At 44.3% G+C, this 144,179-nt stretch overlaps 7 protein-coding genes across 10 annotated transcripts; all 7 read right to left on the reverse strand.

Moving 5' to 3' along the window:
* Window positions 1–17,115: 17,115 nt before the first annotated feature.
* LOC125768039 (uncharacterized protein K02A2.6-like) lies at window positions 17,116–30,825 on the reverse strand. Its single transcript, XM_049435165.1, has 2 exons — window positions 27,612–30,825; window positions 17,116–18,752 (listed from the first exon to the last, which is right to left on the reverse strand). The coding sequence occupies exon 2, from the start codon at window positions 18,253–18,255 to the stop codon at window positions 17,116–17,118; it is 1,140 nt and encodes a 379-aa protein (XP_049291122.1). The 5' UTR covers window positions 18,256–18,752; window positions 27,612–30,825.
* A 6,477-nt stretch (window positions 30,826–37,302) lies between these two features.
* LOC125769168 (uncharacterized) lies at window positions 37,303–39,727 on the reverse strand. Its single transcript, XM_049437718.1, has one exon. The coding sequence runs from the start codon at window positions 38,467–38,469 to the stop codon at window positions 37,303–37,305; it is 1,167 nt and encodes a 388-aa protein (XP_049293675.1). The 5' UTR covers window positions 38,470–39,727.
* A 12,239-nt stretch (window positions 39,728–51,966) lies between these two features.
* LOC125768047 (uncharacterized) lies at window positions 51,967–52,616 on the reverse strand. The gene is made up of 2 exons (XM_049435178.1): window positions 52,153–52,616; window positions 51,967–52,072 (listed from the first exon to the last, which is right to left on the reverse strand). The coding sequence occupies exons 1-2, from the start codon at window positions 52,614–52,616 to the stop codon at window positions 51,967–51,969; spliced, it is 570 nt and encodes a 189-aa protein (XP_049291135.1).
* A 6,585-nt stretch (window positions 52,617–59,201) lies between these two features.
* LOC125768050 (uncharacterized) lies at window positions 59,202–59,851 on the reverse strand. Its single transcript, XM_049435193.1, has 2 exons — window positions 59,388–59,851; window positions 59,202–59,307 (listed from the first exon to the last, which is right to left on the reverse strand). The coding sequence occupies exons 1-2, from the start codon at window positions 59,849–59,851 to the stop codon at window positions 59,202–59,204; spliced, it is 570 nt and encodes a 189-aa protein (XP_049291150.1).
* Window positions 59,852–66,788: 6,937 nt separating this feature from the next.
* LOC125768054 (uncharacterized) lies at window positions 66,789–67,438 on the reverse strand. Its single transcript, XM_049435207.1, has 2 exons — window positions 66,975–67,438; window positions 66,789–66,894 (listed from the first exon to the last, which is right to left on the reverse strand). The coding sequence occupies exons 1-2, from the start codon at window positions 67,436–67,438 to the stop codon at window positions 66,789–66,791; spliced, it is 570 nt and encodes a 189-aa protein (XP_049291164.1).
* A 6,709-nt stretch (window positions 67,439–74,147) lies between these two features.
* Window positions 74,148–91,325, reverse strand: LOC125769003 (uncharacterized). 4 transcript variants are annotated; one of them, XM_049437368.1, is made up of 3 exons: window positions 89,337–91,325; window positions 80,918–82,978; window positions 74,148–75,060 (listed from the first exon to the last, which is right to left on the reverse strand). In XM_049437368.1, exons 2-3 carry the CDS (start codon window positions 81,557–81,559, stop codon window positions 74,197–74,199), a joined length of 1,506 nt encoding a protein of 501 aa, XP_049293325.1. In that variant the 5' UTR covers window positions 81,560–82,978; window positions 89,337–91,325; the 3' UTR covers window positions 74,148–74,196. The 4 variants fall into 4 exon arrangements, with proteins under 4 accessions (XP_049293325.1, XP_049293333.1, XP_049293343.1 ...); XM_049437376.1 differs by having other exon boundaries at window positions 80,918–82,609; window positions 88,968–91,325; XM_049437386.1 differs by lacking the exons at window positions 80,918–82,978; window positions 89,337–91,325 and adding an exon at window positions 87,276–87,931.
* A 2,678-nt stretch (window positions 91,326–94,003) lies between these two features.
* On the reverse strand, window positions 94,004–100,571 carry LOC125768058 (uncharacterized). Its single transcript, XM_049435222.1, has 3 exons — window positions 98,201–100,571; window positions 97,273–97,720; window positions 94,004–94,052 (listed from the first exon to the last, which is right to left on the reverse strand). The coding sequence occupies exons 1-3, from the start codon at window positions 100,569–100,571 to the stop codon at window positions 94,004–94,006; spliced, it is 2,868 nt and encodes a 955-aa protein (XP_049291179.1).
* Window positions 100,572–144,179: the final 43,608 nt, after the last annotated feature.

Below are 144,179 nucleotides of genomic sequence, written 5' to 3' on the forward strand. Positions count from 1 at the left end.
GTCTCGAAACATAATTAAAAAAACACGCAACCGATTTCGAACCACCCTGCACGAAAAAAGTCACTCAAATGAGTGCCCGTGAGTGGGGGGGAGGGGGGTCGTGTTTCAGACTTTAGCCAAAAAATCAAATTCAGGCCATATTGCATAGTCTACGAACCACCCTGTACGAAAAATTGACACGCAGATGAGTGACCGTGAGTGGGGGGGTCTTGTTTCAGACTTTAGCCAAAAAAACTTCAAAACACATATATGATGAAATAAGGCTGTAGATGATCTACCTTCCTTCACTGTTCACTGTTGCACGCTGTTGCGGCTGACGATGCTGTTTTAATCCACCCTTGAATGGGTGAACAAAAACCGTTTGAGTGACCGATCTGGTTCTTCACGCTGGTGGGAACCCTGGAGATAAAGGGTCTTGCAATCGGGACGCATAGTCCTTCATACACAATGAAACTCGGTTGTATGGTTCCCTCGAAAGTAACTCGTTAGGAGCGAGTCTCCTTATACACTTTCTTTCCATTTACGATGGAAGGAGTGTATATAGGTTTGACCTCCGTGACTTTCACGGCTGGTGTAGAACAGGAGTTGAACCCACCCATTCCGTATTTTAGGAGGTCCTCGGAGGGGATATCGAGCTCCTTCAACCACACTACCAGGAATATACACCCGGTAATACTCCGCGTGGATAGGATCAGTCGCAATAGGACTTATTCAATCAAAGGATTTTATTAACTTTTGAAAATGTCAACCTTTTTTACAATACTGAACAAAAGTAGTTAACAAAAGCGTTAGTTGAGTAGGAGACAACTTGCAAGCGACTGTTTCTGTATCACGCAATTTTTGTTGCTATTTCCCGCATTTTTGGCGGAATAGCACCCATACAAAAATTCATCCAATATTGCATGCTTTGCTGGTTGGGATGTTATCATTGCTAGCAAATGCTTTGCTACGGTTCAATCTCCTACTGCTGTGGATATAGTATCCACATTGCGTGGATTGCGTGTAACTTTAAAAACACATTCACAGCCAATTACCCTTTTGACACAAAGCAGGACAATGACTCATCCTTACGGAGCACCTTTTCCGAATTGAAACGTTTTCCATCATCAACCGACATGGAAATTGGGCACGGGTCGATGATGCTCAATTACACCAAGGCTGTAAAAACACTTGAGCTGCAACGGAATGAGTTGTATGTTGATGGTAAACCCTTGTTTTGGAAAATGCGAAAAGACAGCAAGTAAAAAAAAGCAAATCCACAAAATACCATACAACCCACACACGTTTTAATTTTTCGGAAGTGTTGCATATACCGGAAGACATGCAGAAACGTGAACCAGATAAGAGACGGTGGTGGAAGCCTTTACTACCGAAAGTAATTTATTGTGCATAAATTATGGCCACACTGCATCAGCACTAGACTCCGTTGAGATGCATAATGAATGTATGCATTTCCACTTACTCTGCGCGCGCCTTTTGTGAGAAGTGAGTTTTTCTCACCTTACGCATCTTATTCACAAATCAATCTGGTAAAAAACGACAGTCAGCTAAAGAACAAATACGGTCAAGCTATGGAACTAATCCGTACCATCATGCTGGGGTGGCCAGTAGGCCAAAATCTCGTCTCCATCATCCAACTCGAGGGATGCCGCGGTGTCATTTTCTTCTATTAGAAGTCCATCGAACTCAAACAACGCTACCAACGCCCACCAGACCCAAACGATCGCAATACGCCTTCATTAGCCTGTGGAGTGGTGTGCGCTTTTTGAGCATAAAACGTACAACCGTGTTATCGTGTCCCAAAACATACAGCGAGATAAGCTCTTCCTGCATTTTTTCACATACACAGCTTTATATTCGTGCTAAGCGTATTTCGTCTAAGATCGAATGAACCTTTCACTTCGGTTTGCTTGCTTGAACTAAAGATGTATAACATAAATCAAAGTAGTCAGTTGTCGATTTGTAGTTAACCTTCACTTGAAGATAGTTTATTGAATGAATCCTCATTGAGGTGATGTGCAGTATATACATAGTTTCCTCAGATGTGTTTTCAAAGAGTACTATTAGTGATGGGAAATCACTGGGAAATCAAAGCCGGCTCCTACCGGCTCCGAAAAAATTTGGAGCCAGCTCCACACTCACGGCTACGGACCTACGGATTTGAATATAGCAATGGCGTTATCCTGTACTCGGTCGTTTACGACAACCTGGATTTTATTTGTGCGGACCTGAAGTACGTCCGTCACTGCCGAATACTTACTATGCAAGGACTTTGTTATTCCTAACAAGTCCATTTTTTTTACTGGGCATCATGAATCCCCAATATATTCATCCCGATGCGAGATGCGGCTCCCCTGCCCACTATCCGAGGACGTCAGGAAACTAGACACAACAGATTGGATCCTCTTGGATCTCCGACATTCTTCTTTGTTGGCAACCGGGGTGATCCCGTCATTGGAGGAAGTCATTTCGACTATCATCCCGGCCACCCTGGCCAAAGAGATCGGAAAAGAAGATTCTTTATTATTTTTATCTTTTTTTACTAAAACGAAAATTTTATGGTAAACAAAAACAAAAAACTGACTAACTATTCGACTTACATACAAGTAAGCGAGACAGAGCAGTACGGACAACACAGGAGAGGGATAACACGAAGCATAGCAAGATGCTACACAAGTAACTGGTACGCTACACTCGTAAGCACTATTAAACTTTACACACTACTATTCGGCGCACAACACTACTACTGTTTGCCATCAATAACACCTTGACACTGGCAGACAACGACCAATCGGCCTTCGGAATCTGATAACGATTTGTTATGGAGCGTGTAAAACATGCATCCTCTCCGAACGACGGAGACAGAATGATCAAATCAGATATATTATCATTTGTTTTGTCGCTTGGTCGAACAAAAACTTCTGAAGGTAATCGGAGACTCTGACCGTCGACCATTTCTGCTGGCGAACCTGATCTCATTTTTATAAGAGAGACGAATGCCGAGAAGGGGTAACCGAACTGTCCATCGTGTTGAGTCACCGCTAGCTCTTGAGGCTCCTTTAGCAGGCGGCAAAAACGTCCCACCATACCGTTTGCTTGTGGATGCTATGCAGTGGTTGCGATAAGGTATGTACCCATTAGTTTGATCAATTCCTCAGACAAACTTGAGGTGAATTATCTTGTAATTCTTAGAATAACCAAGCCTGCACACATACTGTTCCACGAACGTCTTGGCAACAGTAGCCGCTGAAATATTAGTTACAAGATTGTCGAGACCGCTGGCCAGCAAATCCAGTGGTGCCGGACTTTTGTAGAGCGAGCGAACACTGCTTACGGGAGCTGGGCCCTTTCTTTCAATTATTAAAAGACAAAATGATTTGCCCTTGGTTTTAGAGAGAAGAAAGAGAGCATTTATTCATTTTTTTCCTAGCACCGCCGTTCGCCCACGACGTGCTGTTTTAGCGATTTTTACAATTTTTATCCCTACTCGTCCTAGATTAAGAGAGTGCGTGATCATTCGATTATCTTTCAGCGCCTGAGATCGCAGCGACTAAGCTTGCAGCGACTACGCTTGCAGCATCTCTCGCTCTCGCGGCGTCGGGTCTGAAGCGTAAGGGAGCATTCTACTCATCATGCGTTGGCGGTTATTATTATGAAAAATTTATTTTTTAATTTATTATTTTTTATTATTCTTTTTTAATAAGATAACACTATGATCATCTAGTGAAACGATCCGCTACTGTTAATATGTCCTATGTTTGTCGGAGGCATCGGTGGTTTTCACAAAACGGTCCGCAGCTTCATAAATCTAACTTGTTTTCTTATTCACTAAACGTACTTAAAATTGAAAACGCATGCAGCCACCTGTAGCCACCAGAGAGTTCGCAGGAGAGTGAATACCCGCCCCGGCTAAAGGCCGGTTTGCACACGACGGAGGGGTTTTACGTACATCGCGTCTTCATAACTTGCTAGAAAATAATAGATTACAAATCCCAGAAGCAGAAATGCTACGAGGTTCTACTTTCCTTATGAGAATCCCGTATATGTTACTGGGAGACAAAGCGTTTGCATTCACCAACTATTGCATTCGCCCGTTTGGTGGAATAACAGACCGCGGACCCGTCGAACGCATTTTTAACGAATGCCATTATTCGAAAGCACGCCGAACAGTTGAAATGGTGTTTGGAATTTTGACTGCGAGGTTTCGATTGCTGAGAAAGCCGATAGAGTTAAACCCTCAAACTGCCAGCAAAGTTGTACTCACATGCGTGTACCTGCATAACTATATTCGAAGGGACGTGTCAGGCCAAGCAGCAAGGGAAATGGAGCATGTACCGAGCGAGCTTATTGAGTTGCGCGGGATAAAACATCGCACAACCAACGAGTTGATGCAAATTCGTTTGCATTTGGCAAATAAATTTGCTGATGGCACAATATAAAAAGTAACGTTGTAGTTCACAATTCTTTATTTAATCCAATTTGTAATCCGGTATTAAAAGAAATTGCAAATTTCATGAAAAAAAGAAAGAAAAAATACTTGTAGTTAAACTAAATGCTGACTTAATTTAGACTTATAACTAACGTACAAACTAACTTATTTCTAATTTCGTGGATCGTATCCATTCTTCTCACGAATCTCGCGGCATTCTCCTCCGCAAGCTTGCTCTGAATTCTTCTCAGCATAGCTTCCTGCCGTATCGGCGACCAATCCCGCATGCTGGCGTAGAAAGGAGCCAAACGGTTTTCTGACCCCGCCGATCTCAACTCCAGCGTAGCCTGTGCGACATTCCTAAGCGCCGCCAACACTTCCTGGTTGTAATGTAAATTGGTTTTATTTCTCTACGTCTATTTCCACGGAAACGTTTTTAGCTGCGGATACTCCACAGCGGACCCTTCCTCCTTGGGCAGATCTGGAACGGAATTTTGTTCTTCAGGGTGGAATTTTTTCTTGTGCCGGTCCAGCCCGGTTGAGTACACGAATTTGCGCTTGCAGTAATCGCAACTAATTTTTTTCGCTTCTACGTTTTTGCATTCTTACTGTTCTGGCTGTTGCAGAACATTTTGCCATTGTTGAGTATTTTGCGCGAGAGTTTGTGTCAAGACATCAATTTCATTTTTTTTCTTCTTTTCAACCATCGTGCACTGCCGGTTTGCTAGCGAAATCATATATGAAGAATGGTTTGAAAAAAAAAAACGGTCGGAAATATGAATTTGTAGTTTATGCGTACTACTTGACGATTTTTTATTTGCGTATTCTTTCAACACGGGTTACACAAAAACAAGGGAAAATTCACAAAGCCTCTTCGCACGTCTTACTCGCTTGCTGGGCCATACTCTACTCTATTTTGTGCTGTCACTTTGCTTTCCAGTACTGTGACAGATTAACAATATATAAACAACGATAGCGCGGATGACACCACTGTACAGTGCTGCTACAAATCCTTAGAATTTAAATGATTTCTTACCTTTATGTTTTGTGGCGTTACAAATTACAAGTACGCTTTTCTGTGACTAAGCACGCTGGGCTTTGCAGACACGACTGACACTTGTGACTCGTACGCTACGAATGATTTTGGACTGGCCAAGTTTAGTGTCAGCAAAGCACCGGGGGAAAAAAGCTATGGTCACTACGATTGTCAGGTTGCCATAGACACGTGTTGAGTCTGTTCTCGCGCCTCGCTATACCTGGCTTGATTGTTGTTTAGAAAGAGCGAGAAAGCATGAACGTTGATTTGGCTAGTTGGTATTTGGTACCTGTTTCGATATGAAGCATCAATCGTTTACAATTTAAAGTTGAATAATTTAAAATATCTGTTCAACACAAGACAAACAGGCACCGGCATATGAAAAGGAAGACTCGGTTGGGAACCACTGTACGCCTACTACGATTGTTTGGTTTCTATTGATTCTGCAAATACACATAGAGAGTCATTTCTCGCCGCGACATTTCTCGTCAATATTGGATGAAATGAGATGAAAAGTCCATATATAGACAGCATCGAAACGTCATTTCCACAGAAACACATAGAATTATATCATCACAGTAGCCACAGAAATGTCTCGCCGAGCGATTTGCTTTGTTTGCAGAATTGAGCTACTTTTGAGAAATGTGGCGGCGAGAAATGTCTCTCTACGTCTATTTGCACGGTAAGATGAATTTTGCACCCTGCATTGCTTCTTGTTTCACACTCCCTCACCCATACATTGCACACAAACAGTGCCCCGTGCAATCCTCTTGATTGTACTTTGTCAAAACTGTTTTTTTTTGACAATTTTGTTGCAAAACAAAATATGCTGTGAATATGTATGTCGCTGTATCACATAGTAAGGGCCAGTAAACCAGAACCTAAATTTGCGACGAAACAATAGCCGGGATCGCGAAAGAAAGTCGTTAAAATGTAAAGGAGCGTCCAGATTACAGGCGTAATATATGCTCGACTGGCATTGGAGCATAACATCTGCTGTCAAATTGCCCTTTCGCAACAATGCATGTGCCGTAACAAGAGTGGACGCAAATCTTCTCGCTCTAGCGTAACATGTTCTTAATTTATTGATAAATTGTGGTTTTTCCAATTACAGACCACGTAAAAACCATTCAATTAGATGCTTCAAACGATTTCCTTTGTTTAAATATTTGTTTCGTTGCTCAACTGCTCGAATACGCTAAATTCGAGCGTATGTTATGTTACGCCAGATGACGAACCCAGAATTTCTGGGTTTCAAATTTGTTGTGTCATACAAGTTATACGTAACAATGTTTTGTTACGTATAACTGTATTGTTCTACAATGTGGACGCTCCTTAACAGTCGTTAGAATTAAACCAAAGTCGTTAAAAACTGCATGCCATTTGTATCGCGAACAGATGAATTGATAGTCGTTAAATGTGAAGCGATCAAAGTCTGTAGAGTAATGAGGTCTCGTAATAGAGGGGTTTTGGCAGCTCTTGGAATAACAATGAAAAATAAAAATGACAGATAGGTGTCCGAAGCTCCTACACGATGTTGTGTAGTTGTATGTGTACGGTTGTTTTGGAGGCTGCTTCAGCTGCTCGTGTAAACATGATTTTGTTTCAAGATATCCTACGATTAATTGTTGTAGATTTTATTTTCAAACGAAATCTTTTAATAGTGAGATTATCGTGTAATACAATGCGCAATGGAAATTTATGGAATAGTACATGTATTCCTCGACTTTAGCCCTTTTAACTGCTAAAATAACAGGTGGATCACTTACCTATGTGGCACACTGTCCCCAACTTCCACTATGTGTTATTTTATTTGTCAACAACGTGAGTGCGCATGTCACAAACTGCGTACAACAAAGTGAATATGAATATTTTACCACTCTTCATGGCAGACGAGACTGCTGATGCGCAAGTAGGATCCGCATGGATCCTACAAGCATGAAATATGCGTGCGAAAAATCCTGTACGCTCATCCTGTTGCGCCGAATTTTTCGGAAATAGTTGCTCCAAATCACTTGTCGGAAAAGGCGACGATATAGAGGCGCAGATGGGGACATATTCCATGCTGCAGAAAGGCTATGAAAGTCACCTCTTTAGACACCATGGTTTACTGGTTTGCAGTTTGACTACAGCTAGCCCGGTGCATGGGGCAGTCAATCGACAGGACCGGGTATCAAATCCCAGCTGGACCAGTCCTTCCGTAACATGGACTAACTATACGGCTACGTTGTAAAGTAAGTTCAGTAAGAGAGAAATGGTCGGCATGACCTCTAAGGAGTCGTTAGGCCGATAGATGATTATACGCATAATTTTTAAGTTGATATGTAACTGTAATTATAATTACATACGTGATTCTAATTATATATGTAAGATTGAGAATAATTTCGTGTTTATTTCGAGAGTTCCTTTTATACCTATCCTTTTACCTTTACCTACACTCCTACCGTCGGCTACACCAATACAATTATATTTCTATAAGAAGTGGCTACCACTTTCTCTTTCGCACCAATTTCTCTTTCGCTCCTCAAGCTCGACTCTTTCGATCTACCACCGTTCTTACACTCGGCCATTCCGGACATACCCTTGCCCCCAAGGGAAGGATTAGTTTTCTTCGTCAGATAAATCCAAATCTATATTTGTCGCATATGACCATAATTTCAAGTTATCTGTACTAGCGGTAGTAATGTTTGGACCCTCGCAATTGGCCGCTTTTTGGACCTGATAACCGTCATTTCTGTTTTTACTTACTATTTCGTAAGGTCTTAAATACGAATTAGCTTTCTGTCAGTAATGACTTCAGTTCGTTTTATAGAGATCTCCTACTTTGTATCCAACGGCTACTTTGCGTGATTTGTCATAGTTCTTTTTGTGCATTATTTGAGCTTTCTCAATTTCGTTCCTAACCTTTTCTCTCATTAATGATCTTCCGTTTTCAAAGAATTCGTACATTTCTGCATCAATTATTTTCCGTAAATAATCTGCATCGCCATTACGCATTGTAACGCCAAACATCGTATGAAATGGAGTCTGTTTTGTAGTAGCATGCCAATGAGAGTTTAACGCACATTGAACTAGTCCTACCGATTTGTACCATTTAGAAGGTTCTTTGGAACTTAGTTTTGCTAATGTGGACAACACGACCCTGTTAACCCTTTCGGCTTGTCCTTTTCCTCTTGGAACACCGGTGGTGTTTACAACATGTTCTATTTGCCTATTTTTTACATAATCTGCAAAACTGTTAGAAGTGAAAGCTGTTCCTCGATCTGTTATAATCCTCTGTGGGTCTCCAAAAATCTCAGACCAACTTTGCAGCTTCGCTATCACTTCTTCCGCATCCGTAGATTTTGTGGGGTAAAGCCAAACAAATTTAGAAAAGGCATCTACGACCGTTAAGATTTGCTTGTATTGTTTAATGGTAATATCCATTGGTCCAATGTGATCTAAGTGAATAGTTTGCAAAGGACTATTTCCTTTATCAATGGGATTTAGAAACCCTTCCTTTTTCCCTAGCTTATTATTATGCATAATGTATCTCACAAAACTATCAATTACTTGTTTGACCTTTTGATCTACGTGTGGTATGAAATATTGTTGATTTATACTATGCACAGTTTTTGCACACGCAAAATGACCCATATTATGCGCATCTAGTATAATTTTTTTCTCCATATTTTTAGGGATAACCAACAAATCATTTCCATCAATCGTATTGTAAAGAATATCACCTTTCATTTTGTAAGAACCGTATGGTTTTTCTTTTAACACTTCGATAATGGCTATAAGCGTCTCGTCATTAACCTGATGTTTTTTCATTCGTGCCGTAACCTCGGAAATTATCATTACGTTTTGTTCTGGGTATCTACTCAGACAACCTACATGACGCAATTTTTCACCTGATCTATGCTCAACATCAAAATCAAAATCCTGTAAAATCATTCATCATAGGATTGTATCGTAGGATGCTTGATGTGTAGTTCGCAAGACATCGTTGTTGAAGACTTCTTGGTATCACAACTCTCTTCCCAAACAAGATGCATCCCTCGATCTCGGAAAAACTTTCCTGTCTGGCTTGAAAACGAGCAAATTCGCCACTGAAGAAACTGTTCTGAGTTCACCATTCTCCGAGATACTAAAGTATTTTCGTTAGTGTTGTAACCGTCATTATTTCTTGCGCAACATCTTTAAAATTTATTGGGTATTCAGACAATGCAATTATGCCCAATGCACTAATGTTATTTTTCAGATTGATGCGGGCAATAGTGTAGTCCTCGTTTTGCTTGGCATGCTGCTTTATTAAACGCAAGAGAATATCAACGTTCCCGAATTTTTCGGTGGAAATATACACAAGAACAACATCATATAGGTTACGTTGTTCAATATTATCAATATCAGCATTGCGTGTTACCTTAAAAACACATTCACAGCCATTTACCCTTTTGACACAAAGCAGGACAATGACTCATCCTTACGGAGCACCTTTTCCGAATTGAAACGTTTTCCATCATCAACCGACATGGAAATTGGGCACGGGTCGATGATGCTCAATTACACCAAGGCTGTAAAAACACTTGAGCTGCAACGGAATGAGTTGTATGTTGATGGTAAACCCTTGTTTTGGAAAATGCGAAAAGACAGCAAGTAAAAAAAAGCAAATCCACAAAATACCATACAACCCACACACGTTTTAATTTTTCGGAAGTGTTGCATATACCGGAAGACATGCAGAAACGTGAACCAGATAAGAGACGGTGGTGGAAGCCTTTACTACCTAAAGTAATTTATTGTGCATAAATTATGGCCACACTGCATCAGCACTAGACTCCGTTGAGATGCATAATGAATGTATGCATTTCCACTTACTCTGCGCGCGCCTTTTGTGAGAAGTGAGTTTTTCTCACCTTACGCATCTTATTCACAAATCAATCTGGTAAAAAACGACAGTCAGCTAAAGAACAAATACGGTCAAGCTATGGAACTAATCCGTACCATCATGCTGGGGTGGCCAGTAGGCCATAATCTCGTCTTCATCATCCAACTCGAGGGATGCCGCGGTGTCATTTTCTTCTATTAGAAGTCCATCGAACTCAAACAACGCTACCAACGCCCACCAGACCCAAACGATCGCAATACGCCTTCATTAGCCTGTGGAGTGGTGTGCGCTTTTTGAGCATAAAACGTACAACCGTGTTATCGTGTCCCAAAACATACAGCGAGATAAGCTCTTCCTGCATTTTTTCACATACACAGCTTTATATTCGTGCTAAGCGTATTTCGTCTAAGATCGAATGAACCTTTCACTTCGGTTTGCTTGCTTGAACTAAAGATGTATAACATAAATCAAAGTAGTCAGTTGTCGATTTGTAGTTAACCTTCACTTGAAGTTAGTTTATTGAATGAATCCTCATTGAGGTGATGTGCAGTATATACATAGTTTCCTCAGATGTGTTTTCAAAGAGTACTATTAGTGATGGGAAATCACTGGGAAATCAAAGCCGGCTCCTACCGGCTCCGAAAAAATTTGGAGCCAGCTCCACACTCACGGCTCCGGACCCAGGGATTTGAATATAGCAATGGCGTTCGCCTGTACTCGGTCGTTTACGACAACCTGGATTTTATTTGTGCGGACCCGAAGTACGTCGGTCACTGCCGAATACTTACTATGCAAGGACTTTGTTATTCCTAACAAGTCCATTTTTTTTACTGGGCATCATGAATCCCCAATATATTCACCCCGATGCGAGATGCGGCTCCCCTGCCCACTATCCGAGGACGTCAGGAAACTAGACACAACAGATTGGATCCTCTTGGATCTCCGACATTCTTCTTTGTTGGCAACCGGGGTGATCCCGTCATTGGAGGAAGTCATTTCGACTATCATCCCGGCCACCCTGGCCAAAGAGATCGGAAAAGAAGATTCTTTATTATTGTTATCTTTTTTTCTAAAACGAAAATTTTATGGTAAACAAAAACAAAAAACTGACTAACTATTCGACTTACATACAAGTAAGCGAGACAGAGCAGTACGGACAACACAGGAGAGGGATAACACGAAGCATAGCAAGATGCTACACAAGTAACTGGTACGCTACACTCGTAAGCACTATTAAACTTTACACACTACTATTCGGCGCACAACACTACTACTGTTTGCCATCAATAACACCTTGACACTGGCAGACAACGACCAATCGGCCTTCGGAATCTGATAACGATTTGTTATAGAGCGTGTAAAACATACATCCTCTCCGAACGACGGAGACAGAATGATCAAATCAGATATATTATCATTTGTTTTGTCGCTTGGTCGAACAAAAACTTCTGAAGGTAATCGGAGACTCTGACCGTCGACCATTTCTGCTGGCGAACCTGATCTCATTTTTATAAGAGAGACGAATGCCGAGAAGGGGTAACCGAACTGTCCATCGTGTTGAGTCATCGCTAGCTCTTGAGGCTCCTTTAGCAGGCGGCAAAAACGTCCCACCATACCGTTTGCTTGTGGATGCTATGCAGTGGTTGCGATAAGGTATGTACCCATTAGTTTGATCAATTCCTCAGACAAACTTGAGGTGAATTATCTTGTAATTCTTAGAATAACCAAGCCTGCACACATACTGTTCCACGAACGTCTTGGCAACAGTAGCCGCTGAAATATTAGTTACAAGATTGTCGAGACCGCTGGCCAGCAAATCCAGTGGTGCCGGACTTTTGTAGAGCGAGCGAACACTGCTTACGGGAGCTGGGCCCTTTCTTTCAATTATTAAAAGACAAAATGATTTGCCCTTGGTTTTAGAGAGAAGAAAGAGAGCATTTATTCATTTTTTTCCTAGCACCGCCGTTCGCCCACGACGTGCTGTTTTAGCGATTTTTACAATTTTTATCCCTACTCGTCCTAGATTAAGAGAGTGCGTGATCATTCGATTATCTTTCAGCGCCTGAGATCGCAGCGACTAAGCTTGCAGCGACTACGCTTGCAGCATCTCTCGCTCTCGCGGCGTCGGGTCTGAAGCGTAAGGGAGCATTCTACTCATCATGCGTTGGCGGTTATTATTATGAAAAATTTATTTTTTAATTTATTATTTTTTATTATTCTTTTTTAATAAGATAACACTATGATCATCTAGTGAAACGATCCGCTACTGTTAATATGTCCTATGTTTGTCGGAGGCATCGGTGGTTTTCACAAAACGGTCCGCAGCTTCATAAATCTAACTTGTTTTCTTATTCACTAAACGTACTTAAAATTGAAAACGCATGCAGCCACCTGTAGCCACCAGAGAGTTCGCAGGAGAGTGAATACCCGCCCCGGCTAAAGGCCGGTTTGCACACGACGGAGGGGTTTTACGTACATCGCGTCTTCATAACTTGCTAGAAAATAATAGATTACAAATCCCAGAAGCAGAAATGCTACGAGGTTCTACTTTCCTTATGAGAATCCCGTATATGTTACTGGGAGACAAAGCGTTTGCATTCACCAACTATTGCATTCGCCCGTTTGGTGGAATAACAGACCGCGGACCCGTCGAACGCATTTTTAACGAATGCCATTATTCGAAAGCACGCCGAACAGTTGAAATGGTGTTTGGAATTTTGACTGCGAGGTTTCGATTGCTGAGAAAGCCGATAGAGTTAAACCCTCAAACTGCCAGCAAAGTTGTACTCACATGCGTGTACCTGCATAACTATATTCGAAGGGACGTGTCAGGCCAAGCAGCAAGGGAAATGGAGCATGTACCGAGCGAGCTTATTGAGTTGCGCGGGATAAAACATCGCACAACCAACGAGTTGATGCAAATTCGTTTGCATTTGGCAAATAAATTTGCTGATGGCACAATATAAAAAGTAACGTTGTAGTTCACAATTCTTTATTTAATCCAATTTGTAATCCGGTATTAAAAGAAATTGCAAATTTCATGAAAAAAAGAAAGAAAAAATACTTGTAGTTAAACTAAATGCTGACTTAATTTAGACTTATAACTAACGTACAAACTAACTTATTTCTAATTTCGTGGATCGTATCCATTCTTCTCACGAATCTCGCGGCATTCTCCTCCGCAAGCTTGCTCTGAATTCTTCCCAGCATAGCTTCCTGCCGTATCGGCGACCAATCCCGCATGCTGGCGTAGAAAGGAGCCAAACGGTTTTCTGACCCCGCCGATCTCAACTCCAGCGTAGCCTGTGCGACATTCCTAAGCGCCGCCAACACTTCCTGGTTGTAATGTAAATTGGTTTTATTTCTCTACGTCTATTTCCACGGAAACGTTTTTAGCTGCGGATACTCCACAGCGGACCCTTCCTCCTTGGGCAGATCTGGAACGGAATTTTGTTCTTCAGGGTGGAATTTTTTCTTGTGCCGGTCCAGCCCGGTTGAGTACACGAATTTGCGCTTGCAGTAATCGCAACTAATTTTTTTCGCTTCTACGTTTTTGCATTCTTACTGTTCTGGCTGTTGCAGAACATTTTGCCATTGTTGAGTATTTTGCGCGAGAGTTTGTGTCAAGACATCAATTTCATTTTTTTTCTTCTTTTCAACCATCGTGCACTGCCGGTTTGCTAGCGAAATCATATATGAAGAATGGTTTGAAAAAAAAAAACGGTCGGAAATATGAATTTGTAGTTTATGCGTACTACTTGACGATTTTTTATTTGCGTATTCTTTCAACACGGGTTACACAAAAACAAGGGAAAATTCACAAAGCCTCTTCGCACGTCTTACTCGCTTGCTGGGCCATACTCTACTCTATTTTGTGCTGTCACTTTGCTTTCCAGTACTGTGACAGATTAACAATATATAAACAACGATAGCGCGGATGACACCACTGTACAGTGCTGCTACAAATCCTTAGAATTTAAATGATTTCTTACCTTTATGTTTTGTGGCGTTACAAATTACAAGTACGCTTTTCTGTGACTAAGCACGCTGGGCTTTGCAGACACGACTGACACTTGTGACTCGTACGCTACGAATGATTTTGGACTGGCCAAGTTTAGTGTCAGCAAAGCACCGGGGGAAAAAAGCTATGGTCACTACGATTGTCAGGTTGCCATAGACACGTGTTGAGTCTGTTCTCGCGCCTCGCTTTACCTGGTTTGATTGTTGTTTAGAAAGAGCGAGAAAGCCTGAAAGTTGATTTGGCTAGTTGGTATTTGGTACCTGTTTCGATATGAAGCATCAATCGTTTACAATTTAAAGTTGAATAATTTAAAATATCTGTTCAACACAAGACAAACAGGCACCGGCATATGAAAAGGAAGACTCGGTTGGGAACCACTGTACGCCTACTACGATTGTTTGGTTTCTATTGATTCTGCAAATACACATAGAGAGTCATTTCTTGCCGCGACATTTCTCGTCAATATTGGATGAAATGAGATGAAAAGTCCATATATAGACAGCATCGAAACGTCATTTCCACAGAAACACATAGAATTATATCATCACAGTAGCCACAGAAATGTCTCGCCGAGCGATTTGCTTTGTTTGCAGAATTGAGCTACTTTTGAGAAATGTGGCGGCGAGAAATGTCTCTCTACGTCTATTTGCACGGTAAGATGAATTTTGCACCCTGCATTGCTTCTTGTTTCACACTCCCTCACCCATACATTGCACACAAACAGTGCCCCGTGCAATCCTCTTGATTGTACTTTGTCAAAACTGTTTTTTTTTGACAATTTTGTTGCAAAACAAAATATGCTGTGAATATGTATGTCGCTGTATCACATAGTAAGGGCCAGTAAACCAGAACCTAAATTTGCGACGAAACAATAGCCGGGATCGCGAAAGAAAGTCGTTAAAATGTAAAGGAGCGTCCAGATTACAGGCGTAATATATGCTCGACTGGCATTGGAGCATAACATCTGCTGTCAAATTGCCCTTTCGCAACAATGCATGTGCCGTAACAAGAGTGGACGCAAATCTTCTCGCTCTAGCGTAACATGTTCTTAATTTATTGATAAATTGTGGTTTTTCCAATTACAGACCACGTAAAAACCATTCAATTAGATGCTTCAAACGATTTCCTTTGTTTAAATATTTGTTTCGTTGCTCAACTGCTCGAATACGCTAAATTCGAGCGTATGTTATGTTACGCCAGATGACGAACCCAGAATTTCTGGGTTTCAAATTTGTTGTGTCATACAAGTTATACGTAACAATGTTTTGTTACGTATAACTGTATTGTTCTACAATGTGGACGCTCCTTAACAGTCGTTAGAATTAAACCAAAGTCGTTAAAAACTGCATGCCATTTGTATCGCGAACAGATGAATTGATAGTCGTTAAATGTGAAGCGATCAAAGTCTGTAGAGTAATGAGGTCTCGTAATAGAGGGGTTTTGGCAGCTCTTGGAATAACAATGAAAAATAAAAATGACAGATAGGTGTCCGAAGCTCCTACACGATGTTGTGTAGTTGTATGTGTACGGTTGTTTTGGAGGCTGCTTCAGCTGCTCGTGTAAACATGATTTTGTTTCAAGATATCCTACGATTAATTGTTGTAGATTTTATTTTCAAACGAAATCTTTTAATAGTGAGATTATCGTGTAATACAATGCGCAATGGAAATTTATGGAATAGTACATGTATTCCTCGACTTTAGCCCTTTTAACTGCTAAAATAACAGGTGGATCACTTACCTATGTGGCACACTGTCCCCAACTTCCACTATGTGTTATTTTATTTGTCAACAACGTGAGTGCGCATGTCACAAACTGCGTACAACAAAGTGAATATGAATATTTTACCACTCTTCATGGCAGACGAGACTGCTGATGCGCAAGTAGGATCCGCATGGATCCTACAAGCATGAAATATGCGTGCGAAAAATCCTGTACGCTCATCCTGTTGCGCCGAATTTTTCGGAAATAGTTGCTCCAAATCACTTGTCGGAAAAGGCGACGATATAGAGGCGCAGATGGGGACATATTCCATGCTGCAGAAAGGCTATGAAAGTCACCTCTTTAGACACCATGGTTTGCAGTTTGACTACAGCTAGCCCGGTGCATGGGGCAGTCAATCGACAGGACCGGGTATCAAATCCCAGCTGGACCAGTCCTTCCGTAACATGGACTAACTATACGGCTACGTTGTAAAGTAAGTTCAGTAAGAGAGAAATGGTCGGCATGACCTCTAAGGAGTCGTTAGGCCGATAGATGATTATACGCATAATTTTTAAGTTGATATGTAACTGTAATTATAATTACATACGTGATTCTAATTATATATGTAAGATTGAGAATAATTTCGTGTTTATTTCGAGAGTTCCTTTTATACCTATCCTTTTACCTTTACCTACACTCCTACCGTCGGCTACACCAATACAATTATATTTCTATAAGAAGTGGCTACCACTTTCTCTTTCGCACCAATTTCTCTTTCGCTCCTCAAGCTCGACTCTTTCGATCTACCACCGTTCTTACACTCGGCCATTCCGGACATACCCTTGCCCCCAAGGGAAGGATTAGTTTTCTTCGTCAGATAAATCCAAATCTATATTTGTCGCATATGACCATAATTTCAAGTTATCTGTACTAGCGGTAGTAATGTTTGGACCCTCGCAATTGGCCGCTTTTTGGACCTGATAACCGTCATTTCTGTTTTTACTTACTATTTCGTAAGGTCTTAAATACGAATTAGCTTTCTGTCAGTAATGACTTCAGTTCGTTTTATAGAGATCTCCTACTTTGTATCCAACGGCTACTTTGCGTGATTTGTCATAGTTCTTTTTGTGCATTATTTGAGCTTTCTCAATTTCGTTCCTAACCTTTTCTCTCATTAATGATCTTCCGTTTTCAAAGAATTCGTACATTTCTGCATCAATTATTTTCCGTAAATAATCTGCATCGCCATTACGCATTGTAACGCCAAACATCGTATGAAATGGAGTCTGTTTTGTAGTAGCATGCCAATGAGAGTTTAACGCACGTTGAACTAGTCCTACCGATTTGTACCATTTAGAAGGTTCTTTGGAACTTAGTTTTGCTAATGTGGACAACACGACCCTGTTAACCCTTTCGGCTTGTCCTTTTCCTCTTGGAACACCGGTGGTGTTTACAACATGTTCTATTTGCCTATTTTTTACATAATCTGCAAAACTGTTAGAAGTGAAAGCTGTTCCTCGATCTGTTATAATCCTCTGTGGGTCTCCAAAAATCTCAGACCAACTTTGCAGCTTCGCTATCACTTCTTCCGCATCCGTAGATTTTGTGGGGTAAAGCCAAACAAATTTAGAAAAGGCATCTACGACCGTTAAGATTTGCTTGTATTGTTTAATGGTAATATCCATTGGTCCAATGTGATCTAAGTGAATAGTTTGCAAAGGACTATTTCCTTTATCAATGGGATTTAGAAACCCTTCCTTTTTCCCTAGCTTATTATTATGCATAATGTATCTCACAAAACTATCAATTACTTGTTTGACCTTTTGATCTACGTGTGGTATGAAATATTGTTGATTTATACTATGCACAGTTTTTGCACACGCAAAATGACCCATATTATGCGCATCTAGTATAATTTTTTTCTCCATATTTTTAGGGATAACCAACAAATCATTTCCATCAACCGTATTGTAAAGAATATCACCTTTCATTTTGTAAGAACCGTATGGTTTTTCTTTTAACACTTCGATAATGGCTATAAGCGTCTCGTCATTAACCTGATGTTTTTTCATTCGTGCCGTAACCTCGGAAATTATCATTACGTTTTGTTCTGGGTATCTACTCAGACAACCTACATGACGCAATTTTTCACCTGATCTATGCTCAACATCAAAATCAAAATCCTGTAAAATCATTCATCATAGGATTGTATCATAGGATGCTTGATGTGTAGTTCGCAAGACATCGTTGTTGAAGACTTCTTGGTATCATAACTCTCTTCCCAAACAAGATGCATCCCTCGATCTCGGAAAAACTTTCCTGTCTGGCTTAAAAACGAGCAAATTCGCCACTGAAGAAACTGTTCTGAGTTCACCATTCTCCGAGATACTAAAGTATTTTCGTTAGTGTTGTAACCGTCATTATTTCTTGCGCAACATCTTTAAAATTTATTGGGTATTCAGACAATGCATTTATGGCCAATGCACTAATGTTATTTTTCAGATTGATGCGGGCAATAGTGTAGTCCTCGTTTTGCTTGGCATGCTGCTTTATTAAACGCAAGAGAATATCAGCGTTCCCGAATTTTTCGGTGGAAATATACACAAGAACAACATCATATAGGTTACGTTGTTCAATATTATCAATATCAGCATTGCGTGTTACCTTAAAAACACATTCACAGCCATTTACCCTTTTGACACAAAGCAGGACAATGACTCATCCTTACGGAGCACCTTTTCCGAATTGAAACGTTTTCCATCATCAACCGACATGGAAATTGGGCACGGGTCGATGATGCTCAATTACACCAAGGCTGTAAAAACACTTGAGCTGCAACGGAATGAGTTGTATGTTGATGGTAAACCCTTGTTTTGGAAAATGCGAAAAGACAGCAAGTAAAAAAAAGCAAATCCACAAAATACCATACAACCCACACACGTTTTAATTTTTCGGAAGTGTTGCATATACCGGAAGACATGCAGAAACGTGAACCAGATAAGAGACGGTGGTGGAAGCCTTTACTACCTAAAGTAATTTATTGTGCATAAATTATGGCCACACTGCATCAGCACTAGACTCCGTTGAGATGCATAATGAATGTATGCATTTCCACTTACTCTGCGCGCGCCTTTTGTGAGAAGTGAGTTTTTCTCACCTTACGCATCTTATTCACAAATCAATCTGGTAAAAAACGACAGTCAGCTAAAGAACAAATACGGTCAAGCTATGGAACTAATCCGTACCATCATGCTGGGGTGGCCAGTAGGCCATAATCTCGTCTTCATCATCCAACTCGAGGGATGCCGCGGTGTCATTTTCTTCTATTAGAAGTCCATCGAACTCAAACAACGCTACCAACGCCCACCAGACCCAAACGATCGCAATACGCCTTCATTAGCCTGTGGAGTGGTGTGCGCTTTTTGAGCATAAAACGTACAACCGTGTTATCGTGTCCCAAAACATACAGCGAGATAAGCTCTTCCTGCATTTTTTCACATACACAGCTTTATATTCGTGCTAAGCGTATTTCGTCTAAGATCGAATGAACCTTTCACTTCGGTTTGCTTGCTTGAACTAAAGATGTATAACATAAATCAAATTGTCAGTTGTCGATATGTAGTTAACCTTCACTTGAAGATAGTTTATTGAATGAATCCTCATTGAGGTGATGTGCAGTATATACATAGTTTCCTCAGATGTGTTTTCAAAGAGTACTATTAGTGATGGGAAATCACTGGGAAATCAAAGCCGGCTCCTACCGGCTCCGAAAAAATTTGGAGCCAGCTCCACACTCACGGCTACGGACCTACGGATTTGAATATAGCAATGGCGTTATCCTGTACTCGGTCGTTTACGACAACCTGGATTTTATTTGTGCGGACCTGAAGTACGTCCGTCACTGCCGAATACTTACTATGCAAGGACTTTGTTATTCCTAACAAGTCCATTTTTTTTACTGGGCATCATGAATCCCCAATATATTCATCCCGATGCGAGATGCGGCTCCCCTGCCCACTATCCGAGGACGTCAGGAAACTAGACACAACAGATTGGATCCTCTTGGATCTCCGACATTCTTCTTTGTTGGCAACCGGGGTGATCCCGTCATTGGAGGAAGTCATTTCGACTATCATCCCGGCCACCCTGGCCAAAGAGATCGGAAAAGAAGATTCTTTATTATTTTTATCTTTTTTACTAAAACGAAAATTTTATGGTAAACAAAAACAAAAAACTGACTAACTATTCGACTTACATACAAGTAAGCGAGACAGAGCAGTACGGACAACACAGGAGAGGGATAACACGAAGCATAGCAAGATGCTACACAAGTAACTGGTACGCTACACTCGTAAGCACTATTAAACTTTACACACTACTATTCGGCGCACAACACTACTACTGTTTGCCATCAATAACACCTTGACACTGGCAGACAACGACCAATCGGCCTTCGGAATCTGATAACGATTTGTTATAGAGCGTGTAAAACATGCATCCTCTCCGAACGACGGAGACAGAATGATCAAATCAGATATATTATCATTTGTTTTGTCGCTTGGTCGAACAAAAACTTCTGAAGGTAATCGGAGACTCTGACCGTCGACCATTTCTGCTGGCGAACCTGATCTCATTTTTATAAGAGAGACGAATGCCGAGAAGGGGTAACCGAACTGTCCATCGTGTTGAGTCACCGCTAGCTCTTGAGGCTCCTTTAGCAGGCGGCAAAAACGTCCCACCATACCGTTTGCTTGTGGATGCTATGCAGTGGTTGCGATAAGGTATGTACCCATTAGTTTGATCAATTCCTCAGACAAACTTGAGGTGAATTATCTTGTAATTCTTAGAATAACCAAGCCTGCACACATACTGTTCCACGAACGTCTTGGCAACAGTAGCCGCTGAAATATTAGTTACAAGATTGTCGAGACCGCTGGCCAGCAAATCCAGTGGTGCCGGACTTTTGTAGAGCGAGCGAACACTGCTTACGGGAGCTGGGCCCTTTCTTTCAATTATTAAAAGACAAAATGATTTGCCCTTGGTTTTAGAGAGAAGAAAGAGAGCATTTATTCATTTTTTTCCTTGCACCGCCGTTCGCCCACGACGTGCTGTTTTAGCGATTTTTACAATTTTTATCCCTACTCGTCCTAGATTAAGAGAGTGCGTGATCATTCGATTATCTTTCAGCGCCTGAGATCGCAGCGACTAAGCTTGCAGCGACTACGCTTGCAGCATCTCTCGCTCTCGCGGCGTCGGGTCTGAAGCGTAAGGGAGCATTCTACTCATCATGCGTTGGCGGTTATTATTATGAAAAATTTATTTTTTAATTTATTATTTTTTATTATTCTTTTTTAATAAGATAACACTATGATCATCTAGTGAAACGATCCGCTACTGTTAATATGTCCTATGTTTGTCGGAGGCATCGGTGGTTTTCACAAAACGGTCCGCAGCTTCATAAATCTAACTTGTTTTCTTATTCACTAAACGTACTTAAAATTGAAAACGCATGCAGCCACCTGTAGCCACCAGAGAGTTCGCAGGAGAGTGAATACCCGCCCCGGCTAAAGGCCGGTTTGCACACGACGGAGGGGTTTTACGTACATCGCGTCTTCATAACTTGCTAGAAAATAATAGATTACAAATCCCAGAAGCAGAAATGCTACGAGGTTCTACTTTCCTTATGAGAATCCCGTATATGTTACTGGGAGACAAAGCGTTTGCATTCACCAACTATTGCATTCGCCCGTTTGGTGGAATAACAGACCGCGGACCCGTCGAACGCATTTTTAACGAATGCCATTATTCGAAAGCACGCCGAACAGTTGAAATGGTGTTTGGAATTTTGACTGCGAGGTTTCGATTGCTGAGAAAGCCGATAGAGTTAAACCCTCAAACTGCCAGCAAAGTTGTACTCACATGCGTGTACCTGCATAACTATATTCGAAGGGACGTGTCAGGCCAAGCAGCAAGGGAAATGGAGCATGTACCGAGCGAGCTTATTGAGTTGCGCGGGATAAAACATCGCACAACCAACGAGTTGATGCAAATTCGTTTGCATTTGGCAAATAAATTTGCTGATGGCACAATATAAAAAGTAACGTTGTAGTTCACAATTCTTTATTTAATCCAATTTGTAATCCGGTATTAAAAGAAATTGCAAATTTCATGAAAAAAAGAAAGAAAAAATACTTGTAGTTAAACTAAATGCTGACTTAATTTAGACTTATAACTAACGTACAAACTAACTTATTTCTAATTTCGTGGATCGTATCCATTCTTCTCACGAATCTCGCGGCATTCTCCTCCGCAAGCTTGCTCTGAATTCTTCCCAGCATAGCTTCCTGCCGTATCGGCGACCAATCCCGCATGCTGGCGTAGAAAGGAGCCAAACGGTTTTCTGACCCCGCCGATCTCAACTCCAGCGTAGCCTGTGCGACATTCCTAAGCGCCGCCAACACTTCCTGGTTGTAATGTAAATTGGTTTTATTTCTCTACGTCTATTTCCACGGAAACGTTTTTAGCTGCGGATACTCCACAGCGGACCCTTCCTCCTTGGGCAGATCTGGAACGGAATTTTGTTCTTCAGGGTGGAATTTTTTCTTGTGCCGGTCCAGCCCGGTTGAGTACACGAATTTGCGCTTGCAGTAATCGCAACTAATTTTTTTCGCTTCTACGTTTTTGCATTCTTACTGTTCTGGCTGTTGCAGAACATTTTGCCATTGTTGAGTATTTTGCGCGAGAGTTTGTGTCAAGACATCAATTTCATTTTTTTTCTTCTTTTCAACCATCGTGCACTGCCGGTTTGCTAGCGAAATCATATATGAAGAATGGTTTGAAAAAAAAAACGGTCGGAAATATGAATTTGTAGTTTATGCGTACTACTTGACGATTTTTTATTTGCGTATTCTTTCAACACGGGTTACACAAAAACAAGGGAAAATTCACAAAGCCTCTTCGCACGTCTTACTCGCTTGCTGGGCCATACTCTACTCTATTTTGTGCTGTCACTTTGCTTTCCAGTACTGTGACAGATTAACAATATATAAACAACGATAGCGCGGATGACACCACTGTACAGTGCTGCTACAAATCCTTAGAATTTAAATGATTTCTTACCTTTATGTTTTGTGGCGTTACAAATTACAAGTACGCTTTTCTGTGACTAAGCACGCTGGGCTTTGCAGACACGACTGACACTTGTGACTCGTACGCTACGAATGATTTTGGACTGGCCAAGTTTAGTGTCAGCAAAGCACCGGGGGAAAAAAGCTATGGTCACTACGATTGTCAGGTTGCCATAGACACGTGTTGAGTCTGTTCTCGCGCCTCGCTTTACCTGGTTTGATTGTTGTTTAGAAAGAGCGAGAAAGCCTGAAAGTTGATTTGGCTAGTTGGTATTTGGTACCTGTTTCGATATGAAGCATCAATCGTTTACAATTTAAAGTTGAATAATTTAAAATATCTGTTCAACACAAGACAAACAGGCACCGGCATATGAAAAGGAAGACTCGGTTGGGAACCACTGTACGCCTACTACGATTGTTTGGTTTCTATTGATTCTGCAAATACACATAGAGAGTCATTTCTCGCCGCGACATTTCTCGTCAATATTGGATGAAATGAGATGAAAAGTCCATATATAGACAGCATCGAAACGTCATTTCCACAGAAACACATAGAATTATATCATCACAGTAGCCACAGAAATGTCTCGCCGAGCGATTTGCTTTGTTTGCAGAATTGAGCTACTTTTGAGAAATGTGGCGGCGAGAAATGTCTCTCTACGTCTATTTGCACGGTAAGATGAATTTTGCACCCTGCATTGCTTCTTGTTTCACACTCCCTCACCCATACATTGCACACAAACAGTGCCCCGTGCAATCCTCTTGATTGTACTTTGTCAAAACTGTTTTTTTTTGACAATTTTGTTGCAAAACAAAATATGCTGTGAATATGTATGTCGCTGTATCACATAGTAAGGGCCAGTAAACCAGAACCTAAATTTGCGACGAAACAATAGCCGGGATCGCGAAAGAAAGTCGTTAAAATGTAAAGGAGCGTCCAGATTACAGGCGTAATATATGCTCGACTGGCATTGGAGCATAACATCTGCTGTCAAATTGCCCTTTCGCAACAATGCATGTGCCGTAACAAGAGTGGACGCAAATCTTCTCGCTCTAGCGTAACATGTTCTTAATTTATTGATAAATTGTGGTTTTTCCAATTACAGACCACGTAAAAACCATTCAATTAGATGCTTCAAACGATTTCCTTTGTTTAAATATTTGTTTCGTTGCTCAACTGCTCGAATACGCTAAATTCGAGCGTATGTTATGTTACGCCAGATGACGAACCCAGAATTTCTGGGTTTCAAATTTGTTGTGTCATACAAGTTATACGTAACAATGTTTTGTTACGTATAACTGTATTGTTCTACAATGTGGACGCTCCTTAACAGTCGTTAGAATTAAACCAAAGTCGTTAAAAACTGCATGCCATTTGTATCGCGAACAGATGAATTGATAGTCGTTAAATGTGAAGCGATCAAAGTCTGTAGAGTAATGAGGTCTCGTAATAGAGGGGTTTTGGCAGCTCTTGGAATAACAATGAAAAATAAAAATGACAGATAGGTGTCCGAAGCTCCTACACGATGTTGTGTAGTTGTATGTGTACGGTTGTTTTGGAGGCTGCTTCAGCTGCTCGTGTAAACATGATTTTGTTTCAAGATATCCTACGATTAATTGTTGTAGATTTTATTTTCAAACGAAATCTTTTAATAGTGAGATTATCGTGTAATACAATGCGCAATGGAAATTTATGGAATAGTACATGTATTCCTCGACTTTAGCCCTTTTAACTGCTAAAATAACAGGTGGATCACTTACCTATGTGGCACACTGTCCCCAACTTCCACTATGTGTTATTTTATTTGTCAACAACGTGAGTGCGCATGTCACAAACTGCGTACAACAAAGTGAATATGAATATTTTACCACTCTTCATGGCAGACGAGACTGCTGATGCGCAAGTAGGATCCGCATGGATCCTACAAGCATGAAATATGCGTGCGAAAAATCCTGTACGCTCATCCTGTTGCGCCGAATTTTTCGGAAATAGTTGCTCCAAATCACTTGTCGGAAAAGGCGACGATATAGAGGCGCAGATGGGGACATATTCCATGCTGCAGAAAGGCTATGAAAGTCACCTCTTTAGACACCATGGTTTACTGGTTTGCAGTTTGACTACAGCTAGCCCGGTGCATGGGGCAGTCAATCGACAGGACCGGGTATCAAATCCCAGCTGGACCAGTCCTTCCGTAACATGGACTAACTATACGGCTACGTTGTAAAGTAAGTTCAGTAAGAGAGAAATGGTCGGCATGACCTCTAAGGAGTCGTTAGGCCGATAGATGATTATACGCATAATTTTTAAGTTGATATGTAACTGTAATTATAATTACATACGTGATTCTAATTATATATGTAAGATTGAGAATAATTTCGTGTTTATTTCGAGAGTTCCTTTTATACCTATCCTTTTACCTTTACCTACACTCCTACCGTCGGCTACACCAATACAATTATATTTCTATAAGAAGTGGCTACCACTTTCTCTTTCGCACCAATTTCTCTTTCGCTCCTCAAGCTCGACTCTTTCGATCTACCACCGTTCTTACACTCGGCCATTCCGGACATACCCTTGCCCCCAAGGGAAGGATTAGTTTTCTTCGTCAGATAAATCCAAATCTATATTTGTCGCATATGACCATAATTTCAAGTTATCTGTACTAGCGGTAGTAATGTTTGGACCCTCGCAATTGGCCGCTTTTTGGACCTGATAACCGTCATTTCTGTTTTTACTTACTATTTCGTAAGGTCTTAAATACGAATTAGCTTTCTGTCAGTAATGACTTCAGTTCGTTTTATAGAGATCTCCTACTTTGTATCCAACGGCTACTTTGCGTGATTTGTCATAGTTCTTTTTGTGCATTATTTGAGCTTTCTCAATTTCGTTCCTAACCTTTTCTCTCATTAATGATCTTCCGTTTTCAAAGAATTCGTACATTTCTGCATCAATTATTTTCCGTAAATAATCTGCATCGCCATTACGCATTGTAACGCCAAACATCGTATGAAATGGAGTCTGTTTTGTAGTAGCATGCCAATGAGAGTTTAACGCACATTGAACTAGTCCTACCGATTTGTACCATTTAGAAGGTTCTTTGGAACTTAGTTTTGCTAATGTGGACAACACGACCCTGTTAACCCTTTCGGCTTGTCCTTTTCCTCTTGGAACACCGGTGGTGTTTACAACATGTTCTATTTGCCTATTTTTTACATAATCTGCAAAACTGTTAGAAGTGAAAGCTGTTCCTCGATCTGTTATAATCCTCTGTGGGTCTCCAAAAATCTCAGACCAACTTTGCAGCTTCGCTATCACTTCTTCCGCATCCGTAGATTTTGTGGGGTAAAGCCAAACAAATTTAGAAAAGGCATCTACGACCGTTAAGATTTGCTTGTATTGTTTAATGGTAATATCCATTGGTCCAATGTGATCTAAGTGAATAGTTTGCAAAGGACTATTTCCTTTATCAATGGGATTTAGAAACCCTTCCTTTTTCCCTAGCTTATTATTATGCATAATGTATCTCACAAAACTATCAATTACTTGTTTGACCTTTTGATCTACGTGTGGTATGAAATATTGTTGATTTATACTATGCACAGTTTTTGCACACGCAAAATGACCCATATTATGCGCATCTAGTATAATTTTTTTCTCCATATTTTTAGGGATAACCAACAAATCATTTCCATCAATCGTATTGTAAAGAATATCACCTTTCATTTTGTAAGAACCGTATGGTTTTTCTTTTAACACTTCGATAATGGCTATAAGCGTCTCGTCATTAACCTGATGTTTTTTCATTCGTGCCGTAACCTCGGAAATTATCATTACGTTTTGTTCTGGGTATCTACTCAGACAACCTACATGACGCAATTTTTCACCTGATCTATGCTCAACATCAAAATCAAAATCCTGTAAAATCATTCATCATAGGATTGTATCGTAGGATGCTTGATGTGTAGTTCGCAAGACATCGTTGTTGAAGACTTCTTGGTATCACAACTCTCTTCCCAAACAAGATGCATCCCTCGATCTCGGAAAAACTTTCCTGTCTGGCTTGAAAACGAGCAAATTCGCCACTGAAGAAACTGTTCTGAGTTCACCATTCTCCGAGATACTAAAGTATTTTCGTTAGTGTTGTAACCGTCATTATTTCTTGCGCAACATCTTTAAAATTTATTGGGTATTCAGACAATGCAATTATGCCCAATGCACTAATGTTATTTTTCAGATTGATGCGGGCAATAGTGTAGTCCTCGTTTTGCTTGGCATGCTGCTTTATTAAACGCAAGAGAATATCAACGTTCCCGAATTTTTCGGTGGAAATATACACAAGAACAACATCATATAGGTTACGTTGTTCAATATTATCAATATCAGCATTGCGTGTTACCTTAAAAACACATTCACAGCCATTTACCCTTTTGACACAAAGCAGGACAATGACTCATCCTTACGGAGCACCTTTTCCGAATTGAAACGTTTTCCATCATCAACCGACATGGAAATTGGGCACGGGTCGATGATGCTCAATTACACCAAGGCTGTAAAAACACTTGAGCTGCAACGGAATGAGTTGTATGTTGATGGTAAACCCTTGTTTTGGAAAATGCGAAAAGACAGCAAGTAAAAAAAAGCAAATCCACAAAATACCATACAACCCACACACGTTTTAATTTTTCGGAAGTGTTGCATATACCGGAAGACATGCAGAAACGTGAACCAGATAAGAGACGGTGGTGGAAGCCTTTACTACCTAAAGTAATTTATTGTGCATAAATTATGGCCACACTGCATCAGCACTAGACTCCGTTGAGATGCATAATGAATGTATGCATTTCCACTTACTCTGCGCGCGCCTTTTGTGAGAAGTGAGTTTTTCTCACCTTACGCATCTTATTCACAAATCAATCTGGTAAAAAACGACAGTCAGCTAAAGAACAAATACGGTCAAGCTATGGAACTAATCCGTACCATCATGCTGGGGTGGCCAGTAGGCCATAATCTCGTCTTCATCATCCAACTCGAGGGATGCCGCGGTGTCATTTTCTTCTATTAGAAGTCCATCGAACTCAAACAACGCTACCAACGCCCACCAGACCCAAACGATCGCAATACGCCTTCATTAGCCTGTGGAGTGGTGTGCGCTTTTTGAGCATAAAACGTACAACCGTGTTATCGTGTCCCAAAACATACAGCGAGATAAGCTCTTCCTGCATTTTTTCACATACACAGCTTTATATTCGTGCTAAGCGTATTTCGTCTAAGATCGAATGAACCTTTCACTTCGGTTTGCTTGCTTGAACTAAAGATGTATAACATAAATCAAAGTAGTCAGTTGTCGATTTGTAGTTAACCTTCACTTGAAGTTAGTTTATTGAATGAATCCTCATTGAGGTGATGTGCAGTATATACATAGTTTCCTCAGATGTGTTTTCAAAGAGTACTATTAGTGATGGGAAATCACTGGGAAATCAAAGCCGGCTCCTACCGGCTCCGAAAAAATTTGGAGCCAGCTCCACACTCACGGCTCCGGACCCAGGGATTTGAATATAGCAATGGCGTTCGCCTGTACTCGGTCGTTTACGACAACCTGGATTTTATTTGTGCGGACCCGAAGTACGTCGGTCACTGCCGAATACTTACTATGCAAGGACTTTGTTATTCCTAACAAGTCCATTTTTTTTACTGGGCATCATGAATCCCCAATATATTCACCCCGATGCGAGATGCGGCTCCCCTGCCCACTATCCGAGGACGTCAGGAAACTAGACACAACAGATTGGATCCTCTTGGATCTCCGACATTCTTCTTTGTTGGCAACCGGGGTGATCCCGTCATTGGAGGAAGTCATTTCGACTATCATCCCGGCCACCCTGGCCAAAGAGATCGGAAAAGAAGATTCTTTATTATTGTTATCTTTTTTTCTAAAACGAAAATTTTATGGTAAACAAAAACAAAAAACTGACTAACTATTCGACTTACATACAAGTAAGCGAGACAGAGCAGTACGGACAACACAGGAGAGGGATAACACGAAGCATAGCAAGATGCTACACAAGTAACTGGTACGCTACACTCGTAAGCACTATTAAACTTTACACACTACTATTCGGCGCACAACACTACTACTGTTTGCCATCAATAACACCTTGACACTGGCAGACAACGACCAATCGGCCTTCGGAATCTGATAACGATTTGTTATAGAGCGTGTAAAACATGCATCCTCTCCGAACGACGGAGACAGAATGATCAAATCAGATATATTATCATTTGTTTTGTCGCTTGGTCGAACAAAAACTTCTGAAGGTAATCGGAGACTCTGACCGTCGACCATTTCTGCTGGCGAACCTGATCTCATTTTTATAAGAGAGACGAATGCCGAGAAGGGGTAACCGAACTGTCCATCGTGTTGAGTCACCGCTAGCTCTTGAGGCTCCTTTAGCAGGCGGCAAAAACGTCCCACCATACCGTTTGCTTGTGGATGCTATGCAGTGGTTGCGATAAGGTATGTACCCATTAGTTTGATCAATTCCTCAGACAAACTTGAGGTGAATTATCTTGTAATTCTTAGAATAACCAAGCCTGCACACATACTGTTCCACGAACGTCTTGGCAACAGTAGCCGCTGAAATATTAGTTACAAGATTGTCGAGACCGCTGGCCAGCAAATCCAGTGGTGCCGGACTTTTGTAGAGCGAGCGAACACTGCTTACGGGAGCTGGGCCCTTTCTTTCAATTATTAAAAGACAAAATGATTTGCCCTTGGTTTTAGAGAGAAGAAAGAGAGCATTTATTCATTTTTTTCCTTGCACCGCCGTTCGCCCACGACGTGCTGTTTTAGCGATTTTTACAATTTTTATCCCTACTCGTCCTAGATTAAGAGAGTGCGTGATCATTCGATTATCTTTCAGCGCCTGAGATCGCAGCGACTAAGCTTGCAGCGACTACGCTTGCAGCATCTCTCGCTCTCGCGGCGTCGGGTCTGAAGCGTAAGGGAGCATTCTACTCATCATGCGTTGGCGGTTATTATTATGAAAAATTTATTTTTTAATTTATTATTTTTTATTATTCTTTTTTAATAAGATAACACTATGATCTTCTAGTGAAACGATCCGCTACTGTTAATAAGTATGTTTTGTCGGAGGCATCACTCGGTGGTTTTCACAAAACGGTCCGCAGCTTCATAAATCTAACTTGTTTTCTTATTCACTAAACGTACTTAAAATTGAAAACGCATTCAGGCAGAAGGACTAATAATAATAATCGCAAAATTCGGTTTATAAATTCAAAGTTTTATAATTGGCAAAGAAAAATTAAAACTCGTGATATTGCAGTAAGATATAAAATATGAAAAATGTGAAATAATAACCGTGGTAATAAAATTGTACGCTATGAAAATGTACTAACCAAACTGTATGTCGCTGACAGAATATGCACAAAAAAATTCAATTAATTAATTAATTAATTGTTTAATTAAGACTGGCGGAAGAATACCCCCTTAACACCTTGCCGAGTCCTTGCAAGGACTCGTGGACCGCAGTAGGGAGAGATGTGTAATCTGTCAGGACCAGTAGGAACGAGAACGTTATCCATCGCTAGCGCGGCATGTTATTGTCGCACGTCGACGCATTATAAGCTGCGGGGCCACGACAGTTGAGGATTCCCTCAGAACTCAAAACCTCAGGAACTCATGAGTGATTTTGAGGGATTTGCGTTTTGAGGAAAACCTGGCCGATCAACAAAAACCTCAAAAACTTTTTGAGACTTTTTTTGAGGAATCGTTTTGACAGTTCCGATGCCTCAGCCATTCAGAATGTAAACAAAACATATTTTTGTTTGCAGTTTTTTTCAATGAAAGTACACTTTTCTTGTGCCATTGTTAATGCAAATACCTACTGAAGAACTAAAATTAGCATTAATTATAATTTAACACCGTATTTGTGTGTTTATTTTTTTTGTTTTTTGCGACTGTAAATTGTTCATTTGTTGCACAGTGTGTAACACAATTTATGTATACGTTTTAATTTAAAATCTAAACTTTTTATGCGAAAGACTATCCTTGAATCTCGTTCTTTTGATTGATTAAATGTTTAAATACTTTCTTTTCCTTAAAACAACTTTTTATTGGCCATATTTTCCATTGAATTGATCAAAAAACACCTTTGAACAAAGATTACAATTACATGAAATACGTAGCATTTGTCAAACACTGTTTGTTGTCGCTGACGAAAAGAGAGGCAGCATGAGTGATTGTTTGTGTGACAGAATTTGAGGAAAACCTCAAACGGCCACGGCAACACTGTTCTTGAGACGCTTTTTGAGGGATTTGAGTGACTGAGGAAGTTTGAGGGAAAGTCTCAACTGTCGTGGCCCCGCAGCTATATATTTTTAATAAAACGCCTTTTTACTTCACTCAAAAATGTGTTATGTCGTTTTACGTGTTCGAGAAAGTGATTCGGCCAAAGGAGTAGCGTTGCTCACTAGAGGAGGCAATACGAGCAGGAATATTGCGCGCGAACCTTACACTGCACGTATTTAATTTCACAAAACAATGATTCATTAATCAAATATCCAATGAAAAACGCATAAACGCAAACGGAATTTCCGGAAACAAATTATAAATAATAAGGACCGGTTGTCGATTTATGATCACTGGGTACGTGGTTGATTCGAGAGCGCGTGGCTCCAAAAATGCGCTGGCGATAATTCTTTCTCATCATGTATCGCTTTAGGTACTTTTCAAAAGGGTTCCAGGCCAGGGTTCCGGGCGATAATAATCAATCGCGGTTCTTTATTGAACTGCCCAGTACACCTGGGCATTCCCGTTTCTGCTATGGTGGGTGTTTATCGACGGTTAGGAACCGATCACCACCGGTCGATATCGTAGAACTATGTGGTGCTGAATCAACCAAATCGGCTATGTTGCTAACCATCACCAATTAGCGATAGCACCGATCGTTCTACGTTTGGTAAACGCAGAACGATGCGGCGCCAAATCAACTGTATCGTATGGCTGGGTCCACCACAGTAGAAAAAACGCGAATATTTTTTTCAATTAGTTAGAGACGCTTAATGCGAATAAAAAAATTAGTTCGATTTATTCGCTTGTTTGTCCTACCAGCAAAAATTGGCCTGATTCTTCGCCTGATTGACCTTTTTATCGCGTTGCTGTCTGTCGATGCAAATTCACCACGGTTCTCTGGTTGCGTATGGATTTTTTAATGTGTTCTAAGCTGTCTTCAAATTGATGAATGTTATTATTAATACGATCTATGTAACCCATACAAAAAGCTATACTCTTGTGCAACCTGTTTTAACATGCGATCTGCCTCTGGTCAGTGTAATCTATAAGAGTTAGAAGAGAACATAGTTATAGCACAAAAATACAACATAAAGTGATTATACTTCCAGTAGTACACCCTTCTAAGCAATGTGGTGGAGCACTTGCAAAAACATTTTGAATTCACTTGCTTTGCACAAATGAGAGTCTTTGATGGATCGAATTCTACGATGTAAATCTATAACGTTATACGAAATATTGTTAATTTTCTTAATTTCATGTACAGACCATTTGGTCGCAATGTAATATGCGGAGTTGCCACGTCTTCGTTAATAAGAACGGCGTTTCTTCGGTGAAAACTTATAGCTCGGATTTTATTATTCACTTCTCTTTACTGTTACAATTTCTGTTACACAATTGGACTGTAATTATTGGACTCTATTATTGGACTCTGATTATTGGACTCTCTTGTGGCTCCGCGCGAGCCTCCTTTTATATGCAAATATATGCATTGTCCTTATGGGGGTATTTAGCCCTCCTGCTTAGCTAAACCTATTCCTAATTATCTATCCTGCTCTATCTGTTTATCTGTGCGTACGTGACTTTCGCAATTATTATTTTATATCCTTTTATGTTGGTAGCGATCTCCATTGTCCTGCTGCGCAATCGGATGGACTCTGCGTAAACAGCATACATTTTACAAACGCTCGTGCTATAAAAATATTACCAACTTGTGTCTTAAAAAAACTTTCAAACTAATTTTTAATAAGCAGAAAAACAAGTTACTGTGAGTGTATTGGGATAGTGGTTTTTCTATTTATCTCATTTTTCCAAGTGTGACTATAAATGTGTTAGAGTGTTTTTTTCATTCTTTCTTATACGCTTACGATTAGTGTTCACGCGTTAGTTTTCAAAGGTGTCAAACCTCTTGTTACAGCGGTACTATAAATGTTCATCGCTGTCGAACCAATACGATACAAGTTGTCGAACCTGTATGCTACAATGTGTAGAACCTGTATGCTACACAATATTTGTGTAAAGAAAGAAATTTCATCCATTTTGTCATTTTCGAGGTTTGTCCTTATCTTTATAGCCCCGTGGTATTTTCGTATAGCTTGCTGTGAATATGGTGGTGATTGCTACGCTTGATCCGAGTTAATGCGTTATGCACAGGTGGTTTTACCCTTTTCGATTATGTGTTGTGATGAAAAGATATAGTCTAACTATATCTAATGCGTTCTGTGATCATACAGGCGATCGCTAGGTTTACTCGTGAGGATGCGTGTAAACAGGATCATTTACCCTTTTGGATGCTGTCCTGCACGATAGAAAGAGAGCATTGGTCGTATTGTTTACCCGTAGTGATGCTACGTGCGATCGCTCCGCTTACCCAGGAGGATACGTGTGATCATCTATACTCTATCTGTGAGCATCTATTTTTTTTTTTAATAACCGAGAGGAGAACCTTCATAGGGACCCACCTTCAAGAAGGGAAGACCAGCTAAGCTGGAAGCACCACGCTCTGGGGACTGTCCGATTTGCATAAGCACCTACGGACTAAACTCCTCTCGAACCTCGAACCACTGACGGATCACCCAGGAGGGTATTACTTCGTACAGCAGCCCTTAGGGTACATTCGATTGAGTTAAAAGAACCGAATCTCCCACGGCACCGCGCTATGGCCCTTGGCTGGAGGACCAGGCGAAAAATGGACGGTATCTACATCTCAACAACAAGCACATAAGTCTCACCGCCGAGAATAAGACCGTCAAGACTTGTCACTTACTAGTCCTAAGACAGTCAGTGCCATGCCACTAAAATGCTACTTGACAAGATCCCGAAGAACCTTGCCTTTCGCTTCTCTCCTTGTGACCTTATTGGTTGCGGCGCTCATTGCGTATTGCACGCTGTTGCAACCGCACCATGATGGTCTTAATTTCTCTAGCTACAGTTCCCCATGCACTGCCGCTGGCGATCATCACCGCAACAATGTTTCCCGGGTTAACTGTAACTCCAACTCCACGTTCTATTATGACACGAGACGGGGCGTTGCTTTCACAACAGAATAGTACATGCTCCGGTGTCTCCTCTAAAGTGTCACACACCGGACACATGGCGGAAGAGATGAAATTCATCCGCTGGAGGTACCCATTGAAGAACCCATGCCCGGTGAGAAACTGGGAGAGATAGAAATCTACCTCCCCATGTTTTCTCGCGATCCATGGTTCAACCTCAGGGATGAGGGCGCGATGTACAGCACTGCTCCACTCATGCTGCCATGTACGGACGGATACTATACGCTCGGCCCTCCTGCAGGTTTCGGTGGTCTCACCCGTCGATCTCCGGCGGAAGTAGACCCTTGCGTCCTCCTCAACTAGTATATGCAGTGGCAACATGCCAGCCACCACACATGCACCATCGTGAGAAGTCGTGCGAAAAGCGCTAATCACACGATGGGCCAGTATTCGATGGAACCTTCGCAACCATTGGCGACGGTTCTCAAATCGCAACACCTTGTGCCAGACAGGTGCCGCATATCGCACTATGGCGATGGCAGTAGATGCTATGACCTTTCGTCGACTGCTGCGCGGCCCCACCTAGTTAGGCATTAGCTGAGTCAGCATGGTTGTGATCCTCCTCGCTTTCTCAACAACGTAGTGTACGTGTTGAGTGTACTCGAGTCGATCATCGATGATGAAGCCCAAGTACTTCAAACACCGCGACGACTGAATCACATGTCCATCCACCCGAATTGAAGATCTTTGCCCAGCTCTATGTGAGCTGACAAGGATGTACTCCGTTTTTAGTGGGGCGAGTTTTAAACGCACTGAGTGCATCCAATCAATAATGATGGAATCACTCTCTTCCACTAACGCTTCCACCTCAGAAATGGAGCTTCCCTGCACGCTTTGTACGATGTCGTCTGCGAAACCTGTCAGTGTCGCTCCCTCTGGCAGTCGAAGCGACAGGACGCCATCGTACATTATGTTCCAAAGGGTCGGCCCAAGGACCGATCCCTGCGGTACTCCCGCTGATACTCTCCGTGAAACAAGCCCCGTACTCGTCTCATATACCAGTTCCCTGTCCCTGAAGTAATCTCTTATGAGATTGTACAGGTAGACAGGGACTCTGATACGCTGCAAAGCAGCGGCTATCACGCTCCATGACGCATTGTTGAACGCATTTTCAACATCGAGAGTGACAATAGCGCAATAGCGGCCACCATATCGATGCCTCGATCTGGCTTCTGCAGCTATGGCTATGACACTCCGAATTGCGTCCGTGGTCGAGCGACCCTTCCGAAAGCCAAACTGCCTCTCGGATAGGGCCCCCGTCGTTTCGATGTGATCTTGGAGCCTATCCAAGATCATACGTTCGAATCCCTTCCCGGGGCCGTCGATGAGGCATATGGGTCTAAAGGACCCAGGCTCACCAGGTGGCCTACCGGGTTTTGGTATTAAAACCAGGAACTGCCTCTTCCAACTCGTTGGAAAGAGGCCCTCGTTCAAAGCCTTTTGGTAGACAGTCCTGAATATGTCAGGCTGTTCCACCATGGCTAGAGCCAAGGCCGGGTTGGGAATGGAATCCATTCCCGGTGACTTTTTTGGCTTCAGTCCCCTACCTATGGCGACGATGTCACCATTAGCGATTGGAGCAGGAGGCTGATCATCTTCCACACTATATGGTGGTTATTCCCCTTCAAAACTTTCATGAGGAGCTGATAGGCAGGACCGAATGGCATGTTATCTGCCTGTTCTATCAGCTCTCTAAAGAGTCTCCTCTTACTCGCTGCAATAGCCTTCTTGAGCTGACCGCGGGCGTTCTTATATTCGCCCCGGCGCAACAAGTAGTTCTCTGTCCTGTATGAGCGTTGCGCTCTGCGACCAGCCCTAAGGCATGCACGCCGCAGTTCACCGATTTCCTCGGTCCACCAGAAGGCTTGGGGCCGCATAGGTCCTCTACCATCCGTTGATCTCGGCATAACCGCCTCACACGCATCATTTAGAGCCATAGTCAGGCTCCCTGAGTCGACAACATCGATTTGCTCTAGCTGCAGTGCTAAAGCCTGTCTAAAGAGCTCTTCATTGAACTTGTTCATTTTAAACCGACCGGCAAGACTCTGAACGTCAGGCGCCGTGCTCGACATTGCACCCAAGTCAAACACAATCGCCCGATGGTCACTCTGCATGTGAGTCTGCAGCACGTGCAATCCGAATTAGGGACCATACTCGGCCACACGAAAGTGAGGTCGATGAAAGACGACCGTTCAGGTGTCCAGAATGTTGGTGTTATTCCGTCATTTAGGAGTACCACATCCAGACAAGCGAACGCAGTGAGCAACTGCTCCCCACGTCGCCTCTGTGGCTCTCCTCTGCTCGCCATAGGGCTGCCCCAAGCGGCAGACCAGGCATTGAAGTCGCCCCCAATGGCCAGCCTCGCCGCACCTGTCGCTACAACCACAATGTGGTTGAGCAGCGCACCAAACTCTTCCACTGTCCACCTGGGTGGCGCATAGCAGCTACAGACGACGATGCCATCTATCACTGCCGCTACCAGCCCAGGTTGGCTCGTTCGAATTTGCCGTTGGACAGGGTATTTGCCACAAGTGACTATCGCAGTTGACTGATCCTCCGCATACACAATGTTGCGGTTGTGTGTCTTACCCAACACTGGATCAGACACGAGAACCACATCAGCCTTCTGCTCCAATGCCACCTGCCACATCAAATGATATGATGCGGCACAATGGTTCTGGTTATGTTGTAAAAACTTAACCATTATCGCTTGCTTGCGACAAGGCGCCTAGGACACCCGCTGCTACCAGTCAAGTGCCCCGACGCCCTGCCCCCTTGCAATACAGACATACCGTCCTGTTGCGGCAGTCTTTCTGAACATGTCCCTTCTGTCCACAGTTCTTACAAAGGTCGCGTCTGTCCTCTTTGGGACATCTGTTGCTAAGATGCCCAACGCACCAGCACTTGAAACAGCGTGTCAAGCGCTGCGTTGCTTTAATTGGGCAGACCGACCAGCCGACCTTAAACTTCTCCTTCTTGAGGAGTTTTTCGGCCTCTTGGTGGCCAACCTTAAGGCTGGCCACTTGCGTCCCTGGGACACGCTCTTTGCGGAGCCGAATACCGTCAACCGGCACGGCAATCCCGCTTTGGCCCTCGATAGCGGTGGCCACGTCTTCAACCGTGGTCACTTCATCAACATCGCGGACCTCCAACAAAACTGTTGGGGCTAGTGCCCGCAATGTGGCCTTCTCTCCTATGTGCTTCTCGAGGGCCGGCACAATCTCACATGCCGACTTACCTCGTTTCAGCTCCAACAGCAGGTCTCCGTTTTGGGCCCTTCGGACCTTGGAGACCTGCTCTCTCACCTCTTTGTGGTTCTCTCGATTGCGAAGACCTTTAAGGATCTCCGCGTAGGAGGAGGACTCCCCAGCTTTGACCAGAACCGCTTCTGGTTTCTGCTTCTTAGACGGCTTTGCCGCCCGCAACGGTCCGGCCTTGCGACCAGCTGGCTTGGGCGGTTCCACCGTCTTCCCCTTCTTGGCCTGCTTAGCAGGCATGACCTTATCGCCTTTCTCTTTGACAGCTTTGGTCTCCATTGCCGACTTCTGGGCCTTTGGCTTACGGCCCTTCTTCGTCTGCTGGAGGAACTCGGGTGCCTCAGTTGTTCGGGCTACGGCACTTTCCGCATTCCCGGACCCCTTTGAGGTCTTTGCTTCAAGTCGCTTGAGAAGCGACTTGTTCTCCTTAAATAACATCTCCAACAGTTCCAGGATTGTTGCGAGCAGCTTCGGCTTGGCCTTGGCTGACTCGCCCCCTTTCACCGAGGAGACGTATTCGCGGAAGCACTGCAGGTGCTGGTCGGCAGCCACCTTAAGCGCCTCGCGTTCTTCACATTCTTGCCCGCGAAGCATCTTGGCCTTTTCCAAGGCCGATATCTCCACGATGCACTGCTCCTTAGCAGTACTCCTCAACGACATGGCAAAAGTGTTATTTGAGTTTATCTTTGTTCTTTGGTCCAAACTTCAGTCCGCTATCACTACCCGAAGACCGTAGTCCCCTTAAGGACCTCGTGGTTATCTTTGCAAGCAGGGAGGCCACGCGAGGGTTGGTGTGCGCCCTTATGAGGCAACACACTCAGAGCCAGGTAAGGGTAAAGCAGGGCACTAGCTCACCTGCACCTACAGTCCATCGGTTTTTGCAAACCGACGACAGACAGTGAGCGCTACTGAAGACTTGCCAGGTTTGACTAGGACGGAGGCAGACTTCCCATTAATCCAAACCGCCGTTTCAAGTTGGTTTCACCCAACCTTACTAAGGGGCTGGGCTGGGTCGCCCACCAGCACCAAAAACAGTTCAGTAATATAAAATCCAAAACAAGTCCTTCAAGCGCAGGTCATACCGCCTCCGTTGGTATGCAAACTAGATACGACGGTCTAGCTACATTCCACCCGGCACCACGTGGAGGTGGAGGTCGGACTTTGCCGGGTCTGTGAGCATCTATTGGATGATGCGTTATGTATGTACAAAGCCTATACGTAGAAAAGAGAGAGCGAATTTGGTTTAGGGATTATGTTTGCTAGCATCTCAAGCATCATGATGCCTTCCAACCAACATAGTCGCCAACCCAAGGCAGACCAATTCAGCAATTCAAGCAACCTTGCGGAACAGTTCTTCAACGATGTCGATCATATTTAATGTTTAATTACAGAACAATACTTATTTTAATACTAAAGTTAACAATCCATCGATATGTATTGTGATATGTTTAATGTAACTTATTAAGACCACAAAATAACACAGGAGGTTAAACTGATACACTTTTAAACTAAACTTTTATTGCAACTTTTGCTTCGCGATCGGGCAGAGTTTCTTCGTATTTCGTGAGAACCTTTTTCTGTCGTTCTTTGCCACCGAAACCCTATTTATACCCAATTCCCTTATGTAAAATAGTCTAGCCTACTTATGTAATAATTATGATTCTACCTAAGTCTATAAGTCCATCCCTATCGTATTTACTCGCTATCCTATTCTATCCTACCAGTACTGTTCATTAGCCAATCGTGGCGTCCCTGTTCCTGCCTTATTCTTTCCTAGTCGTATTCTTACTATAACTTATTTTTATATTTGCTTACTATAAACTTATATTTATATTGTGACTTCGCATTGCCTATGCGTAGGCGTCACAGTATTTATAACTTCCTATGTATTCTGAAACACAAGATCGTGGAATATAAACCCAACAGAATGTCCTTTGCAAATTTGTGGTAGGGTAAATAAATGTGACCGTTATAACAATGTGTGCCTTATTTTTAAATTATCATGTGATTTATCCATTTATTTTTCCACGTGTGATATGACCAGAAAAATATAATATATATTTTATTACAGGGAAACGCACATGATAAGCCACGGAGAGCCCACTTTAGGAAATCGCGCAAGCGAATATGAAAGTAGGAAAGGTTAATATGAAAACACCCAATATAATAACAAATCTCCCAATATAGGGGTCTATGATACCTTAAGTTAGAAAGCTAAAATTTTTAGCCCGAATCTGTCAAAACATCGAACAGAATCGAGCGGGAAATTGTTGACATGTAATATCATCATGCAAGGATTCCTCAAGGACCTAGCATTTTGACATAAAGAATTACATTAGGCTGCAGTTTTGTAGAACCGCGTTTTGACGAAACAGGAATTGCAGCTTCGAAATATAGTTCGAAATATAGGCATGGCACAAGTAAAAAAATGTATTTTTTTCATAATAAGCTTAACATAATTAAACTTATGTAATTTCATTGTTGTTTTAAATCCTAATTCAATCAACATTCACCCGAATCAAATATGGCATAGCCTGTTTCAGACGTGCTAGAAAAATGCTTTGTTTTGACATTTGTCGAGCTAAACTAACATTAGAAAAAAAAATCTAATCTGAAATACGCAGGTTTATTTTGCTGAGCTGTTTGTATGGAAAACATGCAGCAAATAAGCCGCCAAACGTCAAAGTTCATATAAAAAACTAGTGGAAGGTATCATAGACCCCATAGATAGGAAATCGATATAAAATGTCAGGAATTGATATAAAATGTCAGATTGGCGAGGCGGTTTGAATGCTGGGTATATACTTGTCGGTTCGAGAGTTGAAAAATGTAAACAAATATTTTTAAATAATTTTTATTTAAATTACGTAGTTTTTGGTACGGTGACGGTGGCCGGCGTACCTTTCCGGGATCGTCCTTTAAGCGTGCGCATACTGACATTAAATCCAACTTCGTAAGGTAAATTAGGCCACTGTCAGGAATTTCGCGCGCCACGCCAACTGTGTGGAGTACATTTTCCGATCCTCGATGGTCGTCGGTGTGTTACGCCGCTCCGGTATTAGCTTCACCATCTTCAAGGAGTAGTTGAAGCCTTTTACTTCCCTAAAAAAAAGGTAGGGTGGTAGTGGAAACTCGCACACCGTGTTCCTGCAACAATTTTTGTGCGAGTGATTTTAGCGTCACCGTACACTCGCCGTTGATCCAGCATTGAATATCGCTTATGGCTTGCTGCGACAATATTTTCTGCCCTTGCCACCACGTTTCTTACCTTCGAAACCTGAAATGCCCGTATAGTCCGTGATGGGAAATTCCGAAACTTTTGAAAATATATAGTTCGCCCTTTGAGCAACATATGCATAGCATAACTTAAACCATTGCTAGTTAGTCAATTGCGAACTGCTCAGGGCACCTGATATTTTAAAGAGTTTATGTGTTTCAAGTTTGTGTTCCTGTTTGTTACAAATTGTGGTTAATAAAATGGACCCACCGGCGAAAAAGGGTGAGCAATGCTTAGAAAAGGTAAAACCGTAAATAGTTTAATTAAAATACGTCGAGGGTATATAAGTTTTTGTTTTAGACTATAACTATGAACCTGGAAAGCACACTGGCTTCTATTGGATTAGTGCAACAACGTGGGCTACTGTGGAATAGAAAGGATCCGTTTTACAAGGATAAAGCAAAGCAGAGTGACGCTTGGTTTCCAATGCAACCGACATCCCAGTTATGAGTTTATTGCGGAAATGGAAATCGATTTGCGGAACATACCGACACTACCACCCGAAAGTTTCCGTTAGTAAAGTGACCGGTTTAGGTAAGTTGGTACGTAATAAAGCATAAGGCATTGTGTTTACAAGGTTTTTGTAAATTTCAGCAGCGAATGCTATATTTAAACCTACGTGATTTGCCTACAACAGCATGAATTTTATACAACACGTCCGAGAATGTAAAACAACGCTAAGCACTGTGAGTTTTTCATCAATTATTTTACATTGGTTAAATACTTAATTTTAACTGCGTTTCTAAATTACGTTGCTTGGTTACTTACCTAATAGATGCTAAAACCGCTTCGCGGCCCGACCCTAACTTAAAACCAACAAAACTGAACAAAAATAAGCATGCTATTTACATTACTACTATAGAATAAACTAATTTCCTAAAAAAATGTAGTTACATACTAAATAATTTATAGCTACACTCTTCTCTACTAACAAACTATCCGGTATAAACACATAATAATAGAATAATTAAAACTAAACGCTAGAAAAATAATTGGCAAACCGCATTCGCATCGCCATTACTTGGTTGGAAGACCTGATGCGAACTCCTGCTAGGTCGATAAGTGAGGATGACCCTTCTTGCCCTGGCTCAATCGCCATATCACCTTCTCCTACTTGGTCCGAGTTCCGTGTTCTAATATAGTTGTGCAGATACACAGTGGTCATGACCACTAAACGCGCCAACTCTGGTTTCAGTTGAATAGGACCAACTAGCACCCAAAACCTTTTCGTTATTATGCCGAACACATTTTCTATTGTGCTTCTTGCTGGAGATTGGCGTTGGTTAAAACACGTTCTACAGACCCTGGTGCATGGTTACCCGCAAATGGCCGAATAAGGTAATCAGTCATCGCAAACGCCTTATCGCCTAGCAAAACAAATGGTAATGCTATGAGATGAGAGGTGCTCAATGTTCGAGGCTCGGGAATATTTAAAGATTTGTTCTCTAATAATGGGTAAAGGAACATTTCTTAAATACCCCTTCATCCGACACTCGTCCATGGCATCCTACAACGGCATATATTATATCGTAGTTTGCATTGCAAACAGCAAACAACACAATACTGTTGAATCCTTTGTAATTAAAAAATTCTTTGCCACAGTGTTTCGGTGACAGAATTGGGACGTGTTTTCCATCAACTGTCCCGATGGCGTGGGGAAAATTCCATCGAGTTTCAACCCGTATAGCAAAATATGAGCATTCCCAGTCATGCGGTCGAGTTTCTTTTGTTCTCATGGTCCTTAACGAGTCCATTCTGAATCCACCGCGGAGTCCCGCAGGAAGACATTTACCGACCACACGCACACACTCAAACCGGGTTGGTATATACAGGGTGGCCACTCAACCGGGAAATCGGGAAAACCGGGAATTAGCCGGGAATTTTTTTAAACCGGGAAAACCCGGGAAATAACCGGGAATTTCTTCGGAAAACCGGGAAAATTTTATTTTTTGCAATACCGTATTTATCATAAAAGTGTACAATTTGAAGTGTTTTTTTATTCAAACAGAACGGCCTGGGCGTATTACTGAAGAGTATGTTCAATCACCATGAATTTTTGTGTATTATTCGAGTTTGGTGTGTCTACACGTTCTTCCTAGCACACATCTTTTCTTTTTCTGGCTCCTTACGTTGGGAGCCACGAATGATGTGTACACGTCGAGCTGTCTGCGCTTCGTTAGATGAGTGCAATTTAGAATAGTTCATCAAAAGATACCAAGAGAAAACATTTCACTACGCTTGTGAAATAGCTGTGACCATTATGTAGGCGCTGTTGTTGTGACCCATAGCCATGCCCCAGTGCTCTGACATTTTATGTTTTGTTGATATTGTTTATTATTATCGTTATATCTTGTCTGCCACTTTGGGTTCTCTCTTCACAAAGTTAAACTCTGCTTATTTTTGATTAAAACTGCGTATTATTGTCAGTCGCAATCATTTTATCACCTGCTAGCAGAACAAAATCATCCGTTTTCATATGTCAATAGTTTATGTAATAATTAAGTCACATCCGCAATAGTTTTTTTTTTAGTACATGGATTCATATTTTTTGAGACGCGTCTACTTTTCCTTTTAATAATTTTGCGATAAATATGATTTTGGCGTTTTCACGGTGATTTTCTAATGTTTCCAATCCTAATCCATGTCAGCAACTTTATGGCATACCTAGACATGTATCTTTGGATTTTTTCGATTCTTTTGATGCATCGTTCGGTACATGGGCACCCCATAATAGATCCAAACTGAAAGATTGGACGGACTAGACTAACAAACAGAGTTTTTATACAAACAGGATCATTTAATTAGCTAGTTATGTTACGAACTAAATCAAAAGTCCTATCGGTCTTACTTATTATGTTTTCATAGTGATTTCGAAAAGTAAGTTTGTCATCTAATACAGTGGTCCCCAACCTATGGTCCGCGGACCACTTGTGGTCCGTGGCTTAAGTAGAAGTGGTCCGCGGAAGAAATTTTCGGTCGTTGGACCAATTATTTTAACACTTTTTGTTTACCATTTCAAGCGTTTTTACGTGACGAAATCATTCTACGCTTCTCGATGTGTCTAATTGTGATTAATTATAATTTTTACTAATGTTTTATTTCAAAAATTGCCTTAACAACGATATGCATACATTACGAGTCCGTTCATAGGCGGCACATGTGGGCCGCGATATACTTATGTCGAACAAAAAGTGGTCCGCGGTACTAAAAAGGTTGGGGAGCACTGATCTAATAGGACGCCAAGATCACAAATCCTATCAGCACCTTGTGTCGCTAGTCCATTTATGTTGTATGAATACTAATGCCCATTTTGCCCCATAGCTCGGTTAATTTAGTCCATAGCTCTGCCCATTTAGCTCAACTTGACAAATAAGCTTCACGTGAAACATCCGTGACTTTTAATTAACAGTTGATGGATGTTAATACGGTGTTCAGGAGCATCATATTAAATTAAATTTATAGATAACCAGCACAATCAAAGCATATTTTTATATCTTTTATATTATATTATTATGGATATTGTTGTGTTTAATTGTGAATTAAAAAAGTTTTGACTTATCTTCCTAAAATGGCTGTTGCTGCTACATTCCCATTTATATTTAAAAAAAAATGATGTCATCTTTGAAACACCAAAACAGGACGGCAGCGGCTTGTACTAACTTGATACTAGAACAGTCTATTTAAATTTTATTACAATAATGCATCGAAATTGAATCACGTAGTAACAAGTTACAGGCCTCTAAAGTTGCAGAGAAATGAGCAATCGAAATCGGTTTGTCTACCCAAGTATCCATTTGCATGAAATTGGGTTAAATGTTGTATGATAAATAACTTCAGCATTAAAGTACCGCGCAATGTTTATTTACAACCGAGAAACTAAGTGTAATGAACCGTCAAAAACCGGGAAAAACTTGGAAAAAACCGGGAGAAAACCGGGAAAAAACCGGGAATCCAAAATCCTGATTTGAGTGGCCACCCTGTATATAAAGCCCCGCGTAGCCACGCCCGCTTCAGTCGCCCGCGAGCGTTCGTAGCGTGTGGATCTATGCCGGATTTTAGCAAAAAAAATGAATGAATTCCAGAAAATAAAAACGCCAGGGGGGTTCCTCAAATTCACTCTCTCGTGAGAGCGTGAGAGAATCTTTTTTCCCCATACAACTTCCTTGGAGCTTTTGCTGAAATGATAGAGAACATTGGATTAGAAATTGGTGTAGAAGAAAGTCATGCTTACATTTGCGCCATCCGACCAGTCGTTGAGGGGGTACGTTGTGTACCGTATATAAATGAAGCTGAATGGGAATGGATTTCACTGCACGTATGATGCAAAAAATAATTCTTTCGTGCTTTTAGATATTTTTGGGGAAAAATATTGCATAACAGGTTTGTTTCCTACCATACGGCCGTTCCGATAAAAAATATTAGACGCTGTTTGGACCTTTTTAACTACCCTCAAGGTGTGGCTTTATGGAAAATTTCTATAAACGCACAGAAATACGAGGTAGCTGCTACACGTGCTAATTTTTTCCCATGAGCGTTCAGACAGACGACAGGTAACTAGCACTGTTCCTTGTCGCTACGCGCCTATACATGCGGAAGGTGTTACTGGTTCTTGTAGGCAGGTAATGAACACAGGATGCTATGTAGGTGCGACTAGGGGAAACCGAATACCTCTGATGAGAATTGAGTCATACCACAAACCATTGCTTGGCCAAGAAATGGTTACCGGCTAAACACCGACTCGCGTACCAGTGATGCGTTCGGGTACATAGGTAAAGAATATGAATGTAAAAGGATGCGTCGATTAGGTGTCGCACGTTGGACCTAGAGGCAGTGAACGATCAAATTAAAAGCTGTTCAGAAGCCCTAAATTTTTCAAAACAATTCTTTATATGTAGGTTAACACTGTCCTTTACACCTGTTTACAGTTCGTATTTAGTTCACAATTTATTTTAACGTTTACGTGGGTTACGGTTACGAGGTGTTTGCGCGGAGGTATCTTAAGAGCAACTAATGTAAGTTCGTGTAATGAGACTAACGTATAAGTTCGTGTAATGAGTATGAGTTCTGGTGAGTTCCTGTAGATCACAGTGTTCCCTGCTTCGGACATTCTATTACACCACCATTTTCTCCCCCTTTGGAACTAAGTTCCAAATATAGATGTTACGTTAGACTTCGATGGGTAAGGGTGCTAGTAATCTAACATTTCGCTTGTAATAATTGTTGTTCACCTTTACCAATGCTACTCTAACTAATCCATCAGCGCTTGGAAAGGTTTGTTTGACAACTCCCATGGGCCATTTAGCAGTAGGCATATTGTCATCACCGATTAGTACAATTTGGCCAGGTTGTAGGTTGTTATGAACTTTCGTCCATTTCGCCATTCTTCTTAGTAGGTGGAGATATTCGTTACGCCACCTTCTCCAGAACTGTTCAGTTTGGGATTGCACTCGCTTCCACCGAACTTGAGCTGTCGCCGTCATATCATTGTTATCCATTGGGATAGCAGAAAAGGATCTCCCAATTAAGAAATGGGCTGGAGTTAGGGCTTCTGGGGTGTCTGGATCGGCATGTATGGTGGTAAGTGGCCGAGAATTCATTATTGCTGCTACTTGATAAAATACTGTTTGCAGCTCGAGTATCTTAAACTGAGCTCCTCTCGCTGCTGCAGTAAAAAGTCGCTTGGCCACCTTTATATTTGATTCCCATAATCCCCCGAAGTTGGGACTTCTTGGTGGAATGAACTTGAAAGCTATTCCGTATTCAGCCATCTTGTCTACCATCGTATTTCGAAAATTCTCATTTTTATAGACTTGTAATAACCTTTTCAGTTCGGCATTGGCACCGACAAAATTTCTTCCGTTATCTGAATGTATTGTGTTTGGTTTACCGCGTAACGACACGAATCTCAGTAGTGCTACTATGAATGCATCTGTCGATTGGTTCTCGACGACCTCTATGTGTATTGCTTTTGTAGCCATGCAAACGAATATGCATGCGTAGACTGACAACTTTGCTCTTGATCTTATACTGGGTTGTACGTCGCATGGGCCACATAAGTCTATGCCAGTGTTGTAAAATGTGTAGGATTCGGTGACTCTCTCTGCCGGAAGTTGTCCCATCTTTTGAGATAATAAGCATGGTCTGCCTCTGGCGCATATAACGCATTTCCGTAACACTCCCTGAACGGTCCTTCTCAGATCTCTCATCCAATACGTTTCCCGAAATGCGTTCATAATTATGCTAAGACCTGCATGATAATGGTGTTCGTGCAAATGTTGAATTTGCACTACCTGCCCATTGTTGCAGCACATAGTCGGTGGTTCACCGGGCCACTTTAACGCGGAACAGTGGATGCATGGTTCCCGTGCTGGCAGAACGAGGTGTGAACCTCGGGATGATTGTACTGTTCATGGTTGCCATGTCCCACTCTTACCATATGGGTCATACGTTGCAAGGCAATATATGCACGCTGGCGAGCTGCTTCCTCTTCACGCAGCTGATGCACGTATGCTTGTTGCTGCTGTTGCAGCAACGGTACAGCAGTTGTAGTGACCGTTGCTGAGTGGACAGTTGTTGCCGGTGTTGTTGCTGTTTCTGTTTTTATTGTTGTTGTTGTTGTTATTGTTGTTGTTGTCGTAATAATTGTTGTTGCTGATGTTGTTGTCATTGGTGGTAACATTGCCGAAGAAGAGGGTGGCGCAGTAATTGCACTAACTGCCGGTCGCTTCAATGCCCGACTCAGGGCAGTCCGGTTTCTGCCAAGTCTTACCTTTCGTTCAGCTGGCGTTTCTTCCAATGGAGTGCCATATTGTGCAGCAATCTCCATCCGGACCGATTCCTCGCTTGATTGAGCTGGTGCAACATCTACCGCCATATTTTGGTTTGAGGTAGAAGGACGGTCTGTTCCGGAAGTTACCCCCATTGTCGGAGCAAAGCGTTTGTTGGCTCTGTACCGTGCAGCTCGTTCCCTTGCAAGCCGTGCCTTTCTTTCATTTGCCATTTCAGCCGATGGTAATTCCAATACAGGTGGCACCATTGCTGATGGTGGTGCTTGCTGTTGGTTGACTGTTTCAGCAGCGACCACTGTATCGGCTGCGGCAGTAGTAATAAGATTTTGGTCGTTTGATGTTGTTGTAGTAGTTGTTGCTGTTGTCAAAGGTGGTAGCATTGCCGATGAACAGGATGGCACAGCATGTGGTAATTGCACTACGTGAAAGTATCAGTTTGGCTAAGTCCAGCCTCTTGTTAGCTGTAGTCTCCGTTACTTCGTGAACCTTGCGTTTCTTGTACGGCTTGCATCCTAGGTCCTTCGTCATGATGGTTTTGAGCAGTTCTTATCGACACATGGACAGCCGCGGTCTTACGGATCGCGCGGTTCATTTTTCGACGAACGCTCTCTCTCACCAGCAGGCTGCTGGCGCTCTTGTCGAATGCGCGCGGGCAATCAGTTATAATTTTAATGGGTATACCATGGACATACGTATGAAAACGTTTTAAGGCGTAAATTATTTATAAGGTCTCTAATTAATAACTATGTTCATAACTATGTAGCTTGGCCTCGTCAACCGAAGCTGTCTTCGAAAAGTAAGCGACTGGATGTAGTTTACCATCACTTTGTCTTTGTAGCAACACTGATCCAAAACCTGTTGAATAGGCATCACAATGCACTTCAGTTTCGTTTGTCGAATCATACACAGATAGTACAGGGGCCTCAATCAATTTTCTCTTTAAAATTTCAAATGAAGTAACGTATTTCTCATCAAAATGAAACAATAAGTTATCTTTCAATAGATTAGTCAATGGCTTGGCTATAACTGAAAAAGAAGGCACGAATCTACTAAAAATTGAAAATAAACATAAACATTGCTGCACTTGTTTCCTATTTTGTGGTTGTGGGTAGTTTGCTATAGCCGTTAGATGTTGTTCATTTGGACGTATACCAGACACGTTTGCTCGATAGCCTAAATAATCTAATTCACTGAACCCGAACTTGCACTTATCCAATCGTAGTTGTAAACCGTTCCTTTTTAAGGTCTGCAAAACTGCAAAACAAGCATAGTTAATATGCTGAGGAGATCTTGAAACTCTTTTGAAGCTATTATAATATCATCTATGTAGACAACAAGGACTCCTTTCTCGATAAAATCTCTTAGGATGATGTTAATTATTATTATTATTTATTAGCGTAGGGAAGGATGTTGTTAATAAAATTTTGAAATTCTGCAGGAGCATTTTTTAACCCTAATGGCATCCGTAAATACTCATACTGCCCATCAGGCGTGACAAATGCAATATATTTTATAGAGTATTCGTCCATTTTGACCTGATGAAAGCCACTCTTTAAAACGAGAAGAGTAAAATAGCGTTAGTTTCCTAAGTGTTCGAGGCACGTTTCTATCAATGGCAAAGGGTAATTGTCCCGAATCTTGATCCTATTCAGTGGCCTCACGGGTAGCAAAATATGGGCTTTTAAACTACTTGAGTTGAAGCCACTGCTCGAATCGGAAAACCCTATGTGCCTCTCGCGCGCCCGTATTCAAAAACGTATCGCGACCTCTCGTTCTGTTTTCGTTTTTTTGGGTTTTTTCATGGTTTTTACGTAGGCGGAGCTGTAGCTCCGCTCTACAATTATAGTGTAACCCCGGCTCTAAACGCTTAGCAATTGTCGCGTTTGCGAACGCGATTCAGAAAAATTTTGCGAAACTCCATATAAAAAAAATTGTGAAAAGTCGCTATACGTGTATTTTCAGCGAAAAATCGCGATTCGAAGCGCGACTTGACGCCATGACAGTTTTCTGTAATAACAAGGTAAACAAAATACAAATCAAAAAATTAAATATTTTGAGTGTTATTAAACATTGTAAATTAAATTAAAAAATCGAGTGCTATTTATTTATTAAAAGTACATACGTGTTGTACATAATTATTGTGAATGTCAATATTATTTTTAAAACAAAAAAATCGCTGTTAATTAAAAACAATCCCATATTGTGGACAAATGCATGGCTGCATTGTTTATGAATTTATTGCTTGTATGCTGAACTTGCTTGAACAAGATAAATTAATTAATAATTAATTAACTTAATTAATTAGAAAAAATATTAGACTTAAAAAAATAGAGTTAAAAAATATTAGATAGTCCACAGCACAGTGTTCGATCCCTTTTGGAAGCTGTGTTGGAATCGTGGTTATGAATACATGTATATTGATGGTAGTTTGAAAGCTGTGTTGGAATTGTAGTTATGAATACCTGTATATTGAGGGTACGGTGACGGTCATGAAATGAGAAAGAAGCCATACACGTTTGAAGCCGTGCGTACCCGCATGTTAACGCACAGCCGTAGCGTCGTACATAAGGACCATAGTGTGCTCCGTTTGATGCACTCGTTGATAATTTGTGCATCATTACCCTTTGGTACGATGGGCAAAATTTGACGGAAGTCACTGGACAGCAGTACCACCTTGCCGCCAAATGGTCGCTGCACGCCCGTTATGTCCCGAATGGTACGATCGACTGCTTCCAACGCGTACCGGCTGCTCACGGATGCTTCGTCCCACACGATTAGCGTTGCCTGGCGGATGAGTTCAGCGCGCTTCGACTGTACTGGGATGTTGCAAGTGGAGTGACGATTTAAGTCGCGCGGAAGCTTAAACGTTGAGTGGACCGTTCTTCCTCCACTAAGCAACAGCGCTGCTATTCCACTCGCCGCAGTGGCAAGCGCAATTTATTATTGGCGTTGCGTGTATGCGAGGATTTTTTTCAGCACGAAAGATTTGCCCGTACCGCCAGGACCGTCCAGGAAGAAAAAGCGATTGTCTTCAGCATTATAGATTCCGGTTGAGTTGGTGTTCACATCCGTATCCGTTGTAGTGCTCGTCGATATCCGAACTCGATCAATGGCCGCCGTAATTTTGTCGTACACTGTACGCTGCTCGTCGTTGAGTAGGTGTAGGGTGGCCAAAGTTTCGTCCAGATCGTTCACTGCGTAAGCCCGTTCGGTCGTGATGAACTCGTTCACCTCATTCGCATCGTTCCTGAGGTGCTCTGCAACGTGTTTATAATCCTGCAGCTGTGGCATATCGGGAAAGGTGGTTAAATCCTTTGCCGGAATGGTACCTCGCAAAAACCGATCGATTTCGCGCAGCGCACGAAAACGTTCGACGTCAATCAGCAGCGTATTCAGGTCGGACTATTTTGATGTATACCGGTCGCGATTGTGGAAGTGAAAGTCTTCACACAATAGCTCTGCGTACTTATCCCACAGCTTGCGCGGTTCTTGCGGCATCTCTGAGAGAATAAGCCCACAGAAATGGCGAAATTGGGAGGACATTTGGAATGTGGCCGCTTCCTGTAGAGCCCGTTCCCACTCGGAATCATCTAGCAACAGTCCTTCTCTGATGACAGCTTGCTGGAACGTTGCATACACTGTGCCGTCAACAGTGCGCAAATTCTCGAATGATGTTGGTTCTTTGCGGTAGCACAGTAGCAATCGCAAACAGTAGCACTCCAAGAGCTGCATTCCGCAGGACACCATGCGTCCAACTACCGTTTTGTGCGAGGTACGGATGCGACGTATCCACTGCTTGGTGCCAAGTTCGTGCCACGGTTGTCGCTGACGCGCTGTCGGTTCACCGTACCGATAGTACATGGGTACGTCGTGATAAAGGAGCGTTTTGGCGAAATCGTCGTTAGCCGCAAGCAAGAAAAACTGAGTCAGCATTGTACGTTTTCCCCGGTTTAACGCGCACGAAAGGTTTTCGTTCGCTCGGTAAAACACGTACTGCTGGTTCTCCAGGTGGATGGGCAGCGTCACGACGGTGTGCGTTTTCGCCTGCAGCTCGAAACGCATGATACGCCAGCAGCTGTCTGTCGGTGATAGCTAACGTGCGTCGATGAACTGCTGTATCTCATCATTGCCACCAGTGAGAGATACGCTCAGCCGATCCTGACCCTTGTACACGTACTTGTACAGATACTTTACACTGCTGATCGTTGTGCATACTTCGACGTTAATGTGGCAATTGTACTTGTGGCTTAACCACGGGATGTACAAACCGATACAAACCGATCGTAGCTGTCCGGCGTTTGGGGTTTGTCTGCTTCTGCCAGTATCATGAGGATGTGGGCATGAGGTAGGCCACGTTTTTGAAATTCAATGACGTGTATGCGCGCTACCTCAACGCCAAGAGCTCCCATCGTCAGATCCTGAAGTATGGCTTTCAGCTTCAAACGGAAAACACGTACTGCCAAATTGGGTCGATCAGGGGCACGTTGCCTTGGGGTCAGCAGGTTCTCGGTAATTTCCGGCCATTTCGGATTGCACGTCACGGTCAGAAAGAGGTCCGGTTTACCAAACGTGCGGACAATGCTCATCGCATCGTGGTACTGGGCCTGCATGTAACGGGTTCCACCGACAAAACCGACAACCCACCGACGGGTTCCACCGACAACACGCGTACCGGTGCGCGCGAGCGTTGTATCGTTCGGCCGACCGTCGGCTGGTATCGGCACCGGACCTTCGATCGGCATGTTCGGCACGTTGCGTTGTAGTTCAGCAATCAATCTCCCATCTGGCAGAAAGACACTCACGGAGCTCATAAAATGATCGACTAATCGTTCGACCAGCTGAACTACTAGCGAAGTTATTCGATCGATATTTCCGAAGCGACCCGACCGCGCGTCGTTGAATCCGAAGCAACCCGATCGCATGCGCCGATGAATTCGAAGCGAGCCAATCGCGTGCGCCGATTATCCTGAGCGAACCGATCGTGCGCCATTTCTTTCTCTCATCGTTTCTTTCAACAGTCACGTACACAAAAATTTACACTTAAAATATTTTTTTTTATTTCACAATATTTTTCACAATATTAACAAGTGTTGTTAATTCACCTTTTATATTATTTTTAACTACTATAAATTAGTAAATTAATCACATTAGCACTTTAAAAGAACAAAAAAACTTCAAAACACGTATACGATGAAATCTTGGCTGTAGATGAACATCCTTCCTGCACTGTTCACTGTTGCATGATGTTGCGGCTGTCGATGCTGTTTGATTCCACCCTTGAATGGTCTTCTGAAACACTTGAAATCGAAATACAAGAACATGATTAGCATCGAATAAATGTGCTGTATATTTTTCAACACTTTTACATACCTTTGAGGACACAGTTCGTTGATAATTCACTATATTAAACCTCCTCAAATCAACGCGTCCATATTGCACTCTCTCGGATCACGAAGTCCGGCAACGCGGACTGTGTGCATGTGCGTGTTCCGCGTTTGCTTCTTCCTTTTTTCTTTGTAAATTGTTTGAAAATCACACTCGGGTCGCTCGGTCAGCACGATCAACACCAACACATTGACAAAACCGCTCACCACAGGGCACGAACGGCAAAAACCACTCAAAAATAGCGAGATGGAATGATGAAAAAGCGAGAGGTCAATATAAAATCTTCGGAAATTGTCAGATGGGCTGTTTGCGCCAGCAAGATCGATCAAGCCTGCGTATGCCTCTGTGCGCATTTGTGCCTGGTTATCCCGCACATACCGCAAACGCTGCAGCTCCATGATGGAATAAAATTCCACACAATATTACTGGAACAATCGTCCACCACGATGTAGCAGCGCATTGGTGCTGCTTTCCCGCCAAGCGATGCGATAAGCGGCATATTCCCGGGGTGAAATTTGATGCGCTGATGATGCAGTATGCTCCACATTTCGTTCCGACTCTCCATGTGGATTCTCCTCTCCTGTGCGTGTTGCTGCACCATCATCAGTTGTAGCGGCCGTTGTTGATTGTTGCCGACCACGGGCTGTCGGTCTTTGCGGACGTACCTTCGGTATTCCGTAGGTCCAACTCAATTCACCCCGTGGAAACAAAAGTGGTAACTGACATGCCATAAAGTATTGGTTATGCTCATATACTTGCTGCAGTTGGTAACCGGCACGTGATTGTAGCACCAAGTAACGCGTTTGTTCCCTGTCAGCTCCAGTTTCGTTGCAGATGAATACGGCTCCCACCTCTTCTGCAGTTGGTGCATTGTAGCGCCGCTGATCGATTAGGGAAACTCGCGTGTGAAGACGAATTCGCAGATCGTCTCGAACGGACATACGTTCGTATGCATAGCTAAACAATGCTGCCAGTGGGTTGTGGGTGGTAAGCACGCGTTGCACGAACGAGAGGATGTTACGATCCAGCTCACCTCCGAACATAGTGGTGCGTTGGTTCAACATCGACGCGTACTGGTCCTCCGAGCTGGGATCGTAAAAATAAAGCTGGGCAAAGCTGGGTGAACGTCCCAGAAGTGCTGCAAATGAGCCAATGCGATGGCAAAGCGCACCCTGTATGCGGTAGTTGTAGATGCCACCTTGAGCGACACGCTCATCCTGGCGCACGAATAGATTGTCATTGCCACGAATAGATGCACCGGTCGAAGTAAAAGCGAATGCATTGTTGTACTTTCTGATGTTCTGCATGAACGCTGGCACATCAAACAAATTTCGCAATTCGGCCGGTGGATCAGCATATGGTTTAAGCACTACCTGCCCATTGTTGCAGCACACAGTCGGTGGTTCACCGGGCCACTTTAACGCGGAACAGTGGATGCATGGTTCCCGTGCTGGCAGAACGAGGTGTGAACCTCGGGATGATTGTACTGTTCATGGTTGCCATGTCCCACTCTTACCATATGGGTCATACGTTGCAAGGCAATATATGCACGCTGGCGAGCTGCTTCCTCTTCGCGCAGCTGATGCACGTATGCTTGTTGCTGCTGTTGCAGCAACGGTACAGCAGTTGTAGTGACCGTTGCTGAGTGGACAGTTGTTGCCGGTGTTGTTGCTGTTTCTGTTTTTATTGTTGTTGTTGTTGTTATTGTTGTTGTTGTCGTAATAATTGTTGTTGCTGATGTTGTTGTCATTGGTGGTAACATTGCCGAAGAAGAGGGTGGCGCAGTAATTGCACTAACTGCCGGTCGCTTCAATGCCCGACTCAGGGCAGTCCGGTTTCTGCCAAGTCTTACCTTTCGTTCAGCTGGCGTTTCTTCCAATGGAGTGCCATATTGTGCAGCAATCTCCATCCGGACCGATTCCTCGCTTGATTGAGCTGGTGCAACATCTACCGCCATATTTTGGTTTGAGGTAGAAGGACGGTCTGTTCCGGAAGTTACCCCCATTGTCGGAGCAAAGCGTTTGTTGGCTCTGTACCGTGCAGCTCGTTCCCTTGCAAGCCGTGCCTTTCTTTCATTTGCCATTTCAACCGATGGTAATTCCAATACAGGTGGCACCATTGCTGATGGTGGTGCTTGCTGTTGGTTGACTGTTTCAGCAGCGACCACTGTATCGGCTGCGGCAGTAGTAATAAGATTTTGGTCGTTTGATGTTGTTGTAGTAGTTGTTGCTGTTGTCAAAGGTGGTAGCATTGCCGATGAACAGGATGGCACAGCATGTGGTAATTGCACTACGTGAAAGTATCAGTTTGGCTAAGTCCAGCCTCTTGTTAGCTGTAGTCTCCGTTACTTCGTGAACCTTGCGTTTCTTGTACGGCTTGCATCCTAGGTCCTTCGTCATGATGGTTTTGAGCAGTTCTTATCGACACATGGACAGCCGCGGTCTTACGGATCGCGCGGTTCATTTTTCGACGAACGCTCTCTCTCACCAGCAGTCTGCTGGCGCCCTTGCCGAATGCGCGCGGGCAATCAGTTATAATTTTAATGGGTATACCATGGACATACGTATGAAAACGTTTTAAGGCGTAAATTATTTATAAGGTATCTAATTAATAACTATGTTCATAACTATGTAGCTTGGCCTCGTCAACCGAAGCTGTCTTCGAAAAGTAAGCGACTGGATGTAGTTTACCATCACTTTGTCTTTGTAGCAACACTGATCCAAAACCTGTTGAATAGGCATCACAATGCACTTCAGTTTCGTTTGTCGAATCATACACAGATAGTACAGGGGCCTCAATCAATTTTCTCTTTAAAATTTCAAATGAAGTAACGTATTTCTCATCAAAATGAAACAATAAGTTATCTTTCAATAGATTAGTCAATGGCTTGGCTATAACTGAAAAAGAAGGCACGAATCTACTAAAAATTGAAAATAAACATAAACATTGCTGCACTTGTTTTCTATTTTGTGGTTGTGGGTAGTTTGCTATAGCCGTTAGATGTTGTTCATTTGGACGTATACCAGACACGTTTGCTCGATAGCCTAAATAATCTAATTCACTGAACCCGAACTTGCACTTATACAACCGTAGTTGTAAACCGTTCCTTTTTAAGGTCTGCAAAACTGCAAAACAAGCATAGTTAATATGCTGAGGTGATCTTGGAACTCTTTTGAAGCTATTATAATATCATCTATGTAGACAACAAGGACTCCTTTCTCGATAAAATCTCTTAGGATGATGTTAATTATTATTATTATTTATTAGCGTAGGGAAGGATGTAGTTAATGAAATTTTGAAATTCTGCAGGAGCATTTTTTAACCCTAATGGCATCCGTAAATACTCATACTGCCCATCAGGCGTGACAAATGCAATATATTTTATAGAGTATTCGTCCATTTTGACCTGATGAAAGCCACTCTTTAAAACGAGAAGAGTAAAATAGCGTTAGTTTCCTAAGTGTTCGAGGCACGTTTCTATCAATGGCAAAGGGTAATTGTCCCGAATCTTGATCCTATTCAGTGGCCTCACGGGTAGCAAAATATGGGCTTTTAAACTACTTGAGTTGAAGCCACTGCTCGAATCGGAAAACCCTATGTGCCTCTCGCGCGCCCGTATTTAAAAACGTATCGCGACCTCTCGTTCTGTTTTCGTTTTTTTTGGGTTTTTTCATGGTTTTTACGTAGGCGGAGCTGTAGCTCCGCTCTACAATTATAGTGTAACCCCGGCTCTAAACGCTTAGCAATTGTCGCGTTTGCGAACGCGATTCAGAAAAAATTTGCGAAACTCCATATAAAAAAAATTGTGAAAAGTCGCTATACGTGTATTTTCAGCGAAAAATCGCGATTCGAAGCGCGACTTGACGCCATGACAGTTTTCTGTAATAACAAGGTAAACATGGCAATAACAAGGTAAACAAAATACAAATTAACATTGTAAATTAAATTAAAAAATCGAGTGCTATTTATTTATTAAAAGTACATACGTGTTGTACATAATTATAGTGAATGTCAATATTATTTTTAAAACAAAAAAATCGCTGTTAATTAAAAACAATCCCATATTGTGGACAAATGCATGGCTGCATTGTTTATGAATTTATTGCTTGTATGTTGAACTTGCTTGAACAAGATAAATTAATTAATAATTAATTAACTTAATTAATTAGAAAAAATATTAGAGTTAAAAAATATTAGATAGTCCACAGCACAGTGTTCGATCCCTTTTGGAAGTTGTGTTGGAATCGTGGTTATGAATACATGTATATTGATGGTAGTTTGGAAGCTGTGTTGGAATTGTAGTTATGAATACCTGTATATTGAGGGTACGGTGACGGTCATGAAATGAGAAAGAAGCCATACACGTTTGAAGCCGTGCGTACCCGCATGTTAACGCACAGCCGTAGCGTCGTACATAAGGACCATAGTGTGCTCCGTTTGATGCACTCGTTGATAATTTGTGCATCATTACCCTTTGGTACGATGGGCAAAATTTGACGGAAGTCACTGGACAGCAGTACCACCTTGCCGCCAAATGGTCGCTGCACGCCCGTTATGTCCCGAATGGTACGATCGACTGCTTCCAACGCGTACCGGCTGCTCACGGATGCTTCGTCCCACACGATTAGCGTTGCCTGGCGGATGAGTTCAGCGCGCTTCGACTGTACTGGGATGTTGCAAGTGGAGTGACGATTTAAGTCGCGCGGAAGCTTAAACGTTGAGTGGACCGTTCTTCCTCCACTAAGCAACAGCGCTGCTATTCCACTCGCCGCAGTGGCAAGCGCAATTTATTATTGGCGTTGCGTGTATGCGAGGATTTTTTTCAGCACGAAAGATTTGCCCGTACCGCCAGGACCGTCCAGGAAGAAAAAGCGATTGTCTTCAGCATTATAGATTCCGGTTGAGTTGGTGTTCACATCCGTATCCGTTGTAGTGCTCGTCGATATCCGAACTCGATCAATGGCCGCCGTAATTTTGTCGTACACTGTACGCTGCTCGTCGTTGAGTAGGTGTAGGGTGGCCAAAGTTTCGTCCAGATCGTTCACTGCGTAAGCCCGTTCGGTCGTGATGAACTCGTTCACCTCATTCGCATCGTTCCTGAGGTGCTCTGCAACGTGTTTATAATCCTGCAGCTGTGGCATATCGGGAAAGGTGGTTAAATCCTTTGCCGGAATGGTACCTCGCAAAAACCGATCGATTTCGCGCAGCGCACGAAAACGTTCGACGTCAATCAGCAGCGTATTCAGGTCGGACTATTTTGATGTATACCGGTCGCGATTGTGGAAGTGAAAGTCTTCACACAATAGCTCTGCGTACTTATCCCACAGCTTGCGCGGTTCTTGCGGCATCTCTGAGAGAATAAGCCCACAGAAATGGCGAAATTGGGAGGACATTTGGAATGTGGCCGCTTCCTGTAGAGCCCGTTCCCACTCGGAATCATCTAGCAACAGTCCTTCTCTGATGACAGCTTGCTGGAACGTTGCATACACTGTGCCGTCAACAGTGCGCAAATTCTCGAATGATGTTGGTTCTTTGCGGTAGCACAGTAGCAATCGCAAACAGTAGCACTCCAAGAGCTGCATTCCGCAGGACACCATGCGTCCAACTACCGTTTTGTGCGAGGTACGGATGCGACGTATCCACTGCTTGGTGCCAAGTTCGTGCCACGGTTGTCGCTGACGCGCTGTCGGTTCACCGTACCGATAGTACATGGGTACGTCGTGATAAAGGAGCGTTTTGGCGAAATCGTCGTTAGCCGCAAGCAAGAAAAACTGAGTCAGCATTGTACGTTTTCCCCGGTTTAACGCGCACGAAAGGTTTTCGTTCGCTCGGTAAAACACGTACTGCTGGTTCTCCAGGTGGATGGGCAGCGTCACGACGGTGTGCGTTTTCGCCTGCAGCTCGAAACGCATGATACGCCAGCAGCTGTCTGTCGGTGATAGCTAACGTGCGTCGATGAACTGCTGTATCTCATCATTGCCACCAGTGAGAGATACGCTCAGCCGATCCTGACCCTTGTACACGTACTTGTACAGATACTTTACACTGCTGATCGTTGTGCATACTTCGACGTTAATGTGGCAATTGTACTTGTGGCTTAACCACGGGATGTACAAACCGATACAAACCGATCGTAGCTGTCCGGCGTTTGGGGTTTGTCTGCTTCTGCCAGTATCATGAGGATGTGGGCATGAGGTAGGCCACGTTTTTGAAATTCAATGACGTGTATGCGCGCTACCTCAACGCCAAGAGCTCCCATCGTCAGATCCTGAAGTATGGCTTTCAGCTTCAAACGGAAAACACGTACTGCCAAATTGGGTCGATCAGGGGCACGTTGCCTTGGGGTCAGCAGGTTCTCGGTAATTTCCGGCCATTTCGGATTGCACGTCACGGTCAGAAAGAGGTCCGGTTTACCAAACGTGCGGACAATGCTCATCGCATCGTGGTACTGGGCCTGCATGTAACGGGTTCCACCGACAAAACCGACAACCCACCGACGGGTTCCACCGACAACACGCGTACCGGTGCGCGCGAGCGTTGTATCGTTCGGCCGACCGTCGGCTGGTATCGGCACCGGACCTTCGATCGGCATGTTCGGCACGTTGCGTTGTAGTTCAGCAATCAATCTCCCATCTGGCAGAAAGACACTCACGGAGCTCATAAAATGATCGACTAATCGTTCGACCAGCTGAACTACTAGCGAAGTTATTGGCTGCGTACACACGACGGCTCATGAGACGTCCAAAAAAGCCGAAGTCATATAAAATTTCAAAAAAATTGGGTCCTGTCCTGGACGCGTCCACAAATCGCGAAGCGAAAGAGGATCCGGGAATTATACCTGGGATCTTCGCGAAGTGAAAGAGGATTTGGAAATTATACCTGCGATCCGCATTAGAATACCACGTACGCTGCATTCGGGGTAGCACTCGGTAAAGCGTTGTTTTGCTTAAGCGTGCAGTAAGCATAGAGGGTTTGTTTCGGTTTTCTACGAAGTTACTTGTGGACGTGGGCAGGGCGTGGGCGTCCCGTGTGAGTTGGGCCATTCGATCGATATTTCCGAAGCGACCCGACCGCGCGTCGTTGAATCCGAAGCAACCCGATCGCATGCGCCGATGAATTCGAAGCGAGCCAATCGCGTGCGCCGATTATCCTGAGCGAACCGATCGTGCGCCATTTCTTTCTCTCATCGTTTCTTTCAACAGTCACGTACACAAAAATTTACACTTAAAATATTTTTTTTTATTTCACAATATTTTTCACAATATTAACAAGTGTTGTTAATTCACCTTTTATATTATTTTTAACTACTATAAATTAGTAAATTAATCACATTAGCACTTTAAAAGAACAAAAAAACTTCAAAACACGTATACGATGAAATCTTGGCTGTAGATGAACATCCTTCCTGCACTGTTCACTGTTGCATGATGTTGCGGCTGTCGATGCTGTTTGATTCCACCCTTGAATGGTCTTCTGAAACACTTGAAATCGAAATACAAGAACATGATTAGCATCGAATAAATGTGCTGTATATTTTTCAACACTTTTACATACCTTTGAGGACACAGTTCGTTGATAATTCACTATATTAAACCTCCTCAAATCAACGCGTCCATATTGCACTCTCTCGGATCACGAAGTCCGGCAACGCGGACTGTGTGCATGTGCGTGTTCCGCGTTTGCTTCTTCCTTTTTTCTTTGTAAATTGTTTGAAAATCACACTCGGGTCGCTCGGTCAGCACGATCAACACCAACACATTGACAAAACCGCTCACCACAGGGCACGAACGGCAAAAACCACTCAAAAATAGCGAGATGGAATGATGAAAAAGCGAGAGGTCAATATAAAATCTTCGGAAATTGTCAGATGGGCTGTTTGCGCCAGCAAGATCGATCAAGCCTGCGTATGCCTCTGTGCGCATTTGTGCCTGGTTATCCCGCACATACCGCAAACGCTGCAGCTCCATGATGGAATAAAATTCCACACAATATTACTGGAACAATCGTCCACCACGATGTAGCAGCGCATTGGTGCTGCTTTCCCGCCAAGCGATGCGATAAGCGGCATATTCCCGGGGTGAAATTTGATGCGCTGATGATGCAGTATGCTCCACATTTCGTTCCGACTCTCCATGTGGATTCTCCTCTCCTGTGCGTGTTGCTGCACCATCATCAGTTGTAGCGGCCGTTGTTGATTGTTGCCGACCACGGGCTGTCGGTCTTTGCGGACGTACCTTCGGTATTCCGTAGGTCCAACTCAATTCACCCCGTGGAAACAAAAGTGGTAACTGACATGCCATAAAGTATTGGTTATGCTCATATACTTGCTGCAGTTGGTAACCGGCACGTGATTGTAGCACCAAGTAACGCGTTTGTTCCCTGTCAGCTCCAGTTTCGTTGCAGATGAATACGGCTCCCACCTCTTCTGCAGTTGGTGCATTGTAGCGCCGCTGATCGATTAGGGAAACTCGCGTGTGAAGACGAATTCGCAGATCGTCTCGAACGGACATACGTTCGTATGCATAGCTAAACAATGCTGCCAGTGGGTTGTGGGTGGTAAGCACGCGTTGCACGAACGAGAGGATGTTACGATCCAGCTCACCTCCGAACATAGTGGTGCGTTGGTTCAACATCGACGCGTACTGGTCCTCCGAGCTGGGATCGTAAAAATAAAGCTGGGCAAAGCTGGGTGAACGTCCCAGAAGTGCTGCAAATGAGCCAATGCGATGGCAAAGCGCACCCTGTATGCGGTAGTTGTAGATGCCACCTTGAGCGACACGCTCATCCTGGCGCACGAATAGATTGTCATTGCCACGAATAGATGCACCGGTCGAAGTAAAAGCGAATGCATTGTTGTACTTTCTGATGTTCTGCATGAACGCTGGCACATCAAACAAATTTCGCAATTCGGCCGGTGGATCAGCATATGGTTTAAGCACTACCTGCCCATTGTTGCAGCACACAGTCGGTGGTTCACCGGGCCACTTTAACGCGGAACAGTGGATGCATGGTTCCCGTGCTGGCAGAACGAGGTGTGAACCTCGGGATGATTGTACTGTTCATGGTTGCCATGTCCCACTCTTACCATATGGGTCATACGTTGCAAGGCAATATATGCACGCTGGCGAGCTGCTTCCTCTTCGCGCAGCTGATGCACGTATGCTTGTTGCTGCTGTTGCAGCAACGGTACAGCAGTTGTAGTGACCGTTGCTGAGTGGACAGTTGTTGCCGGTGTTGTTGCTGTTTCTGATGTTGTTGCTGTTTCTGTTTTTATTGTTGTTGTTGTTGTTATTGTTGTTGTTGTCGTAATAATTGTTGTTGCTGATGTTGTTGTCATTGGTGGTAACATTGCCGAAGAAGAGGGTGGCGCAGTAATTGCACTAACTGCCGGTCGCTTCAATGCCCGACTCAGGGCAGTCCGGTTTCTGCCAAGTCTTACCTTTCGTTCAGCTGGCGTTTCTTCCAATGGAGTGCCATATTGTGCAGCAATCTCCATCCGGACCGATTCCTCGCTTGATTGAGCTGGTGCAACATCTACCGCCATATTTTGGTTTGAGGTAGAAGGACGGTCTGTTCCGGAAGTTACCCCCATTGTCGGAGCAAAGCGTTTGTTGGCTCTGTACCGTGCAGCTCGTTCCCTTGCAAGCCGTGCCTTTCTTTCATTTGCCATTTCAACCGATGGTAATTCCAATACAGGTGGCACCATTGCTGATGGTGGTGCTTGCTGTTGGTTGACTGTTTCAGCAGCGACCACTGTATCGGCTGCGGCAGTAGTAATAAGATTTTGGTCGTTTGATGTTGTTGTAGTAGTTGTTGCTGTTGTCAAAGGTGGTAGCATTGCCGATGAACAGGATGGCACAGCATGTGGTAATTGCACTACGTGAAAGTATCAGTTTGGCTAAGTCCAGCCTCTTGTTAGCTGTAGTCTCCGTTACTTCGTGAACCTTGCGTTTCTTGTACGGCTTGCATCCTAGGTCCTTCGTCATGATGGTTTTGAGCAGTTCTTATCGACACATGGACAGCCGCGGTCTTACGGATCGCGCGGTTCATTTTTCGACGAACGCTCTCTCTCACCAGCAGTCTGCTGGCGCCCTTGCCGAATGCGCGCGGGCAATCAGTTATAATTTTAATGGGTATACCATGGACATACGTATGAAAACGTTTTAAGGCGTAAATTATTTATAAGGTATCTAATTAATAACTATGTTCATAACTATGTAGCTTGGCCTCGTCAACCGAAGCTGTCTTCGAAAAGTAAGCGACTGGATGTAGTTTACCATCACTTTGTCTTTGTAGCAACACTGATCCAAAACCTGTTGAATAGGCATCACAATGCACTTCAGTTTCGTTTGTCGAATCATACACAGATAGTACAGGGGCCTCAATCAATTTTCTCTTTAAAATTTCAAATGAAGTAACGTATTTCTCATCAAAATGAAACAATAAGTTATCTTTCAATAGATTAGTCAATGGCTTGGCTATAACTGAAAAAGAAGGCACGAATCTACTAAAAATTGAAAATAAACATAAACATTGCTGCACTTGTTTTCTATTTTGTGGTTGTGGGTAGTTTGCTATAGCCGTTAGATGTTGTTCATTTGGACGTATACCAGACACGTTTGCTCGATAGCCTAAATAATCTAATTCACTGAACCCGAACTTGCACTTATACAACCGTAGTTGTAAACCGTTCCTTTTTAAGGTCTGCAAAACTGCAAAACAAGCATAGTTAATATGCTGAGGTGATCTTGGAACTCTTTTGAAGCTATTATAATATCATCTATGTAGACAACAAGGACTCCTTTCTCGATAAAATCTCTTAGGATGATGTTAATTATTATTATTATTTATTAGCGTAGGGAAGGATGTAGTTAATGAAATTTTGAAATTCTGCAGGAGCATTTTTTAACCCTAATGGCATCCGTAAATACTCATACTGCCCATCAGGCGTGACAAATGCAATATATTTTATAGAGTATTCGTCCATTTTGACCTGATGAAAGCCACTCTTTAAAACGAGAAGAGTAAAATAGCGTTAGTTTCCTAAGTGTTCGAGGCACGTTTCTATCAATGGCAAAGGGTAATTGTCCCGAATCTTGATCCTATTCAGTGGCCTCACGGGTAGCAAAATATGGGCTTTTAAACTACTTGAGTTGAAGCCACTGCTCGAATCGGAAAACCCTATGTGCCTCTCGCGCGCCCGTATTTAAAAACGTATCGCGACCTCTCGTTCTGTTTTCGTTTTTTTTGGGTTTTTTCATGGTTTTTACGTAGGCGGAGCTGTAGCTCCGCTCTACAATTATAGTGTAACCCCGGCTCTAAACGCTTAGCAATTGTCGCGTTTGCGAACGCGATTCAGAAAAAATTTGCGAAACTCCATATAAAAAAAATTGTGAAAAGTCGCTATACGTGTATTTTCAGCGAAAAATCGCGATTCGAAGCGCGACTTGACGCCATGACAGTTTTCTGTAATAACAAGGTAAACATGGCAATAACAAGGTAAACAAAATACAAATTAACATTGTAAATTAAATTAAAAAATCGAGTGCTATTTATTTATTAAAAGTACATACGTGTTGTACATAATTATAGTGAATGTCAATATTATTTTTAAAACAAAAAAATCGCTGTTAATTAAAAACAATCCCATATTGTGGACAAATGCATGGCTGCATTGTTTATGAATTTATTGCTTGTATGTTGAACTTGCTTGAACAAGATAAATTAATTAATAATTAATTAACTTAATTAATTAGAAAAAATATTAGAGTTAAAAAATATTAGATAGTCCACAGCACAGTGTTCGATCCCTTTTGGAAGTTGTGTTGGAATCGTGGTTATGAATACATGTATATTGATGGTAGTTTGGAAGCTGTGTTGGAATTGTAGTTATGAATACCTGTATATTGAGGGTACGGTGACGGTCATGAAATGAGAAAGAAGCCATACACGTTTGAAGCCGTGCGTACCCGCATGTTAACGCACAGCCGTAGCGTCGTACATAAGGACCATAGTGTGCTCCGTTTGATGCACTCGTTGATAATTTGTGCATCATTACCCTTTGGTACGATGGGCAAAATTTGACGGAAGTCACTGGACAGCAGTACCACCTTGCCGCCAAATGGTCGCTGCACGCCCGTTATGTCCCGAATGGTACGATCGACTGCTTCCAACGCGTACCGGCTGCTCACGGATGCTTCGTCCCACACGATTAGCGTTGCCTGGCGGATGAGTTCAGCGCGCTTCGACTGTACTGGGATGTTGCAAGTGGAGTGACGATTTAAGTCGCGCGGAAGCTTAAACGTTGAGTGGACCGTTCTTCCTCCACTAAGCAACAGCGCTGCTATTCCACTCGCCGCAGTGGCAAGCGCAATTTATTATTGGCGTTGCGTGTATGCGAGGATTTTTTTCAGCACGAAAGATTTGCCCGTACCGCCAGGACCGTCCAGGAAGAAAAAGCGATTGTCTTCAGCATTATAGATTCCGGTTGAGTTGGTGTTCACATCCGTATCCGTTGTAGTGCTCGTCGATATCCGAACTCGATCAATGGCCGCCGTAATTTTGTCGTACACTGTACGCTGCTCGTCGTTGAGTAGGTGTAGGGTGGCCAAAGTTTCGTCCAGATCGTTCACTGCGTAAGCCCGTTCGGTCGTGATGAACTCGTTCACCTCATTCGCATCGTTCCTGAGGTGCTCTGCAACGTGTTTATAATCCTGCAGCTGTGGCATATCGGGAAAGGTGGTTAAATCCTTTGCCGGAATGGTACCTCGCAAAAACCGATCGATTTCGCGCAGCGCACGAAAACGTTCGACGTCAATCAGCAGCGTATTCAGGTCGGACTATTTTGATGTATACCGGTCGCGATTGTGGAAGTGAAAGTCTTCACACAATAGCTCTGCGTACTTATCCCACAGCTTGCGCGGTTCTTGCGGCATCTCTGAGAGAATAAGCCCACAGAAATGGCGAAATTGGGAGGACATTTGGAATGTGGCCGCTTCCTGTAGAGCCCGTTCCCACTCGGAATCATCTAGCAACAGTCCTTCTCTGATGACAGCTTGCTGGAACGTTGCATACACTGTGCCGTCAACAGTGCGCAAATTCTCGAATGATGTTGGTTCTTTGCGGTAGCACAGTAGCAATCGCAAACAGTAGCACTCCAAGAGCTGCATTCCGCAGGACACCATGCGTCCAACTACCGTTTTGTGCGAGGTACGGATGCGACGTATCCACTGCTTGGTGCCAAGTTCGTGCCACGGTTGTCGCTGACGCGCTGTCGGTTCACCGTACCGATAGTACATGGGTACGTCGTGATAAAGGAGCGTTTTGGCGAAATCGTCGTTAGCCGCAAGCAAGAAAAACTGAGTCAGCATTGTACGTTTTCCCCGGTTTAACGCGCACGAAAGGTTTTCGTTCGCTCGGTAAAACACGTACTGCTGGTTCTCCAGGTGGATGGGCAGCGTCACGACGGTGTGCGTTTTCGCCTGCAGCTCGAAACGCATGATACGCCAGCAGCTGTCTGTCGGTGATAGCTAACGTGCGTCGATGAACTGCTGTATCTCATCATTGCCACCAGTGAGAGATACGCTCAGCCGATCCTGACCCTTGTACACGTACTTGTACAGATACTTTACACTGCTGATCGTTGTGCATACTTCGACGTTAATGTGGCAATTGTACTTGTGGCTTAACCACGGGATGTACAAACCGATACAAACCGATCGTAGCTGTCCGGCGTTTGGGGTTTGTCTGCTTCTGCCAGTATCATGAGGATGTGGGCATGAGGTAGGCCACGTTTTTGAAATTCAATGACGTGTATGCGCGCTACCTCAACGCCAAGAGCTCCCATCGTCAGATCCTGAAGTATGGCTTTCAGCTTCAAACGGAAAACACGTACTGCCAAATTGGGTCGATCAGGGGCACGTTGCCTTGGGGTCAGCAGGTTCTCGGTAATTTCCGGCCATTTCGGATTGCACGTCACGGTCAGAAAGAGGTCCGGTTTACCAAACGTGCGGACAATGCTCATCGCATCGTGGTACTGGGCCTGCATGTAACGGGTTCCACCGACAAAACCGACAACCCACCGACGGGTTCCACCGACAACACGCGTACCGGTGCGCGCGAGCGTTGTATCGTTCGGCCGACCGTCGGCTGGTATCGGCACCGGACCTTCGATCGGCATGTTCGGCACGTTGCGTTGTAGTTCAGCAATCAATCTCCCATCTGGCAGAAAGACACTCACGGAGCTCATAAAATGATCGACTAATCGTTCGACCAGCTGAACTACTAGCGAAGTTATTCGATCGATATTTCCGAAGCGACCCGACCGCGCGTCGTTGAATCCGAAGCAACCCGATCGCATGCGCCGATGAATTCGAAGCGAGCCAATCGCGTGCGCCGATTATCCTGAGCGAACCGATCGTGCGCCATTTCTTTCTCTCATCGTTTCTTTCAACAGTCACGTACACAAAAATTTACACTTAAAATATTTTTTTTTATTTCACAATATTTTTCACAATATTAACAAGTGTTGTTAATTCACCTTTTATATTATTTTTAACTACTATAAATTAGTAAATTAATCACATTAGCACTTTAAAAGAACAAAAAAACTTCAAAACACGTATACGATGAAATCTTGGCTGTAGATGAACATCCTTCCTGCACTGTTCACTGTTGCATGATGTTGCGGCTGTCGATGCTGTTTGATTCCACCCTTGAATGGTCTTCTGAAACACTTGAAATCGAAATACAAGAACATGATTAGCATCGAATAAATGTGCTGTATATTTTTCAACACTTTTACATACCTTTGAGGACACAGTTCGTTGATAATTCACTATATTAAACCTCCTCAAATCAACGCGTCCATATTGCACTCTCTCGGATCACGAAGTCCGGCAACGCGGACTGTGTGCATGTGCGTGTTCCGCGTTTGCTTCTTCCTTTTTTCTTTGTAAATTGTTTGAAAATCACACTCGGGTCGCTCGGTCAGCACGATCAACACCAACACATTGACAAAACCGCTCACCACAGGGCACGAACGGCAAAAACCACTCAAAAATAGCGAGATGGAATGATGAAAAAGCGAGAGGTCAATATAAAATCTTCGGAAATTGTCAGATGGGCTGTTTGCGCCAGCAAGATCGATCAAGCCTGCGTATGCCTCTGTGCGCATTTGTGCCTGGTTATCCCGCACATACCGCAAACGCTGCAGCTCCATGATGGAATAAAATTCCACACAATATTACTGGAACAATCGTCCACCACGATGTAGCAGCGCATTGGTGCTGCTTTCCCGCCAAGCGATGCGATAAGCGGCATATTCCCGGGGTGAAATTTGATGCGCTGATGATGCAGTATGCTCCACATTTCGTTCCGACTCTCCATGTGGATTCTCCTCTCCTGTGCGTGTTGCTGCACCATCATCAGTTGTAGCGGCCGTTGTTGATTGTTGCCGACCACGGGCTGTCGGTCTTTGCGGACGTACCTTCGGTATTCCGTAGGTCCAACTCAATTCACCCCGTGGAAACAAAAGTGGTAACTGACATGCCATAAAGTATTGGTTATGCTCATATACTTGCTGCAGTTGGTAACCGGCACGTGATTGTAGCACCAAGTAACGCGTTTGTTCCCTGTCAGCTCCAGTTTCGTTGCAGATGAATACGGCTCCCACCTCTTCTGCAGTTGGTGCATTGTAGCGCCGCTGATCGATTAGGGAAACTCGCGTGTGAAGACGAATTCGCAGATCGTCTCGAACGGACATACGTTCGTATGCATAGCTAAACAATGCTGCCAGTGGGTTGTGGGTGGTAAGCACGCGTTGCACGAACGAGAGGATGTTACGATCCAGCTCACCTCCGAACATAGTGGTGCGTTGGTTCAACATCGACGCGTACTGGTCCTCCGAGCTGGGATCGTAAAAATAAAGCTGGGCAAAGCTGGGTGAACGTCCCAGAAGTGCTGCAAATGAGCCAATGCGATGGCAAAGCGCACCCTGTATGCGGTAGTTGTAGATGCCACCTTGAGCGACACGCTCATCCTGGCGCACGAATAGATTGTCATTGCCACGAATAGATGCACCGGTCGAAGTAAAAGCGAATGCATTGTTGTACTTTCTGATGTTCTGCATGAACGCTGGCACATCAAACAAATTTCGCAATTCGGCCGGTGGATCAGCATATGGTTTAAGCACTACCTGCCCATTGTTGCAGCACACAGTCGGTGGTTCACCGGGCCACTTTAACGCGGAACAGTGGATGCATGGTTCCCGTGCTGGCAGAACGAGGTGTGAACCTCGGGATGATTGTACTGTTCATGGTTGCCATGTCCCACTCTTACCATATGGGTCATACGTTGCAAGGCAATATATGCACGCTGGCGAGCTGCTTCCTCTTCGCGCAGCTGATGCACGTATGCTTGTTGCTGCTGTTGCAGCAACGGTACAGCAGTTGTAGTGACCGTTGCTGAGTGGACAGTTGTTGCCGGTGTTGTTGCTGTTTCTGATGTTGTTGCTGTTTCTGTTTTTATTGTTGTTGTTGTTGTTATTGTTGTTGTTGTCGTAATAATTGTTGTTGCTGATGTTGTTGTCATTGGTGGTAACATTGCCGAAGAAGAGGGTGGCGCAGTAATTGCACTAACTGCCGGTCGCTTCAATGCCCGACTCAGGGCAGTCCGGTTTCTGCCAAGTCTTACCTTTCGTTCAGCTGGCGTTTCTTCCAATGGAGTGCCATATTGTGCAGCAATCTCCATCCGGACCGATTCCTCGCTTGATTGAGCTGGTGCAACATCTACCGCCATATTTTGGTTTGAGGTAGAAGGACGGTCTGTTCCGGAAGTTACCCCCATTGTCGGAGCAAAGCGTTTGTTGGCTCTGTACCGTGCAGCTCGTTCCCTTGCAAGCCGTGCCTTTCTTTCATTTGCCATTTCAACCGATGGTAATTCCAATACAGGTGGCACCATTGCTGATGGTGGTGCTTGCTGTTGGTTGACTGTTTCAGCAGCGACCACTGTATCGGCTGCGGCAGTAGTAATAAGATTTTGGTCGTTTGATGTTGTTGTAGTAGTTGTTGCTGTTGTCAAAGGTGGTAGCATTGCCGATGAACAGGATGGCACAGCATGTGGTAATTGCACTACGTGAAAGTATCAGTTTGGCTAAGTCCAGCCTCTTGTTAGCTGTAGTCTCCGTTACTTCGTGAACCTTGCGTTTCTTGTACGGCTTGCATCCTAGGTCCTTCGTCATGATGGTTTTGAGCAGTTCTTATCGACACATGGACAGCCGCGGTCTTACGGATCGCGCGGTTCATTTTTCGACGAACGCTCTCTCTCACCAGCAGTCTGCTGGCGCCCTTGCCGAATGCGCGCGGGCAATCAGTTATAATTTTAATGGGTATACCATGGACATACGTATGAAAACGTTTTAAGGCGTAAATTATTTATAAGGTATCTAATTAATAACTATGTTCATAACTATGTAGCTTGGCCTCGTCAACCGAAGCTGTCTTCGAAAAGTAAGCGACTGGATGTAGTTTACCATCACTTTGTCTTTGTAGCAACACTGATCCAAAACCTGTTGAATAGGCATCACAATGCACTTCAGTTTCGTTTGTCGAATCATACACAGATAGTACAGGGGCCTCAATCAATTTTCTCTTTAAAATTTCAAATGAAGTAACGTATTTCTCATCAAAATGAAACAATAAGTTATCTTTCAATAGATTAGTCAATGGCTTGGCTATAACTGAAAAAGAAGGCACGAATCTACTAAAAATTGAAAATAAACATAAACATTGCTGCACTTGTTTTCTATTTTGTGGTTGTGGGTAGTTTGCTATAGCCGTTAGATGTTGTTCATTTGGACGTATACCAGACACGTTTGCTCGATAGCCTAAATAATCTAATTCACTGAACCCGAACTTGCACTTATACAACCGTAGTTGTAAACCGTTCCTTTTTAAGGTCTGCAAAACTGCAAAACAAGCATAGTTAATATGCTGAGGTGATCTTGGAACTCTTTTGAAGCTATTATAATATCATCTATGTAGACAACAAGGACTCCTTTCTCGATAAAATCTCTTAGGATGATGTTAATTATTATTATTATTTATTAGCGTAGGGAAGGATGTAGTTAATGAAATTTTGAAATTCTGCAGGAGCATTTTTTAACCCTAATGGCATCCGTAAATACTCATACTGCCCATCAGGCGTGACAAATGCAATATATTTTATAGAGTATTCGTCCATTTTGACCTGATGAAAGCCACTCTTTAAAACGAGAAGAGTAAAATAGCGTTAGTTTCCTAAGTGTTCGAGGCACGTTTCTATCAATGGCAAAGGGTAATTGTCCCGAATCTTGATCCTATTCAGTGGCCTCACGGGTAGCAAAATATGGGCTTTTAAACTACTTGAGTTGAAGCCACTGCTCGAATCGGAAAACCCTATGTGCCTCTCGCGCGCCCGTATTTAAAAACGTATCGCGACCTCTCGTTCTGTTTTCGTTTTTTTTGGGTTTTTTCATGGTTTTTACGTAGGCGGAGCTGTAGCTCCGCTCTACAATTATAGTGTAACCCCGGCTCTAAACGCTTAGCAATTGTCGCGTTTGCGAACGCGATTCAGAAAAAATTTGCGAAACTCCATATAAAAAAAATTGTGAAAAGTCGCTATACGTGTATTTTCAGCGAAAAATCGCGATTCGAAGCGCGACTTGACGCCATGACAGTTTTCTGTAATAACAAGGTAAACATGGCAATAACAAGGTAAACAAAATACAAATTAACATTGTAAATTAAATTAAAAAATCGAGTGCTATTTATTTATTAAAAGTACATACGTGTTGTACATAATTATAGTGAATGTCAATATTATTTTTAAAACAAAAAAATCGCTGTTAATTAAAAACAATCCCATATTGTGGACAAATGCATGGCTGCATTGTTTATGAATTTATTGCTTGTATGTTGAACTTGCTTGAACAAGATAAATTAATTAATAATTAATTAACTTAATTAATTAGAAAAAATATTAGAGTTAAAAAATATTAGATAGTCCACAGCACAGTGTTCGATCCCTTTTGGAAGTTGTGTTGGAATCGTGGTTATGAATACATGTATATTGATGGTAGTTTGGAAGCTGTGTTGGAATTGTAGTTATGAATACCTGTATATTGAGGGTACGGTGACGGTCATGAAATGAGAAAGAAGCCATACACGTTTGAAGCCGTGCGTACCCGCATGTTAACGCACAGCCGTAGCGTCGTACATAAGGACCATAGTGTGCTCCGTTTGATGCACTCGTTGATAATTTGTGCATCATTACCCTTTGGTACGATGGGCAAAATTTGACGGAAGTCACTGGACAGCAGTACCACCTTGCCGCCAAATGGTCGCTGCACGCCCGTTATGTCCCGAATGGTACGATCGACTGCTTCCAACGCGTACCGGCTGCTCACGGATGCTTCGTCCCACACGATTAGCGTTGCCTGGCGGATGAGTTCAGCGCGCTTCGACTGTACTGGGATGTTGCAAGTGGAGTGACGATTTAAGTCGCGCGGAAGCTTAAACGTTGAGTGGACCGTTCTTCCTCCACTAAGCAACAGCGCTGCTATTCCACTCGCCGCAGTGGCAAGCGCAATTTATTATTGGCGTCGCGTGTATGCGAGGATTTTTTTCAGCACGAAAGATTTGCCCGTACCGCCAGGACCGTCCAGGAAGAAAAAGCGATTGTCTTCAGCATTATAGATTCCGGTTGAGTTGGTGTTCACATCCGTATCCGTTGTAGTGCTCGTCGATATCCGAACTCGATCAATGGCCGCCGTAATTTTGTCGTACACTGTACGCTGCTCGTCGTTGAGTAGGTGTAGGGTGGCCAAAGTTTCGTCCAGATCGTTCACTGCGTAAGCCCGTTCGGTCGTGATGAACTCGTTCACCTCATTCGCATCGTTCCTGAGGTGCTCTGCAACGTGTTTATAATCCTGCAGCTGTGGCATATCGGGAAAGGTGGTTAAATCCTTTGCCGGAATGGTACCTCGCAAAAACCGATCGATTTCGCGCAGCGCACGAAAACGTTCGACGTCAATCAGCAGCGTATTCAGGTCGGACTATTTTGATGTATACCGGTCGCGATTGTGGAAGTGAAAGTCTTCACACAATAGCTCTGCGTACTTATCCCACAGCTTGCGCGGTTCTTGCGGCATCTCTGAGAGAATAAGCCCACAGAAATGGCGAAATTGGGAGGACATTTGGAATGTGGCCGCTTCCTGTAGAGCCCGTTCCCACTCGGAATCATCTAGCAACAGTCCTTCTCTGATGACAGCTTGCTGGAACGTTGCATACACTGTGCCGTCAACAGTGCGCAAATTCTCGAATGATGTTGGTTCTTTGCGGTAGCACAGTAGCAATCGCAAACAGTAGCACTCCAAGAGCTGCATTCCGCAGGACACCATGCGTCCAACTACCGTTTTGTGCGAGGTACGGATGCGACGTATCCACTGCTTGGTGCCAAGTTCGTGCCACGGTTGTCGCTGACGCGCTGTCGGTTCACCGTACCGATAGTACATGGGTACGTCGTGATAAAGGAGCGTTTTGGCGAAATCGTCGTTAGCCGCAAGCAAGAAAAACTGAGTCAGCATTGTACGTTTTCCCCGGTTTAACGCGCACGAAAGGTTTTCGTTCGCTCGGTAAAACACGTACTGCTGGTTCTCCAGGTGGATGGGCAGCGTCACGACGGTGTGCGTTTTCGCCTGCAGCTCGAAACGCATGATACGCCAGCAGCTGTCTGTCGGTGATAGCTAACGTGCGTCGATGAACTGCTGTATCTCATCATTGCCACCAGTGAGAGATACGCTCAGCCGATCCTGACCCTTGTACACGTACTTGTACAGATACTTTACACTGCTGATCGTTGTGCATACTTCGACGTTAATGTGGCAATTGTACTTGTGGCTTAACCACGGGTTGTACAAACCGATACAAACCGATCGTAGCTGTCCGGCGTTTGGGGTTTGTCTGCTTCTGCCAGTATCATGAGGATGTGGGCATGAGGTAGGCCACGTTTTTGAAATTCAATGACGTGTATGCGCGCTACCTCAACGCCAAGAGCTCCCATCGTCAGATCCTGAAGTATGGCTTTCAGCTTCAAACGGAAAACACGTACTGCCAAATTGGGTCGATCAGGGGCACGTTGCCTTGGGGTCAGCAGGTTCTCGGTAATTTCCGGCCATTTCGGATTGCACGTCACGGTCAGAAAGAGGTCCGGTTTACCAAACGTGCGGACAATGCTCATCGCATCGTGGTACTGGGCCTGCATGTAACGGGTTCCACCGACAAAATTTGGACCCAGTATTACACGCGTACCGGTGCGCGCGAGCGTTGTATCGTTCGGCCGACCGTCGGCTGGTATCGGCACCGGACCTTCGATCGGCATGTTCGGCACGTTGCGTTGTAGTTCAGCAATCAATCTGTTTGCGCCAGCAAGATCGATCAAGCCTGCGTATGCCTCTGTGCGCATTTGTGCCTGGTTATCCCGCACATACCGCAAACGCTGCAGCTTCATGATGGAATAAAATTCCACACAATATTGCTGGAACAATCGTCCACCACGATGTAGCAGCGCATTGGTGCTGCTTTCCCGCCAAGCGATGCGATAAGCGGCATATTCCCGGGGTGAAATTTGATGCGCTGATGATGCAGTATGCTCCACATTTCGTTCCGACTCTCCATGTGGATTCTCCTCTCCTGCACCATCATCAGTTGTAGCGGCCGTTGTTGACTGTTGCCGACCTCGGGCTGTCGGTCTTTGCGGACGTACCTTCGGTATTCCGTAGGTCCAACTCAATTCAGCCCGTGGAAACAAAAGTGGTAACTGACATGCCATAAAGTATTGGTTATGCTCATATACTTGCTGCAGTTGGTAACCGGCACGTGATTGTAGCACCAAGTAACGCGTTTGTTCCCTGTCAGCTCCAGTTTCGTTGCAGATGAATACGGCTCCCACCTCTTCTGCAGTTGGTGCATTGTAGCGCCGCTGATCGATTAGAGAAACTCGCGTGTGAAGACGAATTCGCAGATCGTCTCGAACGGACATACGTTCGTATGCATAGCTAAACAATGCTGCCAGTGGGTTGTGGGTGGTAAGCACGCGTTGCACGATCGAGAGGATGTTACGATCCAGCTCACCTCCGAACATAGTGGTGCGTTGGTTCAACATCGACGCGTACTGGTCCTCCGAGCTGGGATCGTAAAAATAAAGCTGGGCAAAGCAGGGTGAACGTCCCGGAAGTGCTGCAAATGAGCCAATGCGATGGCAAAGCGCACCCTGTATGCGGTAGTTGTAGATGCCACCTTGAGCGACACGCTCATCCTGGCGCACGAATAGATTGTCATTGCCACGAATAGATGCACCGGTCGAAGTAAAAGCGAATGCATTGTTGTACTTTCTGATGTTCTGCATGAACGCTGGCACATCAAACAAATTTCGCAATTCGGCCGGTGGATCAGCATATGGTTTAAGCACTACCTGCCCATTGTTGCAGCACACAGTCGGTGGTTCACCGGGCCACTTTAACGCGGAACAGTGGATGCATGGTTCCCGTGCTGGCAGAACGAGGTGTGAACCTCGGGATGATTGTACTGTTCATGGTTGCCATGTCCCACTCTTACCATATGGGTCATACGTTGCAAGGCAATATATGCACGCTGGCGAGCTGCTTCCTCTTCACGCAGCTGATGCACGTATGCTTGTTGCTGCTGTTGCAGCAACGGTACAGCAGTTGTAGTGACCGTTGCTGAGTGGACAGTTGTTGCCGGTGTTGTTGCTGTTTCTGTTTTTATTGTTGTTGTTGTTGTTATTGTTGTTGTTGTCGTAATAATTGTTGTTGCTGATGTTGTTGTCATTGTTGGTAACATTGCCGAAGAAGAGGGTGGCGCAGTAATTGCACTAACTGCCGGTCGCTTCAATGCCCGACTCAGGGCAGTCCGGTTTCTGCCAAGTCTTACCTTTCGTTCAGCTGGCGTTTCTTCCAATGGAGTGCCATATTGTGCAGCAATCTCCATCCGGACCGATTCCTCGCTTGATTGAGCTGGTGCAACATCTACCGCCATATTCTGGTTTGAGGTAGAAGGACGGTCTGTTCCGGAAGTTACCCCCATTGTCGGAGCAAAGCGTTTGTTGGCTCTGTACCGTGCAGCTCGTTCCCTTGCAAGCCGTGCCTTTCTTTCATTTGCCATTTCAGCCGATGGTAATTCCAATACAGGTGGCACCATTGCTGATGGTGGTGCTTGCTGTTGGTTGACTGTTTCAGCAGCGACCACTGTATCGGCTGCGGCAGTAGTAATAAGATTTTGGTCGTTTGATGTTGTTGTAGTAGTTGTTGCTGTTGTCAAAGGTGGTAGCATTGCCGATGAACAGGATGGCACAGCATTTGGTAATTGCACTACGTGAAAGTATCAGTTTGGCTAAGTCCAGCCTCTTGTTAGCTGTAGTCTCCGTTACTTCGTGAACCTTGCGTTTCTTGTACGGCTTGCATCCTAGGTCCTTCGTCATGATGGTTTTGAGCAGTTCTTATCGACACATGGACAGCCGCGGTCTTACGGATCGCGCGGTTCATTTTTCGACGAACGCTCTCTCTCACCAGCAGTCTGCTGGCGCCCTTGCCGAATGCGCGCGGGCAATCAGTTATAATTTTAATGGGTATACCATGGACATACGTATGAAAACGTTTTAAGGCGTAAATTATTTATAAGGTCTCTAATTAATAACTATGTTCATAACTATGTAGCTTGGCCTCGTCAACCGAAGCTGTCTTCGAAAAGTAAGCGACTGGATGTAGTTTACCATCACTTTGTCTTTGTAGCAACACTGATCCAAAACCTGTTGAATAGGCATCACAATGTACTTCAGTTTCGTTTGTCGAATCATACACAGATAGTACAGGGGCCTCAATCAATTTTCTCTTTAAAATTTCAAATGAAGTAACGTATTTCTCATCAAAATGAATCAATAAGTTATCTTTCAATAGATTAGTCAATGGCTTGGCTATAACTGAAAAAGAAGGCACGAATCTACTAAAAATTGAAAATAAACATAAACATTGCTGCACTTGTTTTCTATTTTGTGGTTGTGGGTAGTTTGCTATAGCCGTTAGATGTTGTTCATTTGGACGTATACCAGACACGTTTGCTCGATAGCCTAAATAATCTAATTCACTGAACCCGAACTTGCACTTATCCAACCGTAGTTGTAAACCGTTCCTTTTTAAGGTCTGCAAAACTGCAAAACAAGCATAGTTAATATGCTGAGGAGATCTTGAAACTCTTTTGAAGCTATTATAATATCATCTATGTAGACAACAAGGACTCCTTTCTCGATAAAATCTCTTAGGATGATGTTAATTATTATTATTATTTATTAGCGTAGGGAAGGATGTAGTTAATGAAATTTTGAAATTCTGCAGGAGCAGTTTTTAACCCTAATGGCATCCGTAAATACTCATACTGCCCATCAGGCGTGACAAATGCAATATATTTTATAGAGTATTCGTCCATTTTGACCTGATGAAAGCCACTCTTTAAAACGAGAAGAGTAAAATAGCGTTAGTTTCCTAATTGTTCGAGGCACGTTTCAATCAATGGCAAAGGGTAATTGTCCCGAATCTTGATCCTATTCAGTGGCCTCCCGGGTAGCAAAATATGGGCTTTTAAACTACTTGAGTTGAAGCCACTGCTCGAATCGGAAAACCCTATGTGCCTCTCGCGCGCCCGTATTCAAAAACGTATCGCGACCTCTCGTTCTGTTTTCGTTTTTTTGGGTTTTTTCATGGTTTTTACGTAGGCGGAGCTGTAGCTCGCTGTTAATTAAAAAGTCGCTGTTAATTAAAAACAATCCCATATTGTGGACAAATGCATGGCTGCATTGTTTATGAATTTATTGCTTGTATGTTGAATTTGCTTGAACAAGATAAATTAATTAATAATTAATTAACTTAATTAATTAGAAAAAATATTAGAGTTAAAAAAATAGAAAGAAAAAAAGAGAAAGAAGCCATACACGTTTGAAACCGTGCGTACCCGCATGTTAACGCACAGCCGTAGCGTCGTACATTAGGACCATAGTGTGCTCCGTTTGATGCACTCGTTGATAATTGGTGCATCATTACCCTTTGGTACGATGGGCAAAATTTGACGGAAGTCACCGGACAGCAGTACCACCTTGCCGCCAAATGGTCGCTGCACGCCCGTTATGTCCCGAATGGTACGATCGACTGCTTCCAACGCGTACCGGCTGCTCATGGATGCTTCGTCCCACACGATTAGCGTTGCCTGGCGGATGAGTTCAGCGCGCTTCGACTGTACTGGGATGTTGCAAGTGGAGTGACGATTTAAGTCGCGCGGAAGCTTAAACGTTGAGTGGACCGTTCTTCCTCCACTAAGCAACAGCGCTGCTATTCCACTCGCCGCAGTGGCAAGCGCAATCTTTGACTGGCGTCGTGTGTATGCGAGGATTTTTTCCAGCACGAAAGATTTGCCCGTACCGCCAGGACCGTCCAGGAAGAAAAAGCGATTGTCTTCAGCATCATAGGTTCCGGTTCCAGAGTTGGTGTTCACATCCGTTGTATCCGTATCCGTAGTGCTCGTCGCTATCCGAACTCGATCAATGGCCGCCGTAATTTTGTCGTACACTGTACGCTGCTCGTCGTTGAGTAGGTGTAGGGTGGCCAAAGTTTCGTCCAGATCGTTCACTGCGTAAGCCCGTTCGGTCGTGATGAACTCGTTCACCTCATTCGCATCGTTCCTGAGGTGCTCTGCAACGTGTTTATAATCCTGCAGCTGTGGCATATCGGGAAAGGTGGTTAAATCCTTTGCCGGAATGGTACCTCGCAAAAACCGATCGATTTCGCGCAGCGCACGAAAACGTTCGACGTCAATCAGCAGCGTATTCAGGTCGGACTATTTTGATGTATACCGGTCGCGATTGTGGAAGTGAAAGTCTTCACACAATAGCTCTGCGTACTTATCCCACAGCTTGCGCGGTTCTTGCGGCATCTCTGAGAGAATAAGCCCAAAGAAATGGCGAAATTGGGAGGACATTTGGAATGTGGCCGCTTCCTGTAGAGCCCGTTCCCACTCGGAATCATCTAGCAACAGTCCTTCTCTGATGACAGCTTGCTGGAACGTTGCATACACTGTGCCGTCAACAGTGCGCAAATTCTCGAACGATGTTGGTTCTTTGCGGTAGCACAGTAGCAATCGCAAACAGTAGCGCTCCAAGAGCTGCATTCCGCAGGACACCATGCGTCCAACTACCGTTTTGTGCGAGGTACGGATGCGACGTATCCACTGCTTGGTGCCAAGTTCGTGCCACGGTTGTCGCTGACGCGCTGTCGGTTCACCGTACCGATAGTACATGGGTACGTCGTGATAAAGGAGCGTTTTGGCGAAATCGTCGTTAGCCGCAAGCAAGAAAAACTGAGTCAGCATTGTACGTTTTCACCGGTTTAACGCGCACGAAAGGTTTTCGTTCGCTCGGTAAAACACGTACTGCTGGTTCTCCAGGTGGATGGGCAGCGTCACGACGGTGTGCGTTTTCGCCTGCAGCTCGAAACGCATGATACGCCAGCAGCTGTCTGTCGGTGATAGCTAACGTGCGTCGATGAACTGCTGTATCTCATCATTGCCACCAGTGAGAGATACGCTCAGCCGATCCTGACCCTTGTACACGTACTTGTACAGATACTTTACACTGCTGATCGTTGTGCATACTTCGACGTTAATGTGGCAATTGTACTTGTGGCTTAACCACGGGTTGTACAAACCGATACAAACCGATCGTAGCTGTCCGGCGTTTGGGGTTTGTCTGCTTCTGCCAGTATCATGAGGATGTGGGCATGAGGTAGGCCACGTTTTTGAAATTCAATGACGTGTATGCGCGCTACCTCAACGCCAAGAGCTCCCATCGTCAGATCCTGAAGTATGGCTTTCAGCTTCAAACGGAAAACACGTACTGCCAAATTGGGTCGATCAGGGGCACGTTGCCTTGGGGTCAGCAGGTTCTCGGTAATTTCCGGCCATTTCGGATTGCACGTCACGGTCAGAAAGTGGTCCGGTTTACCAAACGTGCGGACAATGCTCATCGCATCGTGGTACTGGGCCTGCATGTAACGGGTTCCACCGACAAAATTTGGACCCAGTATTACACGCGTACCGGTGCGCGCGAGCGTTGTATCGTTCGGCCGACCGTCGGCTGGTATCGGCACCGGACCTTCGATCGGCATGTTCGGCACGTTGCGTTGTAGTTCAGCAATCAATCTGTTTGCGCCAGCAAGATCGATCAAGCCTGCGTATGCCTCTGTGCGCATTTGTGCCTGGTTATCCCGCACATACCGCAAACCCTGCAGCTTCATGATGGAATAAAATTCCACACAATATTGCTGGAACAATCGTCCACCACGATGTAGCAGCGCATTGGTGCTGCTTTCCCGCCAAGCGATGCGATAAGCGGCATATTCCCGGGGTGAAATTTGATGCGCTGATGATGCAGTATGCTCCACATTTCGTTCCGACTCTCCATGTGGATTCTCCTCTCCTGTGCGTGTTGCTGCACCATCATCAGTTGTAGCGGCCGTTGTTGATTGTTGTCGTCCACGGGCTGTCGGTCTTTGCGGACGTACCTTCGGTATTCCGTAGGTCCAACTCAATTCACCCCGTGGAAACAAAAGTGGTAACTGACATGCCATAAAGTATTGGTTATGCTCATATACTTGCTGCAGTTGGTAACCGGCACGTGATTGTAGCACCAAGTAACGCGTTTGTTCCCTGTCAGCTCCAGTTTCGTTGCAGATGAATACGGCTCCCACCTCTTCTGCAGTTGGTGCATTGTAGCGCCGCTGATCGATTAGAGAAACTCGCGTGTGAAGACGAATTCGCAGATCGTCTCGAACGGACATACGTTCGTATGCATAGCTAAACAATGCTGCCAGTGGGTTGTGGGTGGTAAGCACGCGTTGCACGATCGAGAGGATGTTACGATCCAGCTCACCTCCGAACATAGTGGTGCGTTGGTTCAACATCGACGCGTACTGGTCCTCCGAGCTGGGATCGTAAAAATAAAGCTGGGCAAAGCTGGGTGAACGTCCCGGAAGTGCTGCAAATGAGCCAATGCGATGGCAAAGCGCACCCTGTATGCGGTAGTTGTAGATGCCACCTTGAGCGACACGCTCATCCTGGCGCACGAATAGATTGTCATTGCCACGAATAGATGCACCGGTCGAAGTAAAAGCGAATGCATTGTTGTACTTTCTGATGTTCTGCATGAACGCTGGCACATCAAACAAATTTCGCAATTCGGCCGGTGGATCAGCATATGGTTTAAGCACTACCTGCCCATTGTTGCAGCACACAGTCGGTGGTTCACCGGGCCACTTTAACGCGGAACAGTGGATGCATGGTTCCCGTGCTGGCAGAACGAGGTGTGAACCTCGGGATGATTGTACTGTTCATGGTTGCCATGTCCCACTCTTACCATATGGGTCATACGTTGCAAGGCAATATATGCACGCTGGCGAGCTGCTTCCTCTTCGCGCAGCTGATGCACGTATGCTTGTTGCTGCTGTTGCAGCAACGGTACAGCAGTTGTAGTGACCGTTGCTGAGTGGACAGTTGTTGCCGGTGTTGTTGCTGTTTCTGTTTTTATTGTTGTTGTTGTTGTTATTGTTGTTGTTGTCGTAATAATTGTTGTTGCTGATGTTGTTGTCATTGGTGGTAACATTGCCGAAGAAGAGGGTGGCGCAGTAATTGCACTAACTGCCGGTCGCTTCAATGCCCGACTCAGGGCAGTCCGGTTTCTGCCAAGTCTTACCTTTCGTTCAGCTGGCGTTTCTTCCAATGGAGTGCCATATTGTGCAGCAATCTCCATCCGGACCGATTCCTCGCTTGATTGAGCTGGTGCAACATCTACCGCCATATTTTGGTTTGAGGTAGAAGGACGGTCTGTTCCGGAAGTTACCCCCATTGTCGGAGCAAAGCGTTTGTTGGCTCTGTACCGTGCAGCTCGTTCCCTTGCAAGCCGTGCCTTTCTTTCATTTGCCATTTCAGCCGATGGTAATTCCAATACAGGTGGCACCATTGCTGATGGTGGTGCTTGCTGTTGGTTGACTGTTTCAGCAGCGACCACTGTATCGGCTGCGGCAGTAGTAATAAGATTTTGGTCGTTTGATGTTGTTGTAGTAGTTGTTGCTGTTGTCAAAGGTGGTAGCATTGCCGATGAACAGGATGGCACAGCATTTGGTAATTGCACTACGTGAAAGTATCAGTTTGGCTAAGTCCAGCCTCTTGTTAGCTGTAGTCTCCGTTACTTCGTGAACCTTGCGTTTCTTGTACGGCTTGCAACCTAGGTCCTTCGTCATGATGGTTTTGAGCAGTTCTTATCGACACATGGACAGCCGCGGTCTTACGGATCGCGCGGTTCATTTTTCGACGAACGCTCTCTCTCACCAGCAGGCTGCTGGCGCCCTTGTCGAATGCGCGCGGGCAATCAGTTATAATTTTAATGGGTATACCATGGACATACGTATGAAAACGTTTTAAGGCGTAAATTATTTATAAGGTCTCTAATTAATAACTATGTTCATAACTATGTAGCTTGGCCTCGTCAACCGAAGCTGTCTTCGAAAAGTAAGCGACTGGATGTAGTTTACCATCACTTTGTCTTTGTAGCAACACTGATCCAAAACCTGTTGAATAGGCATCACAATGTACTTCAGTTTCGTTTGTCGAATCATACACAGATAGTACAGGGGCCTCAATCAATTTTCTCTTTAAAATTTCAAATGAAGTAACGTATTTCTCATCAAAATGAAACAATAAGTTATCTTTCAATAGATTAGTCAATGGCTTGGCTATAACTGAAAAAGAAGGCACGAATCTACTAAAAATTGAAAATAAACATAAACATTGCTGCACTTGTTTTCTATTTTGTGGTTGTGGGTAGTTTGCTATAGCCGTTAGATGTTGTTCATTTGGACGTATACCAGACACGTTTGCTCGATAGCCTAAATAATCTAATTCACTGAACCCGAACTTGCACTTATCCAACCGTAGTTGTAAACCGTTCCTTTTTAAGGTCTGCAAAACTGCAAAACAAGCATAGTTAATATGCTGAGGTGATCTTGGAACTCTTTTGAAGCTATTATAATATCATCTATGTAGACAACAAGGACTCCTTTCTCGATAAAATCTCTTAGGATGATGTTAATTATTATTATTATTTATTAGCGTAGGGAAGGATGTTGTTAATGAAATTTTGAAATTCTGCAGGAGCATTTTTTAACCCTAATGGCATCCGTAAATACTCATACTGCCCATCAGGCGTGACAAATGCAATATATTTTATAGAGTATTCGTCCATTTTGACCTGATGAAAGCCACTCTTTAAAACGAGAAGAGTAAAATAGCGTTAGTTTCCTAAGTGTTCGAGGCACGTTTCAATCAATGGCAAAGGGTAATTGTCCCGAATCTTGATCCTATTCAGTGGCCTCCCGGGTAGCAAAATATGGGCTTTTAAACTACTTGAGTTGAAGCCACTGCTCGAATCGGAAAACCCTATGTGCCTCTCGCGCGCCCGTATTCAAAAACGTATCGCGACCTCTCGTTCTGTTTTCGTTTTTTTGGGTTTTTTCATGGTTTTTACATAGGCGGAGCTGTAGCTCCGCTCTACAATTATAGTGTAACCCCGGCTCTAAATGCTTAGCAATTGTCGCGTTTGCGAACGCGATTCAGAAAAATTTTGCGAAACTCCATATAAAAAAAATTGTGAAAAGTCGCTATACGTGTATGTTCAGCGAAAAATCGCGATTCGAAGCGCGACTTGACGCCATGACAGTTTTCTGTAATAACAAGGTAAACATGGCAATAACAAGGTAAACAAAATACAAATTAAAAAATTAAATATTTTGAGTGTTATTAAACATTGTAAATTAAATTAAAAAATCGAGTGCTATTTATTTATTAAAAGTACATACGTGTTGTACATAATTATAGTGAATGTCAATATTATTTTTAAAACAAAAAAATCGCTGTTAATTAAAAACAATCCCATATTGTGGACAAATGCATGGCTGCATTGTTTATGAATTTATTGCTTGTATGTTGAACTTGCTTGAACAAGATAAATTAATTAATAATTAATTAACTTAATTAATTAGAAAAAATATTAGAGTTAAAAAAATAGAGTTAAAAAATATTAGATAGTCCACAGCACAGTGTTCGATCCCTTTTGGAAGTTGTGTTGGAATCGTGGTTATGAATACATGTATATTGATGGTAGTTTGGAAGCTGTGTTGGAATTGTAGTTATGAATACCTGTATATTGAGGGTACGGTGACGGTCATGAAATGAGAAAGAAGCCATACACGTTTGAAGCCGTGCGTACCCGCATGTTAACGCACAGCCGTAGCGTCGTACATAAGGACCATAGTGTGCTCCGTTTGATGCACTCGTTGATAATTTGTGCATCATTACCCTTTGGTACGATGGGCAAAATTTGACGGAAGTCACTGGACAGCAGTACCACCTTGCCGCCAAATGGTCGCTGCACGCCCGTTATGTCCCGAATGGTACGATCGACTGCTTCCAACGCGTACCGGCTGCTCACGGATGCTTCGTCCCACACGATTAGCGTTGCCTGGCGGATGAGTTCAGCGCGCTTCGACTGTACTGGGATGTTGCAAGTGGAGTGACGATTTAAGTCGCGCGGAAGCTTAAACGTTGAGTGGACCGTTCTTCCTCCACTAAGCAACAGCGCTGCTATTCCACTCGCCGCAGAGGCAAGCGCAATTTATTATTGGCGTCGCGTGTATGCGAGGATTTTTTTCAGCACGAAAGATTTGCCCGTTCCGCCAGGACCGTCCAGGAAGAAAAAGCGATTGTCTTCAGCATCATAGGTTCCGGTTCCAGAGTTGGTGTTCACATCCGTTGTATCCGTATCCGTAGTGCTCGTCGCTATCCGAACTCGATCAATGGCCGCCGTAATTTTGTCGTACACTGTACGCTGCTCGTCGTTGAGTAGGTGTAGGGTGGCCAAAGTTTCGTCCAGATCGTTCACTGCGTAAGCCCGTTCGGTCGTGATGAACTCGTTCACCTCATTCGCATCGTTCCTGAGGTGCTCTGCAACGTGTTTATAATCCTGCAGCTGTGGCATATCGGGAAAGGTGGTTAAATCCTTTGCCGGAATGGTACCTCGCAAAAACCGATCGATTTCGCGCAGCGCACGAAAACGTTCGACGTCAATCAGCAGCGTATTCAGGTCGGACTATTTTGATGTATACCGGTCGCGATTGTGGAAGTGAAAGTCTTCACACAATAGCTCTGCGTACTTATCCCACAGCTTGCGCGGTTCTTGCGGCATCTCTGAGAGAATAAGCCCAAAGAAATGGCGAAATTGGGAGGACATTTGGAATGTGGCCGCTTCCTGTAGAGCCCGTTCCCACTCGGAATCATCTAGCAACAGTCCTTCTCTGATGACAGCTTGCTGGAACGTTGCATACACTGTGCCGTCAACAGTGCGCAAATTCTCGAACGATGTTGGTTCTTTGCGGTAGCACAGTAGCAATCGCAAACAGTAGCGCTCCAAGAGCTGCATTCCGCAGGACACCATGCGTCCAACTACCGTTTTGTGCGAGGTACGGATGCGACGTATCCACTGCTTGGTGCCAAGTTCGTGCCACGGTTGTCGCTGACGCGCTGTCGGTTCACCGTACCGATAGTACATGGGTACGTCGTGATAAAGGAGCGTTTTGGCGAAATCGTCGTTAGCCGCAAGCAAGAAAAACTGAGTCAGCATTGTACGTTTTCACCGGTTTAACGCGCACGAAAGGTTTTCGTTCGCTCGGTAAAACACGTACTGCTGGTTCTCCAGGTGGGTGGGCAGCGTCACGACGGTGTGCGTTTTCGCCTGCAGCTCGAAACGCATGATACGCCAGCAGCTGTCTGTCGGTGATAGCTAACGTGCGTCGATGAACTGCTGTATCTCATCATTGCCACCAGTGAGAGATACGCTCAGCCGATCCTGACCCTTGTACACGTACTTGTACAGATACTTTACACTGCTGATCGTTGTGCATACTTCGACGTTAATGTGGCAATTGTACTTGTGGCTTAACCACGGGTTGTACAAACCGATACAAACCGATCGTAGCTGTCCGGCGTTTGGGGTTTGTCTGCTTCTGCCAGTATCATGAGGATGTGGGCATGAGGTAGGCCACGTTTTTGAAATTCAATGACGTGTATGCGCGTTACCTCAACGCCAAGAGCTCCCATCGTCAGATCCTGAAGTATGGCTTTCAGCTTCAAACGGAAAACACGTACTGCCAAATTGGGTCGATCAGGGCCACGTTGCCTTGGGGTCAGCAGGTTCTCGGTAATTTCCGGCCATTTCGGATTGCACGTCACGGTCAGAAAGAGGTCCGGTTTACCAAACGTGCGGACAATGCTCATCGCATCGTGGTATTGGGCCTGCATGTAACGGGTTCCACCGACAAAATTTGGACCCAGTATTACACGCGTACCGGTGCGCGCGAGCGTTGTATCGTTCGGCCGACCGTCGGCTGGTATCGGCACCGGACCTTCGATCGGCATGTTCGGCACGTTGCGTTGTAGTTCAGCAATCAATCTGTTTGCGCCAGCAAGATCGATCAAGCCTGCGTATGCCTCTGTGCGCATTTGTGCCTGGTTATCCCGCACATACCGCAAACGCTGCAGCTCCATGATGGAATAAAATTCCACACAATATTACTGGAACAATCGTCCACCACGATGTAGCAGCGCATTGGTGCTGCTTTCCCGCCAAGCGATGCGATAAGCGGCATATTCCCGGGGTGAAATTTGATGCGCTGATGATGCAGTATGCTCCACATTTCGTTCCGACTCTCCATGTGGATTCTCCTCTCCTGTGCGTGTTGCTGCACCATCATCAGTTGTAGCGGCCGTTGTTGATTGTTGCCGACCACGGGCTGTCGGTCTTTGCGGACGTACCTTCGGTATTCCGTAGGTCCAACTCAATTCACCCCGTGGAAACAAAAGTGGTAACTGACATGCCATAAAGTATTGGTTATGCTCATATACTTGCTGCAGTTGGTAACCGGCACGTGATTGTAGCACCAAGTAACGCGTTTGTTCCCTGTCAGCTCCAGTTTCGTTGCAGATGAATACGGCTCCCACCTCTTCTGCAGTTGGTGCATTGTAGCGCCGCTGATCGATTAGGGAAACTCGCGTGTGAAGACGAATTCGCAGATCGTCTCGAACGGACATACGTTCGTATGCATAGCTAAACAATGCTGCCAGTGGGTTGTGGGTGGTAAGCACGCGTTGCACGAACGAGAGGATGTTACGATCCAGCTCACCTCCGAACATAGTGGTGCGTTGGTTCAACATCGACGCGTACTGGTCCTCCGAGCTGGGATCGTAAAAATAAAGCTGGGCAAAGCTGGGTGAACGTCCCAGAAGTGCTGCAAATGAGCCAATGCGATGGCAAAGCGCACCCTGTATGCGGTAGTTGTAGATGCCACCTTGAGCGACACGCTCATCCTGGCGCACGAATAGATTGTCATTGCCACGAATAGATGCACCGGTCGAAGTAAAAGCGAATGCATTGTTGTACTGTCTGATGTTCTGCATGAACGCTGGCACATCAAACAAATTTGGCAATTCGGCCGGCGGATCAGCATATGGTTTAAGCACTACCTGCCCATTGTTGCAGCACACAGTCGGTGGTTCACCGGGCCACTTTAACGCGGAACAGTGGATGCATGGTTCCCGTGCTGGCAGAACGAGGTGTGAACCTCGGGATGATTGTACTGTTCATGGTTGCCATGTCCCACTCTTACCATATGGGTCATACGTTGCAAGGCAATATATGCACGCTGGCGAGCTGCTTCCTCTTCGCGCAGCTGATGCACGTATGCTTGTTGCTGCTGTTGCAGCAACGGTACAGCAGTTGTAGTGACCGTTGCTGAGTGGACAGTTGTTGCCGGTGTTGTTGCTGTTTCTGTTTTTATTGTTGTTGTTGTTGTTATTGTTGTTGTTGTCGTAATAATTGTTGTTGCTGATGTTGTTGTCATTGTTGGTAACATTGCCGAAGAAGAGGGTGGCGCAGTAATTGCACTAACTGCCGGTCGCTTCAATGCCCGACTCAGGGCAGTCCGGTTTCTGCCAAGTCTTACCTTTCGTTCAGCTGGCGTTTCTTCCAATGGAGTGCCATATTGTGCAGCAATCTCCATCCGGACCGATTCCTCGCTTGATTGAGCTGGTGCAACATCTACCGCCATATTTTGGTTTGAGGTAGAAGGACGGTCTGTTCCGGAAGTTACCCCCATTGTCGGAGCAAAGCGTTTGTTGGCTCTGTACCGTGCAGCTCGTTCCCTTGCAAGCCGTGCCTTTCTTTCATTTGCCATTTCAGCCGATGGTAATTCCAATACAGGTGGCACCATTGCTGATGGTGGTGCTTGCTGTTGGTTGACTGTTTCAGCAGCGACCACTGTATCGGCTGCGGCAGTAGTAATAAGATTTTGGTCGTTTGATGTTGTTGTAGTAGTTGTTGCTGTTGTCAAAGGTGGTAGCATTGCCGATGAACAGGATGGCACAGCATTTGGTAATTGCACTACGTGAAAGTATCAGTTTGGCTAAGTCCAGCCTCTTGTTAGCTGTAGTCTCAGTTACTTCGTGAACCTTGCGTTTCTTGTACCGCTTGCAACCTAGGTCCTTCGTCATGATGGTTTTGAGCAGTTCTTATCGACACATGGACAGCCGCGGTCTTACGGATCGCGCGGTTCATTTTTCGACGAACGCTCTCTCTCACCAGCAGGCTGCTGGCGCCCTTGTCGAATGCGCGCGGGCAATCAGTTTTAATTTTAATGGGTATACCATGGACATACGTATGAAAACGTTTTAAGGCGTAAATTATTTATAAGGTCTCTAATTAATAACTATGTTCATAACTATGTAGCTTGGCCTCGTCAACCGAAGCTGTCTTCGAAAAGTAAGCGACTGGATGTAGTTTACCATCATTTTGTTTTTGTAGCAACACTGATCCAAAACCTGTTGAATAGGCATCACAATGCACTTCAGTTTCGTTTGTCGAATCATACACAGATAGTACAGGGGCCTCAATCAATTTTCTCTTTAAAATTTCAAATGAAGTAACGTATTTCTCATCAAAATGAAACAATAAGTTATCTTTCAATAGATTAGTCAATGGCTTGGCTATAACTGAAAAAGAAGGCACGAATCTACTAAAAATTGAAAATAAACATAAACATTGCTGCACTTGTTTTCTATTTTGTGGTTGTGGGTAGTTTGCTATAGCCGTTAGATGTTGTTCATTTGGACGTATACCAGACACGTTTGCTCGATAGCCTAAATAATCTAATTCACTGAACCCGAACTTGCACTTATCCAACCGTAGTTGTAAACCGTTCCTTTTTAAGGTCTGCAAAACTGCAAAACAAGCATAGTTAATATGCTGAGGTGATCTTGGAACTCTTTTGAAGCTATTATAATATCATCTATGTAGACAACAAGGACTCCTTTCTCGATAAAATCTCTTAGGATGATGTTAATTATTATTATTATTTATTAGCGTAGGGAAGGATGTTGTTAATGAAATTTTGAAATTCTGCAGGAGCAGTTTTTAACCCTAATGGCATCCGTAAATACTCATACTGCCCATCAGGCGTGACAAATGCAATATATTTTATAGAGTATTCGTCCATTTTGACCTGATGCAAGCCACTCTTTAAAACGAGAAGAGTAAAATAGCGTTAGTTTCCTAATTGTTCGAGGCACGTTTCAATCAATGGCAAAGGGTAATTGTCCCGAATCTTGATCCTATTCAGTGGCCTCCCGGGTAGCAAAATATGGGCTTTTAAACTACTTGAGTTGAAGCCACTGCTCGAATCGGAAAACCCTATGTGCCTCTCGCGCGCCCGTATGCAAAAACGTATCGCGACCTCTCGTTCTGTTTTCGTTTTTTTTGGGTTTTTTTCATGGTTTTTACGTAGGCGGAGCTGTAGCTCCGCTCTACAATTATAGTGTAACCCCGGCTCTAAACGCTTAGCAATTGTCGCGTTTGCGAACGCGATTCAGAAAAATTTTGCGAAACTCCATATAAAAAAAATTGTGAAAAGTCGCTATACGTGTATTTTCAGCGAAAAATCGCGATTCGAAGCGCGACTTGACGCCATGACAGTTTTCTGTAATAACAAGGTAAACATGGCAATAACAATGTAAACAAAATACAAATTAAAAAATTAAATATTTTGAGTGTTATTAAACATTGTAAATTAAATTAAAAAATCGAGTGCTATTTATTTATTAAAAGTACATACGTGTTGTACATAATTATAGTGAATGTCAATATTATTTTTAAAACAAAAAAATCGCTGTTAATTAAAAACAATCCCATATTGTGGACAAATGCATGGCTGCATTGTTTATGAATTTATTGCTTGTATGTTGAACTTGCTTGAACAAGATAGATTAATTAATAATTAATTAAATTAATTAATTAGAAAAAATATTAGAGTTAATAAAATAGAGTTAAAAAATATTAGATATTCCACAGCACAGTGTTCGATCCCTTTTGGAAGCTGTGTTGGAATCGTGGTTATGAATACCTGTATATTGATGGTAGTTTGGAAGCTGTGTTGGAATTGTGGTTATGTATACCTGTACATTGAGGGTACGGTGACGGTCTAGAAATGAGAAAGGAGCCATACACGTTTGATTACCCGTATTCGAAGATTTGTACCTTTATGCTACTCGAAGCTGCCGATCCCAATTCTATTTTGCCCGGTGTATGACGCGGTGGGCAAACACATCTTCGTTCACCTATTTATCTTGTTACAATTCCTTCTGGCTACCGGAAAAAATATAACAAGGTTTTCCAGCGTCAAACGCACAAGAAAACAAAACGGACAAATCTGCGGTACTGTTAGCAACAGCCGTTATTTGTATCGCAGGAGTCAGCAGCATCCTGCCACGAGGTTTCTTGATGGTCCATTGTTTTGAAACATCGTCACTGGGCTTAAAAAACTTGCCTTTCTCATCAACTTCATCAAAACAATAAATTTACTATTTATTATAATTTTCTTTGTTTAAATTAATTTAATTTAATTCGAAATTAATTTCCCGCTACCGGCCAGATTGAAAACATAAACAAACCTTGCACGAGAAAACTTAAACAACCTTGAAGTCGCGCCGAAGTCGCAAAATTTTTTGGGAAAACTGTGCTACGATTGTCGCGTTCGCAAACGCGACAATTGCTTAGCATGTAGGCAGGCCCGGTGGTGCATGTGATAAACGGCGCCAGTCCACACGGCCGGACCGGGTTCAAATCCCATCCGGACCGTCCCCCCGTAGCAAGGACTGACTATCCGGCTACGTGGTAAAATAAGTCTAGTAAGCCAGAAATGGCCGGCGTGACCTGTAAGGTCGTTAAGCCAAGAAAGAAGAAGTATTCATAACCACGATTCATAACTCAGCTTCCAAAAGGGATCGAACACTGTGCTGTGGACTATCTAATATTTTTTAACTCTATTTTTTGTAACTCTAATATTTTTTCTAATTTATTATGTTAATTAATTGTTAATTAATTATTAATTAATTTATCTTGTTCAAGCAAGTTCAACATACAAGCAATAAATTCATAAACAATGCAGCCATGCATTTGTCCACAATATGGAATTTTTTTAATTAACAGCATTTTTCTGTTTTAAAAATAATATTAACATTCATAATAATTATGTACAACACGTATGTACTTTTAATAAATAAATAGCACTCGATTTTTTAATTTAATTTACAATATTTAATAACACTCAAAATATTTAATTTTTTAATTTGTATTTGTTTACCTTGTTATTGCCATGTTTACCTTGTTATTACAGAAAACTGTCATGGCGTCAAGTCGCGCTTCGAATCGCGATTTTTCGCTGAAAATACACGTATAGCGACTTTTCACAATTTTTTTTATATGGAGTTTCGTAAAATTTTTCTGAATCGCGTTCGCAAACGCGACAATTGCTAAGCGTTTAGAGCCGGGGTTAGAACGGTCATGGCGCGCTACGCATAAGTGTAAACAAACTCGGAAGTGTGTTGGGATAAACATATGAATTTCGAACCTTAAGCGTAAGTTGAGAATGCGATATCGCATCTTAGAACGATCATGCTCGCGCGCCAGCGAGGAAATCATAACAATCAATATAAAACGCAGAGGAAGCATTACGAGTGCTATGATCAACGCTATGCGCTCAAACTCAAATTCTATCATATGGAAATGATTTCATCTCGTTCTAATTCTTCATCTCACTTTTACTTTAAAACTCAGAATCCATAGTTAGTATATAAGCCGGAAGAAATTATTAATAAAGGACGCTCTTGCAATCTAAACCTCAAACGGGCGAGTTCGAAGCTCAATACACCGTCTTAGGTTCTGGCTAATCAGATACCCACGAAGGTCCACAGCTAGATACTTGTTCTAGATAATCCAGAAGCACAGGCTAGTTGTCCTGACTCGAGTGATTTGGCAATCGCCGATTTCCGCAAGAGAAGTGCGATAGTTCCGCGACGCGAAAAGAAGCTAGCGCAAGAGCTTCAAGTTGACTATTCTTCGCGTAGTCAACTCTGTACAGCGGACCCCGTAGTCCGATTTGTTCCCGTCAGTATCAATGGTTATCAGCCGAGGTATCGAGACGATGGCCAGTACTTAAACGTTTGCGAAGCTGGTTAATGTGCCGTCTATGCATTTGCACGTTTTCACTCTCGATCTTGTACATAACGTTGCCGATTCTTCTAGCAACCTTACCGGCAAATCGCTTCCATCTATTCCGGCAGAACATTTTGGCGAAAACAGGATCACCGCGTATAAATTTTCTTCCGTAGTATGGCTCTTTCACGTCTGACGATGACGGCGGTCTCAGCAACTCTAAAGTTGTTCTGATGTTTCGACCAAGCATTATGTCGGCCGGCGTACGCCGGTCAAGGCCAGGATGCGGTGTCGATCGATATGATAGAAGAAAGATTTCCTGTGCTTCGTCAAGAGAAATCCTATCTATTCTAACTTTCCGTAGGGCACGCTTTAAGGTATTCACGAATCTCTCTGCTTTGCCATTCGACTGTGGATGAAATGGGGCCGTGGTAATATGTTTTATGCCGCTGTGTATACAAACATCACTAAACGCCTCACTAGTGAATTGCGTTCCATTATCGCTGACTAACTTGTGCGGCATATTGAAACGTGCGAAAATGTTCCTAGAGATCGAAATGGTAGCAGTCGCGGTAGTAGATGACGTCTTCACGATTTCCGGCCACTTAGAGAATGCATCAACAACGATTAGAAAATATTTACCGTCCAGTGGTCCGGCGTAGTCGATATGTACACGCTCCTATGATTTTGACGGTTTCGGCTGTGACTCGATGAGGGGAGATGATTTAGCAGCTGCCATACAGGACGAACAGGTGGCTACGCGGTCTGCTATACCGCGCTATCCAGCGAAGGCCAATATATATAGCTGCGTGCTAACGATTTCATACGCTGGATTCCTGGATACCCTTGGTGGAGTTGGTTCAGACATCGCAAACGTAGCTTCTCAGGGATGATACAGCCTCCTACACTGAACAAAGCTTCTTTTCTGTTGTAGAAACCCTGTTGTAGATAGGTCTGTTCCGTATGACTCATTGCGCGGCCGGCCTCCAAGAATGTATTTTTATACCTTACGCAGTAAGGGATCAGTCTGTGGTTGTTGCTCGACATATCTGAAATTAAGAGGAAATGAGTAAATAATATTCACCACAACAGATCTTGCATCATTTTCCAATTCGAGGCTGGATATGAGATATTCGGGTTCGGGTTTTGCATGATTCCTGATCAGTTTGGACAGTATGTCAGCATTCCCAAAATCGCCGGGGGTGCATATTCGATGGCAACATCAACACGAAGCGTTGCAGCCGATTCGCGGTGTACACTGGAATGCCTTTCTTGGAACCGAAAATTCGTAGCAGAGGTCGGTGATCGGTTTGAACGGTCGACCGTACAGCATCTTGTGGATCTTCGTTACGGCAAAGATGATGGCTAACCCTTCTCGGTCTATCTGACTGTATTTTTCTTCGGCTTTGGTTAGCGCTCGTGAAGCATGCTGTACGACTTTAGTTGTGCCATCCGGAAATCTGTGCGAAATGGTGGCACCCAATCCGATCGATGAAACGTCGGCTGCTACGATGATATCCGCATTAGTATCATAATGCGTGAGAAGAAGATCCGACGACAAAATTCTCTTGAACGCTTGGAATGCCTTTTCGCACTGCTCCAGCGCACTGTTATGCAGCGGATATCTTAGCTCTCGCATTTTAGGGACAAACTTGCCATAATAGTTTATTGCACCCAAGAAGGATCGCACGCCGCTTATATCGGTAGGAGGAGGAAGATTGGTTATAGCCTCTATTTTAGTAGGGTTTGGCCTAAGATCATTACGATCAATTACGTGTCCGAGGTAATTTATTTCCTTCATCTGTAATGAGCATTTATCAACTCGGACGGTAAACCCATACTTCTAAAGGCGGCGGAATAGTTTGTCTAAGTTTTCATCGTGTTCTTCCGTTTTGCCTGCGACAACGACGTCGTCCATGTAGCCCGAGGTTCCTTGAAGTCCTGAAAGCATCCCGTTCATTATCTGCTGGAACGCGGCTGGGGCTACTTTGATGCCGGGAGGAAGGCGGTTGTAGTAATACAACCCACGATGAGTGACAAGCCTTAATATTTAGTATCGTAAATGCTCCACTGTGCCCACTTCCGGAGTAACAACCAACGTTTCAAACGTTGCGCTGGATTCAACCTCGTACCGAAAGTCTGTCAAACTACGCGCCAAGGATTCCGTAATACAGGGTATCCCGGAATTTTTTGACACTTTCCTAAGGTGTTTTGAACGCTTCCCAGAAATTTTTGAATTCGTCCCATAATCTTTTGAACGCTTCCCATAAATTTTTGATTTCGTCCCAAAATCTTGTGAACGCTTCCCAGAAATTTTTGAATCCATCCCATGATCTTTTTAACGCGTCTCAGAAATTTTTGAATTCGTCCCATGGTTTTTTAACAGCTTCCCAATGATTTTTGAATTCGTCCCATAATTTTTTTAACAGGTTCCCAAATATTTTTGAATGTTACTGTATTGAGCTAATTTCTTCCCTAAAGTTCTCAGCACGTGGAGTGCTTCTGAGTAGCTATTTAAATACTAGATTGGAAGAACGCAAATAATTAGGGCGTGTATAAATATAGTTAAACAAAATCATTTACAAAATATTTAAAAAATGTATTTCAAAAGAACTTCACATGAGTCCATTTTCTGACACGTGCAACAAATCGAAACAAGTAGAAATATTTTTTTTTCGCGGTTTGTGTTTACTACTACTAACTTGACTATTTTCTTGGTGGTGGGTCATGTTGCTCCCAGGCCCTAAGTGGAATGATAGTTAGCGAATCACCCCTAAGTTAAGGATATCAGGGAACAAATCGTAAAAGAACTGATCGGGTTGAGGCTAATGTTTGGTAACTCATGTACGGATTTCAAAACGATTTCAAACGACGGACCAGGGGTTGATGGACCAGGTGATGATCTTGTACAATGGTATGATGATTTTTAAGATGGGGAGGGTTCAATTTAGTTGCAATGTTAAAAACTAGCATTTACTTTTTAATGAATGTTTTTCCGTAAATTTTCTTTAAAATTGCAGGCTAATGTATGTAAAACAGTGGTCAATTGATGTAAAAAAGGTACATACAAACCTAGCTTAAACAAATATAACCACATCACTTTTTGTAAAAAATTTTATGTACATGCAATAGATCGAATTAGCAACCTGTTAAAAAATTATGGGACGAATTCAAAAATTTATGGGAAGCGTTCAAAATATTTTGGGGCGAAATCAAAAATTTCTGGGATGTGTTCAAAAGATTATGGGACGAAATCAAAAATTTCTGGGACGCGTTCAAAAAACCTTAGGAAAGTGTCAAAAAATTGCGGGATACCCTGTAACATTACTTTCTTGTTGTACATCTAATACAGCTATTTTCGTGGCCGGCCGCTCGTAGATTCCGGTGCTCGTAGCTATCGTCGCGCGTCGGACTTGCCCGTCCTTCGACTGGATGACTGCCACCACCCGTCCTTTGGGCCACGTGTTTTGGGGAAGGTTAGGATCCGCGATCACAACAACGCCACCTTCCTTAATCGGACGAACCTGATGATGCCATTTAGACCTGCGCGTTAAGGTCGGTAAGTAGTATGACACCCACTTTTTCCAGAAGATATTCGCCATAACCTCTGACACCTTCCAGGAAGTTTTTTGGGTAGCAGCGTCGTCACTAAATACTGCTTTCGGGGCCTCTCCGTTCGCTGTTCCTAGCAAGAAATGATTCGGAGTTAACGGCAGTTCGGATTCGCTGTCTAGTGGTACCTGCGTTAATGGACGAAAATTAAGCATAGCTTCGATCTCCGTCGAAGCAGTAGTTAGCACTTCGTCGGTCGGCAACCGCGACATCCGCATCTCGCTTATCGCCTGCTTGACGGATCGCACCAGCCGTTCCCAGCAGCCTCCAAAGTGTGGTCCACCAGGTGGGATGAATTTCCACGTGAGCTGTGGTGTTGTGAATTTCTTCGCTAATCGTTACTTGTCTATTGCTTCCCAGGCCTCCGCAAGCTCTCGTGATGCACCGACGAAATTTGTCCCATTGTCGCTGATGAACTCCAGAGGTTGCCCACGCCTAGCGATGAAACGGCGTATGGCTAGGATGCATGAGGCTGTAGTCAGGGAGTGTACAACCTCCAGATGGACGCCTCTGGTGGTGAGGCGTTCTTCTCGTTGTGCCAAACGAATAATAGCCTGTGCCGCTTTTTCGAGCTCACTTTGCGTTAACGGTCCAGTAGTTAATGCGGTTTTCTTGGATGCGACGAAGGATACAAATCGAAAAACGTATGCTACTGACCTTAACAGACGGTTCCAGGATGAGAAACGCTCGAGCTTAATCCATGGCTCCGTATTGGTAGTGTGATGCATCACGTGTAAGCGTACCTCCTCCGTCGTGTCGGTGGGATATTGTTCGGGGGCTGGCCAATCACACTCGGGCTTCCACAGGAACTCCGGTCCGCGAAACCAACGACTATCCGGATCTGCAGTTGGTGCCTTCTGCCACTTGGTTCCATCATCAGCTACGTTCATCTTCGTTGATAACCAGCGCCACTCTTGAACAGAAGTCATCTCCAAGAGTTCACCTACTCGGAATGCAACGAACTGGCTAAATCGGCGATGGTCCGATCTCAACCAGCACACAACGTCACGCGAATCGGTCCAGTAGAAAGTGCGTTCAACGGATATCCGGTGTTGGGTGATAATGGCTGCAGCAAAACGGGCTCCGATGACTGCGGCCTGCAGTTCTAAACGAGGGATGGATACGAATTTAATCGGAGCCACGCGAGTTTTCGCACCCACAAGAGCGCACTCTATGACACCTCCATCGTCGAAACGGAAAAACGCCACTGCAGCTACCCCGTTCTCGCTGGCATCGCAAAATATGTGAAGCTGTATTTTTGCATTTACCGAAGTGAGCTGACTGTAGCACCTGGGAACACGTACTTCTAGGATACTCGGCAATACCGCGACCCAAATGTTCCATTTTTCTGCTAACCGACCGGATAACACCTGATCCCATCCAAGGCCAGCACGCCAAATCTCCTGCATGAGAATTTTCACGTACATCAGAAAATTCGCGATGATTCCCATTGGGTCGTAAATCGCCATCACTGTACGCAGGACGTCACGTTTTGTTGGTAGTCGTCCTTCAAACAGCAGCCGTGTATCGTGTTTGGGGGATAGCTTGAAAGTAAATGTGTCAGTTAACGTATCCCACCACATACCCAACACTTTTTCGACGCGATCATCGGAGCACATGGCTATCTTGTCTTCGGGCGAAGCTTCACGCTGTAGATGTGATGTCACACGAGGCGAGTTGGACAACCAGTTTCGAATTTCGAAACCACCTTCTGCATGGATATATCGGACTTGTTCAGCTAACGTGATGATTTCTTCCTCTGATTCCGCACTGGCCAATAGATCGTCTACGTAATGTTCCTCTTTGATACATTTCGCAGCCCGAGAATATTTGTCGGCAAAGCGATCCGCGTTCAAGTTTTTTACGAACTGAGCTGTACTCGGTGAACACGCAGCACCGAAAGTCATTACCGCGACCGCATAGACGTTCGACTCACTACCCGCAGAGTCGTTTTCGTTCCACAAAATCATCTGGGATCGTTGGTCTTCTGGATTCATACGGACTTGGAAAAACATTTCCTTAATGTCCCCGACTATGGCCACACGATGCTCACGGAATTTATATAAAACGGATAGAAGCCCTGTCAAAAGACCTGGTCCGTTCAGCAGATAGGTGTTGAGGCTTACACCCTGGACTTTCGCCGCAGCGTCGAAGACTACACGAACCTTACCGGGCTTATTCACATTAAAGACTGGAAATATCGGAAGAAACCAGTCTCTGGGGCCTTTCTTTGACAGTTCTTCAGGCGATAATCGTCGAATATAGCCCTGCCCTTCATAGCTTCTCATTTTGTCAATGACTGCCTTCGCTAATGCTGAATCTTTCGACATTCTTTTCCGCAGGCATGTGTATCTCCTCAGGACCATATCACGAGAGCATGGCAGCTTAATATCGTCAAAACGCCACAGTAATCCGGATTCATAATGCTTGCCAGAAAATTTCGTTGCCGAGTTGAGAATCTTTAACGCTCGCTCATCATCCTTCGAACGAAGTGTTTCCAGAGGTCGGACGATACCGATGGATTCGAGCGTAAAATAGTTTTTCACCGCTGCATCTAGATTAGCATCGGCATCCGCACCGTACTTGCATATTCGGATGGTGTGTAATGCATGAGCATTGGCCTTTGGAAGATTTTTACTTCGTGGGCCATATACAACCCAACCCAAGGGAGTCTTTGCCGTTACGGGATCATATATCCCACCTTCCGCGTATCGAGTCGGTCGAGCCAAGTGGTAGTTGTCAATGCCGATAAGCAAACGAGGCCTTGCATTATCGTACGCTTGTATTGGCAAACCTTGTAGGTGCGCATACTGTTCAGTTACTTGGTCCGCTGACAGAGTCTGGGCTGGTAAGGATAGGTTTTGTACTGTGTGCACCTTTTGGATTACATGCATGTTGCGGTTTTGCCCGACTCCCGAAATATTCAATGACGATACTCGTATAGAACCCGATTCGTCGCGTTCCGAGTTGCCTGTCCATTTCAGACAAAGAGGATGTGGTTCTCCTTCCAGACCAAGCTCTTCGATAAGACCATGCTCCATGAAGGTAGCGGTAGATCCACTGTCAAAAAAGGCGAAGGTTGCAATAGCCTTATCTCGTCCGCAAACCATTACGGGAATGTATTTTAAAAATACGTCACCGGTTACATCTGAATGCGCGTTCAGTGCAGCTGTGGTCACCGTGTTTTCGCTTGGTTTTTTATGGCGTTCGTCATTATGTAGGAGCTCATGGTGCAGGTACTCACAACCATTTTTTCCGCAAGCTTTCATCCCCTTGCAGCTGTAGGTGTGTGTTTTAAGACACTTGCGGCAAGCCTTCAGTTTGCGTATGGTCACCCATCGATCGTCGACCCCTTGTCTGATGAATTGCTTGCAATGCGGCAGGTCAACGCAAGTGCCCTTACACAACAGACAAATTTGGCTCCGTTTGCTATCTGACACCGTAGCTTCATGCACATGTATGTGATGGGTCCTACTTCTACTGTCGGGTTTTTTCTCCTTGGGGGCTTCTAGAGACGGCAAAGTTATTAGACTGGCAGCCTTGACTTGCGTCTCTATCCACTTACTGAAATCATAAAGTGTCGCGGAGCTTGACTGCATACGGTGTCGCGCCCAGTCAAGCCGAAGCACATGCGGCAACTTTTCCACCAACTCGTGCATTAATGCCACATTACACTTGTATTCCTCTAGCCCCGAAGCGGATATGGGATGGCGGTCCGAAATATGTAAAATACCAAAGTTTCGAGGTTCGTTTGCATTCGAGGTCGTTTGCCTAGCGCGGTCAACGATCTCCAGTGACGAGTTAATCGTCCAGTCTTCCATGGTAGGCGCGAACGGTCGGAAGTGAGGCGAATCCGCGGCCGATGCAAGTGGCCTATGATCCGGTGTTTCCGTTTCAGGTTGCTGAGGTTCGTTCGATTGTGTTACCGGTGCAAGTGTGTCGTGCTGGTGTTCCATAGTGAGTGTTAGCGTCTGTTGGCGTAATGTGTAACGTACACCTCAACTGTTCTCTCGACGTCCGACGTATCGTCTGTTGTTCGCGTTCCTTCGGTGTTTCGCGGCCTCAACTGTCTTACGACACGGTTCACCCTAGCACTCGCGTAAAATTTCCAGACGTGGAATTTTTATAAAATGTTGCGCTTAGCAACGAACGGTGATATATTGCACTTCTTCCGAATATAAATACGCGACGGATAGCGTTTTCTTAACATGCACTTTTTATTGCTCTTATCGTGTAACGTGTGGAACGTTTATCGCGTGTAAACGGCGGTACGGTGCAGGGCGGTGGTACAGGGAAGCTTAAACAAATTCCACTATTTTTCGCGTAATATTGGAAAAAGAGAACTATCCCTACAAACAAAGAGACCTCAAATTTGAGAGAATTACGGCAAAAGATCAAGAAGAACATGGAAAACGACGGCGAAACCCGAAAAAAAGCATGAAACCCTTGATTGTGTGTGTGAGCCGACAGAGTTTGTTGAAGCTAGAATTGTTTCCATCTCGTTCTGACCTATATTGTTTATCCTGCGTCCTTACTCTAGCGTTCATCCCACACTGTGACGAGCTCAGTTTGCTGTGCGCTAAGTCCAGGGCGGACGTGTTGTGGGACTTAGAAAATTTTATATCTGTGCGTGCGTAAATGATGCGCGGAAGTTTGCAAGTATGCGCGATTGCTTTGTGCAGTGCAATATGCTGACCAGTGTTGTGATTTATGTAGAGTTTGTTGTGTACTCGTTAGTGGCATTTATTCAACTGACTGTACGCACATTACGGGTGACCCTATGATGCGTGTGCAACGTTACCAATACTTACATACTAATTACAATCTTAACCTAGTTTATACTTATGAACTAATTTCTTAACTCTACATTCTCCCCGCTAAACTATTGATCTTATTTGGGATATTTTTTCCTAGGTTGTCCCTTTAGTCGCTCAGATCTTCGAATGGGCGGTGAGGAAGATTCGCTTCTGGCTCGTTTTCTACTCGGTTTTGGTTCTAGTTTTACTTTATCTAATATTTCCTTTTCTTCATCATATTTTGTTGTTTGCGGTTGGGCCAAGATTATTGGTTCGTAATTAGAATTCTTTTTCAATTGGTTGATGTGTACCATTCTAATATTTCCATTAATGTTTACCAAATATCGTAAAATACTAAGTTTTTTGTAAATAGTAACCGGAATCCATCTAAATAATTCCTTAAAATGATTTCTATATAGGGCATTTTCTCCTTCTTTAAATTCTACCGTCTTTGTCATATACGACGTATTAAATACGTTAGGTTTACTAAATTGCTTTTTCATTGGTGATTTTTTAAGAGGTGTCGCTCCCGTTTTAGGTTTCATTGAATTCATTATAGTGGTTGGTACATAACTAAATATTCGTGAGGCTGGCGTGACTTTTGTTACAGTACACGGTGTGTTCCTATAATTTGTTAAAAATCTATTGATTTTCCTAGTTAGGGATAGATGTTTTACTTTCTCATCAATCATAAATTTTTTGATGACTTCCTTTACTGTTCTAACAGCTCTTTCCGCTAACCCGTTTGATTGTGGGTGGTATGGGGGTGATTTCGATACCTTTATACCTCTCACGTTTAGAAAATTTTCAAAAGCAACCGAATTAAAGGGTGGACCATTATCGGTCACGATTTCCTGAGGCAATCCAAAACATGCAAAAAAGTTTTCTAGGTTTTCGATGATATCGGACGCCCGCGGAAGATTTAATAGTCTAACGTCTATATATTTTGAAAAAGCATCTACTATTATGAGTAAGGTACGGCTTTCTATATAAAAGAGATCCAAATGTACCCTTTGGAAAGGCCCTTCTACGCTTGGCCATTTAGTTACTACCACTTCTTTTGGCACTATTTGACGTAACTGGCATACTTTGCACGATTTTACACGTGCTGCCGTGCGTTCATTTTCATTTTTACTATACCCTCATGATTTTGGTGTAAGTTTGTTAGCGTCAGACTTTTTAGGCTTTCCGGTACTACTATCCTATCATTAAAACATAAAATGCCGTCTTCTAATCCAAAATGCGTTTTGAGTTTAAAGAATGGTTTTAAACTATAGTCCGGTTCATGCGTCCAGCCGCCTTTTACTCTTTCATATAATTTTTTAATCAAAGGGTCTTCCTGCTGATTGTAACGTATTCTAACATCATTTAATAGCCCACTTTCTTGAACCGCCTTTATTCCTAACTGAATATTTTCAACACTTGGTGCTTCCACTAGCGGAAGCCAATAATATCGGGTTGCTTTATTAGTATATGTTGTAAAATTTACAGGAAATTTACAAATCTCAAAAGCTGCCCTTCCCTACAACCTAACAATTGCCCTGCGAGGGGTCTTTGTTAGGCTGATCGATTGCTCTGAAGGAGCCTCTGTACCGTGCTAATGCACCTTTCGCATATTATTAATTTCTTAACTCTAACATAGACCGCTTTGCAGCTTCCGCTTTTGCCTTTTGGCCTCCTTTGTTCCCCGTATTTTGGTTAACGAGACGCAACATCTGCCTCCGTGGCAGAGTCCTCCTCGTCGTTGTTTGGTCCGCCCCGGTGTTGTTGGGGGTCCTCCTCCTCACTCGATAAGAAGGAGTACTGACCAAACAACCCGACCGACACATTGCTGTCTTGGTGCCGTGCCCTCCATCGACTAACACGCCGCCCCACGTGGTCACGGTCGGCGGATGCTGCCAATGGTGCTGGCAAAGATCTCGGACGGTCTGGTCGCTGTTGCTCCCGATTTGCCCGTTGCGCCTCAATTTGTCGATTGTTGCGCCCCTCTATCAGCGCAGCCTGGCGATCCGCTTCCGCTCGGAGCTCTGCGTCCTGCTCGTCGATGCGTTGGGCCGCTCGGTTCGCCCTGTACTCGTTCCAGGAGTGCTGTAGCTGAGACGTTATCTCTTTCACCGCATCCGAGATGCGGCTCCAGCTCTCCTGGTTCTGGAGCAAGTGCCGCTGAATGTTTTCAGGCCGCACTGGGTCTGATCCGCCCTCTCCGAGCAGCCGTTGCCGCAGCTCTGCAAACCGCGGGCACTCGAACAGCACGTGCTCCGCGTTCTCCGGGACGCCGACACAACTCTGGCAGTCCGGGGACGACGTGAAACCATTGATGCAGAGGTACTCCCGGAAAAAACCATGTCCCGAAAGCACTTGCGCCAGATGGAAGTTCATGTCTCCATGTTTCCTCGACTGCCAGGCTGCGATGTTAGGCAACAAACGATGCGTCCATCGTGTGTATCTACTAGCCTCGTTGCTGGCGGCGTCGGCGTCCCATTCCAGCTGCCACTGCCGGATAGTCTCCTGCCGCTCCGCTTTCCGGATCGCGCTCCTAGTATCTACACGTTCCGGTGCATGTAGACGGGCATGCACCCTGGCGTCTTCCCTGATGAGGTGGCAGATCGGGGTGAGTCCTGCAAGGAGGGTTGCCGTCTCATACCTGACGGTACGAAATGCTCGTGCCACCCTCAAGGCTGCTTTCCGCTGAACTCGTTGAAGCAGCCTGCGGCACTCCCTGATCTCCAGGCCCTCTGACCAGATGGGAGCCGCATACCTCATCACCGACTCTGCCACGTACGCCAGAAGTCGGGATTTCGATGCCTTGGGACCGCTGTGGTTCAGCATCAGCCGCGAAACGGCTGTCACCACATTCGCAGCCTTCTGCGTCACCTTAGCGACGTGTGGCAGCCAAGAAAGGTGGTCCTGAACCTCCACTCCCAGATATCGAATGCTCCTGGTGGTCCGGACCTCGACGTCGCCGACCCTGAAGCTTAAGCGGCGTGGCTTCTTGACGCTGGCTATCAATACCGCCTCCGTCTTCGCTGGCGCCAGCTCAAGGAGATGCTCCTGCATCCAGCAGCGAATCCGCTCGACTGCCATCTCCGCGTCTGCTGTTACCGCTTCGGTTGTAACGCCCGGAACCAGCAGCACCAGGTCGTCGGCGTAGCCAACGACTTCTGCCCCAGGCGGGAGCGGAATGTCAAGTACCCCGTCGTACATTATGTTCCACAGTATGGGGCCCAGGATAGACCCCTGCGGGACTCCGGCAGTGACAAGCCGTACGACGGGGCCCTCGCTAGTGTCGTAAAACAGCTGACGATCCTCGAAGTAGCTGCGGATGATGCGCTGCAGACTGACCGGAACTCCTTTCGCCAGGAGAGCGCTGGCGATGGACTGCCAGCTGGCCGTGTTGAACGCATTACGAACGTCCAGTGCCACGACCAGCAGGAACCGTTTGTCCCGGCGGTTCGTACGTTTAAAAGCCATCGCGTCCCTACCTGCCTTGACGACCCTCTGGATAGCGCTGATGGTGGAGCGTCCTCGGCGGAACCCGTACTGTCGATCCGACAACCGAGGTGAAGCTGGCTCCTCAATGTGCGCGCTCAGGCGGGTAAGGATGAGGCGCTCAAGCACCTTCCCCAATGCGTCGAGCATGCATAGAGGTCGGTACGAGCTGCTCTCACCCGGAGGCTTTCCTGGCTTCGGGAGAAGTACCAACCGCTGCTTTTTCCATGCTGCAGGAAATGTGGCCTTCTCCAGGCAATCCTGGTACATCGCTCTAAAAACCTCCGGGTACGCCGTGATCGCGGTCTTCACCGCGGCATTCGGGATTTCGTCGAGACCCGGAGCCTTCTTGTTGCTCATCTGGCCTACGATAAGCAAGAGTTCTTCAACTGTAACCGGATTCATCCAATCCGATGACGTTGGAATGGACGGTTGACTGCCAGTGTCAATCGGTTCAGGCCACTGCACTCGAGGATGCTCCGGGAATAAGTCTGAGACAATCCGATCAAGGATGACTTTATCCATCTCGGGTGGTGTCCGACTACCGCGGAGTCGGGACATGACGGCTCGATAACCCTCTCCGAACTCATTATCTTCGGCCAGATTTATGAGCTCTTCGAAGCTGCTCTTCTTGCTAGCCTTAATAGCCCGACTCAACGCCGCCCGTGCTGTACGGTGTTGTGCTGCTACGTGGCTGCGTTCCTCCAGGTCTACTGTTTGTTGCATCCGGTCGCGAATAACCTCACAGTTGTCCCGCAGCTGCACCAGGAGTGGAGACCACCAGAAGGTGTTGCGATGCGGATTCAGATGCATTCTGGACACCCGCTGCATTGTCTCGTCACAGGCCAATAACATAGCCGTGACTATGCCCTCCTGGCTCCCGGCACATTGAACAAAATCCACGCCTCGCAATGCCTCCAAGAATGCTGCCGCGGAAAACTGAGTGGTCTTATACCTCCTGCCAGCATGACGAGGACGTTGCCGGCTGGGGAAGAACCGCTGATGTTGCGACTGCTGGTGATGTAGCCGCCTGGTGCCTGACTGTGATCCAACGGTGAACAGCAAGCACCGATGATCCGATGCCGTGTACCGCTGGCTCACCGCCCAAGTGTCCAAGCAAGCGATCGAAGGGCTTGCGAAGGTCACGTCTATTACGCTCGGCCCAGCCACGCTATTGCCATCGAAGGTTGGCGTGTTTCCCCGATTCAGCAAACGTAGATTGAGCTGCTCCGCCATGCCGAGCAATTCCTCACCACGCTCGTTGTCGTGCGCGCTTCCCCACTCACCGTGCCAGGCGTTAAAGTCACCGGCAACAACGACGTGGGAGTGAGTTTGCGCTTCCAGCTGGACAGCCTCGAGGAACCGCTTGAATTCATCAATAGAGAGGCGCGGGGGGGCGTAGCAGCTCACGAACGCCACACCTCCAACCTGAGCGGCGACAAGTCCGTGGATGTCGCTGCGCCACACCTTCTGAATGGGAAGCTCGCCGGTTGCCACCACTGCGACCTTTTTCGCCTCGTCGAACACCCACCTCCCATTGCTCTCTGGTGGGCGGTAGATTTCCGAGAGCACCAATACGTCGATGCGCTCCTCACTTGCCGCCTGTAGCGCCAAGTCCTGGGCGGTGCGTCCACGGCCCAGGTTCGCCTGCAGAACTCGCAGTGTTGAGCTCATCGTGAGGCCAACCGAGCGCATGCTGCGTGGCCAATGGTGTGATGACCACCGCACTTGGCGCACAGTGCCTGAGCTTGGCAGGTTTTTGCCATGTGGCCTTCCTCGCCACAGCGGATGCATTGTTTCTGACGGTCAGCAGACGATCGGCAATCTCGAGCAAGATGGCCCATCTCGAGGCAGCGATAGCATCGCGTCTTCTCCTTCGGTGTGGGCGGAGCTGCACGGACCTTGCTTATGCACAGGCCAAGGCGCAGCTTGGTACCGTCTAATGCCTTGGCGCACTTCACCGGGAGTTTCACTCGAGCACGCTGGGAGCCGTCTGGCAGCTTCCAAATGCTGGTGGATACGATACCAGCACTTGTCCCATGCTTTGCGTCGAGCGCTGCCACTAGTTCCGCCTTGTCTGCCAACGGGTCCATGTCGGATAAGACCAACGTGGCCATCTCCGTAACAAGACGGGTTACTCCGGCGCTCCCTACAATGGCCCGGATATGCTGTAGCATTAGCTGTGCATCCGCCGTCTTGCTCAGCGTCAGCCGGAGCAGATTCTTGTCCGTGCGTTTGCACGAGACAATATGGTCTTTCAAATCCTTGTACAGGACATTGCCGTTAACTGCCTGTCTGACCTTCCGGTATATCATCTCCCATGTTTCGTCGCCCGTGGGGGAGACCTCGATCTGCTCCGGCTTCGGCCGTTTGCGCTTCTGATGTTGCTGTCGTGACTGGAACTGCTGCTGCTGCTGCTGCTCCTGTTGCCGCATCTGAGGCGGACGATAGATGAGCTCCTCCTGTTGCGGTAGCTGCTGCTGTGGCTGTCGGGACGGGCGACCTTTCACCACCGTCACCCATGACTGCTGACTAGTGGCTGAGGACGGAACATGTCCCAACGCCATCGGCTGCTGTTGACGCTTTACATGCTGCTGTTGCTGAGGCCGCTGCTGCTGTTGCACCAAGCCTACGACCGCCCGTCGCTGTGGCTGGCGCTGCTGCTGTTGCTGCTGCTTTCGCTGCTTTTTCCGGAGGCGTTGCATGCGTCTGCGAACAGTCTCAGGGTTTCCCCCCTGAGCTGTCGGCTGCTGGCTCGCAACAAGCGCTGTCTCCTGCATCGCCACCACCGTCTGGGTGCCGACACGAAGCAGCTCCACCTCGCGCCTAAGGACAGCTCGCTCCTCATTAGCAATGCGGAGCTCATCACGCGTGATGCGAAGAGTGTCTTCAAGCTCCACTAACTTCTTCAGTGCGCCCTCCAACGCGGCTTGCATTGGCTCTGCCGTTTCCTCCACCAATGATGTCGGTTGCACCGCACTCTCCTCAGCCACCGCCACGATGGTGGAGTTGAGGGCATCCTCCTCCCCGTCGCTGGACGAGAGAACCACCTCATCCGGTGCGGGGGTATCGGGACGTGGTGGTATCAGACGCTGGTCCACGACACTTTGGACGATGGATGGTCGCGGTGCAGACCTTGACCTCCTCCGAGGCCTCAGCACCCTCAGCTGGAGGGCATCAGCTACCGGGGGATGGGCCGCCTCGCCCAGCCCCGACATATTGCTCCGGTGATCTTCTAGAAGCTTCCGATGTTATTTATTTATTGAGCACTTATTGATCACAAAGAATTTTCGGGGTGCTCCCCGAATTTTCCAGTCGGTTTGATTGGCCCAAAGGGTTTTCGTCGTTCACGCCAATTTAAAAAAAAAACACACACACAACGCACACAAACACAATAACAACAAAAAGCCGTTACTTAGAGCATCAGATTTGTTAGTTGGGTCCGGTTCGCGTGGTGACAGCTGGTGACGTAACTCTGTAAACACTAACCGTGTTTTTGGCAAAAGTACACCTATTTCTCTTCGGAAAACATCAAATTCCACTAAGTCGCAGGTTCCGAATTCGATTTTCACTAATTCTGGATAGTATAATCGCTGTTTACATTACTTTTTCTGCACTTTTTATGGGAGCGTGTTCGCACTTGACGTTTGAAGTTTCCCCGCTCCCGCGCCTCTCCCCACTAGCGGAAGCCTTGACATAGCATCTGCGTTGCTCATCATTGTACCTGGTCTTTGTTCAATAACATAATCGTAATTTGAAAGGGTCAAGGCCCATCTTTGTAAACGAGCCATTGCGATCGAAGAAGTTCCTCTGCTTGGGTTGAAAATTTCTTTAACTCCGCTATTATCGGTTACTAACTTAAACTTGAACCCAAATATATATTTATGAAATTTGTTTACCCCGAACATTACGGCTAACGCTTCCTTATGTACGTGAGCATAGTTTTTTTGCGCTTCGGTAAGTGTAGCTGAGGCAAATGCGATAGGCTTTTCTATTTTGTTTATGACGTGAGACAACACCGCTCCCATTCCATATGGACTAGCGTCCACAGCTAACACTATTGGTTTACTGGGGTCATAAGGTTCTAAGACTTTATGATTTATTAACATTTGTTTTGTTTCTTGAAAAATTTCCTCACATTTATTATCCCAATTAAATTTTGTATTCTTTTTTAGTAACGCATGTAACGGATAAAGTTGAGCTGACAAGTTGGGTAGGAATCTACGGTAGAAATTTAATAATCCCAAAAATGCTTGTAGTTCATTTACGTTTCTCGGGCTTGTCACTTCCGCTATCGCCTTAACCTTATCTAGATTTGGTTTTATGCCGCTTGCCGAGATATTGTATCCGAGGTAATCAATACTAGATTTAAAAAATTCCGATTTTTCTAAATTCAACTTTACTCTGTGCTTGTTTAGCCTATCTAGCACCAGAAAAAGATTGCGTTTACATTCTTTTGTCGTCGTTCCTCCTACTAGTATGTCGTCTATGTAGGCCATTCCTGGTGACCCCAACAGAATTTGATCTATTATTCCTTGAAAAATAGCTGGTGCCGAACTGATGCCAAATGGCATGCGTGTATAACGATATAATCCCTTGTGGGTATTGATTGTACATATTTCTTGTGAGGCTTTTGATAATGGTACTTGCAAATACGCGGCAGTCAAATCTAATTTGCAAAAATATTTCCACTTGGAAATTTTGGAAAGTATGTCATCTACATGTGGTAAAGGGTAGTGTGTTGTGGATAACATTCTGTTCCATCCCATCCTCGTCGCCAATCTGTTGTGTACTCGTTCGTGGCATTTATTCAACTAACTGTACGCACATTACGGGTGACCGTATGATGCGTGTGCTGCGTCACCAATACTTACATACTAATTACAATCTTAACCTAGTTTATACTTATGAACTAATTTCTTAACTCTACATTTCCAACGTGGCAAAAATTGATCCGGATAATAGCGTACCTCGGTCGCTTCATCGATAATTGCATCCGAAAGAGAAATAACGAACCCGTTCTTACATTTGAAGCACCCGGAAGGCTTTCGAAGATACTAAAAAGGCATGTTTCGGCTCAGAGAATACCATTGCAACGAGAAGAACTAAAGAAGGCAGAGATAACATTGATACGACAATGTCAATGGGAAAGTTTCCCAGAGGAGATGAACATCCTGCGCACTAACCTTCAAAGTACAGATGCGTCAACAGCTAGAAAGATAAAGAAAAAGAGCGCGGTGTACAAATGTTCCCCAGTTTTGGACGAGGATGGAGTAATGCGAATGGAGTCCAGATTGACCAACAACTCTGATCTTCCATTTGATCAACGTTATCCAACGATACTGCCCAGACATCACGAGATTACAAAGAGGATCGTTCAACATTATCACAAGTCTTATGGACATGCTAACAATGAGACGATTCTAAATGAGATGCGGCAGCGATTCCACATTCCAAAACTTCGGGCAGCTATAAAAGAGGCATGTCGTCAATGTACTTGGTGCAGAGTGTATAAGTGCAAACCCCTTGCACCGAGAATGGCACCATTACCTGTAGAGAGGACTACACCGAGACTGCGGCCCTTCAGTGCAGTAGGGGATGATTACCTAGGACCTTTAGAGGTCACCGTAGGTCGACGTAAGGAAAAACGTTGGGTTGCAGTCTTCACTTGCCTAACCGTGAGGGCGGTGCATCTGGAGGTGCATCGTCTACAGTTTGACAACTCAGTCGTGCTTGATGGCACTTATGCGATTCGAGAGCAGATTCGGAAAGGCGGATGATATCTATTCAGATAACGGAACGTGTTTTAAAGGCGCCAGCAATGAACTTCAACGGATAGAAAGGGTCTTTTACGAATGCGCAGAGAAAGTCACATCAGCTACTACGTCGTGGCATTTCACCCCGCCAGGAACTCCCCACATGGGCGGCGTGTGTTAGAGAATGGTTAGGTCAGTGAAGGAGGCTATGTTAGTGTTGAATGACAATAGGCCATTAACGGACGAAACTCTTTTAACGGTTCTTGCGCAAGCGTGTGATACGATAAACTCTCGACCTTTGACTTATTTGTCAGAAAGCTCCACAGAACCAACAGCGTTAACCCCTAATCAGTTTCTAAGAGCACCTGGATCATGTTCTGCAATCTGCAATCCATATAGTTTAGCAGAGGGACTAAGAAACCAATTCAAACGTTCGCAGTTTTTAGTAGATAGAATGTGGGAAAGGTGGGCAAAGGAATATCTTTCGACCATAAATCAAAGAAATAAGTGGTTCGAGGATCAGAGAGAGCTGAACGTAGGCGATTTGGTGTTTATCGCTGAAGGGAAACGAAACGAATGGTTAAGAGCTAGAGTTGTCCAAACAATCAAAGGGAAAGATAATCGAGTGAGGCAAGTGGATGTGAGGTTAGCTAATGGGAAAATCCTAAGACGAGCGGTCATTCATTTAGCAGCTTTGGAAATTCTGTAAAGTCTATCGCAGGCAATCGAGAGACGTTACGGGTGGGGGTGTTAGCGCTGCCAGCACCTAAGGAGAAATGAAGTTGACAGCTGTCAAGAAATGAACCAGCAGACTATAAACAAAGATTTAGCTAGGGCCGCGGCTGAAAAGGACACACAGCGTTCAGTAGCACAGAGAGCGTCAGAGGTGAAAGACGGTCACTATTTTGAGTTTTTCGTTTATCTTTGTGTAAATAAGCCATAATAATAAACGGCATCATTAAAAACTTCAAAATCGGCCTACCCTTTGTTACGTCAGTAACAGGCCTATTATAACTTTCTAGCTGTTCCTTATCATCTAATGGTACTAATTGAAAGTCCGAAAGAAGCCCTTCTATCGACCGGGTTTCGCTAAGAATTCTTCTAATGCTTGTCTTTGCCGGCCAGAGTTGCTGATCATAGCTGTTGTGAACGCAACGATCAATCATGCTGATTCACGTTTTTTAAACACATTTCAAAACTATTATATGTTCAATTAAGAGAATTATATGCTCACATGTTAGACTCGACGTCGATCAGGACAAACGTTAGCAAAAAGGGCAATAAATTTAAGGAGAAAATGAACATAGAATGGTACGCCGTTCTAAATAAACAGGATGCTACGCAGGATCGCCTGGCAAACTTAGGTTCAAATCTACAACATGCAGCTGTATAAACACTGCAACAGGAAAGGCTAAGTAATAAACGCGATTCAACATATCATATGCAATTCATAATTAGAGACCACCAACTTCGCTGTCCTAAACAAACGATTATCCAATTTTTTTTAAATACAGAGCATCTCGTTATGTTATCATTGGTAAAAAGGTCTCGAAATGCATAAATCAAATACAATAAACAGCATTCTTCGTACGAACAAGCGCGATACGAAAATAGCGATAACAAACCTACGCCCGCACGCCGTGGCATACGTGGCATGCAATAAAACTGCATCCCGATCCCTCAAACCATCCGATCAGGCAACATATTTGCTTTAGGTAAAATAGGGACCAGCGAAAAGGTCGATAGGGAAAAGCGCGTCTATAAACTCGGTGCAATTAACTAAAACGGCCCAAATCGGACGATCGCCAACAAAATCCTAAAACAACACTAACAGATAAAACTAGGATTTTACCTCCCACGCTCCCAAAACTAACACCAACTCACGGCGTGTAGGATAAGAACCAACACCATCAACACTTGTTAATATATAAGGAAATATTGTAGAAATATAGGACACTTACAATCTTACAACGAACGAGAACAGTCGCGTTCGCGTTTCATTTTCCGCGAACTTAAGTAAAAATCGCGGCTTCGCGTAAAATCCACTCCAGTGGATTATAACAACATTTGATTTGCCACCGATCCTTTCATTGAATTGCTCATTGCATTGCACCAGCTAAGCCCGTGAGCCAAACTGTTTCTGTAGGATGCGACCGTAGCGACACTTCCTGGAAAACTAATATTAAGCACAAAACATATCACAACACAGCTGAACGTAACACATGGAACATTCTCTATCGTTCCCTTGTTACCAGCAATCGATGCCGTTTGAAAGATGCTCAGACTCTTTAAATTAAAAGGCGCGTGGAGAAATTGAAACGCAATGAAACATTTAACAGTGCACTGTACGTTAACTTACTTCGTGACATCTGTAATGATCCTATTCGGTATCAAGCAAGAGCCAAGAATATGTACGATTGATAATGTTCTGATACGGCTTTGCATATTAGATGTCACGAAAGCCTACGAAAAAAGGTATGTTTATTTTAACAACAAACCCATAGATAATTCAACAAATATCATTGTAAAATCCTCAAACTAAAGCTACGTAAAAACGGTTCGTGTGCGAGGATCGCCATTCTATGTTGAAAAATAAAAACACTCGTACAAAAAACACCAACCTAAAAATCATTATTCCTCAGATCAGGGTAAATACATAAATCTTCTATGTTTCAGAAATTGGGTAGCCGGATGTTAAAGCGTAGGTACAGGAGGGTTCTAGTGGTGGAATAGATTTACGAAACGGAATGTTCGTAGACAATTGGATTCAAGCCGGAACGGAAGAAGAGGGTAAATATACTTAGACTGATAGTTTAAATATGCTAAGGATGTGGGATTGTTTCTTAAAACTAATAGTTCAACTGTAATTGAAAGATGTTTTAACTCTATTATTAATACTATTTGTTTTCTTTGCTTAGGAGTCTAAAACCACCTTTCAATGCGCCGCTACGATTTGATAAACAGTTGATAACTGTTGTAGGATGTTTGTTGAAGGCTTGTAAAGCGTTCAAGATGATCATTTTGTAGATATAATATTATGGCAACATGGGGTGACCCGGTGGTGCATGTGAAAAACGGCGCCCGTCCGCACGGCAGGGACCGGGTTCAAATGCCATCCGGACCGTCTCCCCGTAGCATGGACTGACTATCCTGCTACGTGGTAAAATAAGTCTTGATACGGCCAGGCCGTTCTAACCGAGCAAAAAAAAAAAAAAAAAAATTATGGCAACATCAGACGATATGACCGGAGTGATGGAACGTTGTGACAGTGCAATCTGTCAGTTGCATGAAAAAGAAAAAAGTCAGAAATAAACGGAACTTTCAGGTGTTAACAAGTACAGAATACTATCTGGTAAAGCGTTTATTCTCAATAGGTTATGGGCCCAGGCCGCGGTTCCAGGAAACAATATTGATTAAGAGGTCTTTGGGGGGTTATTCCGTAGTTCGGAGCCCTTGTATTTGTTCTTCCTTCCTTCCTTCTTTGTCGATTGGTACTTGGCCACTTCTTTGGTCGTCCTTCGGTCTTCCTTCGGGGCTGCAGCGAGATGCTTGTCGGTTGACGGTATAACGATAACTAACTTAGTTCGGACATGCCGCCGCTTTTATATTGTGCTGGCCATGTCTCGAACTTTCCTATTTCCGTGTTTTTGAACGATTTCGTGTTTGCTCCTGTCTGTTTTCGCATATTCTTTTGTTCCCCTAAGTCCTTTGTTACTTGTTCGCACCATATGGCACCCACTAGACAACTTTGCTTGTTCTCGTTATTGACCCTAGATGGCGCTTCTCTGTGTCCTGGCTATTGGCTATTGGTCGCCACAGGTCAAAATGAACGACAAAATAGAGCACAAAATTGTGAAGCTAAAAGCTACCAACTACGATAATTGGAGTTTCAAAGTGAAACTGCTCCTCATAAAGGATGGATGCAGGGAAGTGATCAGTGAAACAAAGCCAGAGGAGGTGACTACAAAATGGACGACCAAAGATCAACTGGCAATGGCCACGATTGGTTTATTAGTTGAAGATTCGCAACTTACGCATATAAGAAAAGCTTCTTCAGCGAAAAAAGCATGGGACAATTAGGAAAAAGTTCATGTGAAACGTACTTTAAGTACAAAGGTGTCGCTAATGCGTAAAATATGTCAGGTTAGGTTAGAACAAAAGGGTGATATGGAAGCACACATTGCAAATCTGACGGACTTAGTTGCAAAGTTGAACAATTTGCAAGAAAACGCTGTGCTTGACGAGCACTGGCTCGTCGCCATTTTGTTCAGCAGTCTACCTGAAGAGTACGAAACGCTGGTTACGGCATTGGAAGTGAGACCCGACGCGGACTTAACAATGGATCTGGTTACGAGGAAACTAATCGATGAGTGGTTAAAGCGATCGAACCGATCAGAAGTGAAAGCGGAAACTGCTTTGCATGCCGTCTCTAAGGGGGGTATAAATGAAAAATGTTATTTTTGCAAGCGTCCAGGACACAAAAAGGCAAATTGTTGGAAATGGAAAAAGTGGAAAGACAATGGCCAAGAAGCGAAAAGCAGTATATCCGATCACAAAGTGAATAGTGCTGTTCATGATGAAAGGTTCAATTGGGCGTTCACAACTACAGACGAAATAAGTGCTGTTGTATGGATCTTGGATTCCGGTGCAACGTGCCATATTACGAACAAAAGAGATTTTCTCGATAATTTAGACAGCAGTGTAAAGGAAGTGATTTGTGTTGCTGATGGTGGAAAAGTAACGTCAATTGGAAGAGGATCGGGCAAATTTATTGCATTAGACAAGAACAATAAGTTTCATACGATAACAATTGATAATGTGTACTTAGTTCCAGAAATGAGAGCGAATTTGCTATCGGTACGGCAATTAGTAGCGAAAGGTTACGAAGTGAACTTTAATGCGGAAGGTGCAACTATCGGTCGAAATGGGGCGTTTGGTGTCATTGCACAACCTATTAATAATCTTTTTGTATGAAAGCTGCATGAGTGTATATCATATGCTGTTTCCGAGAGTATTCATGATTGGCATCGCAAACTGGGTCATAGAGACATTTCTGAGTTAAAAAAATTTATGGTTCCGGGAATGAAAGTCAAACCATGTAAATGTTCAAATGAGTGTGAAGTGTGTATACGTGAATGCATCGCGTGCCATTTCCAAAGGTGTCGAACAGCAAGACAAAAGAAGTAATGGATCAGATTCATACGGATGTGTGTGGTCCAATACGTACTGAGACGTTAAGTGGAAAAAGATATTTCTTAACGTTTATCGTCGATTTTTCGATGTATGCGATCGTTTATGTTATTCATCGAAAATCGGAAGTACTGGACAAGTTTCGAGAATATGTCGAAATGGTGAAGAATAAATTTGGAAGGAAGCCAAAAGTGTTAAGATCCGATAATGGAGGAGAGTACACTGGAGAAAATTTCAAACATTTTCTTAAGCAGAACGGCATTGTTGGACAATTCACCGCACCGTATTCGCCGCAACAGAACGGGACAGCAGAGCGAAAGAACAGATATTTGGTTGAAATGGCTCGCTGTATGTTGTTCCAGGCAAGATTAAATGATGAATACTGGGGTGAAGCCGTAGCTACTGCAAATTATTTGCAAAATCGTCTTCCTTCTCGTTCTATATCTGCAACCATATGAGCTTTGGCATGGAGTTAAGCCAAATCTTAGTCATATTCGTCCTTTTGGTGTAGATGTTTATTGCCATATCTCAACCGAAAAACGTGGTAAGCTTGATCAAAAGGCAAGAAAACTCAAGCCTATGGGATACAGTGAACATTCAAAGACCTACCGCTTGATTGACGTATTGACATCAAATATAACGATCAGTCGAGATGTGCAGTTTTTGCAGTACAACAAAAAGATGCAAAATAATACGAACGCCAAGTCGGACGATAAAGAGGTGTCAAATTCCTGTGGTCGAGTCAGCAACAGATGAAGATCCAACTGAGGTTTTAATCGATTCTACTACAACGGATTCTAATGATCAAGATGATTGGGAAGATGCACCTGTAGCTGATGAGGAAATGCTGAGAAGATCAACGCGTGCAACTCAAGGTAAATTGCCGATGCGATATGCTTGTCTGGCTGAAACTACATTTCAGGAGGAGCGGAAAACTCTTGCAGAAGCGCTGGCTAGTCCTGATAATAACAACTGTAAGAAGGCAATGCATGAAGAGCTCGAGGCAATGAAAAGAAATGATACGTGGGAATTAGTTGATATCCCGAAAGATAAGCAGGTATTGGGTTGTAAATGGGTGTATGCATTAAAGAAGACATCAAATGATAAGATTTATAGGTACAAGGCTCGTCTTGTGGCTCAAGGATTTCATCAAAAATATGGAATTGAAAATGGTGAAAATGTATATGCACCAGTTGTTCGTCAAACGACTTTTAGGGCACTTATGTCTGTAGCAGCCAAACGTGAAATGATTGTGCGACAATATGACATAAAAAGGGGATTTTTAAACGGAGACCTTGAGGAGGAGTTGTATATGAAGCAACCACCAGGTTTTATCGTAAACAATGAAGAAAGCAAGGTCTGTCGTTTGAAACGTAGCATTTACGTTTTGAAACAGAGTGCTCGCTCATGGAATATCAAATTACATCAAGTTTTGGAAGGTGATAGGTTCAAACGGAGCGAAGCGGATCAATGTTTATATAGAAGACAAGAAAATGGTAAATGGTGCTATGTATTAATCTATGTTGATGATTTAATAATAGCCAGTGAAGATGAAAATAATTTGTCATCAATAAGCAGGACTCTAAAGAGAAATTTTGAGGTGGTCAACTTAGGAGAAGTTAAAAGGTATGTTGGCATAGAAGTAGAATGTGATGGAAATGGAGATTATCATATTTCTCAGAGCAGATATATTGAGGAAATATTGAAATCAACAGGATTACAAGATGCGAAAATATAACCAATTCCTATCGATGTAGGATATTTAAAGCCAACTGAAAAAGATAAACCACTTCCAAATAATTACTAATATAAGAAGCTTGTTGGAAAATTATTATATGTTGCATGTAATAGTAGACCTGATATTGCGGCATCAGTCTCTGTTCACACAAGAATCACAATTTCATAATTTCATAATTTATTCGTAATTTGTTCGCCACGCGGCTTAGCAAAGAAGTAACTTAACCTACATTACACACCTAAACCTAATCTAGAGGACAATATAGCCTAAACAATCAGTTACCCTATGCTGAGGAGGGGGTCAAGGGAAGATAGACGGAAACGAAAAGAGGATAAAGTTTGGAGAAATGGGGTCACGAGCGGAATTTCGGATTAAGGATATAATTACGTATGGTCGGTTCCGTGGTCCAAAAGTAAGAGACTTAATTTTATTCCTAATTCTTAGTTATACATAAATTTGTTGTCTTCGTTCTAACGACGAAGGGCCCACGACGGGTCTGGTTTATGCTCGCGGATCGAGCGTTCTTTGTCCCTACTTGTATGCAATATGCATATGGCATAAATGCGTATGGAGCCGCTACATCACTTCCCCCTTTCTTTAACTGTTTTGTGGTTGAAAAATGTTCCTGCCATAGCGCGTTTGGTACGAAGGCTGTTTGGGGGTTACAATTTTTTGGTCGGGACGCGAGGCGTTACACGTGTTTTTACAATCGATCGGTTCGTTTAAAAACGCTGGTTTCAGGCGATCTAACGAGATCGCCTTTTTCCTACCCTTAACTTCTACTGTGTACGTCTTTTTTCCTTTTCTGAGAACTTTATATGGCCCATCATAAGAAGGGGTGAGGGACGGTCTTACGTTGTCAACGCGTACAAATACGTGATTACAAAGATTTAGGTTTGGATTTACAAAATATTTTTTGTTAGGATTATGGTTGGACGTCTGGGTAGGTGTTATTCTTCTCATGATAGTTTTAAGATTTGTTACGAATTCAGGTGTTATGTCAGGGACTGTACCGCTATTTACGAAATATTCTCCGGGTAGAAGCAAGTTGGTACCGTATGTCAGCTCGGCTACCGTTGCGCCGAGGTCGTCCTAAATAGTGGAGCGCATCCCTAACAGCACCAACGGAAGTGCTTCTGTCCATCTGGTCCGATCGTGGCTAACAAGGGCAGCTTTCAATTGGCGATGAAGACGCTCTATCTGACCGTTTGCCTGTGGGTGATAAGGGGATGTTTTTATATGGTCGATACCAAGTGTTTCAGACAGCTTTTTAAAAAGTTCGCTTTCAAACTGTCTGCCGCGGTCGGTGGTGATTTTGACTGGTACTCCGAATCTCGAAATCCAGCTTCTGATGAATTCACGGGCTACAGTCTCCACTGTCATGTTTGGTAAGGGAACTACCTCCGGCCATCTGGTGAATTTGTCGATCATCGTAAGACAATAAATATTGCCTTCCGAAGGAGGTAGAGGTCCAATCAGATCCATGTGCACGTGTTGGAAACGTTCGTGTGGTCGATGTGGACGATGATCTGCTCCGGTTTGGTGAAATTGTGTCTCGTTACTTTGTTTCTTTGACACTGAATGCAAGTAGTGACAAAGTTCTTACAGTCTTTCCTGATGGATGGCCAAACGTATCGCTTAGTGACTAAATGTGTTGTTCCTCTGATGCCGGGGTGCGAAATGTTATGCATTTTGCTGATGATTTGCTTTCGAAGTGTTTTCGGGACTAAAGGGCGTATTTCAGCGGTCGACACATCGCAATACAATGTGCCTTTTTTCGACGGAAGTACGAAAGGTTTCACGCGAATCGTACTGCCTGCGGGAGGGTGTTGAATGAACTCGGTGATATCGGCATCCGTTCGTTGCAGCTCAGCCATTTGGTCGTAGTCGATAGGTTCGGAAATAATTGCTTCAATCCGGCTTAACATGTCTGCAACATTGTTACCTTCGTCTGGGATATGACGAATATCTGTCGTATATTCGCTTATGAAGCATAATCGACGCTGTTGTGTAGGGTTAGCACGTTCGAGTCGTTGAAGGAAAGCTGTTACGAATGGCTTATGGTCGGTGTAAATGCAAAAAACACGTGCCTCGAGCAGGTCCTTAAAATATCGCACTGACTCGTACATCGCGTATAGCTCGCGATCGTATGTGCTAGCCTTCTGCATCGTTGGTGTCAGCTTCTTCGAAAAAAACGCTAGAGGTTCAAGGCTATGGTTGGTTACCTGGTGTAGTGCTCCTCCAACTGCAACATTCGAAGCGTCAACATGTAGACATAGATTTGCATGGGGTGATGGGTGTGCCAGGAGTGTCGCATTCGCCAAATCTTTTTTACAGTTCACAAAGGCTGCTTCGGTGTTTTCGTCCCATTTTAGCGGTGTTAGATCATTCTTGACGTTCCCTCGAATCATCTGTTGCAAGAGTTGTTGGTTATTAGCTGCATGAGAAATAAAACGTCGATAAAAATTTATCGTGCCAATGAACGTTTTAAGCTGCTTTGCGACTGTAGAAAACGCAAAAAAAGACTTGAATTGATTAGGAACGCTATTTTAGTGGAGCGAACCAAAAAATTAGTTTTCTTTATTCGTTCACGTTTTCTAGCGGTAATAAAGCGCTGTGTGTAAGCGTTGTTTGGCCCTTTTATCCACCTTTTTTCTCGTCCTGGTCCTTCACTCACCGCGGTACTCAGTTCTCCCGATCGCGAAGCTTTCTTTCGAACTTCGAAGTTCGACATAATGTCCGACAGTGACAGCAGCGGTCGGTGTAAACACCGTTTGTTTACAACAGCGACCTTAGGGCGTGGAAAATCGAGGATCACTTGAACTTTCGCTGGATTTGGTTTGACGCCCTGGGGTGTGATCGTGTGACCAAGAAAAATGACGGAAGATTTACCTATTTGGCACTTGTCTACGTTGATTGCCAAACCGTTTTCTCGCAAACGTTGAAAAACCGTTTGTAGATGTATTTTGTGTTCTTCTATATTGGGCGAGGCGATACATAGATCATCAATATACGGGAAAACAAACGGAAGATCGCGAAAAATAGAATGAAGGTGTCGTTGTAGTGTCTGGCCGGCGTTTCTTAATCCGAACGTCATAAAACGAAACTCGAACAAACTGAATGGTGTGGTTATCGCTGTCTTCGGTATATCCTGTTCCGCAACAGGAATCTGATGGTAAGCTCTTTGAAGATCTATGCAGGAAAATACGCTTGTGCCGTGTAATATATTGCCGAAGTCTTGAATATGTGGTATCGGGTATCTATCTGGTTCGGTTACTGCATTCAGGTTTCTGTAATCTACACACGGTCTCCACTTCCCATTTGATTTCTTGACCATGTGTAACGGACTGGCCCATGAGCTTTTGACAAATACCTTGCTCCATCATGTATTTAAATTCCGATTGGGCTGCTTGCAACTTTTCTATCGGTAATCTGCGAGGTTGGCAAAAAATAGGTGGACCTTTCGTTAAGATTTGATGCGTTACGTTAAATTTTGTCGATCGGTTCTTCAGATTGAGTACCGTAATATCGCTGAATTCTCTTAGTATTTGTTTGTAAATATCCGAGGTACTACATACAGCTACAGAAAGCGATGCTGTGTTTTCTGTGTTCGATATCAGTTTGTCGTGTTTAATGTCTACGAGCAGGTCGAAGTGTTTAAGGAAGTCCGCACCTATTATGTGCGAATCAACATCTGCAATAGTGAAAGGCCAGGTGAACTGCTGGTTAAGTCCAATATCAAGGGTGATATTTTTAGTGCCATAAGTGGCGATCTGGCTACCGTTTGCAGCAAAAAGTTTTCGTGCCGGTGTGGGATTCATCCTTTCTCTAAAGGATGGTGGTACGACAGAAATCTCTGCCCCTGTGTCGATAAGGAATCGATTGTGAGTCCTGTTATCGTTCACATAAATGCGATCGATATTTCCGTTTTCGTTCAGGGTCATATGGTTCAGCTTGATGCTGGTATTCTTCTCATGGTGAGTAGTGCTTGGGTGTGATGGTGAGTTGGTGCTATTAGTGGTATCATGGTGCGTATTGTGTGATTCGTGGTTCATTCTGTGTGGCGTTCGATTATAGGTGGTGTGTGAGTTATCGGGTTCATTTTCGGCGATGATATGAGATTCGGGATAGTTAGAAACTCGGAGAGAGAAACGCACTACTTTTTTCGGGAGTAGACCGGTAGACGCTCTTCGAAAAAAATGCACTTAGTGGCAGGATCGTTCGGATGCTTTTTCTCACACTTTTCGGCCTTGTTACCATGACGATAGTGAAACCAACAGAGCCATCGGCGCGGTGCTCTCGATGGTGTGCGTGATCGCGATGAACTTGGAGTTCTTTGGTCCCATGGTTGCCTCGATCCGGATGCGTGTCGCTGCCTGGATCGGGATGATGTATGTGTATTTCGATCAGAGAAAGCGCAGCATCGATCAGCTGATAGAACTTCATCTAATCGTCGTGAGAGAGCTTCGATACGAGCTTCAAGCGTGTTTATGGTTGCACATGCAACTGCACTTGTATCGCTTGTGCTGGGTGGTGTGCTGCTCGGAGCTTCAAGGATCCTGTCTGCTACCTTGGCTTGATCGTCTAATGAGGCAGACGGCATAGCGGCGATGATGGAACGTGCAGTGATTGGCAAAGCACGAAGCCAAATATTAGTAAGGACATTATCGGAACATCCCTCTCCACCAAGACGGCGCATTTCAGAAAGTAGCGCACTTGGTTTCCGATCGCCTAATGATACTCCGGAAAGCAGGCTGGTTAAACGCTGGTTTTCTGTCGGCCTGAAATATTCGATGACGGCCTGTTTCATGGTGTCGTACCTAACGGAGGTTTCCGATTTATTGCATTTCGCGATGGCGGAATGAAAAAACTTCGCGCGTGTGCCAAGTGCAACGATTACTGCCTTGAATTTGTGTCGGTCTAGCTTGACCCCATTCACGTAAAATGCTGCTTCTAAACAGACGAACCACGTCTCGATGTCTTCGGAATCGAAACCACGTCTCGATGTCTTCGGAATCGAAATCCGGAAAGTTAATTTTTGAATGCGTTACAGCGATCTGAGTTTCCTCCTCTTTCGGTTTCGTCACCGTTGACTCGAACATTTTCACTGTATTCGCGGCGCGGAAAGTACGGGTAAATTGTGTTACGCGTAAACGGTGCGAATATCAAGTCGATTCCGTGATACGAAAAAATACTTCACGGTTGCGGTCGCGGTCGATCACTACGCGGTTTTCGTGTCGAAAAAAAAACACTTGTTCGGATGAAAAGTTTGCGCAAAATCACGTCGGGGTCACCAGTTTGGAGATATGGGGTCACGAGCGGAATTTCGGATTAAGGATATCATTACGTGTGGTCGGTTCCGTGGTCCAAAAGTAAGAGAGCTAATTTTATTCCTAATTCTTAGTTATACATAAATTTGTTGTCTTCGTTCTAACGACGAAGGGCCCACGACGGTGTCTGCTATCTCGTTCCTCTCAATTTCAAAATGACTGGGTATCCATTGTATACTGAGTTTCACTCTTGTCGCATGATTGAGTATTTCGCTCACTATCTCATAGGTTCTCTGATACGGTTTTGATTATTAAGCAAGCTGATCTGCTATCCGTGTACAATACAGGTGACTCTATACGTTCCTGGACAGCAAAGTCGAGTGCCAGCTTGATAGCATACAGTTCCGCAGAGCATATTGACATAGGGGTCTTTAGTTTGTACGGCCTTTTTAGAAGTTCCTGATCTTCTTGTAATATGTATATCCCTATTCTGCAGTCTTCATCAATTTGGCTTGCATCTGTGAAGATTTTAGTGGCGGCGCAGGTGGAGTTTATGACCGTTAAACTTTATTGTCGAGCTACTCGGGGGTTAAGTTAAGTTCAGTGTGTTGAGAGGTGTGGTTTTCGTGCATCCTGTTACCCTTATAAGTGACTGGTTAAGGATTGTGTCCATTTTTTTTTAATTTCACTTTGTTGCCGTTAAGGCTGAAGCCAATGTCATATTCCACTGTTCCACGTACTATCGCACGATGATCCTACATTGCCTTTTCCGGGGATACATGGTTCTTGCTGTTACACAAACTTTTTATTGGGTTTAGTCGGTTTATGGTTTTGGCTATTTGGTTTTCCAGGTGGGAGTTGAATCTTAGGATACAGTCTATGGTTATGCCCAGGTGTAATATAAAAGTTTATTTTCTTTCAATACTTATCGGACTTCTGATTTACACACTTCACTTGGCCTTACCTTGGGTAGGGGAACTCCCGATGCTCTTGAAATAATTGTAGAAATTACACCGGTTGTGATCCGAGAAAACTTGTGTTATCTCGGAATTGCTTGTATGCAAAGTACGTGTATGCGGTTTGACTTACGCTTTTACAATGTTTATTCAATCGTCAAAAATTCTTTATCCATTACCACAGTTAATGTTCTAAAATTCCGTTCTGTTTATACTATTAGCTTCTAGTGTTGTCAAGTATCGATGGAGTTCAAATAATGTTCATGCTAATTAAATGTAAAGGGTTTTCATGGAACTTCTTAACTAAGTAATTCGTACTGAATTAAACAAAAATAACACAATTATTTATTCTGGAAGCCCAGTTGTGAAACTGATCATTGACAACTGTCAACTCGCGATCGATCACCGGGGACTGACCGCTTTCTAACAGTTTTCACCAGTGGGACAAATTCAAATTTTCGACGCAACCCTATGGTGAATTGATGTATCAAACGAAGTTTTTTCACCACACCGGTGACATTACCATGGTGCTACAGTGAGCATTCATGTCAACAATCATTCAGTCAACAAAGCAAAGTGAAAGTGGAAGTGCTTAGCTGTAGAGTGTGATATCAAAGTGATAAGGTAAAATGAGCCCTACACCATCAACTTCATCTGGCCGCAGGAAGAGCCGTGAACTACAGGCACAACGAAAATTCGGCGCGTTTTACCGGCGCACGGTTGAACTAACCAATTCTATACTTTGACGAATTTTAATGTGCTGTTTGAGATGTCGAATATGGTAGTTATTTGATGTTTAGCAGATTGGCTACACAGGTATCGGTGCTCATTGGTTTGCTCAATAGCCGTACCATCTACTTTAACTGTTAATTTGACTTTATTTCTTGGAAAGGCCATTACCTTTGATTTGGCGCTATTGATTTTTAGATTTAGGTCGTTTAGTTTTACTTGGAGCCATATTATTGCTCTTTGCAGTGATCTTTCTACCGCTTTTGATGTCAGACCATTCGATTATAGCAAAGTTATCCGCGTACTGCAAAAGTTTTATCTTGTTGCCGTTAAGTTCGTGGCAGCTGCTTGAGTAGATATTGAAAAGCGTTGGCGAAAGTACATCTCCTTGAGGGAGGCCATTGTTTACCGTTCTTCTTATAGTATCTTTTCCCTCATTTATTTATAAGCTCCTGCCTGTTAGGAAGCTTGCAATCCATGCGATATCCTCTTCAGATATCATGTTTAGCTTAAGGATTTATAGGAGCTCTGTGGTTAGTGCGCTGTTGTAGGCATTTCTCACATCGATGAAAATAACCCCAGTGTACTTCTTTTTAGAGTTATTTTGTAATATTTTATGTACCAGGAGGTTCACTACAGTAAAGGTAGACCTATGTCTCCGGAAACCGAAGCTGATTTCCGGAAGGAGACTATACTTCTCCAAGTGTTCAGTTATGCTACGTAGTACCGCCGTGTTAACTATTTTGGCGCACAAAAGTGCTAACGGTCTATAGTTCTCTACACAGTTTGTGTCTTTGCGTATTTTAGGAATTGCCACTAACTTGATCCTTTTGAGTTTCTTTGGTACTCTTCCTTCTTGATACATCTTATTCAGTTCTTTTATCAAGGCTTTGTATGATATGCTATCTGTCGTGATTTACGGGTAACATTTTTAATTTTATTTCGATTTATCGATACAGACTTAGAGCAGCTACTTTCTATACGCGATCAATCACAAGACTGATTCCATGCCGGACGCTGCGACCCGCTGTCACATACGGTTTCGCTCTCCGATTCTCTCACTTCATCGGTTTTTCTGTCTCTTTCTAATTCGCCTCAGTCAAATTTTTAAATTTACCGGTACATTTTCGCAACTATTAATTTTTAAGTTCTAATGCTGATGTTCGCAACTATTCCGATACCTTTTTCTCCTATTAGTCATTATCATTTTTTATTAGCTTTCTCCGCTCCTCTCAATCCCTACACTATCTATACATGGTGAAGTGTTTTTTAGTGTTTAGTATGTACTTCCATTTCTGCAAGTCCAGAATTTCTGTGTCTTTAATGAAATACGGTGTGTACTGGTACCTTGATCTTTTTGGGCTGGCGAAATTGGGTCTTAGAAAATCTTTGGCATTGTCTGTGTTTTAGGCTATTATATTAATACCGTTATGAGTAGTTTATTCCCATGGAATTTTATACTAGATCCCACAGATCATTTTTCGTGCTGTCCGAGTTGACCTTGTCTAGCCAGGCTTCGAAATTCTTTCTTCTTCCCATTCTTTGGAGAAACCTTAATTTTGCCAGGTCCTTTTTGAATTGAATGGAGTTTTTAATGCTTCGGTTTCGATTAAAATTTCTATGGGATTTGTTCTTTTTCTCCCATGCCTTTTGCAGATTTTCATTCCACCAGCTTTTTGGTGTAAAAGCGATGGTTTTGGTTGTTTACTTCATGCTGTGCTGAAGGGTACACTTAATACTATTAATACTGGTATTGTCCGTACATCTAATATCACGTATTTATTTGTTTATTCTAAATGTATTTATCACAGCTCTTGTATTCGGTTTGACAGGTTTTCTAATGGATATGTGGATAATTTTATGCACACTGGTACTGTGTGTTGGTTTGTAACCTTGCGCTCGATGTCCAGGACAATATTAGGTGACATAATCGTGATGTCAATGGTTGTGTTTCTTTTGTTAGTGTCCGCGTTTATATATGTATGTTCTTTGTTGTGTACCGTTACCATATTATTTATCTTCTGTAGCGTTATCACACTTCTCATGTCGCAGTAGTGGTTTCCCCACGCAGTGTGATGCGCGTTAAAGTCACCTGTTATGCTGGACTTGATGTTATTTGCAGCACTAACAATTTTTTGCAGCCAGTGCAATTAGGCGTGTTTTGGTCTCGTTGGTTTGACATACGTGCTGATTATGGTAAAACCGTACTCTTTCTATTTTACACCCGTAGATTGTACGAACTGGTTTCTATTGTGTATTTGTACGCTTTCTATTCGATATTTTTTATGTTCAAACATACTATTATAATTTGATATACGTGATTGGATTGTGGGAGTCTTAGTTTCCTGGCTGTTTCATCGACTAGCCAGGGGTCTTGTATGCAAATTACATCTGCGCTTTCGATATTTACATAGAATTTTAGTTCGTCTACGTTGTTCGCTAGTCCTTGTATGTTCATTTGTAAATTAAATGCGTTTGAAACCATCGATTCTAGTGGCTTTAAGAATCTTTTATGAAACGTTTAGTTGTAACGACTTCTTTGATATCTTTTATATGGCAGGTTTTGTATGATATAGTTTCTCCATTGTCTAGCGTGATTTTTATATCATCCATATCCAAATCAATTCTCTCTTCAACTAAGGGTGCTGTGTATGTGGAGAAGAGACTTCCCTCTTTATCCGACATGTAGTTTTCTGTGATTTTTTTTAATGTGTTTTTTTCTGTTGTGTTCTGTTATTCGGTGTTAGTTAATGTTATAGTGTTCATATTTTCTGTTTCCTTTTCTTTTTCTTTAGGTGCTTCTTTTTTTGTTGGTGATTGTTCTGTGGGTTTGTTGTTTTGATTTTCTTGTATTTTTGTAATTGCTGTGGTGGTTGCATAGTCTTGGTAAGTGTATTTTGGTATTCGACACTCTCCCGCAGAATTGCAGCGCGTCACACGAGAAATTGGTAGCATTTGAGTGACCATATATGGTCATGAAATCATAATCCGATGAAAAAGAGCTAGTGGCTAGGAAGCGAATTTAGTATATAAGGAGATACAAATTTAGAATTCATTTAGTAGTGTCGAAGCAGTCGTTACGAAATTTGAACTTAGACATTCCCAGCGTGCAGTAATAAAGTGTTTTAGCACAGGTGAGTTGTATACAATATATTTATTTCTAATTAGTTGTTGTTTGTAGTTTTTAAGTTTTTTTTAACTGAAAACATTTTTATTCTACTTACGTTCCAATAAGCTCGAAGTCGCAGAAAAATATTCGCCGACGAAATCAACAACATGAATTGCAGGAAGAACGCGAAGACGACGAATAAGAATCGTGAACGTGTGTGCTCTTTGTTAGATAATGGGAAAACTCAACGAGAAATAGCGGATACTATGGGGATAAAACGCACCACCACCCACCAAATCGTAAAGAATTACGAAACAAACGGACGAATTTACAAAAAGAGAACGGGACCTCAAAGTAGTTCAAAAGTAACTGAAGAAATATGCGAAAAGATAAGAGAGTGTCTTGGTGAAGATTGCAGTCTAACGCTCTTGCAGTTGAAAAATAAGATTAGTGCGGAATTTGCGCTAGATGTTGGAATATCAACGATAGATAGGGCCATCAAGGGATTTAATTTCAGTTTTAAAAGAACGTCTATTGTACCAGAAAGCCGAAATTGTTCGACCACTATAGCTAAGCGGAAGGAATTCATACTGCAATTTTTAAATATTTTAAGTGAATCCAACCCTGAGGCAAACATTATATTTATTGACGAGGTAGGATTAAATGTTTCCATGCGATCTGGATACGGACGCTCCATGGTGGGTACACCATGAGTGAGATCGAGGAATATTTCCATTTGTTGCGCAATCAACAAAAACGAAATATTGAGCTACGCATCGCAAAGATTTCCGTACAATACCGTGACATTAGTAACTTTCATAGAAAAAATATTTTATGATCTACGCGAGAAAAATATCACGCCGTGAGTTAGTAATAGAAATGAAAAAGGAAGAGAAATATTTGCGAGCAGTGCTGAAGCTTGTAGCACAGTAAAACTATTACGCCGTTTAGGAATAGCTTTTAGAGAACATGAAAGTGAACAAAGCGGCCGAAAGAAAATTACATGTCATGTTTAGAGTATTTGGGGGGATACGATGAATTTTTAAAATAACATTTAGAAAAATATCATTCCGTCTCCAACCTCCGAGCGATTAAGACGTGTTCTAGAGCGCTCCTTGTTTACGAAACCGGCGAAATAGCAAAAACAGCAGAGCTATTGACCCCTAGACCATACATCGTAAGTGAGAAATTAGAACGCGTGCGAAGCGATCCGTGCGTTGATGTACAGGTGTGCGTGTTGTCTCCGTGCGTAGTTGTCTCGCGCAGTGTTGTGTGGTGCTTGAGCGAAGTGGTGGTGAGAGAGCGGTACAACGTGTAAGTACTCCCGCTCCTTACGCGGTGTACTATTTCTCTCGCTAAGTGTTGACTGGTAGGTTATCCTTTACATACCGTGTAATTCCTCTCCCTCTCATCTGTTATTTGTTGATCCGTTCGCACCGGCTCTACCATGGAGGTGGAGCCGAACGATGGTTCGGAATCGGGCTTCATTACAGTGAAGCGCAAAAGTACCAATCCTGGAGTGACGGCAAAAAAAGGCCAGTTTTGTCTCCCGGTGCTTCGTTGTCGTCTCCCGCAGTGGACCCGAATACGAGATACAGGGCATATCTTCTTCTTCTTGGCTTAACGACCTTACAGGTCACGCCGGCCATTTCTGGCTTACTAGACTTATTTTACCACGTAGCCAGATAGTCAGTCCTTGCTACGGGGGAACGTTTCGGATGGGATTTGAACCCGGTCCGGCCGTGTGGACTGGCGCCGTTTATCACATGCACCACCGGACCGCCCCCATATCATGCATCATATAAAGGGGTGCATGATGTTTTCTTCATGCCCAAGAACAAACCCCTGGAGGTGAGATCGATCACTGCATCGATCTATAAAAAATATCCAGGGGTCCTGGATGTTCTTCGGCTGCGTCCGAACAAAATGCGGGTCTCCGCAAAAGACCGGGAATAAGCCAATGCGATTGCGGCCGACCCGTCCTTTACGGAGGATTACCGGGTATACATACCTGGTGGATTGGTGGAAGTCATCGGTGTTGTCGATGACTTCGAATACCCCCTGGAGGACATCCTGAAGTACGGAGAGGGGGCATTCTTGCACCAATCTACTCCTCGTGCCAAGATCCTCGAAGTTAAAAAGCTGTATGCTTCAAGCCTGGTCGACGGAAAGAAGGTTTTTCGTGAGACTTCCTCGCTCCGAATCACTTTCGAAGGCACAGTCCTTCCGAATTCCCTGCTTTTCGAGGGACTTAGTGTGCCAATTCGTCGACCATTCGTGACAAAAGTTGCGAACTGCACTAACTGTAGCCAGATTGGGCATTCTGCTCCTTTTTGCACGAATGCAACGAAATGCAGTAAGTGTAAAGGAGCGCACTCCACATTGGAGTGCACGTCCGCAGCCGAAAAGTGTTTGCATTGCAAACAGCAATGACACGAGGTAAACGTCTGCCCTGTCTACCGTAGAAGACAGGCGGAACACAAGCGGACTGTAATAAACAGTGCAAGGGGATCGTACGCCGATGTTTTGAAGACGACCCCAAGCGTGAATCCGTTCGACACGCTTTCTTTGTATGCGGATAACGAATCGTTACCCAATCTCCGCTTACAGGAGTAAAACGATCAAATTTTCCTAGGCTGCCAACAAAAAGGACCCAAAAAAAGACACAGTCTTTACCCAAAAAGGCACCACGGCGTCACGTGGAAACAGCGCCACACCAACGCCCTCCTCGGGATAATCCCCCACGTGATGCTGGTTCCTCCTCCAAATCCCGCAGAAAGCCGAGTCCCAAAAACCTGGCGTTCCCAAGTGAGCCCAGATCCTTCTCCCAGATCCCTAGCCTGACAGAGATTCTTCAATCTCTGATCGAGTCCCTCCACCTTCCGCAGCCACTTGCGGGTATGATTCCCTTGGCGTTTCCTTTCCTAAGAGGAATGGTCAAACAATGGCTGGAACAATGGCCTTGTCTTAGTATGATGGTCCGTTTGGACGACTAAAAAGTCCAATGCCTACCATACTACAATGGAACTGCAGAAGTTTTATTGGTAAAATAGATTCATTTAAAGTTATCTTAAGGCAACATAATTGCAATGTATTTGCCTTAAGCGAAACTTGGCTCTCACCAGAAAAAACTATAACCTTCACGGGATATAACATTGTACGTCAAGATCGATACGACCAAGCCAGTGATAGGCGTGGTGGGGGAGTATTAATCGGTATTATAAGTAGTCACAGCTTCAACCGAATACCCCTCCCTACACCCGAGGGCATTGAATACGTCGCTATCCAGGCAAAGATAGGTAATCTTTACGTTTCTATTGCTTATATTTATATCCCACCGGGAGCCAATCTTGAACCTGAGAAGATAAAAAAGGATCTTGAGACGTTAGGTACGGCTCTACCACAGCCGTTTTTCATCCTAGGCGATTTTAACGCTCATGGGCAAGATTGGGGCTGCTCGCACGATGATAGTCGAGCACCAATCATTAGGGATTTCTGCGACACTTGACAATCTTAAACTCTGGTGAAGCAACTAGGGTGTCATCACCTATGGTACGAAATAGCGCAATAGACCTATTTCTATGTACGTCATCCCTAGCGCTGGATTCAAAGTGGAAAGTTATCCGAGACCCGCTTGGCAGTGACTATCTGCCAATTGAGATCTCGATTATCAATGGAAATCGTACAGCCGATCCTTTTCCCGTCGAATGTGACTTGACGAGAAACATCGACTGGACGAAATACGGTGAACTAAAGTCCGCTTGGCTGCGCCGTAAAGTAGCCAGTTTTTCCCCATACGAGGAATATAAAAATCTCGTTCAGGCAATAAACGAGTGCGCCCTTGGTGCCCAAACAAGGCCGCCCCTCCAGGGAAGGAAATTTATCAGACCTCCTACTCCTTGGTGGGATGCGGACTGCCAAGTGGCATTCTCAGCGAAGGAGAAGGCCTTTGCCCAGTATAGAGCCACTACCTCCACAGATCTATATGATCAATATAGAGGACTGGAGCGCAAGTGCAAAAACTTGCTTAAGGCAAAAAAGAGAAGCTACTGGAGGAGGTATGTAAATAACCTCTGTCCTTCCACTTCGCTCAGTTCGCATCAGAGCATGGCGTGAAGGATGCGAAATATCAGAGCGTCCAACGAGAGTGAAAGAGTTTCCGGGGAATGGCTTAAGCCATTTGCACAGAAAGTCTGCCCAGATTTCGCTCAAGCACCACCCTTCATACAAAGTGCACCTGGCAGTGATTCCTCAATGGATTCACCCTTCACAATGGTCGAGCTTTCGCTTGCACTTTATTCCAGCAAAAATTCCTCCCCAGGAATGGATCATATCAGGAACAAGTTGCTCCACAACCTCCCAGACCTGGCGAAGAAACGGCTATTGAGGCTCTTCAACGTCATGTTGGAGCTTAATACCGTCCCGTTGGAATGGAGAGAGGTGAAGGTTATCGCCTTGTTGAAACCTGGCAAACCAGCATCAGAGTTTGACTCGTACCGACCGATTTCTATGTTATCGTGTACGCGAAAACTTTTTGAGAAAATCATTCTTTTTAGATTGGACAATTGGCTAGAGTCGAACGGCCTTCTATCCAGTACCCAATTTGGATTTCGCAAAGGTAAGGGTACCAACGATTGCTTGGCGCTGCTTGTATCCGAAATAGAGCTTGCTCATTCCCGAAAGGAAATGATGGCCTCTCTATTTCTTGACATCAAGGGGGCTTTTGACTCAGTGTCAGTACATCTACTGTGTCAAAAGTTAGAAGCTGCGGGCTTAAGCCCGAAACTAAACAACATCGTCTTCAACCTCCTTTCGGAAAAGGCGATGAATTTCGATAACGGCCATTTGAATATTCGAAGGGTCAGTTTCTACGGACTGCCAGATAGACGCTTGCGAACAGCCGACCGGAGCAGACGTGTTTACACTTTGCTCTCGCCTTGGTATTGGAGTTCTACAAAGCTTTTTCTACCTTTGGCGTGCCTCTGGTAGAAATTAGTGGAGTGCTCACAGCAGGTGTTACATCAGCGACTTGGAAGTGGAATATTGTGCTTGTGTGTGTGTGATCGTGCTAACAACAGTGAAGTGGTGTCGCGTTCCGAATTACTCTGTGATTGGATGTGGCTGTGCTTTATGTGTTGTGTTTTGTGATCCCTACGAGCGCGAATTCCTTTTTAATAAAGTGTTCTCTGTGACACGAGTGTTAGCTTGTGAATCCAGTGAAAATCTGCCCTTTTTGTTTATTAATTTATTCATTGATCCAATTAAGTTGCCTTCTGCGACAAATTGCCAACGGGTTCTTGTAAATTATATCCAGTTCTCTCTTCTCTTCTTTCTCACTAATTTCCAACGGCATTCTAATCGCCTTCTGCGTTAAGTGGATCATTTTAAATTTGGATCAAATTAAGTTGCCTTCTGCGACAATTTTACCGACTAGTGAAATTGAGAACATTCGTGAAAGTGTCTGGTGCGCGAAGAACCTTCAGTGGCGCGTGCGACTAAGTGCAAACAAGTGCAAGTGGGAGGCGTCCGCGTCTGTTGATTGCCGTATTTTTTTGAGTTATTGTCTTCCACGATAATTCACGGATATTCTACAGGCGGCGTTGACGCCCCAAGTTGGTGAAGCCCTCTGCCAAACCAGTCCCGCTTTAGTGAGTGCCAGTGTATTGATTCAACGGATAATTAAGATCAATTGGGAGGCGACCGCGTCTGTGGGTAATCGTTTTGATTTGTTGTCTTCTACAATAAATACGCGGATTTCCGACGGACGGCGTCGACGCCACAAATTGGTGCGGCCCTCTGCCAAAACCAGTCCCAACTTAATTGTCCTAGTGCTTGTGCGTGCGTGTGGGTGTGCTCCAGAGATTGATCCTCAAGCGACGAAGCATCCCACAAGTGCCAGCGCAGATTCAAACCGGCATGTCCTAGACATTTAAGATAGCAGAAATTTTAATTCATAAATTATTCCCAACACTCAATAACATTAACCATAAATCCGTTAAAACCTTGCCTACCCAAGTACAAATCCCCTGTCCCCATTTTAAAAATCGCTAGGAAAACCCACAAGAATTTCAAAAGTCCAGAGCAAAAACCCATTCACAAACACACAACATTTAGCCCTAACCCATATTAAAATAGCATACACGGACCAAACCCACACTTCCCTACGCTCAAAATATTTTTCTCCTTTGCACCTGCCACACCCTCCTAAAATAATATTTAACAAAACGTACTAAACCCCTTTCCCACGCGCAAGGTAGTTTCTCCCCCCTCGCCAAACTACGTACGCACTTGCTACCTTGTACCCGTAACGGGGGAAATCCCACCAGCCAGCATCCTTTGCTTATTCACCATTCACTATTGCACCTGCCACACCCTCTAAAATAATAATCAACTGTACGCACTAAACCCCCTTTCCATGCGCAAGGTAGTTTTCTTCCCGCTCGGTAGTTTATTCCCACGTACACACTTGCTACCTCCTACCCGTAACGGAAAAAACCCCATCAACTAGCATCCCTTGCTTATTCTCCCATCCGTAGCTCCCATCCGTCACTTCTCTCTCTTACACCCAAATAACCAACTCACCACTCACCCAACAATTAGTTCACTTACTAATTCATTCATTTAAATCTCAAACTAGGAGTTCCGTTCCGACACAATATCTCCTAAATTAAGCCTTAACTTATTAATTCTTTTACCATCACATCAACATAAAAACTAATCCCTGAATAATTTTCTCCCTGGAAATAATCAATCTTCACTCAAAGTATTCTAATAAATAAATAACAATATATTAGGTTTCCGTAGACAAATCCAAATCCCCTTCAAAATACCCTACTGTACACTCTAGAATTAAAATTTCCGAATATTAAACCAGTTTCGATTTACGACCTAAACCTACCAAATCCGAAAATACTACTATTTATATATATTTTCTTCTGCATATCCACAACATTTTTTCTCTCTCACGTTTAGCACAAATTAAATAATACTATTAATTTATAATCTCCCCCCCCCCCCCCACATTATAAACAAGACTACACTCTCCTTCTTTTACTACAATTGCAGCTCTAATTCTCCTATTTTCTTACAGTCAAAATTCTCACACCCATCCCATATATCCGTTAAACCCACAAGGCAATACTACACTCTCCTCCTCTCTTATATTTTCAGCCAAAATCCTCATCCCCTCATAACTAATTTACCAAATCCCCTTCCACTTGTTAACAATACTACACTTTTCCTCTTCTCTATCTCTTATCAGTGCTAATTCTTTTCTTATTCATAAAAAATCCTTAAATTCCTCCCCTCTATCAAACAATACTACACTCTCCCTCTCTTCTTATATTTCCAGAAAATTGCTTAACCTACCCCCCCCCCCCATTATTAACAATACTACACTCTCCTTCTTCTCTTTTATTTCAGGAAAAACCTCTTAATTCAACCCTCCTCCCCCAAAAAAAAAAAGCAACACTACACTTTCCCTCTGTTCTTATAATTTCAGATAGAACCCCTCCTACCCAATTAAACAATACTACACTCTCCTTCCTCTCTTCTCTTCCAGGGAAAAACCTTTCACTTTTATCCATATCCTCCAAAAAAGGCAATACTACACTTTCCCTCTGCTCTTATATTTCCAGGTAAAAAACTTCATCTGCTTCCACTATGGCCCCAATGACGCGCAGTACCTCCAGGTCGCAACTGACCGCATCGCCCAAGCGACTCTCGGGACCGGCCCGGGTGACCTCCAGAGGACGGGCCTCCCTAAGCACGGCGACCCCGTTGATGTCAACCAGACAAGAGGCCCTACTCACTCGCCGGATGACACTAGGCTCCTCGCCGGCCGTGCCAACCCTTCCATCAGCGGAAGCTTCCGCACCTTTGAAAAGCACTTCGAAGGTTGGACTGGGCCTGGCAAAGCGGTCGACGTTGCAGCCGGTCATCGAGGGGAGTGCTGGACCACTGGTTACATCTACGGCTGGGCGCAGCTTGGAGGACTTCCTGGAACGGTACCCCGTTGGCAACAGTCCCGCGAATGATTTAGAGCGGGCAATGGCGATACTGACTGGCTTAATCCGTGACATACGGGACGGACAGAAGACAAAAGGACTCCCCACTATGCCAAAAGACTGGGCACTCAAATTCAGGACTACCTTGAATTTGATTGCCGATACAGACGACAAAAAAAAGACGGGAAATCAAGACAAAACAACAATGACGGACGTTCCCGAATCACCGCCACGTGCAGTGGACGAACTACCGGAACTCATTGTGACACCGGTTGAGCGGCAGTCCACGGGTAATGTAGGTGAAGTGGCCAGGTCTTCACTCGTGGAGGCCCAGCCTGCACCCCAGTCTCCCAGAAATCAGCTGTCTCCCGGTCCGACCAAAGAGGAGGTGGAAGAGCTGATGCACACGACGGAATTGATCTTGGAGGCCAACAACAAGCTTCTGCTTAAGTTGAACGCTGTAAAACAGTGGACACAGGAACAAACACAAGCACAAACACAGATAAACCAAATATCAGACAACCCAAACAGCAAAGACACCACACAAACAGACAAACCAACAAACACACAGGACACCCAAACAAACAACCCCTCGACCCACACAAACAAAATGGCAAAAACACCAAAAGACACAAACACCAAAACACAAACAAACAAAAAGACCGAAACCACACAAAACTCTGAAACAGACATCCCCACGACCACGGACACACCCTTGACCCTCTCAAACGATGAGACAAGCAACATAACAGATAAACACACAGACACACAGACAGCCAAAAAGACAAAGAAACGCAAACGCAGACAAAACAAGAGCAAGACTACGGGCAACAGACAGGACCAGGACAAGTCTCAAGAACCGGCACCCGAATGGACAAAAGTTCTGAGCAAACAGGCCAAGCGACGGGCACGGAGGAAGCAGCGGAAGCAGGAAACAGTGGCGCTTGACGCGAACCAGCATCAGCAGCGGCAGCAACCGGAGCATCAGCAACAACCAAAACAACCGAAGCAGCGCGCGCATCGCGTCCCAGATGCGTTGGAGTTGGAAACAACGAACAACACAACACAGGACGAGATGATGCGCATCCTCAAGGAAAAGCTGGGGGATGATCGGCAGAAAGTGGAGCGTGTAAGGATGAATTTCCAGGGGAATATTCTTCTGGAACTGTCCTGCAAGAGCCACGACGAGACGCTTGAGATGTGGCGGAAAGTGTCCGAAGCACTGGAGGGCAAAGCGAAAGCCCGACCACGGACCCCCACAACTCGCCTCACCTGCACGAACATTCCACCAAGCTGCACCAACGAGGAAATTGCAACGGACCTAAGCACAGCCCTGGGAGTTACGATCTACGCGGACCAGATCAGTACCGTTAAATCCAATTACGGAACGCTGGTCGCATTTTTCGGATGCCCAGAGGTGGCAGTAACGGACGACGTGCTACTAAAACAGCATGTTGTCGGATTCAGCCAGTGCTGCCGGTTCAAGAAGGTTGAGGTGAAGCGCCAATGCTATCGGTGCTACGAGTTTGGCCACATTGCCACTCACTGCCGTGGGAAGGATCGGTCAAGCAAGTGTCATCGATGTGCGGAGACTAAGCACTCAGGACCGTGCACCAAGGAACGGAAATGCCTCGTCTGCAAGGGCCCGGAAGCAATCGGGCACTCGTTCGGACAGCGCAACTGCCGCCAAGTAGGAGAAGGGGTAAAAAACCGGCCTCGTCATGATTAATGTCCTTCAACAGAACCTTAATCACAGCCAGCTGGCCCAGGACATGCTGATGCAGACTGCTCGGAACGAAGGCTGCGACATAGTGTTGATCGCCGATCCATATCGGATTCCGGAGAACAACGGTAACTGGGTCGCGGATCCGACGGGCAGAGTTGCAGCAGTATCGACAGGAAGATACCCTATCCAACGCATAATCGAGAATCGGCGGGATTACTTCGTCGTGGTCGAAATGCGTGGTATCGTTTTCTGCTCCGTGTATCTACCTCCTGTGGGGTCCGATTTGTCAGTGGAGGATTATCGACGCAAATGGACCGAAATTGCGTCGGTGATTCCGCGGAATCGGGACACCGTGATCGGCGGGGACGTCAACGCCTGGTCAGGAGCGTGGGGGATGGAACGCAGACACAACGATGGAGAACGAGTTCATAGGGGAGCAGTGGTGATGGATGCTATGGCATCACTTGAGCTAGTCTTGTTGAACCGGGGCAACCGGCCAACCTGGAGCAACAACAGTGGCCGTAGTTCCATTATCGACGTTTCCTTCTGCAGCTCGTCTCTTCTGGGGGAAAATAACTGGCGAGTCTGCGACGAAAATCCAAGTGACCACAATACCATCAAGTTTGCGGTCGGGAGGACGACGACGCAGCGTAACCAGGGACACAGTGCACAGCAGGCTTCGGAGAGCAGATGGGCAACCCGGTATTTCAACAAGGACTTGTTCGTTGAAATTTTGGGGTCACTGGACATCTACAACCGCACCCTCTTGGCGGACGAGTTGACGCAGGCAATGTCAACTGCCTGCGACGCGACGATGCCGAGATTGCCAGCAGCACGGGGAGGACGACGATCGGTGTACTGGTGGAATAACGAGATTTCCCAGTTACGTCGCACTTACATCGGGATGCGGAGAAGACTCAGGCGAGCCCGAACGGAAGAGCAGCGACAGGATCGCCGTCCGGCGTACACAGCAGCGAGAGCAGCACTGGAGCAAGCGGTCAAGCGGAGCAAGAAGGAGCAGGGCGATCAACTTCCGGAACAGCTGGGGCCCCACGGATTCGGGCCAGGCTACAAAATCCGGAGGCAGATGTGGCAAGGAGCCCGAGTACCGATGGAACGGGATCCAGCCAAGCTGCAGCACATCGTCGGCGAACTTTTTCCGGTGCAACCGCCCATGGAATGGCCCACGGCAACAGGATTGACGGACGAGGACACGGCACGGGATGCCGTTACCGAGGACGAGCTGGTGAGCATTGCAAAATCGCTCAATCCCCAGCGTGCCCCAGGAGACGACAACATTCCGAACGTGGCCTTGATTGCGGCGATGACGGCGTTTCCACGCGTCTTCATGAGAACGTTCCAGCATTACATCGATTCCGGCCACTTCCCCGTCGAATGGAAGAGGCAACGGCTAGTGCTGTTCTCGAAGGCCGGGAAACCACCCGGAGAATCATCGTCGTACCGGCCAATCTGCCTGCTGAGTGTTCTGGGAAAAGTATTGGAGCGACTCATACAGCGCAGACTTACGGAGCATCTGGATGCAACGGGCGGTCTCGCTGATGCCCAATACGGATTCAGGAAAGGACGCTCAACCATGGATGCCATCAACAGGGTGATTGCCAACGGAAGGGTTGCGCTCGACAAGAAGCGCAGGGGCGATCGACTGTGTGCGATGGTGACAATCGACGTGAAGAACGCCTTCAACACGGCCAACTGGACAGCGATCGGAGCAGCTCTGCAGCGAAGGAACACGCCACCGTACCTCCAGGCGTTGCTGCGGAACTACTTCACGAATCGCACGCTCCACTACGAAACGGATGAAGGAATGGTCTCGTTATCAGTATCGGCAGGTGTCCCGCAGGGTTCGGTCCTAGGGCCAACACTGTGGAATGTTATGTACGATGACCTTCTTCGTTTGGAGCTGTTCGGAAAGCGTGCGGACATTATAGGGTTTGCTGATGATGTGGCGTTCACCCTTATAGGGAGGGACCCGCAGGAAATCAGCAACCTTGCTACGAGGAATCTGGAGACGATCGAGCGTTGGATGGATGGAGTGGGATTGAAGCTGGCCCATCAAAAGACCGGCTACATGATCTTCTGCACTCATCACAACCCGCAGGTAGGTCAACTACGTGCGGGGGGACACACGATCGTATCCACTGAATCGCTCAAGTACCTGGGGGTCGAGCTCTGCCGCAAACAGCACCACGGTCGGCATTTGGAGAAGGTTTGCAGCAAGGCATCACGTATCACGAATGTCTTGACCGCTCTGATGCCGAATAAGTGTGGCCCAAAAAGCAGCAGAAGGAGACCCTTGGTTAACGTTGGGAATAGCATTGTCCGTTACGCGGCACCATCGTGGGGACGGACGCTTCTTCAGAAGGACGTTCACCGGACCACGGTTCAGAGGACGCACCGCACAGGAGTTCTTCGAGTGGCCAGTGCCTTCCAAACGGTCTCCTACGATGCCGCTTGCGTGGTCGCAAGCACTATCCCGTTAGTCCTTCTCCTAGAGGAGGACATCCGCTGCCACGACGAAAAGGTAGCGAGGGGAAGTCCAGGACCAGACATACGAAAGCGGCAAAGGGAAGAGACCATGGGACGCTGGCAACAACAATGGACAGCCGGAGCGGGGCAGCCGAGATCGCCGGGGATGAAGACGAGGAGAATTATCCCGGACATTATGTCCTGGGTAAATCGTAAGCACGGAGAAATTGATTTCTATCTCTCTCAACTCTTTACAGGGCATGGGTTTCTCCGGAGCTACTTCGTCGAAAAAGGCATCCTCGACGGCTCGCCAAACTGCCCGGTGTGTGAACACCAAGTGGAAGATGTCGACCACGTAATGTTCCACTGTCCACGGTTTGCTCGAACCCAACACGAGATGCAGCAGCAGAGCCACACCCGCTTGACGATAGAAAATCTTGCAGCGGAAATGTGTGCCAACAGCAACACATGGGAAGCAGTCCGGACCGCCGCAAGGACCATCTTCAGAAACCTCCAAGTGAGATGGAATGAGGAAAGTCCACCTACGGCCAGACGGAGACGACAACAACGCCGGCGGAACACGGAACAAACGGGACAGCAACAGCTACCGCCGTAACCGCACCAAAGGATGACGACAACGGAAGCAGCAGCAGCAGCAACGAGTAACCAGAGCAGCAGCAGGAGCTAGACCCCACCGGAAGTAGCGGCTACGGACGGGCGGAATTAAGCAGCAGCAGCGGAAGGAAGGCACGAAGCAGCAGCAGCAGCTGAGACAACTAGGACGGATGACGCAGTAGCAGCATTGGAAAGCAGCAGCGCGTCAACAGGATGGGTGCATCGCACAAACGTTCCTGCATGGAGTACTACGCACATCAAGCGCATCGGCAGGGTTCGGATCAGGTCGAGGAGTGGTTTAGTTAGGGTCCCATCGGCTGCCGGGTCCGCTTCTCGGGCCCAGCGTCACGATGAATCCCACATAACCCATCTCGGAGGGATTGGTTTGTAGCCGCAAGCCGCCCTTCGAGGTGGGTACCTTTTGAAGGTTCCCTCCCCGTTAACAAAAAAAAAAAAAAAAAAAAAAAAAGGGTCAGTTTCTACGGACTGCCACAAGGGTCCTGCTTGAGTCCCTTGCTGTACAATTTTTACGTTAGTGATATAGATACATGCCTTGCACAAGGATGCAAATTACGGCAATTGGCGGATGACGGTGTTGTTTCAGTCGCCAGCAACAACATCATCGACCTTCAAAGACCTTTGCAAACCACTCTGGACAATTTAGAAGTGTGGGCTAGAAACCTGGGTATCGAGTTTTCCCCTGAGAAAACGGAAATGCTCATTTTCTCGTTTTTCTACGACACAGAGAATAATAGACGCAATAATTTGGTTAATCCTCAATTTGATATATATTTGTATAACAAAAAAATATCCATTGCCAGATCTTTTCGATGCCTGGGCGTTTGGTTCGATAGCAAGAATGTGTGGAGGGCACATATTGACTATCTGGTTAAAAAATGCACTAGACGAATCAATTTTCTTAGAACGATTACCGGATTCTGGTGGGGTGCGCATCCATCAGATGCTATACAAGCTTAAACTATATGCTTAAACTATACAAGACAACGATACTGTCCGTCTTGGAATATGGATGCATATGCTTCCATTGGGCATCCAAGTCTCATCTGATCCGCCTTCAACGTATCCAGTATCGTTGTCTTAGAATCGCATTGGGTTGTATGAAATCAACCCACACGATGTCGCTCGAAGTGATGTGTGGAGTGATGCCGCTATCGCTCCGTTTTGAGCTACTATCGCTTCGCCTTTTCGTACGCTCTACAGTATCAAATCCATTGATAATCGAGAACTTTCAAATACTGCATGAGATAGGATCTAAATGCAAAATCATGAAAACATATCATGATTTTGTCTCCTTACAGGTACACCCTAGCAATTCAGAAAATGTAAATCGTGCCAGCTTGCCAGGGTCCTGCAGTTCCCGTTTTACTGTAGATACTTCGTTGAGAGAGGAAACTAAGTCTATCTCCGATAGCCTTCGCAGGACGTCAATTCCCAGCATTTTTGTGGAAAAGTATGGCCATTTATACTGACCAATTTTATACTGACGGATCCTCATCAGAGCAGGGCATCGGTTTTGGCGTATATAACATCGTATCCGAAGCATATTTTCAACTACGCCAACCATGCTCGATATATGTAGCGGAGCTCGCCGCAATCTTTTATGTCTTATTGATCATAAGTGCTTGTCCTCCAGACGAATATTTTATATTCTCCGACAGCTTAAGCGCTGTCGCAGCATTAAAATCTGTGAAGCCTTTTAAGAGCCCAGACCACTTCGTAAAAGAAATATTAAAGGTCCTAAGCTCATTGTTATTGTTTTTGCGTTTAGTTTGTAAGTGTCAAACGTGACACCAAGCGTGACTGCTCGAATGCAGAACTGCTGTACACCAAATCGAGCGGATCGCAAGTTCGCGAATTTAGCGATGGCGTAAGGGATACAAGGGCTAAATTTTCGTGGCATAGGTCTCTTTTTTCCATAATTACGCGCGCGAAAAATAGTGGAATTTTTTTAACTCTTTTCACCACACCGCCACTTTTCTGTACAACCGCCCTACATCGTACCACCGTTTACACGCGATAATCGTTACACACGTTTCATACGATAAGAGTAATAAAAGTGCATTGTTAATAAAACGCTATCTATCCGTCGCGTATTTATATTCGGGAGAAGTGCAACATATCACCGTTCGTTGCTAAACGCAACACTCATTGTTTGAGAAATCTTTCCGTATATCTCTTGTTTGGTTGCCTGCCCATTGCGGCATAGCTGGAAATGACAAGGCAGACCAATTGGCCAAAAAGGGTGCTTCGGAAGGGTCCTTTTTCGATAGGCTTATCCTTCCTCACGAGCACATGCGTGCCCCACTATCTCTCTGCATGGCTCGGTGGCAGAGTTCATGGGACACTGGTGAGCTCGGGAGGTTTTTATATTCGATCACTCCTAAAGTGACCTTGAAGCCTTGGTTCCATGGTATCTCAGGAGATCGTGCGTTCATTCGAAAGATGTTTAGATTTAGGTCTAATCACTTCGCATTGGGCGCACATATGCAGCGTATAGAACAGGTCGACTCCAAAGTATGTGGCTGCGGCCTCGGATACCACGACATAGATCATCTTCTATGGTCTTGTGAGGAGTACGAGGCTGCTCGACCCGCTTTGTTGAACGCAGTCCGTGGTATTGGGAGGTTGCCGGACATCTCGGTTCAGGGCCCTGCTGGGGGACGGTGACGTGGCTTACCAAAGAGTCATCTTTGGTTTTTGCCGTGCGGACGGATTATTAGTGTGATCCCCTCTCCGCCCCTCTCCTTAAATCCTACTGTTGGTTTGTCTTATACGTGTTGTACCTCGCTTGTATGAATGATGAATGAATGGATGGATGAATGAAAGAAAGTGTAAATGAGTACGATGTATGAAGGGTTTGGTACACGAAAGAAGTTGCAACGACCGACGCTATCAACAAACCAGCAAAAAGGAAGAAGGAGGCTACGAAAGAAACCCCCAATATCAGACACAACCAAAAACATGGAAAACGATCAAGAACCCAGTTACCATCAGGACCTTGCGCATGGACACACGGAACACATAGCAACAAAACAGCCCATATGATCCCCGCTCACGATAAGACCCTCGCCACGAATACGACCCTGACTTTGGATGACGGAATAACACGCAACGATACAACCGAGCACACCCGGGATAAGGTGCCCTTTCACGGCTCGGAGGAAGAAAAGCCTCCCAGCTAAAGTGAAAGGTGTTATATTCTATTTATAAGTTAGAAATAAGCAATACGGCCAGGCCGTTCTTCATGAATAAAAAAAAATTAGAAAAATATGGTCACCAAGGTCGTGAAAATGTAAACTGTTTGTCGCATCACATTTGCGAAAAAAATTTAGAAATCATAAGTAAAAACATTGAGAACAAAATAGTTGAAGATGTAAAATCAGCTACATACTACAGCATCATAATAGATTCTACTCCGGATATAGCTCACAGAGATCAACTTACTTTCATACTAAGATATGTTGCATCGAGTGGAGAAGTACTAGAACGTTTTTTAGGATTTATTCCAATTAACAGTCATAATGCCTATCTCGAAAAAGAAGTTTTAAATAAACTAAATACATTAGGATTAAATATTTCTAACTGTCGAGGCCAATCATTTGATAATGCGTGCAACATGGCTGGCTAATACTCAGGATTACAAGCTCGCATTAAGCAACATAGTGGAAGTGCAGTT

Source organism: Anopheles funestus, chromosome X (genome assembly GCF_943734845.2).
Source record: "Anopheles funestus chromosome X, idAnoFuneDA-416_04, whole genome shotgun sequence".
In the NCBI taxonomy this organism is placed as follows: Eukaryota; Metazoa; Arthropoda; class Insecta; order Diptera; family Culicidae; genus Anopheles; species Anopheles funestus.

Coding starts and splice junctions, on each gene's coding strand:
- LOC125768054 (XM_049435207.1), bottom strand. CDS start 67,438: ATGCCGATCGAAGGTCCGGTGCCGATACCAGCCGACGGTCGGCCGAAC. Junction 66,895..66,974: donor ACGCCGGACAGCTACGATCG/GTTTGTATCGGT, acceptor CACAACGATCAG/CAGTGTAAAGTATCTGTACA.
- LOC125768047 (XM_049435178.1), bottom strand. CDS start 52,616: ATGCCGATCGAAGGTCCGGTGCCGATACCAGCCGACGGTCGGCCGAAC. Junction 52,073..52,152: donor ACGCCGGACAGCTACGATCG/GTTTGTATCGGT, acceptor CACAACGATCAG/CAGTGTAAAGTATCTGTACA.
- LOC125769168 (XM_049437718.1), bottom strand. CDS start 38,469: ATGTCGTTGAGGAGTACTGCTAAGGAGCAGTGCATCGTGGAGATATCG.
- LOC125769003 (XM_049437368.1), bottom strand. CDS start 81,559: ATGCAGAACATCAGAAAGTACAACAATGCATTCGCTTTTACTTCGACC. Junction 75,061..80,917: donor GGACCTACGGAATACCGAAG/GTACGTCCGCAA, acceptor GGAATACCGAAG/GTACGTCCGCAAAGACCGAC.
- LOC125768039 (XM_049435165.1), bottom strand. CDS start 18,255: ATGATTTTACAGGATTTTGATTTTGATGTTGAGCATAGATCAGGTGAA.
- LOC125768058 (XM_049435222.1), bottom strand. CDS start 100,571: ATGGAACACCAGCACGACACACTTGCACCGGTAACACAATCGAACGAA. Junction 97,721..98,200: donor TCGCGTCGAAAAAGTGTTGG/GTATGTGGTGGG, acceptor TCCCTCGTTTAG/AACTGCAGGCCGCAGTCATC. Junction 94,053..97,272: donor TCCTGGAACCGTCTGTTAAG/GTCAGTAGCATA, acceptor TCTTAATTTCAG/ATATGTCGAGCAACAACCAC.
- LOC125768050 (XM_049435193.1), bottom strand. CDS start 59,851: ATGCCGATCGAAGGTCCGGTGCCGATACCAGCCGACGGTCGGCCGAAC. Junction 59,308..59,387: donor ACGCCGGACAGCTACGATCG/GTTTGTATCGGT, acceptor CACAACGATCAG/CAGTGTAAAGTATCTGTACA.